The sequence below is a fragment of the Ostrinia nubilalis genome, chromosome 2 (assembly GCF_963855985.1).
Source record: "Ostrinia nubilalis chromosome 2, ilOstNubi1.1, whole genome shotgun sequence".
Lineage (NCBI taxonomy): Eukaryota > Metazoa > Arthropoda > Insecta > Lepidoptera > Crambidae > Ostrinia > Ostrinia nubilalis.
The window spans coordinates 8,742,965-8,872,710 of NC_087089.1; the positions used below are offsets into that span (position 1 = coordinate 8,742,965).

The window sequence follows — 129,746 nt, forward strand, 5'->3', positions numbered from 1 at the left end:
AATAGACCAGCTTTTGTCAATCCTTGCATTTCTGTTTGAGACATAGGAACTAACATTAGTCCAGGTACAGGTGGTTGCATTTCTAAATCTCTTAGATCATTTAATTTCACTTTAAGATCACAGCGGAGTTTGTTTATATCAATACTTAATTGTTTTTGATCAGCTTCTAAAAGATTTTTAGTAACTTCAACATCATTTTTGATCAAAATTGAACCTACAGTCATCCAACACTTTAGCTGACACGATTTCGTTAGATCCCGTAGGGCTTCTCTGTTATGGTTTCTTCTTTTGTCGAGCAAAATAATCTCGCGTTTGTCAGACAAAATTTCATTGGCTAACTTTTCGACAGACACTAAATATTTCAACACTTTGTCTTGGTCATTCATAGTGAATTTATGTATCTAATTAAAGTGTTTGGTTGAGAAAAAAAATCACGAATTGAACAAACAACAGCAGCAATCACATTACATTTGTTTGTAATACATAGGACTGTCACTACTGTCAGTCACTTACCTTTACCTGTCACTACACCTCTGTGCACTACACTCATGAAGCTACAGATAAAAATGGAGGCCACACTCCGAATACCTACTTGAAGCACAAACTAAGTATCACTATCTCGCGCTCTCTGTGGGCAGACTCGCTCTTTCTAAATAAACAAAAAATATAAAATTGCTCAAATTCAATGAAACTCAATGTAAAATCTTTATTTCTTGACATAGGTATCATTAAAAATGATAAGTGTAATTAGTGGTAAAACGTTTTAGGAAGAAATTGCTGTAAAAAATTTGAAAAATGTTTACAATGATCCAATGTCTGAAATCACGAAATAAACACTTACGCGTGGAATCTTATGTCACTTCCAGGACACCACGTACTACCGCAACCAAGCACTACAAAATTTTGCACCAATTCTTGTGATAAAACAATGATTATTTCCTGTAAACAATCTCAAACGAAATTAACTGCTTAATAAACAAAATAGTAAACAACCGCCATGATGGGCCAGATTGGGCCGATGTTGCCACATGGTACCGATTACCCAGGAATTGGGATTGTAATTCCCTGATTCGCCAACACATTAAGCCTAAATGGCCGACAATTTTGTGATTTTTTATTTAACTAGGTAATCTTAGTTTCAAATATTAATTATTTATTTGTTTAACTTCTGATTTGGTTAGTGAATTGGCTATTTCGAAGAATTTACAAGGAGATTTAAATCAGAAGATAGCAATACTACAGTTCACACTAAAAAGAGAGGTAGGGCCGCAGAGAGCGAGATAGATATAAGTAGGTATTTGACTCAAGTTTTTGTTCCAACTTTGCCCTCCATTTTTATCTTTAGCTTCATGACTACACTCTACACTACTGTCATCAGCTCTAATCCATATCGCTGCGTTTACACTGCGCGGTAAATTAGCCAAGTCAAGTGAATGTGAACGCATACCAAGTAAAAACTTGACAAGTTTTTCTTCTTCTTTTTTGATGATATTGGTAATACACGTCGAGGTCGACTTGATTTGTGCCATTTTCAAGTTTATAGGTGATACGAGTTACAAAATGAAATCAAGTAATGATATTATAATGAAGGATGATAGATGATACCCCTTTCCACCCTTTGAGTCTCAGTAAAGTTGTGGTGCTTTACTGAGACCTCCTATCACAGATATGGATTAGAGTAGATGCAGCAAGTTGCTCGTCAAAGCGTGCCATTCCGATATGTCCAAATGGACATACATGGTCGAGTGATGTTCATGTAATCCGATTACAACAATCGGTTACGATGATTTTACGAGGACAGTAGTACGAACACGGTAGAAAGAAGAAATTATTTACGGATTGAGAATTGTAATTAACAGCACAAGTAACAAATAAATCAAGAAGTTAGGTCAGTGATCGCAGTAGGTATACGTCTATGTATACGACGCCGCGACGGCACTGGATTTTGTCGTTTAGAAATATCTTTAAAACTAGATAACTGACTTAGCTTAAATGAAAGAAAACGTATTGGCAAAACTACGCATTCTTACATTTATTAAAAATAAAAAGCTTGAGTAGTCTTTATTTTATAGAACTAGGTAAGGTACGTACTAGGATATTTAAAAGAATGAAATTAGGTAGGTATGAATTATTAGTAGTACACTATTTAACACAAAGGAATAACGATCATTACTTTGATATACATTAAGCACAATAAAAATATTATTTTAAAATTTTATTAATAATATAGAATGACGTTTACCGCTACAAAAGTATATCAACCCAACAGACTAGCTATAAATTTAACAAAATATCAGTTTTATCGGAATTAATTAATTGTCGAATCGAGTCACACGATATCATTCGATGACTTTGCGATTGCCGTACGATGATACGATTATTTTTACGTTGCGGCAATCACTAAAATTCGCTAAAATGACACTAATGACGTTAAAAAAGTGGCACACTCGTCTTCATATAGATGACCCACGCTGAACTGTCCCACCAAACTCAATGACAGGGGGGCGCTACCATCGTTCAACTATATGGTTTCCAACATGGCAAAAATCGGAACCAGCGATCCGATATTGACGGTGGCGCCCCACTGTCAATGTCATCGATAGGACAGTCCAGTATTTTGGAACTATACAAATTTTTTGACAAGCTGCATCTATCTATATCTGTGCCTCCTATGGACAACTTGAGAGAACCAGAAGAATCACGATACACTGTTTTGCCTCACTTGCCCACCACACCCATGCACGTTCACGAACACTCAATGGTTAATAATCCACCATTATTACACATTAATAGTCGCCCACACACGAATTTGAGGAAATAAAACAAAACCGCTAACATGACGCTTCAGATTCCCGCCAAGAAGTCGACAAGTTTTTCTTCTTCTTCTTCTTTTTTGATGATGTTGGCAATACACTTTCACGAACACTTAATGGTTAATAATCCACCATTATTACACATTAATAGTCGCCCAAACACGAATTTGAGGAAATAAAACAAAACCGCATTAAGCACATGACGCTTCAGATTCCCGCCAAGAAGTCCGACAAGTTTTTCATCCCCACCCACTGTCGGCAAATGCGCCCAAGTCAAAGTTTCGAAATCCGAACGTTATTTTTTTTTTTATTATTTTGTTTTATTCCTTCCTTTACAGGCAAAGGCACATAAGCCAAACAAGCCACTGTGGGTCTCTAGTCTAGACAAAGTGCACAATAAAATCGCAAATCGGTCAAAGAGTGGTCGATCGAAGGCCTTTTTTTCGATTCTATCAAAAAGTGCAACTTGTCTAGGGGGACAGCAGTGTTTTTCAATTAACCCTACAACACCTAATTAAAGTGAGAAATAATTTCCCACAATAGGCTAGTTGCCTCATGTCACCATTTATCATAATAACTTTTAATTCAAATATTATTCTGTACAAGGGTCCGAAATATATAAACTTCAATAAATATAAATAAGGGATTGCTGTAAAAATTCAACTGAAACCCGTTAATTTTTTACTTTTTTTTCTCTTGACTGAAAACACCGTCCGCCATGTTTCTACGTCACCAATATTGTAAACAACAAAACGTCAAACACTAGTTTCAGGTTATTCGTGGTCTTTCATATAAACGCCTTGTTTTCACATAAAAATATTGTACAGTTCGCATTTATTGAAAATTATCATGGATCCTGAGTTTGTGAAAGCAGAAAGCACAAATCTGCTCAAAATCGACACATTGATGGTTGCAAAATTGTTTGCTTTAAATCCTGATTTCTGCTCAGCTAAGCTAAGGAATGTTAACCCATTAACGCCCGCCGTACAATAAATAGTACACAACTTTAAGTTACGATAAATCTGGTTTAGTGAGTATTTTTACCCTGGAAATAATTACAATCGGTAAACAAAGGTCTATGCATTATATCCTGAGATGAAACAGACCATAATTATACAATCTTAAGGGGGTATTTTGCGATTTCGTTTCAGTGATTTTTTCATGTCTTCTAGTGGGTACTTGATAATTTTTTATGCAAGGTTTAAGTTACACAAAATACCAAATAAGTTGTTTGTGTATTAGCTAACAACATATCCTAATAAAAAATACATAGAAAAGTTCATTTCATGGAAAGTTTTTCATGCTATAACTCCCAAAGTGATGCTGTACAAACTTTAGTACAATGGGCGCTTGACACGTTACGTAAAATAGTACAGTAACGACATTATTATTAGAGTGTTTACTTATTTCTGCATAGTTTTTATATGTAATCTTTGTTTTCTTTTTCCAATAACATGGCTCTTTATTTATGGAGTTACAGACAACAAAAAGAAACATTTTGTTTTCCCAATTACGACCTATTTGTCGACCTAAAGAGACTTAGTTACATAGTTTTTGCAACCACACGTGAAAACAGAACCAAAAGGTATCCTTTGATTACTTATAAAGATTTTCACAAAAAGCCTAGAGACAGATTCGACAAGGCAAACGTCATTTTATTAGCATTGATTGAAAGATAATAATGTGGGTACCATTGAAACAAATGTTGACGCTTTAGAACCATTGGGAAAGGTCATTATATGGGGTCTCTTGATAAAAAAATGTAGAGTTAGGCACCACAGGGTGTCCAGCTCTAGTATAATAAGAAGATCAGTGGATTAGATTAGATGACTAGTCTATAGATCTTTACCAAATTGAGGAAAAAGGAAAAAAGCGGTGGATGGGTCTTGTTAGCTTATATGGTGGACATGACAATTTTAAATGCATGCAGACTGCACTGCATAGTAAACCCATATATTCGCTTAGATCAGCTAGCATTCCGCAAATATATAGTACGCACATATTTGACCTATAAAAGATAAATAAAAGTAGGTAGTCTTGCTCTAGTCGATGGAGAAGAAATATGAAATAATGGTTATAATCAAAATAAACCAGCAAACAAGCTGATTTGATAGCTTAAAATTACTGTGTGTTTCAATAGAGTCAAATCAGCTTATGGCAAGTGCCTGAAAACACTGTGCCAGGATGAAGAAGGCTTTGCTCAATATGACTCATAAGCGCCCATTGTACCAAACTTAGTACACCCCTGAAAACCTAACTTCTAATTTTGATTTTGGTTTTCTTTGTGTTTAGTATTATTTCTGAAGTATTTTTATAAAGAAAATAAACATTGGCTATGGGAAATTGACCGTAGTTTTCATTTGGGCGTTAATGGGTTAAGTTAACTAAGTAAGTACAGTTCATTTACAACCTTTTTTTTTAATTTAGACCACATCATTAACTGAAAATAAGGAAATAAGTACTAATAAGTGTATTCTAACCTCTGACCAACTACTTATTGCTAAACTATTATATTATTTTTCAGGTCTGCAGGAGAATCATATTATGGTGATGATGCAATTGGTTATGTTCAACTTAAAAGGGAAAGTAAAATCTACAATGTGAAATGTAAAATGTGTCCTGAACATAAGGTGCACTCTAAGCAGTATCAGTTTCAGCAGTCATTGATGAAGAAGAAGAGATTATGTTGTTTGTCAAGATTGTCCAGCTGCAGCAGGGGGCTGCAAACATGCTGTTGCATTTTTAATGTAGTTGCATCGTCGCAGTGAAGAGACATCTTGCACATCAGTAGAATGCTACTGAAAAAAATCCAATCGTTCAAAAGTCGGCAGCACAAAACATCAGGTTCCGGAACCAGATACCAGTGTTATGGAGGAATTTGTAATTGAATGCAAAAACCGAAAAATTAAATCATGTCAGTTTATCAAGCATGTTGGAGATTATGAAGAGGTAAAAAGTTAGTTGGTGCAGAACGCATGATGGTTCTTTGGTTGCAAAGATTTTTGGTGCAAGGTCTGTGTTGACGGCTGCAATGAAACTAGGCCAAAAGACGATTTGTCCTAAACTATTTGAAAGTGTAACTCAATAATAAATCATTTAACTCTTAGTATTAGCTTTATTATTTTTACCCATTTGTAAGTCTAGTATTAAGACAAAAATACTCATTAACTTGTTCTGTTCAAAAACACATTTAATTCACATTGCCTAAGCTCTGAATAGTAAGATATTAACATTTTTTTTTCTTTTCTATCAATCTGTTTCCATATCTAATGTTTACCTAATAGTGTAAATTATTATAAAGAAAGATGTTTGTATCTGAATAAACAGAGAGTATGAGATGAATAAACTTAAATCATGGGAAAACCAGTAGTATAAAAGAAGAAGCTACCTGACTGACTGACATAATATCAATGCTATCAAACATATAACCTCTTGCCTTATGTATAAAAGGGTAAGAAACTTGAAATTTTGCACAGCAGTTCCTCTTACAACGTAGTGGGGAGACTAATTTTTGAATACTTACCCCTTTAATAATTTATGAATATACGAGTATAACCCATAAAACAAAGCTATTTTGTACAATAGACTGATATAAAAATAAAATACTTTATGTATGTATCATTTAATTTATTGAATGAGAGTCTTGTAAATTTGCTATCCTGAAGAAGGTGTGTATGATAATCACTGTCATATTTTTCCTCACTTGAAAAAACTAATCTTCTTGTTGACAATTTACTTCTAAATGTAGATTTCTTGGGAGATGTTGTAGTTGATTGGTGGGACGTAGACTTTATTGGTGAAGATATGACATCTTTCAGAGTTGCACTAAATTGCACCTTCTTACTTCTATAGTGTTTCATTATTGATACTTGAGTGACCTTGTGATCATAATTTGAAACTACTTGGCATGATGCATGTTCTGGCTCAGCTTGCACTGCCTTATCTCTGAAGTGAGGATTACATTGTTCTGCTTGCATTATTTTGTCACAAATCTTATCCTCAACAGAAGAATGGTACAGCATCCTCCTTAGGCAATTCTGAAACGAACAAATTACATGAATAAATCATTTAAATGATGATCAACATGCAATTAAAATTGACTGACTTAGTATATTTTATAACCTCACCTGAACGTTTAAAGTGAAAATTGAAAAAATAATCTGCTGTTAGTTTATTGTACGTACATTAAAGTGATCTTCACAGAAATACACTGCAGTTCAACTGGACAGAGTTACGGGATCTCTTTTAGCTAGTTGTAACCAGGAGTTCCGCATATTCTCATCACTGGGTACTTTAATCCACAACTTCTCTAGGTTCTTTATTGATGTATTCTGACATTCCCGCACGATACAATAGTGGTAATTACTATATTTATCATGTAATCCTTTCGAAGCCATGGTTTTAAATTCCGATAAAAAGGTTATGTTATTCACGCGTATTGTTTACAAGAATAGTGACGTCACGGCACAGATAATTAATAGACCATCATGGCGGACGGCGTTTATGGCTGTATAGATAAAATATAATTTAAAATTTAAAATATATTAGGATAGGTACTTCGAAAAAAATTCATATTTTTTTTATGGTGTAATATAATCGTAATGAACCGTTTTATCAAATAATAAAAATAGTGGCAACTAGCCTATTCAGTACAGTGCAGCAGTGGGTCTAGACAAAGTGCACTTAAAGGCACGGGGTCTCTATCAGAAGGAACTCTAAGGGTAGAATCTCCATGGGCGTGTGTTAGCGGGCAAGGAGATAATATGTTGGATGGTTGACAATCACTTTCCCTACAATTTAACGTTCCACCAAACTCAATACGCTTTCAAAGATAACCTCGTATTAAAAAAAAAGTAGCGCCGTCCTGTCAATGTCGTCGGTGGGACATTTCAGTGTATAGTTCATCTATATAGTTCCAAAATACTGGACTGTCCTGTCGATGACATTGACAGTGGGGCGCCACCGTCAATACCGGATCGCTGGTTCAGATTTTTGCCATGTTGGAAACCATATAGTTGAACGATGGTAGCGCCCCCCTGTCATTGAGTTTGGTGGGACAGTTCAGCGTGGGTCATCTATAGCCGCTTGCTCACACTTGACATGACACAACTGATTGACAGTTACCTTTTTCTGCGCATCAGTCGGGTGCACAGATATGGATTAGAGTAGATCATGAAGCTAAAGATAAAAATGGAGGGCAAAGTTGGAACAAAAACTTGAGTCAAATACCTACTTATATCTATCTCGCTCTCTGCGGCCCTACCTCTCTTTTTAGTGTGAACTGTAGTATTGCTATCTTCTTATTTAAATCTCCTTGTAAATTCTTCGAAATAGCCAATTCACTAACCAAATCAGAAGTTAAACAAATAAATAATTAATATTTGAAACTAAGATTACCTAGTTAAATAAAAAATCACAAAATTGTCGGCCATTTAGGCTTAATGTGTTGGCGAATCAGGGAATTAAAATCCCAATTCCTGGGTAATCGGTATACCATGTGGCAACATCGGCCCAATCCGGCCCATCATGGCGGTTGTTTACTATTTTGTTTATTAAGCAGTTAATTTCGTTTGAGATTGTTTACAGGAAATAATCATTGTTTTATCACAAGAATTGGTGCAAAATTTTGTAGTGCGTGGTTGCGGTAGTACGTGGTGTCCTGGAAGTGACATAAGATTCCACGCGTAAGTGTTTATTTCTTGATTTCCGACATTGGATAAATAAATAAATAAATAAATCTTTGGACAATTTCACACAGCGCCAGCTAGCCCCAAAGTAAGCAACTTAATGCTTGTGTTATGGGTGCTAGCTTAACGGATATACTACTTATATACTTTTTTTTTTTTAAATACATAAATATTATACATAGTCACACCCAGACCCGTCACAGAAATTAAAATTCATCATTTCAATTTCTGGCCGGCCGGGAATCGAACCCGGGACCTCTCGGCATAGTAGTCCGTTCTGAACCACTACACCAAACGGCCGACATTGGATCATTGTAAACATTTTTCACATTTTTTACAGTAATTTCTTCCTAAAACGTTTTACCAGTAATTACACTTATCATTTTTAATGATACCTATGTCAAGAAATAAAGATTTTACATTGAGTTTCATTGAATTTGAGCAATTTTATATTTTTTGTTTATTTAGAAAGAGCGAGTCTCCCCACAGAGAGCGAGATAGTGATACATATGTAATGATTTTAGAATTTATATTGTATTTTATACGATTATTGGTTACTTTTAAATAGTTATTGCAACAATTTTAGTATTTGTATTGTATTTTAGAAGAACCCAAAAACCCATTATTAAATTAAAATACTTTATTTGATTACTTCCTAGGCATTTTGCAGACATTAGAATGATTTTAGAATTTAATTTGTATTAAATCCAATTATTTCATATTTATTATTTAATTTAATTATTTTAGATTTTTATTGTATACATTTTAGTATTTTAAAAATTAAGAAAACGGCTAATTATGAAATAAGTATTGCATTTGACTAGTTCCGGAGCATGCCGTCGATAAGTCGTTTTGAACCGGTCGACTTTCACTGATGGAAGGGGAAGTTACCTTATCGCTGGCATGCCGCTGGACAGTCAGTTCGATTTGAGCGTTCAAAGCAAGAGGTACTATTAAGATGACGTCATAATGTCGGAATTGTGTAAATCAGTGATGCTGAAATACAAGTTAGAACAACCTACAAGAGTGTTTCATTTCAACTCAGAAGTGGTACGTGATCTACAGCTCATAAGGTACGTTTTTATTTATTTGGTTAAAAAGTAATTGATTTTAAAAGTTCAAGTAGAAAAACGTATGAATATTTCGTTTAATGCATGAAATAGTTATTTTTAAAACGAGGCTAGACGCGCCTTCAGTTTATCAGGCTAGATGCGCCTTAGACTATGACTAAGACTATGACTATGACTATGACCATGACTAAGACTTAGTATAACGAGGTTAGACGCACCTCCAGTTTATCAGGCTAGATGCGCCTTTGACTATGACTAAGTATTACAGGGCTAGATGCGCCTTGGACTATGACTCAGTACAACGAGGCTAGACGCGCCTCCAGTTTAATAGGCTAGATGCGCCTTAGACTATGACTATGACTATGACTTTGACCATGACTAAGTATGACAAGGCTAGATGCGCCTTTGACTATGACTAAGTATAACAAGGCTAGATGCGCCTTTGACTATGACTCAGTATAACAAGGCTAGATGCGCCTTTGACTATGACTAAGTATAACAAGGCTAGATGCGAATTTGACTATGACTCAGTATTACAAGGCTAGATGCGCCTTTGACTATGACTCAGTACAACGAGGCTAGATGCGCCTGCAACGTTGGGCGTTGGGACGATTAAATAAGTAGACTGACTGCGTATTAAGAGCCCGTTTATTATGAGTGTATAACCTTATATACTACCTATGGGAGGTGAGTGTGTGCGTAGTGACGCGCATACTACACCTCCCCCGTTTTTTTTTTTTTTTTTTACATAAAAGAAAGCCAATGGAAGAAAGAAAGAAAAAAAAAAAGGTTTTACAAAATTGGGTACTTGACACCATTCTCCAATAATTTCAAGATTGAGTAAAATAAGACAAAGAGAAGAAAAAAAATATTTCAATTAGTGGTGTCAAATAACCATAACAAATGAATAGTGTTAAAAAATATTAAAAAAGAATTAATACTTAATCTAAACGTGTTCTTGACGACTAATTACTTAATATGTTTTAAAAATATAAATTTTATGTAATACAAATAAAGTCACATCCAAGTATTTCGTACTAGTACACAAGTCATATCCATTAAAGTTTCCATTTCCGAGATAAGTACATCAACAATTCTTATGAGGTGGCCACCCTCATGTTTTAATAGTTAGTAGATCTACTACACTTACAAGTCATTATTTATTTATTTATTTATAGTCGACTTAATTCATTTTAACATTTCATCATGGTACTTTTATAAAATGTGCGCGCACTTTATTAATTTATAATAATCATTTAAATTAAGGGATAATTTTAAGACTTATTAATGTCTCCAACTATTCTCACAGAGATATCTAGTATGCACCATGATCGAACGAAGGATAATTCCCCTTAATATTATATATTTTAGTACCATGTTTACATAATATTCATATGTTTAATATTTCAATATTCATTCAATATCTAACAAAATACTTTACAATCTCACAAACCTACGCAATCAATGCATTAGAATATCTTTAAATATTTGGGTGATCAGTCCAAAATAATCAAAAGTATCCTGTGTAATTAATGCATGCCTAACTTTAAGCTCATCTTTACAAACAATATCAAACTATTTTATAACTTTGCCTATCTGAATTTCAAACCAAAACCTGCATTACAACAACAAACCTTTATCTCATAGCCTTCATCATTTAATAACATTAACATACATTCCTATGCCTACAGTTTTTTAACTCACAAATATTCCTCTTTATAATTTTCTTTACTTATACAATGTATAAATTATATTCTGTCATAAAATCAAAATTATTCCTATTATCGTCTTATCCGTGTAATCATATTTTTCATAATATAGGTACATAATTTCCAAGTCATTTTTCTAAATAATTTCTAAAGTTACATAAGTACTGAATATACTGTAATAAAATCATAATTAAAACAAAACAAATAGAATTTGTGTAAAATAATTGACGTTCATAGTCAAAAACTTTCAATTACAGTTAATCATTGTGCAATATCTATTGTTTGTTGACCCAAATAAATCAGCAATCGAGTAGTCAGCCAAGTGATATTTTACCTACACTGCAAAATAATTTTCAACATAGCAATCATCAAATTATAAGTATTGCGTTTTCAATGGTTTACTTTACATTATTTCGTCATAACATAAATATTTTAATTAATTTCATTACTGTATCATGAAAAAGAATGTCAAAATATTGTTTTACTTTAAAGTTAAATCCAACCAGTAATCCTAATTAATGTTTTGTTAAAGATACACATTTAGAAATGCGATCTTGGTGGTCTTAAAAAGTCTACAAAATTATGACAATGATTTTTTAAAGTGTTTACTTGCATACTAAATACAATTATTGTTTAAAATGTAAAGATCTTAATTACAGCGAAGTATTGTGTCGATACGCTAGAAAATACCTACATGTCATCATAACGTGTGTGATGCTAAATCACGTTTTGCTGATTTGCAATAAGTCGTATGCGTTGAGTGCAATGACATGACTGAGTAACAAAATTATTGACCTACTTTTAGACAATCAAATTATTTTAAAAATTGTTGTAATAATATTAATGTAAATAATTCCTAATCAAATAAAATGTAAAAAAATGAGACTGTAAAATATCACTGGTGTAAAACTACATAACTTAATTGTCAAAATATAAATAAAATCTTAAAAAAAATATCATGAAATAAAATTATTATGCAAATTATTATTCTTTCTTATTATCCAGTATTACTATATTGTTCAATATTATTATGTTATCAGTAAATTTACTAAGTCGTCAACAAACGTTATTATAAAATGTAAAACAATTACACAATAAAAATATTCAAATTACCTAGTAATAAACATTTTACATCTTCAATAAAAATATCGAATTCTATATTTATTCCTTTAAGTATATAAAATTGCAATTTTGTGAATTAATTTGAAAATTATAAATAACTTGAAAAATTTGTGAATTAAGTTTAAGTAAATTAGTACATACATTCAATATATCCATAAAATATTCTCACAAAATAATAATAAATCTTTACAAAGTTACGAAATTATTAAAAAAATATATATCTCAAATTAAACCAATAAATAAACACTTCAAAAATTAAATTAATCTCCAAAATTTAAATGATAATAATAAATGACAAAAAATATTTTACCATAGAATGATGACCTAATTTTGAAGAGGACAAGAGGACTTTTCTTCATGGGGCATATGGGGACATCTGCACGGGGACTTATCATGATGTAGGGTTCTCCCGGCTGCGACCACTTCCGACTCGAACACTCCCGGCACCCTGCTAACTGCTGTCAACCTCATCTGGCTCCATCATCGCCCGGCTCCCAGCACACTGTTGTTACCTCATCTGACTCCATCATCGCCCGGCACCCAGCACATGTTGTAACCACATCTGACTCCATCATCGCCCGGCGCCCAGCTCATATCTTCTCATCAGGAAATTCTTGCATTTTGGCACTTTTTTATTTCTATTTCGCGTACATATTTTTAGTTCGTTATTTTTATTGAAGATTTATTTAAGTCCAATATTTTTTAGTCCATTTTGTTTGTTAACATTTCACTTAATTTTAAATATATAAAACACTAGCTTTCCGCCCGCGGCTTCGCCCGCGTGGAATTTTGTCTGTCACAGAAAAACTTTATCGCGCGCGTCCCTGTTTCAAAAACCGGGATAAAAACTATCCTATGTTCTTTCCCGGGACTCAAACTATCTCTATGCCAAATTTCATCAAAATCGGTTGCGAGGTTTAAGCGGGAAAGCGTAACAGACAGACAGACAGACAGACAGACAGACAGACAGACAGACAGACAGACAGAGTTACTTTCGCATTTATAATATTAGTTGGGATAGCTTTCCGCCCGCGGCTTCGCCCGCGTGGAATTTTGTCTGTCACAGAAAAACGTTATCGCGCGCGTCCCTGTTTCAAAAACCGGGATAAAAACTATCCTATGTTCTTTCCCGGGACTCAAACTATCTCTATGCCAAATTTCATCAAAATCGGTTGCGAGGTTTAAGCGGGAAAGCGTAACAGACAGACAGACAGACAGACAGACAGACAGACAGACAGACAGACAGACAGAGTTACTTTCGCATTTATAATATTAGTTGGGATTATTTTAAATAACTTTTATATTTCCTAAACCATCTGCGCAATGCTGCGTGAGCAGCACTGGCAGGATCGCCATGTAACGTTGGGCGTTGGGACGATTAAATAAGTAGACTGACTGCGTATTAAGAGCCCGTTTATTATGAGTGTATAACCTTATATACTACCTATGGGAGGTGAGTGTGTGCGTAGTGACGCGCATACTACACGCCTTTGACTATGACTCAGTACAACGAGGCTAGACGCGCCTCCAGTTTAATAGGCTAGATGCGCCTTAGACTATGACTATGACTTTGACCATGACTAAGACTTAGTATAACGAGGCTAGACGCGCCTCCAGTTTACCAGGCTAGATGCGCCTTTGACTATGACTGAGTATAACAAGGCTAGATGCGCCTTAGACTATGACTATGACTATGACCATGACTGACTTAGTATATCGAGGCTAGACGCGCCTCCAGGTCATAATGCTAGATGCGCCTTAGACTATGGCTATGACTTAGTATAACGAGGCTAGACGTGCCTCCAGTTTATCAGGCTAGATGCCCCATTGACTATGACTAAGTATGAGACATGTAGAGGCTCCTTATGAGCAAAATATTTGACGATTTGTAAGTGCTATTAATTAGTCTACTAAACAAATAAAGATATTTTGACTTTGGCTTTGACTTTGACTTTGACTATAACTATAGACTATGAACTATGACTATGACTATGACTTAGTATAACGAGGCTAGACACTCCTCCAGTTTATCAGGCTAGATGCGCTTTTGAATATGACTAAATATAACGAGGCTAGACGCGCCTCCAGTTTATTAGGCTAGATGTGCCTTGGACTATGACTGTGACTTAGTATAACGAGGCTTGACGTGCCTCCAGTTTCATCAGGCTACATGCGCCTTGGACTATGACTGAGTATAACGAGGCTAGACGCGCCTCCAGTTTATCAGGCTAGATGCGCCTTAAGGACCCCATTGTTTAGGATAGTCTCTAGAATGAAAAGCCTTCTATTACTGACATAACAAGCAAGCCGTCCAGTTGTCACATGAGTTGTGTGTGAAGGTCGCACTGAATAAAATACAAGTATAAATACAAAATCTTTATTTGTGATGCATATGTATAATAGAAACATGTCACAATGGTATTTTACTACACTTTGCTCAGGGAGCATAATATTAATTGTCAAACAAAAGATTTTTTTAGATTTATTTTTTGAGATTTAGATTTTTGGAAAAGACACAAATCAAACTTTTGCTTAATATAACATGAACATAGCTTCCATATGATGTTGAGTTGATGCTGGTCAGACACAGTTTATTTCGTCGAGTACTTTATTTCACAGTTGAGTACAACGACTACTGAAGATGGAGCTCGTATGCCGCCAGGGCTCAGATCATAGAAGGGAATAGATGTGAAACGGGGGCGTGGCGCGTGTCTCCGCGATATGCCCAGAAACGAACATCAGCCGCGTAGCTAGGTTAGTCGCGATTCAGTCGTACTAAGGAAATGTTCTCCGATATTTTGGATAATGCGTCGTTACGTGCAATAAAACAAGTGAAACGAAGAACTACAGGAACAATGGAGTCATTTACTACATGTAAGTATTGCAAATCCATTGGTATTTTGCTTATAAATAAAAAAAACTAAACATTTTTACGAACGAATTCAGTGCCGTAACAGTTACTGCGATATCGAAATCAGTGGTGATAAAAATTCTAACACACTTGTACATTGACGATTTAGTTAGCAACCACTTTATGTCATGCTCAACTCCTGCGCAATGTATTTAATTTCTTCCGATATCCACTGTCGTGTGAAAATACACAGTACGGCCGCATGTGCCGGTCGTAACATAGTGCCGTGCTCGTGTTCTAATGCGGTTTCCTATTATCGATAAATAGAAGTAAATTATAATTTTCTATTTTGTAATTTTAAATAAAAAAATGATAGAAGTAATTAGTAACTGCCAACTATGTAATTACTATAAGAGCTAGTTGAAAGCCTAATATAGGCATTATTTTTGATAAACATATGCGGTACGCAGATCGCCATAATTAAAAAGTAAATGCGTAATAGTAGTTAATAATAACGTATAATAATAAAAAGGTTTTCATACATAAGCATTTTGTAAAATCAGTTTCGAGCCTTGCCCCTAGCGATTTAAAGTATCGATATCTTGTCGACTCCATTTTATCTTTGTTCTCTCACTAGCGTTTTCAAAGTGTGCGTCACGTCACGCGGCCATTGATTGGCCATAAGGCATGCCTTCTGGCCAATCACAGCACTTTTAAGCCGGTTGCACATGTTGTCGTAGACTCTCAGTCGCTTTGTTTTTACACAGTTGAATGTGTGTGTGGGAGCTGTGGTGGGGGAAATGTGGGGACACTGGTTCTCGTTGTAGTTACGCGCGACTTCATATCTATTCTCTTTCTATGATCTGAGCGCCAGGGACACCCGTCAGCTGACGATGAAATAAGCGTGCTAAGCGGACGAAGTTGTCGTCGTCGTCCAGTAAGAAGGCGCCACCACGATCGTCTTCTATGGGGCCAAGGTTGAAGAAAAATACGCGAAGGAGCTCATCTTCTTCCAGCTCTACTGAAAGAGCAGTGCCACATGAGGTTCGTAAAATTTCTGGTAGACTCTAGTGAAGAAAAGTGCCTATTTTTTTAATGGTAGTTTTTTTTTATTGCGCACACATTATGAAATATTACGCATACCTACAGTAAAATGGGAATATTAGCTTATGTAGTAAATCTTTAATAGTAATAATTAAAGGTACTTAATGATAAAGTATTCGATTATAACGTTTAAATTAACGTTAAAGTAAATGTGCAAAAAAAATATTATTTTTTTAAATATTTTTACACAAGTAAAGTGAATTAATGATTCGTTTATTTTAAAATTGTCGTCGGTTCGGACTTTCGGTAGGTTCTTTTGCCAAGTACAATATCTTGTCTATAGATCTATAATTCCACTTCAAAAATATATTTCGAATTATTCTGACCTCTGATTACATTAGTCTGACCTAGATAGGTAGTTTCTAGTTGAATTAAGCTTTTTCTTCTAATTTAGTTTTCTCAAAGAACTACATCAGTTAGCGAGCTCAAATAAACACAATATTATATTACTGTAAGAAGTCATAAAAAAAAGTCATGCAATTTGTAACCATAAAAAGAACTTAGTACCTGTACCAAGGTTTCATAGGTTAGGTTAGTCATTTTTTTTGGTAGAGCAAAAGATATGAAACGTCAAGGTTCCATAATGAGCAGTGGGTCTAGACAAAGTGCCATTATAATCGCAAACCAGTCGAAAAGTGGTCGAAAAGCCCCTTTTTTGTATGGAATTTGACGGATTCGATTTTCGATTCGATCAAAAAGTGCGTTTTGTCTAGGGGGGCAGAAGTTTAAATTCACAAAATAGCGACGTCACTTGCTTGTCGTGCCATACGAAATCTATGGGAGTTTGATTTAACAGTTTTTAAAAGTACGTCAATTAACTGGCGGTGTCAACACGTCTATTGGTCAAAACTTCACGCAACTGCAATTTCTCACGGTTTTGAATACTGACATTCTATAAAATTCCTGGTCAGAATATTTTCGAGAGCCACGAAAATGACGGACACAAGTGAATACCAGTTAACATAAATTTCTAGTTTTACAGAGGATAGTTTCTGGCGTTTACAGTTGCCTTTCGATTTAAATTTTTAAAATAACTTGACACCTGGCGAGCTTAAGGCCGTGGGTTCGATTCCCGCCTTAGGCGGTTCTATATTTTCAAGTGATATTTTATAATGCGAATAGCTTTCCGCCGGGGGTTCTTCCGCGTGGAATTTTGTTTGTCACAGTTGTTTGTTTTGTATGTTATGTATGTAAATTAAACTGGGGGCCAAGTACCGGGTGTTTAAAAGAGCCTTTTTAATTCACAACGGCAAAGGTGAAATCGTTTTTGGTAATTTGTCTCCTAGTCCAATAACACTTAAAGCAAATATTTTAATAGCTACTTCAATGCTTTTTGGAGCATGTCCAATATGTCATGTAAATCGAAAAAAGACCCCTCAGCTATGGATACTCTCGATAGAGCTGATATTATGACTAAGCCCGGACTTAGTTCCGACATGTTCTGGTTAGTTATATAAGCTTTATACTCTTTTGTGAAATTATCGCGATTGTATTGCTATAAATCTGACTGAGATAGGACGTATACGTGCAGTCTTTGATGTCAGGATGAAAAAGAATGTGCAAATACCACCATTACCACTTATCTCATTACAAAAGGGAAAAGGGTTCAGAAAACCATAGATGACTAACTTGATCCAATGCTATGATTATCAATATTATTCAGGACTCTAAATCATATTTAAGTCAGATCTTGATGATAAAGAGAAAAGTCTTCAAAGTTCTGTAGCAGTCACTTACTTTAGTCGACCCACAGACAGACGACCCCTGAGGAAAGACATCTTCAATGAAAGACAACTTCTATGAGTTAGAGACACTAGCTGTGGTGTGTGTGCTAAAAAAAAAAAGGTATGTCTTTTGCGACTTAAAAGTTTCTACTGGTTATGCTGCCTTAAGAACCACGTAAAAAAAAAAGGAGAAGAAATTTAGTTCCGCGAATAGTCCAAATACCAAAATTCAGTCATAGAATCTGACGACAACCCATCCAAACATCATAATCTCTTCAAATAGCAGATACAGTAAGGTTATCAAATTATTTTTAGTGGTCCCACGTACAGCTAGATGGCAAATATGTTGCGCTTATCGTGATAAAATCGAGCATCACAGACATTCAGAAACACATAATATAAGGACACTGTAATTGTACCTATTGGTTTCAAAAACTTGGAAAATTTGTAAAGAAGAAAATTATGTTAAGGCCTTAGGAATACATAATTCTGACGAAAGTACCTTTAGTGTTAATCATAAATCGTGACCATAATTCATTATTTGCCAGATTACGGTTACAAATGGATATAATTGGATATCTATACTTATAATAAATCTGTAGAGAGGTCAATTCTGTACATGAAATATATTTTCAAAATAACTATCAGGGGGTGATTAGTGATCGATACTGATGCCAAAAATGCAATCAGTAAAATTTTTGTCTGTCTGTCTGTCTGTCTGTCTGTCTGTCTGTCTGTATGTTCCTTATAGAAACAAAAACTACTCGACGGATTTTAACGAGACTTGGTACAATTATTCTTCATACTCCTGGGCAGGTTATAGGATACTTAGGAATTCCCACGGGAACGGGCATTAGCGGGAAAATCCTTTTGTATGAAAAATCTAAACCGCTTAAGTTAGACGCTTGAAATTTGGCAAGCAGGTACCTTAGTAAACTTAAAGCTTAGTTACAACAGGATATTGCAAAATTCCCACGAGAACTGGAATTAGCGGGAAATTCCTTTTGTATGACTGACTCACTGACATACAGCATAAACGGCTAAACGTAGGCACTTGAACTTTATAAGGGACGTAGCTTAGGTACCGTAGAGGTGCACTAAGAAAGGAATTCCCGAAATTCCCACAGGAACAGGATTTACCGGGAAAATCCTTTTGTATGAAAAATCTAAACCGCTTAAGATTTAAACGCTTGAAATTTGGCATGCAGGTCCCTTAGTAAACTTAAAGCTTAGTTACAACAGGATATTGCGAAATTCCAACGGGAACGGGAGTTAGCGGGAAAAAACATTTGTATGAAAAAATCTAAACCGCGTAAGATAGATGCTCGACTTGGTGGGGGCACTGCCGTGCCCCAGATGAAGGGGGTAAAACGGGATCCACGCGTACGAAGTCGCGGGCGGCCGCTAGTACTTAATATTAACGTTTTGACATGTTCTTATAAACTTAATAACTTTCACATGGCAGTCATGGCAAGATACACTGTAATTAAATTGATTATGTACTAACATCTAATGGACGTGTATTTATGTGAAATAAAAATTTGGATTTAAAAAGAGAAGTTTCCAATATATTCGATATGGTAGTTTTGAGAAAATTATAAAGTAAAACGATTAATATCTGAATTTCATGCAAATATCCGTTATTGGTTATAAAATAAGTCATTACGAATAATAATATAGATTAGGTGAAAATGTATAGTGTGTATAAGTGCCTACAAGATTTTTCTCCCTTAACATTTGTTACTGGTTTAATATGAAGAATAGTTTCTAAAATGCATTATGAATGTTAAAACACTTGTTAACAAGTTGTCATAGAATTGTTTATCATTCTACTATATATGCTTCATATTGTAATATTGTTTGAAAAGTAATATTAATGATTTTAGAATAAATCCTTATTAGACGTGAATGCCGGGAGGCATCACGGTGTCGGATGGCCGAATGTAATGATTTTAGAATTTATATTGTATTTTATACGATTATTGGTTACTTTTAAATAGTTATTGCAACAATTTTAGTATTTGTATTGTATTTTAGAAGAACCCAAAAACCCATTATTAAATTAAAATACTTTATTTGATTACTTCCTAGGCATTTTGCAGACATTAGAATGATTTTAGAATTTAATTTGTATTAAATCCAATTATTTCATATTTATTATTTAATTTAATTATTTTAGATTTTTATTGTATACATTTTAGTATTTTAAAAATTAAGAAAACGGCTAATTATGAAATAAGTATTGCATTTGACTAGTTCCGGAGCATGCCGTCGATAAGTCGTTTTGAACCGGTCGACTTTCACTGATGGAAGGGGAAGTTACCTTATCGCTGGCATGCCGCTGGACAGTCAGTTCGATTTGAGCGTTCAAAGCAAGAGGTACTATTAAGATGACGTCATAATGTCGGAATTGTGTAAATCAGTGATGCTGAAATACAAGTTAGAACAACCTACAAGAGTGTTTCATTTCACATAGTTTGTGCTTCAAGTAGGTATTCGGAGTCTGGCCTCCATTTTTATCTGTAGCTTCATGGAGTAGATGCAGCAAGTTGCTCGTCAAAGCGTGCCATTCCGATATGTCCAAATGGACATACATGGTCGAGTGATGTTCATGTAATCCGATTACAACAATCGGTTACGATGATTATACGAGGACAGTAGTACGAACACGGTAGAAAGAAGAAATTATTTACGGATTGAGAATTGTAATTAACAGCACAAGTAACAAATAAATCAAGAAGTTAGGTCAGTGATCGCAGTAGGTATATATACGTCTATGTAATACGATGGCACTGGATTTTGTCGTTTAGAAATATCTTCAAAACTAGATAACTGACTTAGCTAAGACTTATATGAAAGAAAATGTATTGGCAAAACTACGCGTTTTTACATATTAAAAATAAAAAGTTTGAGTAGTCTTTATTTTATAAAACTAGGTCAGGTACTAGGATATTGAAAAGTATAAAATAGGTAGGTCTGAATTACTAGTAGTACTATTTAACACAATGGAATAACGATCATTACTTTGATGTACATTAAGCACAATAAAAATATTATGTACATATTTGAAAATTAATAATACAGGGTGACTTTTGTATCAGTATCCAAATTTTTTCCTGACATTAGGTATCGTTTATAGATGACATTTTTAATAAAAAATAGGTAGGTCAAATTTTAACATCAACTATTTTTTTCCTAACCAATTAATCACGTAGTGTGGTTACCGCGCTTAGCGCGTAAACATTTTGCGGGAGAGCTGGTCGAGCGGAGAGCTGGCAACGTGTGGCAACGCTCGACCGGCCGGCCTGGCCGCGCGGCGCTTCATCAATCAATCAGTCGCCCGCGCAACCCATTACGAGACGCGCGTATCGCTGCGCGCGCCGATCGTTCCGTCGTGCGGTCAACGTAACGATGTATTCGCAGCGCGAGTGTTATGAAATGATTCGGTGCTACATTTTAAGTGGAGAGAGTTTGAACCGGGCCCAGAGGAATACCTCGACTTCGTAACCAAGGACTAAACCCAACAGTGCCAAACCGGTGAACGATTTTAGCGGCAAACTGAAGCGAGATCCGCGAGCAAGTAGGTAAGTACCTACACGAGACGCGAAGTGCGAAATGACACTGTAGTTTTAAATAAACTCAAAGACAATGTACAAAAGCGTGCAAGTCTGTCTGGAGAAAAATGGTATGCACTTTGGGCAATTATTAAAATAACTACTCATAATTTGTTAGTTTGTTGTTAGGTTAGGTAGGTTTGGTAAGCAATCTCAATTATTGCACATGAAAATAACGATAAATACCCCCGAATAGGTACACAAGAAAAGTAGTGTTACCGCTCTCGGTGATTTTATTTTATTTTTGATAGCGTAATTATTGTCGTAGGTATTTAATTTTTCTACCATAAATTAGTAAGTCTGTTTAATTAAAACTAATGACCACTTTGAAATCTTTTGCATTTTGACGGTCCTAAGCCCGTGAAAGTATGAAGGGAAAATCGACAACTTATAAATCGTATCGCAATGAATGAAATGCGGCGCGGGCAGGCGCGTACGTGTGTGCGTGCGTAAGCGAGTGAGCCGTGACCACGGTGTAAGTGTTTTTTCAGACTGTTTCTGGGTGCTTTATTTTGACATTTTTGTACTGGACGATACAAAAATAAAAAATACGTGTTTTGTCTTTCGCTTCATAGATTATTATATTAAAATTTGGATACTGATACAAAAGTCACCCTGTATAGAATGACGTTTACCGCTTCAAAAGTATTTTAATCAACCCAACAGACTAGCTATAAATTTAACAAAATATCAGTTTTATCGGAATTAATTAACTGTCGAATCGAGTCACGCGATATCATTCGATGACTTTGCGATTGCAGTACGATGATACGATTATTTTTACGTTGCGGCAATCACTAAAATTCGCTAAAATGACACTAATGACGTTAAAAAAGTGGCACGCTCGTCTTAATACAAATTTTCTGACAAGCTGCATCTATCCTTATCTGTGGTCGGGTGTTACGTTTAGGAATCACAAACCTTCTGCAAGAGCCCCGATTACGGTAACTTTTAACGTCTACAATCCAGACGCGTTTCTGATTCTGCAATACGATTGGTCAAAACAGCTGACGTACGCTGTTGAACGACCAATCGTATCGCAGAATCGAGAAGCGTGTCTGGATTGTTGACGTTAAAAATTACCGTAATCGGGGCTCAGGCCTGGCTCACTCCGCGCGGTACATCCGATAATTACCTACAGCGAAGCGCCCCGCCGGCGGGTATTATATCAGTCGAGTGTCACGCGCGCGCCCGTCAGGACGCTGGCGTGCGTTGTAGTATGTACCTAATTATTCTATGATCGAAGTATTATTTAAAAATGTACATAAAGAGAAATAAATATTGTGCGGGGTTCGAGTGTTTAAATTCGAAAAGAAATCTACACCGGATTTATCTTTTTTTTCGCTTCCCAAAGATGCTGAAAGGTATGTTGGTCATGTAGGTAATCAATAATTCTTAGGATAGTATAGGAACCTAACCTACCATGACTACTGTTCAGAATTCGTTCGTTCGTTTCAGCCAAATGACGTCCACTGCTGGACAAAGGCCTCTCCCAAGGTTTTCCATAATGAATGCATACTTACCTACACACGTACCTCATTACAAATAAGTAGATTAATTATTTTTTCACTAGACAGCAACCCTAACAGCGTAAGAAGAGTTCAGAGGCACGCGATAGAAAGAGACAAAACTTGTAGGTGAATAAAATTGTAGGTACGTAGTGCTGTGCGAGCTGAATTCCACTGTATCGCGTCGTAGCAAGACTCGCATTTATTTAAATCGTCTTGCGGAGTAATCCTTCTGTACCTGTATTATTACTTATTCTGTGCTTCTGCTCTACAAATTTATACAGATAACATAATATTAAGATTGGTATTAATCATCAATAATAATTTGCAGCATCTGTGTCCGGCGCCGACACACTTTTTGATCGAATCCGTTAAAATTCCATGCAAAAAAAAAGGCTGTTCGACCACTTTTCGACTGGTTTTCGATTATAATGTGCACTTTGTTCCTCAGGTTATACCTAATTATAGCCTGACCAGGAACATAAAAACCCTCGCCATGTTGCGGAAAACTAATGGTACTAATTTCTTTTAATGGCAACAGTAACCACAAAATATAACAGAAGGTAAACTCATGTATGTACCTCGCTTTGCATACCTCTCTCGCTCGCACGCTCGGCCGTCGCGCTAGGGTTGTCTTGTCATGTGTTGCGTTTATTTCGTTATGATAGAAAAATGTTACTCTTAATACTATGCATGAAAGACAATAACAGATATCCACGTATACTTATTTATATTTAGTACGTTATTATAGTAATAGTTTGCAAACAAATACACGAGAAGGAATTAGTATTTAGTTGAGTGGTTGACACTATTATCCAACTATAATATTATAAATGCGAAAGTTTGGATGTCTGGATGTTTGTTGCTCTTTCACGCAAAAACTACTGAACGGATTTTGATGTAACTTTACAGTATTATTGTTTATAACCCTGAATAACATATAGGCTATAATTTATGACGATCTGTGACAAACTAAATTTCAAGCGGGTGAAGCCGCGGGCAAAAGCTAGTTATCCAATAATTCCTAAAACCTCTCTAAAACAATTCGATATTCCTAATAATTGAGTTGGCTTTCAATTTCAATTGAAATTCAAATAAATAACTTACTTACCTCCCCGAATCAACTGGTAATTTAAAAAATGAAAATTCGGTATTTAATGATGAGTTTAAGCAACCAAATACCGAACAATGAGGATCAGTACTGTTGTAGAAAATGCAATAAAACTAGTATCTACGTTAATCTTTAAGACATAAGAAAGATATTATATCTTTTTGAATTATCCAAATCAGACCATTACCAGGCCTGGCTCACTCCGCGCGGTACATCCGATAATTACCTACAGCGAAGCGCCCCGCCGGCGGGTATTATATCAGTCGAGTGTCACGCGCGCGCCCGTCAGGACGCTGGCGTGCGTTGTAGTACCTAATTCTATGATCGAAGTAATTATTTAAAAATGGACATAAAGAGAAAGAAATATTGTGCGGCGTTCGGGTGTTTAAATTCGAAAAGAAATCTACCGGATTTATCTTTTTTTTCGCTTCCCAAAGATGCTGAAAGGTATGTTGGCCATGTAGGTAATCAATAATAAAATTCTTAGGATAGTATAGGATTCTTCTTTTTTCTGTAATAGTATGTTTAATTTATCTGTCTTATGTTAAAATAGGTATGAATGAAGACATTGTAATAAAACAAGTTTTTTTAATCCTAATTAGGTATATTTGAAATGTTATTTTTACAAAGGTAAAATAACAGTAATACCACAGAATAATAATAAGTACTACGTACAGAAGTTTTTCTTCGCGAAGGTATTCAAAAAAATGTATGCTCAATGTCATCAACAATATGGTGTAATTTAGCTTGTCTTAAGAGTCGAGCACCGTTTTGTTGACATACGTCAGTGATCGGTACTGTCTTGATGCCATAGGGCTGACTGCTACAAGAAGCTACTGTGTCGCCATCTAGCGCACCACACTTGCATTCACTGCTCTTCGCGGCAACGCGCAGCTACATGCGGCCGCCAGTTATATAGTGTAAGAGCTAGCACCTAAATATTTTATAACACACATAACTGTGACAATGAAGAATGTTCACTAATTTTGTTTTTTAGCTTTCTGTATTCTCTGTTAAAAATAAAAAATACACGTGAAAGAATTATTTCGATACGTCAATTAGTTTCCAAGATATTGAATTTTAAAAGTGCGGGCGGCGGCCGGCCCATATAGAATGTTACTAGGTATGCAAAATCACTTGAAACCTATGTTACAGTTAAGCTTTTACATTTACAAATACATTAGTTTTTATTTCATTCAAAAATATCCAGTAGTTATGATTTTATAGGCATTCAAAGTTCGCTTAAATATTGAGTCCCGCCGACGGTCACGTGACCCCGCGTGACGTACATTCACAGTGTCCGCTCACTAGAAAACGGATATAAACATACTTAAATACATTTTTTTTGTAAATACAAACTTATTATACATATTAACACCCAGACCCATCACAGAAATTAAAATTGAACCAAACCCAAACTTGATGCGATTGTGTCGTTTTATTGCGAATTACCTTCCAGCTTCATCATTAGATCCTGATTACTATATAGAATTAAAATACTCATCAATACAAAACGAACGAGCCCAAACTCGATGCATTTAAGTCGTTTTATTATAGAGTTCCTATGGCCACCTTCCAGCTCCATCATCAGATCAGCTCCATGTCATCATAATATTGCATGGTCATTCAAATCACATGTGTTTGCGAAATTTCAGCTTAATCGGTTGCCTGGAAGTGGGTCTTAATTCAGCTTGCAAGATTCCACCCATACAAATATGAGCCAGTCACTGTAATATGACGTCACGCGCATAAAATGGCGGGCTGGCCGCCGCCCGCACTTTTAAAATTCAATATCTTGGAAACTAATTGACGTATCGAAATAATTCTTTCACGTGTATTTTTTATTTTTAACAGAGAATACAGAAAGCTAAAAAACAAAATTAGTGAACATTCTTCATTGACGATATTTCGCACTGTTTTCAATATTATGTATTACAGTGTGCTTACCATGAGTTTACGTTAGGTGTGCTCGCTAGCAACTGCGTAAAAAAATGACATTACTTGTATGACATATTGTTCAGCGCCCCTAGCGGCTACTTTCAAGAAACAAAATCTTCATAGAGATTTTTCACGTACTCGCTAGCGAGCACACTTATCGTAAACTCATGGTAGTTACACAGAACGTATGTGTGATGGGATGATATTTTCGAAAACACGATTAGAAAAAAAATTTCTCGAAAAAAAACATTTACCTCTGGATTTTTTTTTTAAAGGTTTAATATGACCGTGTTTTACAATAAAATTCCTATAAAATCACAAAGGTATCATGTTTGCCTCTTTGATTTCCTGGCTGTTTTAGATTTCAAAAACCTAAATATATTAATTTATTAACTTTCTGATAAAAATGTGAATGGCTCTTACGATGTCCCCCCCTTAAATCAAAATGTCTTTATTTGGTCTATATGCCCATCATCACTACGTAATAATTATAAAAAAAAGTCGCTTTCCTGTCTGTCTGTCCCTATGTATGCTTAGATCTTTAAAACTATGCAACAGATTTTGATACGGTATTTAGGGTTCCGTAGCCAAATGGCAAAAACGGAACCCTTATAGATTCGTCATATAGTCTGTCTGAACATAGAACGTTTTTGTGCACTTTTTAAAATGAGTTAACCAAGTATATGGCTATTAGACTTGCACACGTCCGTCCGTTTTTTGTAGGATTAATATAATTAAGTAACATTTATTTTTTGCATTCGGCTCTTGGTCTAACCCAAACGAAACACGAACAACTAATGAACTAACAATGAACAAAGTTGATAAATTAGTAATATGTAAACAATGAATTTGTTTTACGAGCTGTCCCGGCGTACCCGCAAATTAATATAAAGTTGTTTAAGTGATTTATAAAATCGCAATATTAATTTTTGAAAGTTGGGTCATTGTGCTGGTTTTCTATCTAACTTCGGTTTTCGTCCATTTCACTGAGCTGCCATAAACACATGCGTAAAATTTGAATACATACAAAGTATTGTATTCACAGAAGGCAGTAGCCATCCCGCGCTAGTTTTGTTGCAATCTATAATGCCTAAGCAACAGTTCTACCTAAATGAAAATGTAATTTAAAAAGTAGTGAGTTCCAAAAATTACGTAAATGCGCGGCCATACACCGGTCACCGGTACATTGCAGAAATCATCGCGCTAGAAAAAAAACGTGCTGACAGGAAAAGTTTTTGGCACGTATGTCTAATTGATAGCATTATAAACACAATTTTAAGTGTTTATTAAACTTCTTCATACAAAATTAAATCTTAGATGACTAAGGGTCATTTTTTAAAGCATAGCTCAGGTCATATAGCAGGCAAATCAACTCGGAAAGGGATCAACAACGTATCGCCTTTTGTGGCATGGTGCATGGAGGTAATAGTGGAGAGGAAATATAGATCTATACAAAAATTCGACAAATTAATGACAAATAGCTGTTTATCTCTTTCTAACTTACCCCTGGTGATGTATAAAAAAAAGAAATAGATAATGTTTGATCAGTACTCATTCTGGCAACATTTTCATGTGACGTCACTAACTACCTGACTTGTGCCGAGTAGGTACCTACATACAAGATTTAAGAAAACAACATATTTATAGGCAATCAGCTGACAACTACACGCACACACACACACACACACAAATACCTGTCAGCTGATTGCCTATATTGCGGCCATGTTGTTTTCTTAAATCGTGTATGTATTTATAATGCGTGTAAATGTGTGCGTAATGTACCGAGTACGTTTATTTTAAAGTTACGCCAAGTCCATAAGACATTGATATACGTCAGTGTTTTGCGAGCTGTCATTGCCCTTCGCGCACTGTCATCGGCGAGGCAAGGCGTTTACGTTACGGTGCGGATTGTGTGTGCGTTGCAGTATGGACTTTAGTTGACTGCCTTTATGAGCACTCGAACGACATAAAATAATATGATACATTTATGTAAGGGTATTTTAAGATCACAAAGTTGGCAACTCCAATAGTTGGACGAAAACCAGCGCAAAGACCCTATCCTGTTTGACACCTATAATAATTGACAATAGCTGGCTCGGCGAACTTCGGCAAACTAATGTGTGACGTGAAGTGCCAAATCGCGGAAAATGTCGGAAGAAATACATGAATTTGCATGAATTATCATGAATAACAATAACCACTTATTTACCTCTCAGTGTCTTCAGGCAACTTAAAAAAAGTTCATTGTGTGTTTTTATTATTATTTAGGCAGTTAAATACTGCACAGTATTTTTACACAGTATTTTTTTATTTTTTTCCATAATACAAGAGTACGCGTGCGTGTGTCAATGCTCGCTCGTATCTCGTATGTGACGCCTTGTCGAATCGCCTCCTGTAGGTGGGCTATCGTGCGTGTTTTGTTTTCGATGTGAACTCGCGGAGATGAACAGGCCTGGTAATACTTACTTACCTACATACGTACCTCATTACAAATAATGAGATTAATTATTTTTTCACTAGACAGCAACCCTAACAGCGTAAGAAGAGTTCAGAGGCACGCGATAGAAAGAGACAAAACTTGTAGGTGAATAAAATTGTAGGTACGTAGTGCTGTGCGAGCTGAATTCCACTGTATCGCGTCGTAGCAAGACTTGCATTTATTTAAATCGTCTTGCGGAGTAATCCTTCTGTACCTGTACTATTACTTATTCTGTGCCATTACTTACGAAGATATTAAGTAATAAACATAGGCCGTTTTTGCCGCTAAAAGTCAACGTACGCAGGGCCGCGTGACGTCACTATATCCGAATCGAGCACAGCCGGCGTACTGCGTGGATAGAAAATATTTTTTTCCAGCTAAACTATCAGTTTTAGAAAAAAACTTTTAATAACATTTATTCATCAAAATAAAGTAACCTATCGACCAGTAATTTTTAAAAATAAAAATTGTGAAAAATAAGTATCGCTATGTCCAAAAACCACATTTTTATAGGATTCGATGGAATGCGGAGACGCGGTTGGGGTGAGTGAGTGTAACTTTATGATTGTTTGTATTGAACATAATAATACATAATAAATGAGTGCTAATATCCAGGTTCTGGCCTAGAGGGGGGGGGGGGGAATAAGTCATACCCAGCTTCTTGCCTTGGTAAGAGGGGGGGGAGAGGCAAGTCATACCCAGTTTCTGGCCTGGGGGGGGGGGGGGGGGGGGTGTTAGTCATACCCAGCTTCTGGCCTGCGGGAAGAGGGGGGGGGGGGGGGGTGTCAAGTCATAACCAGTTTCTGGTTCTGGCCTGGGAGGGGGGGAAGTCATACCCAGCTTTTGGCCTAGGGGGAGGGGCAAGCCTTACCCAGCTTCTGGCCTGGGGGGAGGGGGAGGGGTCAAGTCATACCCAGTTTCTGGTCTGGGGGGGGAGGGGGGGGGGGGGTAAATCATACCCGACTTCTGGCCGAGAGGAGTCATACCCAGCTTCTAGGCTAAGATTAAATAGATTTCCAGGAGGGAGCAGCTGGCCCGCCCATGGGAACGGCGAATAGATAGGTAGGTACGTAGGTTTAACTCAGAAAAACTAAATAACAGGTAGGTATTGCGTGTACATCGAAATGATCTTCATAGCAATGTCTTCTAGCCTAGGCAGAGTGTTTATTTACTTCTAACAATAAGTATATCTGCCTCAGCTATACTTATTGTTAGAAGTAAATAAATTAATACTTATACATTTTTATACTTTACTTGGACGAAGATATGACTCAACAACACTTATGAACACTTTATTTGCATAAATCGCCAAAATATACCACCGCGGAGACCCTAATCGCGTCTCCGCGTTCCATTGAATCGTATGAGCGTATGGATTTTTTGCGATATTTTTCACAATTTCTATTTTAAAAAAATACCTATCGATAGCTTACTTTATTCTGATGAATAAATGTCATAACAAGTTTTTCTCTAAAACTGATAGTATGGCTAGAAAAAAATATTTTCTATCCACGCAGTACGCCGGCAGCGTTCGGATCGGATATAGTGACGTCATCGGTCCCGCGCCGGGCGGTCAGTGAACTTTTTTAGTAATTTGGCCATAACTTTGTCAATTTTTGTCGTAGAACAAAAATTTTTGGACTGTATATTAAGGATTTCTTAGACCTATAAATCTGCATTCACAGCTAAAAATCGAAATGATCCTCATTATAATACGACTTTTTCTGTTCACTCATTTTCGTCAATTTCGCAAAACAAAATAATATCACAGGCGGTTGACCGGCGCGTGACTCAAGCGAACCACAGCGAACGTGTGGCGAACGTCTGTCGCGCCACGTCGCGCTCGCATTCGTCCAAGACAGTCTTGCTAGAGCGGTGTCTATGTGTGCGTGGCTCGAGCGCGTTTAGTATGGAGTTTGTCTTCTGTTATATTTTGTGCAGTAACTGAAAACTTCATTGACATGTCACTTTGCATGTCAGTCTATTGCTGTCAAAGTGTAAACAAACTTTATTTTAAATGTGCGCAATTGATTTTGTGAATTAAATTGCTAAAATCTTTTTATAGTCGTGAAAGAAAAGTGGTTCACAATGTGTTAAAGTATTTATCGAAGAGAAATACTAAGGGTTCGGACAATATTTTCATTGAATAATGTTTCCGACAAAGGTTGTCAAATTGACTGACATGTTTATCGTATAGTACAGTCCACTATGAAAATTAGCTGTGGTTTGTTTCAAATACCTATTTTAAAGTTTTTTGTCACTTTCTAAGTGTTGAACTTTATGGAATTGGGAAAGAAGTACCGAGTTTGAAGCGTTCATGAACAGACATTGCAGTTGAATATTTAAGTTCTGAATTTGATTATTGATGAATAATAAAATAAATCGTACTAGCTCGATTGATGGTTTCATTTAATTTATTTAAACCAGGTTACCTATATAATCTTTATTCGTTAATTTATGAAAATATCAATTAATTAGGACGTAATCCTGAATCCTGATACATAAAGTTAGCCTATTAATTTAACACAGGTACGACTGTACTCAGTGTTGCACTATCAAATGCAATTGACGCGCCTCTATGCCAGGGTTTTTATGTTCCTGGTCAGGCTATAATTATAAATTACTATTTCATAAAATTGACAATTTGTCATAGATAATTAATTGTCAAAATCATGGCTGCCACCAAAGAGCATAAAAGAGTGCTGCCACTATTAAGTAATCTGTGATGGCTGCTCATAGGCTGGCTGCTCGGAACAATATTAGTTTTCCTATGTATTACTTTTCTCTATGATATTAGTTATTGTTCCGAGGCTGGCTGACTGTGGCTGACTGAAGTGTAGTGTTGTATGAACATTTTGATTTAGTTTTTGAATTAGCTAAAGTAAAAAAAGCGTGCTAAAAAGCCTTAATTTCAGTTTGTGTGTGTGAATTGCTATTCTGTTTATAAAAGCTAGAGTAGAGGTTATACTTGGTCTGAGGTAGAGGTAGTTTTTGGTTTTAAATAAAAACATTATTGTACTACACATTCTACTACTTTTTATAATAAAAATCCTGCTGTAATTTACACTGCTGTAGTTCATAAGTTAAATGATTTGATTCAGATGGCGAAACGGCATTTTCTGGAAAGTGGCTTAGGGTGGCAGCAAGATGATGATTACCATGACGAAATGTATAGTACACATAGACGCAGAACTAATGCTGATGCAAGGTATGTATTGAGCTATCAATACTGTAATTTGTCAAGAGGAATTTCTACAGGGTTTAATCTTTAATCTAAAACCCTTAATTTGTTTTAGTAGTTTTGACTTACCATTGTTACAATTTAACAGTGATGATAGCATTGCTATCTTGTGAAAATTTTACCTACTTTCTCATTATTTATCATTTATAGACAGCATAGCTTCCTTCTTATGACTGACACATCACATATGTACATACGAGGGTGGTCTGAAAAGTTTCCGACCTAACATAGATACAAGATTTTTTTTCTTAAAATTTATTTTTATTTTTCTACATAGTCTCATCTACAGTAATTAGTCGGCGCCAAAACTCGGATTTATTGCGCCTAAACTGCGCCAACAGAGCATTGGAAATGTTCATTCGAACACATCGTTGGTCTGACGTTAGCAAACGCGGCACCCAACGCGCGGACAGCTTTCTCATGCCTAAATCTTGATTTAATATGTGACAAACACGTTCTTTGGATATTTTCATTGCCTCTGCTATCTCTCTCACTTTAATTCGGCGGTCGTCTAACACCATTTGGTGAACTTTAGCGATGTTATCGTCAGTAGTTACAGTTTTTAGACGTCCCGAACGTTCATCATCTCCCAAGCTCTTACGGCCACGTTTAAATTCGGCTGCCCAAAATTTTACTGTGGTAAATGACGGTGAAGAGTCCCCGTACACAGAATCTAACTCATCTTTGATTTGCGTAGGGGTATTCCCTTTCAAAAACAAATATTTTATGACAGCTCGATACTCGATTTTTTCAATTTTCACAAAAATACTCACATCGACTCACTCAAACGACTTTCAAATAAAAACCGCTCGTCAAAAATGGCTGAAACTTTGAAGTGTTGCTGTCAAAAGATGCACAATTACATTCCCTGACTTTAATTGATGTGTGCTGCCATCTTCACGTTGAGGTCGGAAACTTTTCAGACCACCCTCGTACATGGCTTGGCATTCACTGAGACAAGAACTTAAAAATATTTTCAGAAATAATCATTACTATGAAGCTTTTGGCAACTACAGTGGAGGGTATCACCCACGTAGACTGATGGATATAGAGTTCCAAGAAGATAACTTCTTTCCGCCACTCTCAGGAACCAGACAGCGGGAACCAAAATGTGATGATGAGAAAATAAAGTTTTTAATGCGTAAGTTATAAGTTTCCTAAGAATGTTTGCCTGTAATAAAAAATGATTAAGGGATCTGTCTTGTCTGTAGCAATTAGGTTTTAATTTTATCATATTGTAGGTTGTGGTGTTCCGAAAGAAACACTTAGAGGTTTACCTAGTGAGTTACTGGAGCTTTATGAACCGGACAATTGTGGACTGTGCTGCTACCAATTGGACACACCCCACATTAGTAAGTGAAACATACAATGTTTACAAAGTTTTTTGGTGAAAAGAGTGTATAACAGGTTGCATTGTTTACCTAAAATAACTAACTTTGAATTTAAATGTTCAGCTTGCCAGGCGACTGCTCTTCCAACTGAGCTACTTAGACACTGTTACTACTTATTTTTCAAGTGTTATACACTGTTATAGCCGTGGTTTATTTCCTTTATGTTGGGTTATACTACCCTTTAACATCCTTGAGCAATTTGTAAGTAAATAATAAAAAAAAACATGTTCACAACAATCTTTGTAGGCCTCATGGCACATCAGTTCCTCTTGCTGACAATCTTATACATGTAGATAATTGTCTGTAATTTAGTGAGCACTCATATCTCATTCAATCAGCCTGTTATTAAAATTCTTTATTAGTATGTAACTGCCATTTTTAGGGCACTTATACACACAACATTACATCTTTGGTTATGATAGATAAGGGTGTGATGGAAGATGTTGTATATTTTATTAATCATATTGAATTAATATTTCAGCACAACTTCATTATGTTTCAAAAAATCACTTGAAGAAACAAAAGAAATGGTTACAACATCCAAACAGGCAATCTCTGTCAAAGGTATAAGACAATTTCAATATTAAGATTGAAATGACACTTAAAACTCTATTTGTACTAAAACACATTTTCATGCATGATGAATTTTAGATTTGGGTAAAGATTTAAATTAAAACCAATCCAACCAATCTTCTTTATAGATTACAGCATATTATTAATATTTATATAGAAATTCTCTAGTCTGTAGTTTTAGTTAAAAAAATACAATTTTATCAATAAGAACATTTACAGACAAAAACATTATTTGTGTTTTAGCTACCTTTAAGGGCTCGTGAACTTTATTGTGAGCTATGCGACGTTCATATCACTTCTACATCGCACGCTAAGTTGCACTACGAGGGTAAACCTCATCGCGCGTAAGTAATAGAATAATATCAACCTTATGCTTATTATGTGTCCCAATAAGTGCATGCCAAACTTAAGGAGATGATGAACTAATAGATGATCATCTAACAAAACATTTTTTTTAAGGTATCACCATTTCAATTTTAAGATTTTTTTACATGTTTTTTTAAATCCCCAAGTTTGAGCCTATGTCTTGTTGCTGTGTATATGTCACCGTAAAATTATGAATTCCGTCAGATTATAATCTGACGTAGTTAAATTACAATCTAACCTAACCTAACACACTGTTGGTTTACAATCTAACTCGTTATATTATAAACTGACAGAGTTCACAATTTCACGTTGACATAATCCAATGATCAGATATTTTTCTTATTCAAGAGCAACAAGACATAAACTCAAAATTGGGGATTTAAAAAACATGAAAATACATCTCTGAAATAGTGATACTTTTACTTTTTTTATTTTCTTTTATAGACCATCTGTAAAGATATTTGTATCATAAGTCATCCATTAGTCTATCATTTTTAGTTTGGCACACTCTTTTTGGGACTCTTTTTGTATTATAGTATGTGAGTAGCGCCCGTTTAAATATAAATTGCTCTGTGATTTATAAATATATTATTATATTGTTTTAGAATTGTAGAAGGCCGGAGAGTTCCTAAAAATCCAGCATTGCTGCCTGATTCTGCGGCAGAACGAATGTAGGTAAACTTCCTAGACTAGTGATTTCGCAAAATTATGAAATAACATTCAACACTTCATTATTTTTATTTGACTTAATTATTATGGTGTAGTTATTTAATAAATGTTCTTTATTACCTTGATTCTAGAGAAAAACTGATCAAGCGTGAAAAAAAATATATGAATATACCTGAAAAAAGTGTGCCAACAGACTCCAGTAATGAGCAAACGAATGAAAACATCCAAGTATTGGCAGGACCTAAGGATAATGAACTTTATTGTAATATTTGCAAGGTAAGTAATCAGTAATCATATTATTGCAAGAAGCGTGTCTCCTATCTATGCTATCAGATAGATTTTTTTTATATTATGTACTAAGATGTGTCCTAATTTAATATCTCGAGAACCCAATTCAAAAAGAGCTGTTAGCTGTTCTTTCACCGCAAAAACAGTTATAATAGGATCGTGTGTACAGATTAGTTATCTGTTTCAGGTATTCATGGTCAACTTTGACCAAATGACGGTACATTTAAATGGTAGAAAACATCTTTCGAAAGAAAAACAACACATATTGAAGATAATGAGAGGGGAAATAACAGAAACTGTTGGTAAGTGTTTTTTTTTTTATACAGAATAGAGATTTACTTTTTAGGACCATTTATGCTCGATTTTAACAACAGGTAGACGATGGAAATACAGAATCTTTATTTGTATATCTAATTCAAAAATAGTTAAGAGCGTTTACGCCGTTTGGCGCAAAAACAGTACTTTTTCAACTCGTTACAATCATTAACCAGTTTATATCCCAACTAATATTATAAATGCGAAAGTAACTCTGTCTGTCTGTCTGTCTGTCTGTCTGTCTGTCTGTCTGTCTGTCTGTTACGCTTTCCCGCTTAAACCTCGCAACCGATTTTGATGAAATTTGGCATAGAGATAGTTTGAGTCCCGGGAAAGAACATAGGATAGTTTTTATCCCGGTTTTTGAAACAGGGACGCGCGCGATAAAGTTTTTCTGTGACAGACAAAATTCCACGCGGGCGAAGCCGCGGGCGGAAAGCTAGTTACAAATATGTTATAGGCATAAATAATTAACCAATTTCCTAGTCTAAATAGTTGAGAAAATATTTCGATTAGTATAGTATTTAGGAATTCTATCAAGATAAGTCCACACAGGTTTTCTACATTTCCACTTTAGCGTCAGTTTACAAGCTGAAATTTTTATAAAAATACTGTGAAAACGATTTAATAAACATTTATATCATATAGCATAGATCCTTGGGCAAATAGTTAGTTGAGAAATTTTTTAGATTTTAACATTTTACAATAAGAAATCACAAATTCAAAAAACGTAAAATACCCAGAAATCAAAGTGATTTTTTCACCAATATTCTTCCTTAATTCAACACAAAAATAGCTCAATATGATAGAAGACTATCTTATCTAAAATATGTATGTTGAAATGTTAAATAATTCATTGTAATTTTTTTTCTATGAGTATTTGAAAACTACTATAAATCGCCGCGCACGAATCGTTCAAATTCAGTCCGCCTCGAGGCGTCCCAGAGTGAGGTCACGTCGCTCGGTGCTCTGCTGACATGTGTCACGCGTACGTTGATCTTTGACAGGTAGCTGGACGTTTATAGTGTATCCGCAAAATCTTGGTGGTAGATTTTGCGATCACTTGGTAATTAAAATATTTTATTGTTATTTTTCATTACAGTCTATTTTTACAACAAATTCTATTTCAACAATGAAAAATAAAATTAAGTTATTTTTAGCGATGAAACGAAAATGAATGACGAAAATTTGGAACAGCAAGTTATGTACAAAGAGGAATAATATTAATAATTTATTCACCATAAATAGGTGGTTACAGAATAGTTAATAGGAATGCTCTGCCAGCAGGGAATTACAGTCGGAAAATCTTTGCGGTAGGTACCTCGGATTGTAGTTAGTTGGACAGTGGTCATTTGACGGCCACTTGAATCGTCTCACCCCTAAGCTTTTGGCTACCGCCGGCGCACTAAGCCGGTTGATGCCTAATCTCGGAGGCCCGGCTGCACTGAGTCGCTGACTATACTTTTGCGTCGCGCGTTATAATTATGGTCCTATATGGGGCTCGAGTATGGCACAGTGCTGTGTAGTCGTGGAGTATCCTACTGTTGAAAAAAGCGCAACGCATGATATCACTGAGGCACAGGCTGAGGTAATTCGTGAATACCGCATAGTATCCGCAGTCCGTCTATTCCCGGTTGTGGACACTGAATGTCCCTACTGAGGATAAATGGGAAAAAAAAATATTGTCATTAGTGGCGACGTATAACAATCCTAACTAATATCCTATCCTACTAATATTATAAATGCGAAAGTTTGGATGTCATGATGTCTGGATGTTTGTTACTCTTTCACTCAAAAACTACTGAACGGATTTTGTTGAAACTTTACAGTATTATTGTTTATAACCCAGATTAACATATAGGCTATAATTTATGACGATATGTGACAAATAAATTTCAATAAATAAATAAGACGTGTCTAAAAAGCGCAATCTATCGTCATTGGTTAAAATCTACAGTGCTGGACAAACTACTGTTTCTGACGTTCGTTCGTAAATATTCATGCGGGGAATCCGTGAAACGCCATCTATCAACATGATATCAAAAAACAGATTTTACGAACTAAGGGGTACGAGGTCCACGCGTACGAACTCGCGGGCGGCCGCTAGTTCAAAATAAAATTAATAATATTTGTATTCCTCTGGTCTTACTTGACTTTTACTTTACGTATGTCATGCACGATGACATTTGTGTCAATATTTGTGTACCTACGTCCCCACTAGGCATAATTGGGATGTATTTTTCTAATTTGTCATAAGTTGTGAGAAAGCCTGTAGCTACAACTGGGAAAGTATGTGTCGCCACTGGTGACAATCGATATTATTTATGCCATTTATCCTCAGTAGCGACAAAGCTAGTGTCGACAACCGAGAATAGACGCCAGTTTCGAGGTGACCATAGGTCCCAAGGGGAAATGTACGTGTACGTGCACCACGAGAGGTGGAAACCAAAAGGTAGAAGCTTGAGGATCTAGGCCCTAGAGTGCTGAAGGGTACGCCTGGCCGTCAGCCAAATTTTACGTCGCACCATAGAGGCAGTTCTGCCTGTATTAGAAGAGTGGGTGCGACGGCATGATCGACTCACACATAGGGCGACCCAGGTTCTATCAAGATACACGCCATGGATGCTTCGGGCCATTCCTCCACCGTATAGGCCGAGAGCCTGTAGATGGTTGTCAGTCAACACTGCAGTCTTGGCACGTGAGTCACCGCAGCAGACTGACACGCTCCAACAGTACCCAGCCTAAGCGAACGAGCGGCGGTTGGAAATGACCTCTCCCTACCAATCGGGAAGAGGCGTGAGATAGATAGATAAATTGTTTATTTGTTGTAATACACACTTTTTTTAATGCTTTTAACACACACATTATGTATAGTTGCTATTGAAACTCAATTGTGATTTCTCATAGACTGATATTTATTTGAAATAAAGTTAGTTAGTCAAGAAACACACTAGGTGACACCACTCGTATTTTGTTACACAGGTTAGTAATAATTTCAACAGTTGCAACATAACAAAAGTCACAAAACAACAGAAGATAAAGATGATTAGCGTTTCAAATACACTCGGCATCAAATAAATCGCACCTCCCGCGACAATCACTTATCAAACGTATGCATCCCCACTTCCCACCAATATTGGTACCATTTGAAAGCCTAGTTCTAAACTTCATTTCATTAAAGGAAAGGTTTTTACCCCAAAAATGTGTCTTTACAAGGATCCAGACTCCAGAGTCACTTCTTCAAAAAATAGGTAGTTACGCTATAGCCATTTTTTATGACTATAAAACTGTTAAGTTGGGATTAATCGCTATCCATCAGTTAAAGAGGACACGTGAGATCTTCATTTGGTTTTGTAACCATAAAAATTGGTCTAATTGATCCCAGAGGTGAGCCCAAAGTGAGGTCTATTTTCAAGTCACATTTATGGTATATGTTAATCATTTATTTAGAAATGAAATGTATTTTTCTTTAAGGATATTTATTGGGCTTTCAAATAACACCAATATTGTTGGGGTACCATAATTGTGTCAGAAGAAAATCTTTAAAGTTCGCGTCGCGGAAGGTGCGGTTTATTTGATGTTGAGTGTAGTTCCCTGCATCAGAGTGATGTGTGCCGCAGCGATGCAAAAAGTAAAGAGCTCAGTATAAACACTACCCTCAAAAGGGCAGAACACTGATTTTCAGCTTTTGCTAGAGAACGCATGAAGCGTACAGGTACGGAATGAACCCGCTCGCTTTCGGAAACAATATCTACATTAGTATAAAATACAATTCTTATGAGACAAATAATCTTATGGTATAGTGTGCTTACTCTCTGTGAAAGTGTTCTTTCACAGAAAGAAGCATTGGAAAGGGGGAGCGAGAGGCCTCAGCCGACACTCCGGTTATCCGCCGCCGACACCCTGGGCGCAAGAGGACAGCTTATGGTCTCCAACTGTCCCTTCCTAACAGGCCTCGGTCGCTAGACATGGAGGTGTCTGGTGGCGGCTAAGGACGAATGCTACAGGCAACAGCCAATGGCGATGTCCCGCGTTCCCTCATATCCCCAATAAATATCACTCAATGGATCATGGCAGTAACAGTCAGGTTTTTAGTGGGTGTAGGGGCTACCCACCTTCTGGTAGGAAGAACCCCACATAACCCACTAGCTGCCCCCGCAGCTGGTGGGTATGAAATGTTATGCATTTTCCGAAAAAAAAAAAAAGAAAATTTAACAGGAAAAGTTTGTTTTGAATAGAAAAAGTGAGCCTTTTACGATGGTGGATCAAAGTATTTTGGTTTGACTATAGAGCGTGAGAACACGCACACAGTCACAATTATTTTAGTGTGAATAAAAATAGCATCGAAATTACCTAAACCTAAATGCCATGCTAGACGTAAACGCTCTTAAATTAAAATAAAAAGTTCCCATACAACAACAAAAGCGTCGCCTAGTCGTACGGCACCCTTTGTGTGCACGGGCACTTGGCCTGCCAGTAAAGTCTCCCCCCAACACAGTTAAAATGTTCTTTTTGGCTTACGTAACCTATATACATTTTCAGAATAAAGATAAAGGTAGACTAAACGTAGGTATTTTTTGGTTTTCAGGATCTCCAAATAATAAAGACAATGAAAACAAGACTAACTTAGAAGAGAAAACAAAGGCCAACTTAGAGCAAACAAAGACTAACTTAGAGCAAACAAAAAACTTGGAGCAAATAAACACTAACTTGGAGCAGACAAAGACTAACTTGGAACAAAAAAATAACTTGGAGCAGACAAACACTAACTTGGAGCAGACAAAGACTAACTTGGAGCAAACAAAGACTAATTTAGAAGAAACAAATGATTCCGAATGGGGTGAAGGAACTGAATCATGGGAATTATAAGGTATTTTGTTGTGATATAATCCTAATTTCTGTATACTGGAGGTATATTATCCTAACGGCCGAATACTGAAACGCCATTTAAATATTTGACGGCTTCTCAAATAGTTAAGCAGCTCCTAAACTTACATTTCGCATACTCAAAACAATATCTGAGCAGTTCTCAATTTTTAAGCACCTCTCAAATTAAGTTGCACTTAAACGCCACTCAAATGAATTTTCGCATACTGAAACGCCATTCAACGCTAAGCATTACTCAAACAACTGTCAAATCGTCTTAAGCAGCTGTTAAATTTGAGAGTGCTTGCCCGGTATCTTAAATCCTATTCTTATACCTAAATCGACCTAAATAGTGGTAAATAATGTGTGTCATCGTTATAATTTCTTTCGAGCCTCGAGGAAATACCTAGATCTAATCGCAGGAACGCAATAAGGCTGAACGCTATTGAAAAATATTATTATGGGTCATTCCATAAAAATCTGTATATTTTCGACGTCATTTTGTCCGTAACTTTTTTAAGATGCTTTTGAATACTTTATTAGTGTAAATTATTGTTTATTAATTAATGAAGAATGTTCACTAATTTTGTTTTTTAGCTTTCTGTATTCTCTGTTAAAAATAAAAAATACACGTGAAAGAATTATTTCGATACGTCAATTAGTTTCCAAGATATTGAATTTTAAAAGTGCGGGCGGCGGCCGGCCCGCCATTTTATGCGCGTGACGTCATATTACAGTGACTGGCTCATATTTCTATGGGTGGAATCTTGCAAGCTGAATTAAGACCCACTTCCAGACAACCGATTAAGCTGAAATTTCGCAAACACATGTGATTTGGATGACCATGCAATATTATGATGACATGGAGCTGATCTGATGATGGAGCTGGAAGGTGGCCATAGGAACTCTATAATAAAACGACTTAAATGCATCGAGTTTGGGCTCGTTCGTTTTGTATTGATGAGTATTTTAATTCTATATAGTAATCGGGGTCTAATGATGGAGCTGGAAGGTAATTCGCAATAAAACGACACAATCGCATCAAGTTTGGGTTTGGTTCAATTTTAATTTCTGTGATGGGTCTGGGTGTTAATATGTATAATAGATATGTATTTACAAAAAAAAAAATATTTAAGTATGTTTATATCCGTTTTCTAGTGAGCGGACGCTGTGAATGTACGTCACACGGGGTCACGTGACCGTCGGCGGGACTCAATATTTAAGCGAACTTTGAATGCCTATAAAATCATAACTACTGGGTATTTTTGAATGAAATAAAAACTAATGTATTTGTAAATGTAAAAGCTTAACTGTAACATAGGTTTCAAGTGATTTTGCATACCTAGTAACATTCTCAATTATGTTATGTCTAAAAGGGCCAGTCACTTTATGCTTTATTTTAGGAGAAATCATAATTTTCATTTTTTTCATACTACATCTCCTATATGACTTCTAATAAAGTATAAAACTTTTAACCTTAACATTTATAGATAAGTTAATACACATAATGTAGTTGTTTTGTTATTATCACTATATAAAAAACATCATTCCCTAACTAGTAATTTAGTCCCAAGTGCCGTTTAAAGCTAGGGCCTGACGCTCTAGGGATTGACTATTTGGAGTAAAACTTAACACAAATGCAGATTAACTTTATATTATAAGATGCTTAATACGATGTGCCGAAAATAGCCAAAAAACCACACGTAAATACTATTAAATTATATACAATTTCCTATTATAATCAATAAAGCTACTCAACTAGGGACTGACGAAGTGACTGGATTAACACATGTTTCGGTAACAACTGGCACGTTTGCACTAATTCGAAAAACGGCTACCGCAAAGCCAGTATGGTCTGAGGATAACTTCGTATCGTACTTTAAAGTCAACTAAATGTCATTCACTCTAATTACATATTAAAGCGCAAAATTATAAAATCAGTGCGTGGCGAGGGAATGACGCTAAAAACTGTAGACTCTTTTTCAACTAAAGAAAATCAAATTATTGTTTATTGAAACCGCAAAATATTAATAGAATTTGGTGTAATATACATTTAAATAGATTATTCGTTAATTAAAACAAAGGATAAGTTGATGTTTTTATAAATGTGGGTCCCAAAACACAAACTTTTGGAGTACGGACATGCCTAGGGAATGACGTTTTGGGTCATTCAAAAGGAATTTAAGATGTTTTAAAAATAGTTTAAAAAAATATAAATGGGTGATGAATAAAGCACATTGCGAGCTGTTATTTAACAATTTTGGAATAAAATATTAACAAATATTTCATGTGAAATGTGGCGCGGACTAAGAGTTGACATATTTTTGTGGAATGACCCTTATAATGACATGCAATTCCGAGCGAGGTTCCGCGTCTCTAAAGAAACGGTGTTGTTTCTGGATTCATAATTTGGAAGCTCTTTGAAACCCCTCACCAAACGCCATACAACCAGTGGACCAAATACTTATTATAACCCTACTGTTCTACGCAACGGGAAGTTATGAACGTGTACTAGGTGATATCTTCCACATCTAACAGCCAACTGTGCATCGTATAGTGCACGAAGTAACAACCAAAATAGCTTCTATGAAATCGCAATACATAAACATGCCTATTTCTGAGGAATAAGGGGACATCGCATATTTCCAAGAGTTGTTGATTTGTCAATTTGATGCTCTGTCAACAATGATAAATGTCAATTGTGGTTACGTTTCGGTCCACGATCGCCACTTAATAGATTTCAACAATAAAAAGTATCACCTTTAAAATTATTTTTTTAATTAAATAAAAATACAAGCATAATTTTTTTTATATGACAAAACGAGATTTATATATAATAGAAACTAAAAATAAACTGTTCTATGTTAAGTTCATTGAGTATATTTCCAGAAAATACAATACATAACCAAACGATGCTGCGTGTAATGGATAAAAAACGTAAAGTTATCATTTGTGTAAATGAAAACATACTTTTTTTGGTAAATGTTGCCATTATGTAAACATTTGAGAGCTGCTTAGCTGATCACGGCTTCAAATCCGTTGAGTGGCGTTTGAGAATACCATTTAAAATTGAAGGATACTTAAATTTAGGAGCCCGTCAGCTGAGTGAAAGATTTGAGTAGCGTTTCAGTATTCGGCCGTAAGTCTATTTATTTTTCGACAAACGATGATTGTTCCTTCTCAAATAAAACATTCCTTTATTTTTAAAAAGAAATGGAACTGCATTCAAAGATTTCCAAAAAATGTCTGCTTGCCACACCTGGGAATTGTTAAAAATCTATAATTTTCGGAACTCTGAATGTAGTTCTTTCTTTAAAAAAATAAAGGCATGAATAAAGGAATGTTTTGATTGAGTAAAATTTTCTATCTACAGAGTTATGAGTACTTTCACTCCAGGTGGCATTACAAAATTCCATCCAGTATATTTGGGTTTGCTTAATTCGTACCTACATAATTCGGCATCAGGCCCAAATATTGGCCAGTTTTTTTTGGTAAAACACATGTACAACCTGTACTACTAGGCCTTGGATGCGCACCGCGATAAGCGTTTATCAATTTTGCGTGATAAGCCCATACATTTGTCGCCTAAAATCATCTATAAGATTTTATCACTGCGTGCATCCCAGCCCGGCTGGTCGAGTTAACTGCACACAATGCTGGAATGCGACTCTCGCATTCACCCGCGCACCTCCTGCGTCACGGCACTCATGGCGCCAGGTTAACTCGACCGGGTTGTAGGTTGAGTGTCATATTAGGTACGCAAAAGGATTTATTATTGCTCTCCTGCCTTGAACATAATTTATTTTGATGCAACCAGGCGAGGATGAAGCCCTTTTAAAAAAGGGTTCTGAGCACATCACAGTCCCCCAATCAATCAAAATCAGACGTATTGACTGGAAAATCACTTTCACACTTTGATAACTGCTAAGTGCTACATTACCTATACATTATAAAACGGGTATCGATTCAGAAGACATTTATTTTATAACTTTTATTGCTGTTATTTAGATATCAATAAGTCTTAAAATTAGTGATACGTTTCTGTCATTTCAGAGTTCGTTGTGCACGAAGAATTTTTCCGTCTGGTAGCAGCACCGAAGTATGGACTCTACGTTCAAATCTGTAAATAAAGTACATTAATGTACTTACTTACATGAGACAATGTAAAAGCACGGTAAAAGTAGAATGCTCCATTAACTAAACTAGAATATTAATCTAATCTAAACTGAAATAGAATTAAGTCCAAGGAGTGTGTTCTATTATTAAAAAATAATAATTGTACATACTGGTCATAAATATTATTATTTAGGTTTAATATGAATGTAAACATTTGAAAATATATCATTCTGATATGATTTTTTTGTTTTATTTTCTACTAGCTTTCCGCCCGCGGCTTCGCCCGCGTGGAATTTTGTCTGTCACAGAAAAACTTTATCGCGCGCGTCCCTGTTTCAAAAACCGGGATAAAAACTATCCTATGTTCTTTCCCGGGACTCAAACTATCTCTATGCCAAATTTCATCAAAATCGGTTGCGAGGTTTAAGCGGGAAAGCGTAACAGACAGACAGACAGACAGACAGAGTTACTTTCGCATTTATAATATTAGTTGGGATTTCAAGTTTCCCGGCTTATATCGGTAAAAAGGGAAAGATTTAATCTTAATGGAGCGCGAGCGGTCGGTCAAGACCTAATTTTCGGCGGTTAGCGTTTTCGGGTTCATATTACAATAAGGGTGTTGTATCTATCCGTTTAACGAAGTTCAATCCGATTTTTTTTGCTTGAATGGATTTACGCGGGCGAAACAAGCCAGAAATCCCCGCAACTCCCAACCTTCTTTCAGCTTCAGGCCTACCGCACCACGTAACCTATGTTTAGTCCAGGTAGTAGGCTGACGCTTAATAAAGATAGTAGGTATACAAAAAACTACCGTAAAAACAACGCCGACAATGAGAACTATGGTCGAAAGTCTTTAAAATTTAAATTAGTAATAATATTAAGAACTTACCTAAGTATGTTTTGTATTTCTAACAGCAGGACGAGCGTCGGCGTCGCCGCCGGCGCGACAAGCAACCGTGCGTGAAGCCAAACCATAGGGCCAGGGCTAATACGGCCAGTAGTCCTACTAATAGCACTCCTTGCACTTTAGGGTCAGAAAAATTCAGTGATTCTTGCGCCACGGCCTTCGATTTCTTAGTGCCTCCGGATGATGACTTCTTGACTGTCGAAGAGCTTTTCTTGGCCATTTTCACTGACGATTTTTCTTCGGCTATTTGCCCCATATTTGCATAATGCTCGATTGGTTACGTTTTCTTACCAAACATTTTCTTTTTGGATTTGGTTGAATTAGATAACGGGTAATATAATTTGTTTTTCAATCATTTTTGAGCTGTGATGGTTGATGGTGATTGTGATTCAACAATGATGTCTTGCATGACACAAGTCAAGATGAGTGTCAAATGATTTAAAAACTGTTTAGGCAATAGACTAAAATAATTTTAAACGAGTCCAAGTTTTGAATTGTATGAATAGTCATAGTCTTGCGAATTATTGCACCTCGAAATAAGTCCGTAAGGAGGGGTTTGTAATAGTTTATCAAAATTTAACTTTGTTTAGGCACCCAGGTACCTTTCTACATAAGGGCTGTTTGCGAACATCCATTGGCGAACGAGCAGACCTTTAGGCCTCCCCCACACTAGCGTCTTTCGAACGTCGTCTCGCCAGTGCAGCGATGAGGTAGCGCTGGTCGCTGGCTTTCTTCAAACAAGTAAATCGGCGTTCGGCGGCTGCTCAACATTGGCCACGTGTCGAGTATCAACGCTGCTCTGACAAGAGCATGACCATCGGAAGACGCTAGGTAGGTAGAAGTGTCCCGATGTTACTGTTTTTAAATAGTATCGCCATCTACTTCATACAACCAGACCGAGCTAACTGCGCACCTCGCGAAATGCGACTCCCTAGTCCCTAGCTCTTATCCGCGCACCTACCCGCGTTCGCCCCGTTCGCACCAGAGCCAGGCCTGAGCCCCGATTACGGTAACTTTTATAACGTCTACAATCCAGACGCGTTTCTGATTCTGCGATACGATTGGTCAAAACAGCTGACGTACGCTGTTGAACAACCAATCGTATCGCAGAATCGAGAAGCGTGTCTGGATTGTTGACGTTAAAAATTACCGTAATCGGGGCTCTGGCTCACTCCGCGCGGTACATCCGATAATGAAGAATGTTCACTAATTTTGTTTTTTAGCTTTCTGTATTCTCTGTTAAAAATAAAAAATACACGTGAAAGAATTATTTCGATACGTCAATTACTTTCCAAGATATTGAATTTTAAAAGTGCGGGCGGCGGCCGGCCCGCCATTTTATGCGCGTGACGTCATATTACAACGACTGGCTCATATTTGTATGGGTGGAATCTTGCAAACTGAATTAAGACCCACTTCCAGGCAACCGATTAAGCTGAAATTTCGCAAACACATGTGATTTGGATGACCATGCAATATTATGATGACATGGAGCAGATCTGATGATGGAGCTGGAAGGTGGCCATAGGAACTCTATAATAAAACGACTTAAATGCATCGAGTTTGGGCTCGTTCGTTTTGTATTGATGAGTATTTTAATTCTATATAGTAATCGGGGTCTAATGATGGAGCTGGAAGGTAATTCGCAATAAAACGACACAATCGCATCAAGTTTGGGTTTGGTTCAATTTTAATTTCTGTGATGGGTCTGGGTGTTAATATGTATAATAAGTTTGTATTTACAAAAAAAAAAATATTTAAGTATGTTTATATCCGTTTTCTAGTGAGCGGACGCTGTGAATGTACGTCACACGGGGTCACGTGACCGTCGGCGGGACTCAATATTTAAGCGAACTTTGAATGCCTATAAAATCATAACTACTGGGTATTTTTGAATGAAATAAAAACTAATGTATTTGTAAATGTAAAAGCTTAACTGTAACATAGGTTTCAAGTGATTTTGCATACCTAGTAACATTCTCAATTAAGTACCTACAGCGAAGCGCCCCGGGCGGGTATTATATCAGTCGAGTGTCACGCGCGCGCCCGTCAGGACGCTGGCGTGCGTTGTAGTATGTACCTAATTATTCTATGATCGAAGTATTATTTAAAAATGTACATAAAGAGAAATAAATATTGTGCGGGGTTCGAGTGTTTAAATTCGAAAAGAAATCTACACCGGATTTATCTTTTTTTTCGCTTCCCAAAGATGCTGAAAGGTATGTTGGTCATGTAGGTAATCAATAATTCTTAGGATAGTATAGGAACCTAACCTACCATGACTACTGCTCAGAATGCGTTCGTTCGTTTCAGCCAAATGACGTCCACTGCTGGACAAAGGCCTCTCCCAAGGTTTTCCATAATGAATGCGTACTTACCTACATACGTACCTCATTACATATAAGTAGATTAATAAATTTTTCACTAGACAGCACCCCTAACAACGTAAGAAGAGTTCAGAGGCACGCGATAGAAAGAGACAAAACTTGTAGGTGAATAAAATTGTAGGTACGTAGTGCTGTGCGAGCTGAATTCCACTGTATAGCGTCGTAGCAAGACTCGCATTTATTTAAATCGTCTTGCGGAGTAATCCTTCTGTACCTGTACTATTACTTATTCTGTGCCAGAGCGTCGAAGTGACGTCTGACGGCTGCAAGGTGCGCAGTTAACTCGACCGGGTTGTATGTGACGATCTTTATCCATTAGCTTCGTGGTATTTGGAATGACTGCATACCCTCTTTCTATAATACCGTCTTACGAAGGTATAGTTCCAAAATACTGAACTGTCCTATGCATGACATTGACAGTAGGGCGCCACCGTCAATACCGGATCGCTGGTTTCGATTTTTGCCATGTTGGAAACCATATAGTTGAACGATGGTAGCGCCTCCCTGTCATTGAGTTTGGTGGGACAGTTCAGCGTGGGTCATCTATACAGGAGCTCAAGTAATTAAACATTACAACATTATGTTCTTACATAATTTATTTACATTTCTCCAGATACCAATTGGGTAAAATCACATTGCTTTTGTCAGAACACTCTGAAACCGTAATGGGTCATTCCATGAAAATCTGTATATTTTCGACGTCATTTTGTCCTAAACTTTTTTAAGATGCTTTTGAATACTTTATTAGTGTAAATTATAGTTTATTAATAAATTATGTTATGTCTAAAAGGGCCAGTCACTTTATGCTTTATTTTACGAGAAATTATAACTTTTAATATTTTCATACTACATTACTCCTATATGACATTTAATAAAGTATAAAACTTATAACCTTAACATGTATAGATAAGTTAATATACTTAATGTAGTTGTTTTGTTATTATCACTATATAAAAAACGCCATTCCCTAACTAGTAACTTAGTCCCTAGCGCCATTAAAAGCTAGGGCCTGACGGTCTAGGGACTGACGATTTGGAGTAAAACTTAACACAAATGCAGATTAACTTTATATTATAAGATGCTTAATACGATGTGCCGAAAATAGCCAAAAAACCACACGTAAATACTAATAAATTATATACAATTTCCTATTGTAATCAATAAAGCTACTCAACTAGGGACTGACGCAGTGACTGGATCAACACCATGTTTCCGCAACAATTGGCACGTTTGCACTAATTCAAAAAACGGTTGCCGCAAAGTCAGTATGGTCTGAAGATAACTTCGTATCGTACTTTAAATTCAACTAAATGTCATTCACTCTAAATACTTATTAAAGCGCAAAATTATAAAATCTGTGCGTGGCGAGGGAATGACGTTAAAAGCTGTGGACTCTTTTTCAACTTAAGAAAATCAAATTATTGTTTATTGAAACCGTAAAATATTAATAGAATTTGGTGTAATATACGTTTAAATAGATTATTCGTTAATTAAAACAAAGGATCAAGTTGATGTTTCCATAAATATGGGTTCCAAAACATAAACTTTTGGAATACGGACATGCCTAGGGAATGACGTTATGGGTAATTTAAAAGGAATTTAAGATGTTTTAAAAATAGTTTAAAAAAATATAAATGGGTGATAAATAAAACACATTGCGAGCTGTTATTTAACAATTTTGGAATAAAATATTAACAAATATTCCATGTGAAATGTGGCGCGGACTGAGAGTTGACATATTTTTGTGGAATGACCCTAATAGAGTTATTTCCATAGTCATCAAATTGAAGATGAAGTGGCTCCTGATCATTACTTTTGGTTTCTTCAAGTTTATCCTTGAAACTGGTTTCAATGAAAGTTAAAAAATCGTCCAGATATTTTAAAGCCTTTTCAGGTTGCCATTCATTCTGAAACAACACCAAAGCTTAATTAAAATAATGTAGGTTAATGTTAATATTATGACCTGTGTGGTAACAGTGTCCTCAATCAGCGACGCGTCGTACCTACGTACCTACGCGTCGTGACGCGATTATGGTATGCTAACTATGGTCAAAGGGTAGGGGGGTTAGAGGCCTTTAATCCCTTTCCTTTATCCCATTGGTTTGAACACGCTCGTCCCGCATACCGCATCGTGACTGACGTAAAACACCGTGTTAAGTAATTTACTATTATGTCAGTAGTCACAATAGAAGTTGAAGTACTTGCCTCACAATATGCAGCAATGTCATCAGTATTGTAACATTGCAATCTCCTTACTATTCCTTTGTCATCTCTAAATCCTACGAGTAAACCTTTTAAACCAGCTAAGTAGCACTGACACCAACATCTCAACAGTTTGTATTTCCTGTAAAAGTAGAAAGCATTATGTTCAGATCTACTCTTATGGAAAGAATATCAAATAAAAGAAGATAAAGTAAGTATATATTTTATCTATTTTGTTTTGACTTATGACTGTTTTTGTAACATTCCCAGGTCATCCCTTGCTCAAAAGGACAAATTTTAATAATGGATTTTAAACTTTATTTAATCATTATAAGGTTTAAATTAAATTGAGAAGAATAAGTTTTTACATTTGTGAAAAGTTGATGTGCAAGTGAGTAGATTTGACCATTTGAAAAAACTTTATAAATTATTGTTACTGCGATACATACTTGAAATTTTGTTCCTGGTTTGGTGTTCGTATTTCTCTATTAGTTTTTAGTTCAATATACTGGTTACTTCTAAGGTAATTTAAATTTGTTTGAAAGTCATTGGTGTCAGGTGGAGGTGGTACTTTGTCTGTAGCCAGAAGACCATCTATTTGAGCACCATAAAGGAGTTGGTGTTTCCCTAGAGAGGACTGGTAGTAAAGAGAGAACTCCTCATTTTCTATGACTGGCCTGTCAATATCCGGCAATTGACCAGGAAGGTCTGAAATAAAAATAATTTTGCCTCACTTCACAAATAAAGCAGCTATTCTCAAGTATTGCACATGATACTAATGAATAGACCAAATGATTACTAAAAAATAAAATAATTAACAAAAACTTATAGAATACTGTATTCAGTAGTTATTTACCTGACAATAAATATTGTTCAAATTTGTAACCCCAAGCACAAAATATTTTTTCCTGCTTGGTTCTGTTTTGTATTCTTTTTATCTCTTTTGGAGTGTCCAATGAACATAAGTATATAGAACCATTATACAGACAAGCCATTATACGGATATGATCTGCATGATAGGCATTACACATAATACTTATCAAAGTTCTCCTGTAAGTAATAAACTGATTTCCATGTGGTATATCTTTGATTCTATCAACAAGAAACTTTAACAGTAGATTAATTTTTTCGACATTGTCGTCGGTAGTTCTTTTTATAGCTTCGTCAATTTTATGGCTTAAATCTAAATATATTCTTCCCTTTGCAACTCGGTTCAGATATTTTAATTGCGATAAATCACCAATGTACTCTCTTCTAACATCAACACTCATGAATCCTACAATTTTGGGATAGCTAATGCTAAGTGGTATATTTTGTTTTGAGCTATTCATCATGATTTATACACGATACAAAATCTTAGCGTAATTTATTTTTTGTAGTGGTTTCACATAGTGTGGAGGTCTATCGAAGAGCAAGAAATGATCCTATGAAGCATGGTCCATGTAACGTCTTAAATATTTTTTGTGTTAGTCTAAATAAATTTAAACAAACAAACAAAACTGTGAAACAAAAACAACGATTACGAAACGAAAGAAACTGGAAAAAAAACTGACATTTGACAGATCTATTTTTTTTTAAATGACAACCTCACAGAGCACGTAATAACAACCGAATGACAGTGCGGGCAGTGCGGCAAGGATATAATAGTAATGGTTTAAGTTTGTATCCGATAGATAGCATCGTACTACAATCGTATCGTTTCAATTCTTATGTCATTCATAAGAGAAGTAGAGTGGAGCAGCAGTAAATACATTCTATTCTAGTTTATTTTGGTCTCTTACATTGAACCGTCGTCCCAGCTACGACATTTTGCATTTTGTCTAGGGGGGCCGATACTTGGCCCAACTTGGCCCCCTATAGAAATACCAAAACATGTCAGATTTTTATGTCAAAAGACGGTTCTTGAAAGGCCTTTTTATATGGTGTTACAAGGGATTCGATATTGGATTTGATCAAAAAGTGCAACTTGTCTGGACCTATTGGTTGGAGAAGAGGACCCATTCAAAGCCATGAAGGTAAAGATAATTAGCTTCATTTTCAAAGCACATGATGGTTTCCATCTTTGTTATCATATGTCAAAGACCATTCGATTCCGATGGCAAAAAAAAAAAGTCAAAAAGTCGCTCGCTTCTCGATTCTCGTTTTTCGTCTTAATTTTGTTGCTTGTCTGCGGTTCCGTGCTAAATAATAGATGCTTGAAAAATCGGCAAATTTAATATCACAAAAGTAAGTTTAATATGCAGTGAGATTTATAAATAATTTGTATTCTTTTGTTTACTAACATGTTTCAAATTAAATTTCAGTATGAGTTCAGAAGCAATGGTCATTCCGCCATCGGTGTCGTGGGCTCAAAGAAGTGCTTGTATATTTCTAACTTTCAATGTTGAATGCGAAAAGCCAGAAATTAAAATCGACAATAAACGAGTTCATTTTAAAGGATTATGTGCACCAGATCAGAAGTTGCATGAAGTTGAAATTCCGTTATATGGTGAAATAGACCCAGAAAAAAGTACTCATTGCAACAAAGGCCGATTTATTGATGTAGTTCTTCTTAAGAAATCGGACGGACCATTCTGGCCAACTCTTACAAGTGATAAAAAGAAACACCATTGGCTAAAAGTAGACTTTGAGCGCTGGCAAGATGAAGATGAAAGCGGTGAGGAAGGTGACAACATGAATGATATGTTTTCTAACATGTTCACCGATAAAATTGGTGACTTTGGTGATGAAAACGAAAAGGATGATTCAAGCTCTGCTGATGAAGAGGACTTACCTGATATAGAGTAACATAAACAAGTATTTCTAAAATAGTGAAAAACAATAGCCTAGATTATGAACCAAACTTTGTGCTTTTATACAAGGAATATAGTGGTATAGCTTAAATTTTACTTATAAGTTCATGTGCTTTGGTCTTGGATGGAAATTTAAATTGATTTATCAAGTCCTATATGTTTTAAAGGTGTTTGAATTTAAATCAATTGTTAAAAGTTTCAAGTGAAAGCTTGCAATGTGCAGTCATGTAATTATGATAATGATAATTTCCGGTTGGTTAAGTTTTGTTAAGTAGCGCTAGTTTGATAAATAAATAAATACATTTTTGGCCTTCAAAAAAGGATTGTAGATATTTCTGTATATGAATATTTTTTTCATAAATATTTTTATGTTATACCTACCTATGTGAAAACATTGAATATAGATGAAATAATGTTTTCAAATTTTATTTTTTTCTTTGCTGTAAACTATACTCGTAAAATCCTAATCTGTATTATTTTAATTTCCTTAATCATATTAATCAATAATGCTTTAATTTACCTATCTGAAAATTATATTAAATGAATTATGCTCAATAATTTTATAGGTACTTTTTTTTTGTAATAATAATAATTATCATTGACACACGCAGCTTAAAATTAAGTGGGATAAACGGCCTTTATAGTTTCTAAATATGGAAAAATAGAGACATTGCCATGCAATCCTTCGAAAACTATTTCCTCCAATTTTACCAAACACCAAGGAGGCATAATTTTCACGTTTTCAACTTAGTTTCCAAAAGCTTTCAACTCTATTTTAAAGTATTCTACTCGCCCCATTTCATTCCTTGGGAGCTGCGCTGAAATGGTTAAAAATCTGAATATCTCATTTCGCCTTTGCCTTTTCTCACAAAAAGAAAAGAAGAATCGAACTAAAAAAAAAAATGTCTGACAGTGACATTGACAACTACAAGTCGTTGACAGTGACAGGACAGGTCTGACATGTTGACCACAGATTAGAGAGTGATGTTGACACTGTTGACAGTCACGGAACGTCGTAGCACGTGTGAATTTAGGAATTTTTACTTTTTGCAGTAGTTTATTAAATTTACTAACGCTTCATAAGTTTTAGCAGTAAAATTAACAAGAAAAAGTTAAATTTGTCATAAGGTTAAATATGGGTAAAGCTAAAAAACTGAAACCTTCCCAAATCGGGAAAAATGTTGCGCTCGCTGATCAAATAGAGGCTAATAATGCTGTGAAGAATAAAAATAGGATGAAAGAAAGGAGCAGGCATGATGACGACGAGGAGGTGAGCCATATTAATATAAATCTTCTATACTTCTATTGTGTCTTCTATAGTTCAGTCAGTACAAGTGTCACATTGTTTATTACTGTTGTACGGGCTGTCTTCCTGTGGTAATAAAATATCTATAATTTTCAGTTTATTAATGCAGACTTATCCAAAAAAATTCTTAAAGCTGCCAGGAGACAGCAAGCAGAATTGGATGAAGGTGAAGCGGGACCTTCACCTGCTAAACATGTGCAGTTGCCTGCAACTTACAATGGTTGGTAACTTTAATTCAGTCAACCCAATCTACAGATATTACACCATTACTTTTTCTAATGTATGTGTGAATTATACCTACATCACCAAATCATGACCTATAATATGTATTATACAAAAACTTCATGTGTATTATATATGCTTTTTTCAGATGCTGAGTCTGACGACAACTCTGGGTCTGATCATGACGATCTTGAACCTGATGCATACTATGACAACATTGAAATAAATGAAGACGATGAGGAAGCCTTGAGAATGTTTATGTCCTCCAAACCAGATAGGACTCGCACACTTGCTGATATTATAAAAGACAAAATCACAGATAAACACACAGAATTACAAACCCAATTTTCTGACATAGAAACCTTGAAATTACAAAATATTGATCCCAGGTAAGACCCAACTATTAACTACCTATTTTTATTATTTATTTAAAATAATCATAATCATAAATAAATAAAAATGTATTTATTGCCTTTATTAACCTACTAGTTAAATTATTGTTTAAAATTAAATCTGTAACAGAACTGTATAACAATTTTTAATTTTAGGATAAAAACTATGTATGAGGGTGTGAGGGATGTCCTACAAAAGTACCGATCTGGTAAATTACCCAAGGCTTTCAAAATGGTACCCCATCTACAGAACTGGGAACAAATATTGTACATAACTGAACCTACTACATGGTCAGCAGCAGCTATGTATCAGGTAATAACAAAGCAGATGTTGATTTGATTCTAATTAAATATTTCCACTGTTACTTTACTATTGTTATGGTGATGTTGCTTTGTATCATTGTAATGTATTTTCTTTAAAGGCAACAAGGATATTTGCATCAAACTTAAAGGAGAAAATGGCACAGCGTTTTTACAACTTAGTTCTTTTACCCCGTGTAAGAGATGATCTGGCAGAGTACAAGAGGCTGAACTTTCATTTATATCAAGCTCTCCGGAAAGCCTTATTTAAGCCTGGTGCATTCATGAAGGGCATATTGTTGCCCCTTTTGGAGGTAAGTCTATTTTTGGAATTTTTATTATTTTTCTAAAATACAAAATTATTAAGTACCTCACTTCATTGGTAAATGAGAATATAAGACTAGATCTTATTATTCTTGTGATTTAGAAACAACAATATAGGGAGCCAACTTAACTAATTAATTTATTTAAATGGTAGAAAAGTATTGCAGTTATTTCTGTTTTGTTCATACAATTGCTATCAAATAAATTTGCGATTAGTGTCGCTTCTCAAATTACATTTTTACAATTTTTACACACCATGCAGTTCAATGTTTTCAAGTTGTTTATTTAAAAATGTGTGTTCATAGTCTGGAGACTGCACCTTACGTGAAGCTATAATTGTGGGATCCGTCCTGGCCAGAAACTCAGTCCCAGTGCTTCACTCCAGCGCAGCAATGTTGAAGATTGCAGAAATGGATTACACAGGAGCTAACTCCATATTTTTACGCATTCTTTTTGATAAAAAGTATGCTCTGCCCTATAGAGTTGTTGATTCAGTAGTATTCCATTTCTTAAGGTGAGGGTATTATTAACTTATTCAGTAATTTCATGAATAGTTGCTCAGGAGTATTTTTTAAATTGTGCTATTTTTCTTGTAGGTTTCAGATGGATCCTCGCAATTTGCCAGTTCTTTGGCATCAAGCCCTTCTGACATTCGTTCAGCGTTATAAAGCAGATATATCTACAGAACAACGAGATGCTCTCCTCGAGTTGTTGCGGAAGCAGTCTCATCCAACTATCACGCCAGAGGTATGTTATTGGATTATCTGTTAGGTTATTACTTTATTAGCTTTAATTTATCAAATGTATTTAATATTGGGACCTGTATTCTTATGTAACATTACTTATGATTGTTGCAGATTCGAAGGGAACTACAAGCAGCTAAGTGCAGAGATATTGAAATAAATGAATCCTTACCTAGTAATATGAATGTAGAATAAGTTATATCTATTAAAATTTGTAAATAAAAAACTTGACTTGTCTAAACTGGCATTTTTATAATCACCAGCTGGTCATTAAGGAAATCATTGGGGGAGTCCATGTTCAGCAGTTGATATTCTGTGGCTAAAATTTGAATGATGATTATAATAACCAAGTTGACCAAGATCAATGTAAGTTATTGATAATTTGAAGGTTATGAATGCCACAACTCGGCATTAAAATAAAATAATTAAATAGCTTCATGATTTATTACATATAACATTGGTTGTAACAATAGGTCTGTCAACTTGACTGGATATAAAATGAACAGGAGGCAAGATTGTTTGTTTGCACTTACATTTTCTTCCTGTAATGAAATCGAAGGAACCTACTTTGAACCCACAGTTTTCACAATGCAATTTACCTTTAGTCCATTCTTCTTCTTCAATTTTGGATTTTATCCAAACTGGTAATTTATCTTCTGGTAAATGTATAAAGTTTTTAGTATTATAGCTGTCACATTTATCTGTATCACAAAAGCTATTGTTGGGATCGTAGTTTTCTAAAAGAATGTGCCTGCACTTCTGACATTTAATGTTTCTGAATTCCATTTTGTTTGATAAACCTTTAAATATATCAAAAATGAAGATCAATGAGGATTTAAATAGTACCACCACGATTCTTCTACTGTTAAGACAATGTGCTCTCATAGAGCAAGTGCCGCTTCTAGTCTCATCGTTGAGCTCTTGTTGTGTTCAATCCATCGAAAATTACTTATTCGTAAGCATATCGAGCAGCAGTATCTATGCAAAAGTTATAAAATCAATCTAAAGAATAACTAGGCACACGTGATGATGATCACCAATGATCACCAAAGAGCATAAAAGAGTAAGAGACGGCACTCCATAGATATTTTTTGAGCTCACGCACACATATGCATTTTAGAGAACGACCCGCAAATCTTTACCAACCGCACAAACTACAGGCGGAGCTACCAACATAATGCCTTATTTTCTGACAGTATTAGTGACGTTCGTAATAACTTATCGATTATCGATACTTTGCTAGGGTTGTAATTGCATATCGATATCTAGTATAGGAACCTTCAATATTTTAATGATTACTATTTTTATTTTATACTATGTGTAAGTAAAACGAAGTTTTGTAACGTAAATTATTTATTTCGAAATAAAATAGGTAGGTATATTACAATAAGTATTGAACATGACATAGCAGTTGTAGGCATGAGGAATTATTGAAAATTATAACAAAGTACAGAAATGATAATTTTGTAAACTTTTATTTTCACAACTTTTTCTAAGAAAAAATAGGATTTTTATTTATAAACATCTTTAATTTTCTTATCAGCTGATCGAACCTCAGCCTCAAGATTACTTTTCAATGCTTTGTTGCTGTGCTTTTTTACTTTTGTCAGCAAAATTGTTTTCACTTTTTATGAAGCTGTCATTAATGATTTTACAACTTTTTCTTAGAAAAAGGTAACTTAATATTTTAAACATCTTATCATAAATTTCTTTATTATGTTGTTGACATTTAAACCAACTAAAATTACAATTTGTACTCAACATTAAGAAAATGAATTTTCCAACATTTTCCATATATATCTGGTCGGCAATATCGATACCTCTGGGCTCAAAGGTCGTAAAGGACAAAGTACGACTTTTCAGGAGAAGCAAAAAACGATTTTTTATTTTTTTATTCGACAGTAACTTTTTTGTTTTTTGAGCTACTAAAATATGACCTAAGAAGAAAGTGCTTAGAATTCACAGCATTTTCCGAAGAGTTATTGAAAAACTGGACTAGGGCTGTATTTACTGAGATAGATTTCCTTTACGCCCTCAAAATTACAATAAAAAGTCCTTTACGCCCCTCAAATATACGTCCTAGGCAAGTTACTCAGGTCGTAAGTCTATTTTTATTTTACAAACCTACAAAACCAAGGTAATAAATAACAATTTACATAGTTTTATAGGTTTTCATAGGTCGTAACGGAACACCCAAGTAAGGTATTATGCAAGGGTAAATTGATAATTTAGCTTAAATATTTAATGTTTTATGGTATTTGATATGTAATATACTATTTCTTTACATATTTTTAATGAATTATGGTATTTTAAATGAAATAAAATGATTTTTCGAAGAAAAACTACAAATGGCGGACTTAATTCCATAGGGCAGTCTGTCAACCAGTTGACCTTATGATAATGCAGATAGGATAGAATTATTAGGGACAAACGAAAACCAAACGATAATTATTCTAAATTCTAAATAGATTAAACATTGTTATTCATAATAGCTTGAAATTATGTTATTGTACTTGGTACAAAAGTAGAAATATTTGGTAAGTAAGATTACAAGTAGGAAATTTTTCATTCCAGTAAAGTTCATCCACTTACTGTACTCCTACACAATATCGTTTTTAAAAGCCAATTATTTTTAATATAAAAAATATAACTTCGAAAAAAAGTGCATTCACGCTTTTTAGTACATTAAGTCTCAACTGACACTATATTTTCCCATGTTAAGCGTAAATATTTTTCCTACTAGTTATACTTTATTAGCTGATCCAAAAACTTTAGAAACTATACTTATTTATTATAATTGTTACAGTCAAAACTCAAAAGTTTTGACCAAGGGCGTTAGTCAAAATTCCTAGGAAATCATTAAAAACAATTGTAAAGTGTAGCATTTGTGTGATTTATGCATACAAAACATATCGGTAGTCGGGTAATAATGACACCTTATGGTTCTACAGTAATGTGACTTCTTTTTCTCATCTAGTTTTTTCATTTTTTAAATTTGTATGATGACTATCCTAACTTAATTAGGTAATATGTAATTTTATAGCATGTTTTCATTTTCTTAAATCATCTTATAATTATCTTTTACCTGACAAATACCTAAATTTCTTCAAATATGAGAAATAATAAAAATCATTATTACTTTACCCGATGTGGATAGATGTCATCATTTTATATATGTACAAATCACATAAACTTTACACTCTAAAATAGTTTTATTACATATTTTTGATGATTTTTTAGTTCTTTCGTTTGTTCTAAACGCACATACTTAAATACAATAAGAAACGTCTATAAAATTGACCTACTCAGTTGTTATAATGTCCTTTCTTTGTAGATTTTTGAAATATTGGTTAAGATAATCTAAGGGCGTAAAGGACAAATTACTTTACTTTGGTATGAAAATTTTAGGTTGTAAAGGACAATAGATATAATACATGTATATTATACGCCCAAAAATTTGTGTTTACTTGTTCTTTACTACCACGTTAACTGTACTAAAAAATCAAATGGTATTTACATCCCAATTTTCACGATGAATTCTGTTTAGCTCATCAAATATGATGGGTCGTAAAGGCACTTTTTTTGAGAATTTCGACAAACTAAATATACAGATCGATAGAGAATGAAATTCTGAGTACAACTGTATAAAAAACTCATTTTCGGTATTTTGTCCTTTACGACCTTTGAGCCCAGAGGTATCGATATGGTCATGATAAAATTGTTTAGCTTCATTTACGGTGGTACATAATTGAATTGTTGGATAAACGAGACATTTTTTATCATGCCACCATTCGCGAAGAGATATATAAGGTGTTATTTTTTATACTGATCATACTTTACCAACGCATCTAATAAAATCATACAAATACAACCCAAGTGTTTTTAAAAAAAAATTCAGGCTAGTTTTTGTTTTTACTTTTCCTAACAAAAAAAAGATATTATTTTTACAACCATCCTGTCTTCACTCACTGCCTCTCTCTCTTTCTTTACTCATTTCATTCATACGAGTACGAACAATGGGCGCGCGCGTTCATTCAACGTTCACACACATAAAGGTTAGATTACACTAAACTTACGTTACCAAAAATTATCACTCGTGAGTATGTACGATGTTACGTCATGTTAATAGGTACTACGCGCTGGGAGAAATAAAATCTAGCCACATAGGTAGGTAAATAAGTGTAGGTATTTTCATTAGTGTAATAGCGGGGGACTTTTCCAACGAACCGAGGCGAATCATCCGCGTTAAACTAGAAATTTAGAAAAGGATAGAAATTGGAATTCAATATCTACGGTTTCGTAATGCCTACGCAATTTATTTAGAGACGTAATAAAAAATTGATAGGTAGGTACATACCTATCACTACTTCGCTTCGCGTCAGTGGAAATGCACCCTAATATTGAATATGATTATGTGTTGTAAATAAAACTCACTGATCAATTTTCCTGGTTTTAATTCCTAAATTATGATTTGCCATCACACTTTAGATTCATTGATTTTACTTATTCACACATTTACCTATTTTGAATGTTGTTATTTAAAGTTCCTAGGTTATTATTACACTAATCACAATACATTTTGAATGTCAAGCCTTTGTTGAATGTTCACGTAAACACTGTCTTGCACTGTCTAATCTAGCCACGATCGAATTGAAATAATGCTTCCGGGCTGCACACTTGCTTGCTGTTCACTAGACACCACGTCGGATGTTGTATTCACAATTCGCGCACTAACTTTTTTACGGAAAAAGTCCCTTTCGCGTAAACAAGCACTCATCTGTCCAAATCACACTGTAGGTATGTACCTAGGTAGACTTCGCAATAACCATCGATAGAACTCGGTCCCGGTCGTGGCCCTCTGGCAACAACTCCTTGATAAGGCATTCCGTATTTTTACGCAAAAGCCGCCGTCTGCGGCGCTCGCATCTGGGTACCGCCAGCACTGTGCCGGTGATTGAAATTGAAATCCAGAACTTCGTCCTCGAAGCGCACGGGATCTCGTCAAGTCAGGATACGGCTGCGCTCCCTGAAGCGCTGCGCGGCTCCAAACAAGCAAGGTGTGAAGGTTTACGACTCGTTAATGTTTCTCGTCGGCCAGTTAGTGTGCCCGAAACATAATTTCACCTGCGTTTTGTTATTTATCAAGCGCGGCATTGTAATAACTCGCACACACACACTGCAATACGTTTGGGCACAACATTGGACTGACTGGGACGATTGTTTATGTTGTGGCGCTCCCGCATGCCGATCGGCGACTCGGCGCGGGCTGTGGGCGCGGAGCGACTGGCTGGCATATCAATATGGCCGACTCACGCGGCGCGGCACGTGGCAGCGGTCGTTGCCCTCGGCCGGCTACTACGATAGTGCGTAAACGAATACTCTGCGCGCTCAAAGGATGATTTATTTTTTATTTTTTTCGAAACATTCTTTGTCGTTTTACTCGAAAACTAGCCTGAATTTTTTTTAAAAAACACTTGGGTTGTATTTGTATGATTTTATTAGATGCGTTGGTAAAGTATGATCAGTATAAAAAATAACACCTTATATATGCATACAAATCATTGTCAACAGGAGTTTTCACGCTCAAACACTCTTCACAAATTAAACAAGAACTGTTCTGTAATAGTTTGGCAGCTAAATACCCGCTTACATATACTACTGGTTGGTTTTCAAGGCTACACAAATTTTCAATGGGCTGTTCTAAGTTTTCAGGGTCCGGGATAGACAACACAGGATAAAATTCAGTGTCTGTGGAATCTTGAACATTAATTTTTATTTCTGTTGTTTTTAAATTAGTTTTTAAAATGTCTTTATATTCCAGCATATGTTTATTGTTGTCTGCTTCACAATTAGCACTTCTGCTATGAGGCACTTTCAGCCCAGTAACCATGCTTGTTTTAAGCGCTGCAGTAAAGTGCGTGATAGTGGGATTTCTATTGGTTACACTGTGTTGCCTAATGATTCCAAATAAGTTTTCCAGAGAGTCTTGGTTAAACTGTCTTATGCCCGTTTTCACCATCAATCCCTTAAGCGTTTGCTAACTAAACATCACTTTGGTTAAACGATCGCCTAAACTGCCCACTAACCTAAGTTCGTTTTCACCATGCTATAGTAAACCTAAGTAGGGACTCTTTTGTCAGGTGGCGTTTCTTCGTGCGCCTAGTGACGTTTGAAAAACCGGTAATTTCCGATAAAATATTTTATTGGGAATATCTTACGTATTTCACAGAAACAAATGAAATAAAAGTAAAACTAAGAAATAGTTGACCAAAACTGATGTCTTTTTGTATTTTTGAGTTATTATTAAAGACAAAAAAGATATTTGGGCTATTATGTAATCTGTGGTTTGGGTGCATAATGTAATTCCTTTGCCTTAAAAAAAGTAAATGTCAAGATGACTGCTGCACCACATTATATGAAAATAAAAATGTACAATGTGTCCATATTGATTTTGATAGATATTTTGTTGAGTTCTGTGTGTAGTTTTGTGCGATTTAACGATAAAAACGACAATGGAAAAAAGAAATGAAGCAAAATTTTTCCCTCAAGGAAAAAATATAAATTGGTTTACTTGCCCACAAGGATACTGTACGAGCACGTCAGCATCGACCGCGACCTACGTGCTAGCCGACTGGCCCATGAACCCTCAACGTGCATCGTAGGCACTCTACACCGACGGCACATTGGACTGGACACATTGAATTGTGTAAATCTTGTATATAGCAATAGCATAACAGTAATAAACCAGATACCTATCAACCGTCCGCGTTGTGTTTCATTTACCCGCACTGAGGCCAAGAAAGCCTTTGTGCAGCCCTCCTTCCTATCAAATCTTTATTATATCTAATTAGGTATAAGGTATTGTTAGGGCTCTAGGGACTACAAACGAAGCCAGAAATATAGCTTGGTTATGAGATAAGTTATGAGTGACCAATACCTACTATCTATACCGTATGTAATCCTGTCTCACTCTATAATATTTTTATGTAGCCGCCTGAATAAACTTGAGTGAAAAAGTGTTTCCACTGTCTCAATTGCATAAAAAGCTTCAAAAAAAATCATTTCATTCAGTTTCCATTTTGCCGAATTTAAGCGTGATTGACAATATAACTGTCACCTAACACTTAGGCGGCCGAAAATCGGGCCCCTGTTTTAAAGTGCTCCCATAAGGCCTAAGATGTCCCTTATGTGTTGGTGAAAACGAAATTCCTGTTAGGTATTACCTAATATTTCATAAAGGTCGCTTTAAAATTAGGGATTGTTGGTGAAAACGGGCATAAGGTTCATATATTTAAACCCTTCATTCTTTAACTTTTCCCAAATATCGTTTAAGGATTTGATAGATATTTGATATCCCTTTACGCATTTAACATTTTTTAGTATCGTGTTTTCTGCTGTTATAAATTTTATGGTTTTTAACTTATCAGTATAAAAGGTCCAAGACTCAATGTGATTACTTGATGTGGAAACATTTTCCCGGATCCCTTTCTTTACGTCATTTAAAGATGATGGACCATTTGTACAATCAAATAGTTTATCTAACTGTTCAATCACAAATGCTGTATCATTGCAATCAGAAACTTCTTTCCATGCCATCATTTTTAAAATAGCTGCCACGGTATTACTCAGAGCATGCGCAGCATACTTCACCCTCATCTTAGTTTTGAATGTTGGATTTACAATGGTACTATTCAGTTTTTTAAAATTTTAAAAATTTCTGTTGTGTTCTTCTGCAACTACCAAATGCCTCCATTGTGCAATTTTTCCATCGAAAGACATATTTCCACTTTTAAAGAAATTGTTTCGTAATGATTTGAACAAGTGAGGGATGTCATAGATTATAAAAAATTTGTCATTATTTACAGAGAAAAAGTTGCTATCTATGCCTTGTCCACAGTTTCTTTTTAACATGTTAAGAGCTCCTATATTTGTAGATCCCTGATCACAAACTGTTGTTAGAACCATAAATCCGATTTCTTTTAATTTTTTGATGATGTCCGATATAATTCTTGCCAGTTTTGCTGTTGATATTGTGCCTTCCACAAAATAGTGCGCAATATATTGTTTGTATTTATGTTTAGCACCCTGTATCATAAACACTAACGCATGGTCTGCAATTTTCTTTTCTCGTCCCATGTTCTCGCCCTCTCCATAATCCACGTAGCCATCCACTTTATCAGCAATTTCGTTATAAATTATCCGTTTCTTTAACGCCATCTCGTCAAATATTAACGAGCAATATTTATTTTCCTTTGGCATACTTGATGCTTTTGCCTCTAACATATCAATTATATTTTTATTTATACCAGGCTCCATTGGTATATTTTTTAAAATCCTTTGGAGCGTTTTAGTGCTTGGTAGCGTAAACAGCTTTTGCATATAGCGGTATGCTTTAGGGGACCGTTTAAATATAGCCAAAGCATATATTTTGTTGGCTAAAGTCCACCTTTTTCCTTGTGACTTTTTTTTGTTATTCTGCACTACATCCTTTACTAACGATGTCAGCACTATCGAATCTAACTTGTCTAAATTCACTCTTGACTTCGCTATATTCCTTATTGATTTTTTTGCATTTTGTAACTGTCGCCAAAGCCTCTTCTCTTTAATTGTAAATGTTGATGAAGTGTCTGTAATAAAAACATTTCCATTAGTAAAAAAAACAACATTAAAGCAAATTGAATTGAATATTGGTTAATTAATCAGCAATTTTACTTAGTTTTTTAAATTAGGTATGTTTTATCTTACCTTTCATTTCAATGTTTTTCTTAGGTCTTTTATAACTGTGGACTAATATTTCTGCCTGTGCATCTTGATGGCAAATGTTTTTATCATCTGAAATATTATAAATATGCAAATAAGTTTAAAATTTATTTTGTTGTTTTATGAAACATATTATTTCCAAATCAATCAATCATTATCAAGTTTTAAAAAAATGCAAAGACAGGATAATGATAGCTCTTCTCATAAAATATGAAGCGTGGGCCCACCTTCAATAACAATGACATAATATTAAATTAAAGGCATTTAGAGGTTTTAATGTTCTGCATTCTGGATGCGGTCTGCGGGTATGTCAAGACAATCTGTAAGTGGTCGTGATAAGGCAATCAGTCACGTGTGCTTTGCGTTCTTTGTTCGTATCCGCATGGTCAAATCGCATTAATATAAAATGTACAGAAACCTAGAATGTTGTACATATAAGTTCATTTTGACCTGACTGCAGACTGCAGAACGCATCCAGGGTGGCATTCTTTAGTTTGAGGGAAGGCATATTTTAGAAGGTAAATAATTAGTTTGTACACTTACCATGAGTAATGGGTTTATAGGTCATATGTTCTGGTGCATTGGAAGTAGAAGGAAGAGGTTCAAAAGTTGTTTTCGCAGAAATACCAGAATCTGGTATATCCACAGCTCCCAAACATGTTGAATTTAGTTGTTTGGTTGTAGTTGTAAGGGGAACTGAAAGCAGATAATGAAATGTGAATTGGGTAATAAAATGTCATGTTCTTACCCAACTTTAGGGTACAATCAGTCTAGTACATGTCTTGCTCACATTAAAAATTACTAGCTTATAAATATTATTAAACTAGCTGACCTGGCTAATTAATGTAGATTGCCTAAAATTTTTCAAATTGGTCCGGTACTTTTTTTGAAGAATTTGTATTACACAAATTACTAAAGTCCCTCTAACTCAACACACATTCTAAGCTAAATTGTGTTACGAGTGGGTTTACTACAATATTCAAGCTGTGGGGTTCTAACCCGCACTTTAGGCTATCTTGGCTTCGAGTTACGGAGCCGATCAAATACAAACAAACAATTAAATATTTCCTTTTTATATTATTAGTATAATTTTAGATAAACATACCTCGTTCAACTGGATTTGACTTCTTTGGAATGCAATATGAATGATCATAAAGAACTGTAACAAAGTATAGATATAATTAATAATTGAAATTATATTATTATTTATTGATAAGCATACAACACATGTTTGTGGTTACAAAGAAAGAACCTTGTTAAATTGCATTCGGTTGGTTTGTTTTGGAAACCAAAGAAAATTAATTAAGACATCTAAATAATTCAGAAAAATTGATAGATAAATTAAATTAAAAAAAAATAATTGAAGACATCATCATACCTGTCTTGAGGTTTTCTTTATTGGAGTCTTTTACATGAAGAGGAAACTCTGTCAAAACTTCATCTGGCAAGATGGGATTGCTCAATTCCAGTGTTGGAATAGCTGAGTTCTTCAGCCGAGTTCCTTTGGCATTGAAGGATTCAGGAGTGAAGTGCCCACCACAAACAAACTTCAGTTGGTGTAACTTTTCAATAGGTACATATGCTAAGTCTTCTATGCCAGCATTTTTAACCCACATTCGACAACTGAAATAAGAAATACCTATTAGAAAAGAAAAAGAATAACAAACTGAAATTTATTCATCAACTAATTTCTTTTAGTATTGTTATGCAATTCATTTACAGAGTACGAAACAAAATACTGAAATTAAAAATTGGTTATGGTTATTTACTGTATGATTAAAAATATTAATCCCAGCCTTTAAGTTTACACAATCAGTAAAATTATCTTGTAATAAATGAGTGTTATTAGAAACTTACCGGTCAGAATCCAGAGGAAACCTACTCAAAAGTAAGGGTGATCCACCACGACTTCGCCTCTTATTACAAATAACGCACTTCTTGTTGTTTCTACTCTCCATTATCAGTAGAAGCCTAAAATGAAATAGGTATTAATTAAACAAAGCCTATAATTTCTCTCCAACCAGTGTCAATGCCCTGGTTCATGCATTTACCAGTTTTGAAAGTACATTTACATTTTCATCACATAGGGTTGTTTTTAATGAAAAATAGATTTGTAATAGATCTAATATTTCAAGTAAGTAGATAACATACCCATTAAACAGAAAAGTAAATAAGAGTTTAAACTTCTGTAGAAGTTGAAACACAGCTTATTTAAAAGAGTCTCTATCTCACAAAAAACAAAACACTGAACAGCAAACTTTATCACGCCCGATACGGAGGAACTTAATCAACTCAACGTAAACGACAGAAAAGTTTATTTACAGTAATATTGCACCAAATCTGAGAAAATAACTTCACACGAATCAATTCGCCGGTTTAAAACTCAAACTCAATTGACAGACATTTTTTTTCATTTGTCAAACTAACAATACTACCAACATAAGGACACTAACAATTATTTTTAGTATGGTGGTATTGATCCGCGGGTTCCCCTGCTATAGTGAAATCAATCCAAAATGCACTTTATTACTTAAGGGATAAGGTTTTATATCAATTGCTTCATATAGAGACTAGTTTTTGTATGAGAAGTGTCTACCCACTGATGATCACAGACAGATGACATTTTGAAGAACAACAAACAAAGTGTCAAAATTTCAGTGTTGCCAGTCGGGTCTTGTCAGAAATTACCAGAAATATAAAAAAATGTAACCTTTTTGAATAAAAAGTAACCTTCATACGGGGGGGGGGGGGGGGGGGGGGGTGCGGAGCGATTGTGTAAGGTTGTTCATGGATGGTTCATGTTTACCTAAATTCGAAATTTTGACCATTCCATGAAGACCGAAAAGTGACCGGTCGTATAAAACCGTTTCATGGATTTGCGTTTTATTATCAAAAAAACATTTGCTAAAACTCATTGTCTTTAACAAATAATAAATCAAATTCATGTTTAAATGCAGTTTATGACATAATTTTTAAATTGTCACTATTAATATTTTTACTGAATAACCTGTAAAAGTTAATTCTACAATTTCTGAAAAATCACCTAAAAGTAACCTTTTCATTAGTGTAACCTAAAAGTAACCAATACAGTTCAAAAGTAACCTAAAAGGTTACAAAAGTAACCTTCTGGCAACACTGCAAAATTTGTTCGTCGATTCTTTCTTTTGTAGCAAAAGGCACAGGCATTATTCTATACAGCCAAGTATACAGGATGGAGTTGACGTTCAAAACTTCAAAGATATTTACCTCCTTATAGTTAGGAAGGCGAGGTAGCTAAATGGCGTAATTCAACGGCGCCGTCGAGACCTATCAAAATCGAAAGATAAAATAATTTCGAAAAGAAAAGCTCGTATGTACGGTTTTTCAAAAATGTAAAAAAAAAACAGTTACTTGGGCATTCTCGAGCGCGTCAGATATTCATACTACGTATGCCCCGAGTGCCTCTGATAACAACGGTATACTAATCTGCCGGTTTGCGTGGTGGGGGTAGGCATATACTAGGGCACTATTTAAGTTGTGAGCCTCGACAACATAACGTGTTGTTAGACGACATCTGATACTTTTAAGGTTAGACCAGACCAACGCGTGCAGCCGGCGTGCACGATGACGATGGCGATGGCGACCAGACAGCGTGTATGAATTTGTAGCGATGAGTTCACATCAACGCGTCCTGTCATTGGTCGCGGCGATCTATGCAGCGTCTGCACGCAGCGATCAGCGATCATCGCGACATTTGTCACTGTGACGTTTCTGTTTTTTAAAATCGATGTAATAAATAGTAAGTAGGATCTGTTAAAAAGTTTTTACACAATTAAAAATTAATTAATCATAACATACCACTAGTCTGACCTACTTGAATAATAAAAAAGGTTTTAGAATAAAGTATCAATATCAGAATTTATTTTTATGTAATAAACAAATTATTCTAGTTTTCTCTAGAACCTGCTTCTTCAACTTCATAAATAAAATTAGGATATTATCTGCAGAACAAAATAATTGAGAATGTACCTACTACATGTCTGCAGCTTTCTCAAAGGCCCTAGAGCAATTCTAAGTATTCCATAAATAAAAACCTAATTACAGTCATCAAACGTCTCAGTCATTAATTTAGTGCCACTAGAAATACCTAGTTGACCAAAACTGATGTCTTTTTGTATTTTTGAGTTATTATTAAAGACAAAAAAGATATTTGGACTATTATGTACCTACTCTGTGGTTTGGGTGCATAATGTAATTCCTTTGCCTTAAAAAAAGTAAATGTCAAGATGACTGTTGCACCAAATATGAAAATTAAAAAAGCGCGGGAAACGTTAAACTCGGCGGGTGTCTTTTTTAACTTTCCGATTTTATTTATAAATTTTCGCGTAATTTTGATCAGGAAAGTAGTTTTAGTGTAAATATTTATTTTTGTGTACGTATATTTTGTGTAGATAGTGTTATTTGAGCTGTTATTCGGTAAGTTTTTTCTCAATTTCGTCTCTCACCATGAACGATCCTCCTGACCCAGGGGGATCAGTTCCCCCTGTTTTTGATGAGCCTACTATCAGCTCTCCCGGACAGTCTTCTCCTTCAGTAGGCTTTTATGTGACGGTAACAAATGATACAGATTCCGAAAATTCATTTACTGCTCCCCCCGCTCTCAAACGTAGTCACAAGAAAAGAAAACTTCATGGACAGGAAAAGAAAAAGGTTGATGGTCGTATGAGTAACCCTGACGACAAAACTCCTACAGTAGATCCTCCTACTCCCACTCCTATTGACCAGGATTTGCCAAATTCGGGCTCTGCTCCCGTCACTATTGGACGCAAGTTCTACAATAACTCTGATACGGCTCCATTCATTGTTCACGTTCAGCGTAATCAATCGTCTCCCAGTGACGGCGTTTATTTGCATCCGGTGACTTTTGGAAACTTTCTAAAAAGACATAACTTTCACAATATTATTGATGGAAGTGTCAAGAGAATCGGACGAAACAAATGTTCAGTCTCATTTTCAGACTTCTCTCAGGCTAACTCATTTATGAGTCATCCTAAACTGGACTCTAATGATTTCAAGGCTTTTATCCCTACATTCAACGTCACTAGAATGGGACTTGTTCGTGGTGTTCCTGCTGAATGGTCCCCCGAAGAAGTCATAGAAAACATGTCAGTTCCAGTAGGATGTGGGAAAATAATAAAAGTGCGCAGACTGAATTTTAAATCTTTTAATAATGGTTCAGTTTCTTGGAAACCCTCACAGTCAGTTGTTGTAACATTTGACGGACAAACCTTACCAAAAAGAGTATTTATTTGCTACAATGCTTTACCAGTTGAATTGTATATCTTCCCTACAGTACAATGTTTTAATTGTTGCCGATTTGGTCATACAAAGGCCCAATGTAGGTCCCAGCCTCGCTGTTTTAAGTGTGGGCAGGCCCACATGGGAGATTCGTGCTCCGTTTATGAAGACCAAGCCTCCTGTTGTCTTTGCTCCGGTTTCCACTTTGCAACTAGCAAGTCATGCCCAGAATTCATTCGTCAGAAAAAAATTAAGTCTTATATGGCTGAAAATTCCATCTCATATTCAGAGGCTTCCAAGATTCAGCCTCCAGCCTCAAAATCCTATGCAGACGTGTTGTCCTCTAACCCTGAAAAACAAAGCTCTTTTAGTAAAAATATTCCTTATTATAACCCTAATTCTGGTCCTCCAAAAGCATCATCTTACAAAAAGACAGTCTTCATGACACCCCGTCCTTCTCCTTCACATTCTAAGGGTTATGATAAAGTGGCTCATAATAATTTAATACGTGACTATTCTTTCCCATCCCCAAGGGATGGATGTGCTATTAATAACCAACCTAAAGAAGAGTCAGCAACAAATTTATCTAGTCTTATTATAACTTTGATTAATGTTTTTTCTCAGTGTAATATCAAATCACCGTCCAACGTCGCCCCTTTACTAGAAAGTTTAATTCGATTCCTTCAAAATGGCTGCGAAGGCAATGCAGTGGAACTGCCGGAGTATCATCAGCAAAAAGAGTGACTTTTTTCACATGATTAATAAGTTTGAGCCTTTCGTTTTTGCTCTGGCAGAAACTTGGCTCAAACCTAACCAAAAGTTGAAAGTTAATGGCTATAATTCTATCAGGGAAGACCGGGTTGATGGATATGGTGGGGTAGCCATATTCATCAACAAGTCTGTCCCTTTTAACACAATTTCTATCCCTAACCACAGTATTGATTTGTCTATTGTAGCAATAAGTATTTATAATTTTTGTTTAGTGTCTATATACATTCCTCATCCCTGTTCTGCTATCTTATCTGAAATTGATCAAATAATTTCATCTCTACCTAAACCTTTGATTATTCTAGGAGATTTCAACTGTCACCATCGAGCATGGGGCAGTTCTATTTCAAATAACTATGGTGAAATGTTACTTGACATCATTGATAATCATAACTTGTGTACATTAAATACAGGATCTCCTACTCGTTTGACCAGTCCAGGCCAAAGTCAAAGTGCTGTTGATCTGTCAATATGTTCCCCTAGCCTAGCTTCACTGTTATCTTGGCAAACACTCCCTTCATCATATGGCAGTGACCACTACCCCATTTTAATTACCTTTCCATTTAATAGTCCTTTAACTTCTAAATATGTTCCACAACTGAAACATAGACTTCCAGATAGGACCAGCAATGCGTGGAATACATTTAAAGAAGGTGTTGAGAACAATCTCCCCTCTCTTCCAATTGTTTCATCTGGTAATGAATCCACCTGCGCTACATCCTTTACCAATCTATTAGTAGAGTCCGCAAATAAAGCTTTTCCTTTAAAAAAACTTAATCATAAGCTGCCCCCGCAACCATGGTGGGACAGTGATTGTACAGAGGCCATAAAAAAAAGAAAGACTGCCGAGCGCAAATATAAAGCTAATATGACCAATGAAAATTTTTCAGAATTAAGTAAGGTAACAGAAGAATCTCGTGAACTTTTTAAAAAGAAAAAATTCGAGAGTTGGAGAAAGTTCTGCTTATCAATTTCCCCTGAAACCCCATCTTCAATAGTATGGCAAAACATTCGTCGATTTAAATCTGGCATGACAGAGTCTTCTCGCCCATCTATCCCACTAGAAATCGCTGGTGCTTTCGTTGACAAACTAGCTCCACCATGGGTCCCTCAAAAACTGTACCTAACTTCGCCAGTCCCAGACCCTGTGTCTGCCATTGACCGGCCATTTTCACTGTTTGAACTTAAGGGAATCATACAAAACGTTTCTGATTCGTCTCCAGGTGCAGATGGTATCCCGTATTCCTTCTTTCATAACTTAGATGATCAAGTACTCTCATATTATTTGGAAATCATCAATTCAATTGCGATGACAGGTAGTGACGTCCCTCTGTCATGGAAGTTTCAAAAAGTGTTGCCAATCCTTAAACCAAATAAGTCCCCGTCAGACCCATCTTCGTATCGCCCAATAGTTCTTTCCTCAGTATTAATAAAACTAGCTGAACACCTAATTAAAAATCGACTCGAATGGTTTCTTGAATGTAATGATTTGCTTGCCGATAGTCAATTTGGTTTTAGAAAGGGAAAAAGTACCATGGATAGTATCAGTATACTCATTACAGATATCCGGCTTGCTTTTTCTGATAATCAATCGGTTGTAGCAGCTTTTCTAGATGTAAACACAGCATATGATAACGTCCTAATCCCGATATTGCTTAATAAACTTTATTCTCTAAATGTCCCTACAATGTTATGCAATTTTATTATAAATATTTTATATGAAAGGTGTCTAGATCTGTCACAAGGTGACTCTACGTTCAAGCGCACTTGCTGGAAAGGCCTTCCACAAGGTTCTGTCCTTAGTCCTTTGCTGTATAATGTTTACACTCACGATCTAGCATCATCAATCTCTAATAATTGCAATATAAAAATTCTCCAATATGCTGATGACTTGTTGTTGTATAATATTAATAAAAAAATAGATGAAGCTGCGACAACTCTGACATTCTCATTATCAAATTTAAAATCTTGGCTTGATAAAAATGGTTTAAACTTAACCGCAAACAAAAGTGCCATAGTAGTTTTTTCCAGATCTAAGAACCCTCCACCTGTTCAAATTACATATGATATTGATGTTATCCCTGTTAAACCTTTTCACAAATTTCTGGGAATAATTCTTGATTCGAAACTGACTGGACGCCAGCATTGTGAGTATATAGTAGAAAAATGTGAAAAAAGGGTAAATCTGCTTAGATGCCTATCTGGTGTATGGTGGGGAGCTCACCCTTATTCAATGAAACTTATTTACAATGCTCTCATTAGAAGTGTTTTAGACTACGGTACATTCCTTCTAGAGCCTGGTAACAAATCAGCTTTTAGAAAACTAGATCTTATTCAATCTAAAGCCCTTAGAATTGTAACAGGAGCAATGAAAAGTAGTCCAGTAAATGCACTTCAAGTTGAATGTTGTGATCCCCCTCTCAAATTTAGAAGGCAGTTCCTATGTGACAAATTTTTATTTCGTACATTCTATTTTTCTAATCATCAGCTTTTACCAAAACTGCAATGTTTGTCTGAAAAAGTTGTCGTTTCAAACTATTGGAAACATAAAACTGTTCCTTATCTTTTACAGAGTTACAGTAAATTAATGTCTCTCTCCTCCCCTATTCACCGATCAAAATACTTACCACTGTTTCATTGCAACATTGAGTCTCTTTTAACCCCTATCAACATCTCTTTTCTTCCTATTGATAAGCAAGACATAAATATTGTTACTAAATTTCATGAAATTTTAGACACACAGTTTTCTGGTTTTCATCATATTTACACAGATGCTTCCAAACATTCCTGTACAGAAACTACTGGAGTGGGAATTTTCCACTCACAGTATAAAATTGTCCAAAAAGTCAAATTTCCTCCTGAAACCTCCGTCTTTACGGGGGAATGCTATGGCCTTTTGAGAGCAATAGAATATGTCAAATTGTATAAACTTGATAATACTGTAATTTTCACTGATTCCATGAGTGCACTTCATACTTTAAAGCATTTTCCATTCAAGTCCAGAACCCAATTCCCTGTTATATATGATATTAGAAAAGAATTTCATGAGTGTACTTTACTTGGTCTGAATGTTTGTTTCGTTTGGATTCCTGGTCACAGCGGGATTAGAGGCAACGAAATTGCTGATCGTCTTGCAAATGAGGCGGTAACCTGTGGAGATATGTATCCGTATCAGAATTATTGTCATGATCTGTTGTCTTTGCCTAAACTATCTCTTATATCTTCTTGGCAATCGGATTGGGAAGATAGTAGTAAATCGAAAGGTTATCTTTTTTCACTCCTTCAACCACAAATTCCTGTAAAACCTTGGTTTTTTAAATTAAAATTTGACAAATGTGTAACCTCTATTATCATACGTCTGAGATTGGGTCACACATGTGCACCCTCTCACCTTGCCAGGTTGCACATCATTAATGATGATTTGTGCGAGTGCGGTTATGATTCAGGCACCATCAATCATATTTTCTTTTCTTGTCCCAATTATGATCGATCTGATTTCATCCAAAAACTTACCTCTTTGCATATTCCCTTCCCGACTTCCATAATGTCTCTCCTGTTTCACAAAGATGTTCATGTATATAATTGTATAGCCTCTTTTATTTCTGTAAATAGTTTAAAGTTATGATGTTTATAAACTTAATTTTTATTTATGTGTATAATAATGTTTATTTTCCCTGTTTTATATCCTTATTTTCCTGATCCAAATCCTTTCCAAATTCCGATATTAGGCAATTTTCCTCAATTCCCGTTTCCCCGTTTTTAACTCGACACTGGCAAAAGGCATAGCGTAGCCATATAAAAAAAAAAAAAAAAAAAAAAAAAAAATATGAAAATGAAAATTGATTTTGATAGATGTTTTGTTGAGTTCTGTGTAGTTTTGTGCGATTTAACGATAAGAACGACAGTGGTAAAAGGTAATGGGGGCAAATTTTTTCCCTCAAGGAAAAAGATGAGTTGGTTATAATCTTACTTGCCCAACAAGGATACTGTACGAGGAGTGAGCACGTCAGCATCGACCGCGACTAGCCGACTGGCCCATGAACCCTGAACGAACGTGCACCGTAGGCACTCTACACCGACGGCACATTGGACTGGACACATTGAATTGTGTACATTATGTAAATCTTGTAATATAGCAATAGCATAACAGTAATAAACCAGATATCAACCGTCCGCGTTGTTTCATTTCCCCCACTGAGGCCAAGAAAGCTTTAGTGCAGTCCTCCTTCCTATCAAACCTTTCTTTAAATCTAATTAAAAGGTATTGTTAGGGCTCTAGGGACTACAAATGAAGCCAGAAATATAGCTTGGTTATGAGTAACCAATACCTACTACCTATACCGCATGTAATCCTGTCTCATTCTATAACATATTATTATGGCCGGCTGAATAAACTTGAGTTAAAAAGTGTTTCCACTGTCTCAATTGCATCAAAAGCTTCAAACAAATCATTTATTATAATTCAGTTTCCATTGACAATAAGCGAAAGTGACAATATGCGTGACAGTTGTGGTGACAGTGACAACCTGCACGCGCAGTGATCGCCATCGCGGTCGCGGCAGTGTGAAACAACTTTTGCACGCGCAGTGGTCGCCATCGCCATCGCCATCGCTGCACGCGTTGGTTTGTCCGAACCTTTAATGAAAAGTTTGACATTTTTGACTACAACCTTATTCAAAACTTTTTGTCATTTGAGCACGTTTTGTATTAATTAACATGAATTGAAAATTATCTTGACTACAAAAACATGGAATTGACTTGCGGAAATTTTCGCGCGAAGATTTATTATGACTTTCGACGTGGTTAATCAATACAAAACTGAAGCGGTCAGCTAAATTTCACTTTTGGTGATAAAGATCTGTCCTTTACCATTGTAAAACGATAGTTTAAGAGGTATAATATTGTATGTCATTGGCTCACCAGTGAACTTTGCGAAAGTCGTCTAAAATTATTAATAGTGGCGGAAAACATTGATGTTGTCAGAAAAATGGAAGAGAAACCTCGTCATTTGATATATCGCAGGATTGAGATAATCCTAGGCATTAATTCCACTAGCAGTAATAAAATATCGTATGACCATATTATGGTTAATACGTTTTTTTCTCGCTGGATGTCGCAAAAATTTTCAAACGCTCAATAGGACGCTTGTGTAGTTTAGTCCTTGGAAATGTTTGATAAATACGTTTAAAAAGCTTTAAAAGCCGTTTTTAAAATTGTGACAGTTGACGAATTAAGGATCTATGCATAATGATCCTGAAAATAAACAGCTATCGACTATGGAGGTGTTTTAAGATGAACCAATTCCAACAAAAGTCCCATGCGCTCGGAACACTTTGAAACTTACGGTCGCCTATTTTTCCGAAATATCCGATTATATGACAGAAACGTCACTAGAGAAATTTAGAATGGTTAATTCGTAATAGTAAACAGCCACTTTTTTTTCAAAAGTCTTCAGTTTAATAAGGGAAACTGGCCAGCATAGTCGAATCGCCATTCGTGACGAAAATGTGAGCTTTTACACGTCTCGTCAAACAACTGACTATTTGAACACTCAAAATATGAAATAAACAGGTCCAACGCTACAAAATTCTTGCTTGGAATCTAAACACTTCTTTTGGTACCCATTATATTAAAATTAAATGCGTGAACAGCGATTTATGTAGCCAGAAGCAACTGTCGGTGCGGTCAAAAACCATGCTTTGGAGGTGCCTCAAGCTGAGTGGAAAAAATGCTATGAAAAGTGTTTCGGACACATTAAAAAGTACATAAATCATGAAAGACAATACCAATAAACGCAATCAATACCATTTTAATAATATACTACTTTGTTTTCATAGTTAGGCTCACAACTTAAATAGTGTCCCACGTAAAGTAGTCAAAAATAAAAAATTAAAAATTACTCGAGCGCGTCAGATTTTCGGAAGGGGTGTTAAGTAGGCCCCAAGGAAGCTCATTTAAAAAAACTGACGATTTCGGCGTGACGATAAGTTACGATGATTTTTGAAAATGCAAAAAAAAAGTTTTTTTGAAATACTCGAGCGCGTTAGATTTTCATAGGGGAGGTTTATCTCGGTATCCTGAAAGCATATTTTTTTAATCTGACAAAAATGTTGGTGGGTTCTCTTAATCTGACCGAAAAAGGTTTTTTGGTTTCTTTTTTTTCCTTTCTTTCTCCTTGATAAAATGGGGAATTTAAGAATGTAATAAAATTACCTTTTTTGTTTATATAACTTTTTTTTTGTAAAATGTATCGTTCGCGACTTATATTCCGTAACGCGTTCTTAGGAAGACGAAATGGCTTCTCCACACTTCCGGTCATGCGGAAACCGGCAGATTTTGTATTTTTTAGTAAGTTTTAGATTATATTCTTCAAAATAAAAAATAAAAAATTGCGCTCGAGAATGCCGGATTAACGTTTTTTTTTACAAGTTCGCGACCCTATAACTCGGCGGCGTCAAGGACTTATCGTCAGATTAGTTTTGAAGAACGGTCACGCCCCATACAAAAAAAACCCAGACCCGACAGAAACGAGACATACCTCAGTTTTTGTGTCATGTCTTAATTAGTTAAATTATATATTTTTTATATTCGAAATCTATGTATATCACCAAAATAGTACCCTTTGTTTTTGTTCAGGCGTTATACAAAAACTAATACAAAATGCCTATTTATCACCAAAATTGGTAAATGTATGTACCTAAATGTCTATTACAGCTGCTATGGAATGTATCTAGGTGACCTGGAGATACAGCGGGATTATACAGGGTGCAGTGGCGGCGTAGCATGGTTTGGCACCCGGGGCGATCACCCCCCCTCCCCCCGTAATAAGTCCTAAGGCACCCCCTGGCCCCCTGGTACCCCCTAAGATTTTGGGGTTACCTACCGATTCGAAGACAATCGCACCCCCCCCCCCCCGCATCATGACATAGACCGCAGATTTGCCTTGCAAATGTGCCAGTGAGTACTAATCTGTGCGACTTGTGTCACCCCCTGATGCTTGGCACCCGGGGCGGACCGCCCCCACCGCCCCCCCCTTACGCCGCTACTGACAGGGTGGTTATAGGTACATATGGAACGATAAGTGATCTCACTCGATTATTTCTAAACTATACAAGATATCGAAAAACTAATTACTGATTCTGAAAGTGCTTCACGAGCTCTTTCAAATGGTACCAATTATAGGTTACAGATTATGGAAGCTGGTAACATAGAATTTTTGGATTTTGTAACTTCTTGTTTCCACCCTGTATAATCCGGCTGTATCTCCAGGTCACCTAGATACATTCCATAGCAGCTGTAATAGACATTTAGGTACATACATTTACCAATTTTGGTGATAAATAGGCATTTTGTATTAGTTTTTGTATAAGGCCTGAACAAAAACAAAGGTTAATATTTTGGTGTTATACATAGATTTCGAATATAAAAAATATATAATTTAACTAATTAAGACATGACAAAAAAAATGAGGTATGTCTCGTTTCTGTCGGGCCTGGGTCACAGATGACCGTTCTTCTTTAGTCTATAAACAACACTAAAATCAACCCCCAATATCTTAATCTGACGCGCTCGAGTATTTCAGACTATCCATTTTTTTTACTAATCTGATCGTCTATCTTAGGCGCGCGTCACTACATATAGAGCTAAATACTTTACAAGGTTGTTCTATTAGGTCTAAGGTATCTCTCATATCTTAAACTGCCACGCTCGAGTATTGCCGAAAATTCCCCTATTCGCCTCCTTAACTATTACTAATAAAAAGTTACACATTCTGTTTTAAAATGTCATTTCCATACTAAACGTCACTTTAAAACACTGTTCAACGAGCGTTATTATGTCGGATAAGTATGTGTATAATTCAGTGGGTCTAGACCATTGGTTCCCAAAGTGGGGGGCGCGTCCCCCAGGGGAGGCGCAAAGACCTTTAAAAGGGGCGCCATTCGTTAGATAGGGCTGCCACATTAATATCATTCACCTGAGGAATGAAAAGTTACGAAAATCACGTCGACCGTAATATGGACGTTTGTATGGAAAACTGAACCATGATTTTTAAAATACATTTTTGCACAATTTGCAAACGTTGCTCTGAAGTAATTCTATTTAATTATGTAATGGCAAAACATACTGTCCACAAATGCACCACCAACTATCAAATTAAATATCACTAGAAACAGTGTAACCAATTTAAAGTTGTACCTATACCTCTAAAAAAAACACCCGTTAAAAATTGAATGACATTTCATACATTACCTGAGCGTTTTTGGTATTTTATACATTGCCTAGGTGTTGCATAGAATGCCGGATAATACAGATTGCTGGTAACAGATAGGTACATTGTCATCCTGTATTTGTAGTGGCTAGCATAACGAAGTGATTTAGGTTCCTTCCCGCTTCGTGTTAGAAACAATAATAGTATCGATAGGATTCGATTCCACACTTCTGGCTAAGCAGTTAGTTGATTAGTTAGTAGTTTGGATATTGTATTAGAAGTAACGTTAGGTAAGCATAATAAACAATGTAGATACAAGGTAAATAAAACAATGACTCGCATGTGCGTGATATTTTATTACACTGAACTCGCTTCATAGACTGCAATGTTCAATTAATGCAATTTTCGATTAACTATGTGACTATGTGCTTTGTTTAAATAATGATATAAGTAAGTAAGTACATGTATTAATTTAGCATGTACGCCATTTTTTTAACAATACAATCAACAAATACATATTAATAAGTAATGTTGTATAAAAAGTTTAAAGCATGTTTGTGGCTTTTTGTAATATTTTAAATTAACTGAGATGATGTCGTTAAATTCAGTGCGTTCTTATTATCATACAGCGGTCCACTCCCGCTTTACAAGGGCGTGTAAAATGCATTTCACACAAACACATTTATTATTGTTTGAATTTTTAATACATACCTACCTACCATTGAAAACCTTTAAGTGGACTGTAATTCAGCGGCGACACACATAGAAATCGTCTTTTTTACACTGAAAACTATTTCATAGTTAATAGGTAGGTATCTAACGTTTTTTATCCTGTAAAATTCATGCAGTTCAAGTAAAATAAAATTTGACGCATGTAAATTCAGATAAAGGGACTTAACATAATAAAGTAGACAAATCTTCGTACCTATTTGGTTCCAGGATGTTATAACTAATTCATCCATCAATACTCAATATAATTGTTATTTATGATAAACATAAATACATAATAGTTTAAATCGTTTCATGTGCGTATAAATACGCCCACGACTTAAATTTAATAAAACTTTTTGTAGTGAACACTCGGCTCTTTCATTTTGTTGAAATTTTTGTTATTAAAACAAAAACCACTGAAAACATCATGGCGAGCAAAGCTCTAATAACTACACAACATGTCAGGTACCTATACCATACACCGATACCAACACTACTGGCCAGGCCGTTGACATCTTACTTAAGTAAGTAGGTTTCTAACGTTCAATTATGGCTCTTGTAACAATTACTTATGATAGTAATATCTATTTCATCTAATTTTATATTTTAAGACTGTCAAACACGCAACATGCTTTATAGCAATATTTTGTAATTAACAGAACATTATATTAGATAACATTACATACAATAGCGTGATGCTAATGTTATGAAATAAAAGAAAATAATCGAAAAGTCCGTTATATTTACTTGGCTTTTTAATTAAACAGACTGTATTATTTGAAGTTCATTAAGCTGTTTGTAGTTATTTTTCAATAATCTATTGTTTGTTTTTCGTTGACTGGCAAGCGCGGTTAGTTTTGGCGCATTCATCTTGTAGGTAGGTAAGTATTTAACAGTTTGTTAAGTAAGTTATGTAAGTTTTAATTGAACTTCAGAGTTGGTATCTTTGTAATTAATATCTGCAATACATATCGGTTTCAAATTATTGTCAACTTCATAAAAATCAAAGGATTATTCTGTAACTTACACGTACACTCTTTTTCCTTATTGTTAAATCTGTTATGAAAGAGAGGTAATATAGAGTCGTGTGTCAAGAATTTCAGACTGCATAATTAAATAGCCAAAATTTTCAAATAATTATTACATGCGTTTCATTTTTCAGCTTAACAATATAAAATTTTGATCACAGACAAAATTACATAATACAATGCACGCGTTCACATTGCGCTTAATATTGTTGAAATATAAAATACTAAACTTATGTTTACGATATTTCTAATAATATATTGTGAGATCATTCAAGCTGAAACAACCAGGTCTCTGTGACTAAATTATTTCAAGGCAACAATTTTCAAATATAATAGAATATGATCATGCGAACATGGTTCCGCAAGGTCGAGACTTATTCAATAGAATAATTATTTTCTTACACTATATTATAGAAGGGTGTTATGGGTTCTAACCACACAGACGTGATTTCAAATGATCCTTCATATCTTTATAAAATACAAATCAGAATAAAACTGTGTTTTGAAACTTAAACTTACTTAGATGCTGAAACTGCAACGGTCCTGAAACTTCGATCGACAAAGGATTCAGTAGTAGTAACTATACCTCAAAAGTAGAAAAAGTGTTATTTAACGAACAACATAATTAACGAAATCGAATTTGTTCTTCTTGTGACATGATTTAACTGTCCGTGCGGTTCACCCGATTGAAAAGGCAACACACAAATCCATAAAACAAATGAAAGCGTGAATGAGCGACGTAGATCACCACCATGATATAAATTAAAGTTTAATTCGATCAAAAGAAAGTAAAAGTGGTGTTTGTCTCATCGGTTATCAAAACTTCAACAACAACAATTTAATTTAATTGAATTGCGAACTCTTTACTTAAAAAAGTAACTTACGGTAACATTTTGTCACTTTTAAAACTTTCAATTATAATTAAATTGTTCAATTGATAGTTTTAAAAGTGACAAAATGTTACTGTAAACCTTCCAAAAAAGTATGAATGCCATGTTTTGTTTCAAACTTTTTAATCTTCTCTTAATTTTCTCTTTTTTAATCTTCTCTTTCTATCCTTTGATAATAAACAAAAATGACACGAATTAATTAAGTAACTATAAGTTATTTTGTGCTGATCAGTGAAAATAGGAAACAACAAGTTTCAAGAACAATTTTTTAAATCAGTAAGGCTAATTTAGGTGCTTATTTAAATTAAATTTTCGACAACAGTATCCTTACATGCTAGCTTATAGATATAAATAAAACGAGAACCCTGTGCTTAAGCGCTATTAATCAAGCCTCAATCGTGTTTTGTATCGTGACGTCATTCATCAGGTTTTTAGCTAATGATTACATAGTGCTTATCCAAAAATAATGTTACTTCCCGAAAAAAATATGATGAAAATCGAGATGCGATGGATTCCTAATTCATATTTATAAGTAAGCTTATGTTCACTTATATTATTGCGGCGTAGCTCGATTCTGTATTTTAACTATGCTTACAAGAAAAGAAGTGAATGTGACTGTACTTATGGAGGTATTCTATAGTATCTAAGTAAATATGCATATATTTAGTACCTAAACGTATTTAATTCATTCGGTCAATTTCTTGATGTTACACTATTTTACACGTTGTGCCTTTAAATGGTGTGCCAAACTAATGAATAGTAGGTACATAAATGTTCAGTCTAATTCTGATGTTTAATATCGTGTGAGACAGTAACGCCTGCCAAGGTAGTCTTTGTATTTACACTGTCTTGGAATATATTGGATTATACTTTTCTAAGACCTTATTACTTATTATTGAATATTTACCTACTTTCCTTATTTTCAGGTGACGAACGATAATGTCTGAAAACTAATATTCGATAAATGAATTTACAGTATAGTCTTGATTTATTAAAAGATGCTTGACCACACATTAAAGAAATTATCAGATTGAAGATCACATAATCTAAGCCTTTTACAAAAGGTATATACACAAACTATTCTGAAAAAACTGCAGATGGTACTTAGTTTCGATAGATATTTATTAATCAATATTACCAAGTCATTATCTACACTATGAAAGCAATTTATGTTATAAGATCTAGAGTGCTCGGCGAGTTAATTTAAAGCAAAGCAAAGAGATTTTAATACCTAGATATTTTGAGAACAATATTTAACTGGGAATTGACCGATTTACAAATCTATAACTACCTATCATTATTTACATTTATGTATATCGATTGCGCTTAAATAAATTGAATGGAGTAAATTACAGTTGTTAAAAAATGTGCGAATTCGCTTATTGTTAATGTTGAGAATGTTATAACTAATAATAATATGCTCTTTATTCAGCTAATTGAAAAAAAATCTACAATTTAATCGTTGTATAATGCAATAGAAACTGGATCTACTAAGCTTCTAAGAAATCATGAAGACATGACTCAGTGAATACAAGAACATAATTCACTGCACGCATACACATATTACCAAAAATTATCATTTTTAATTGAAGGCCTTATCGCTTCAATTCATAAATTAAAAATGCTGCGGCAATATAAATAAAAAAAATATATTTATTATGAAACAACGAAAAAGCTGAACAATGCTATGTAAAATTTTTTAGATTTTTCTTTTATCTTTTCTTTGAATACAATATTTTTAGCTAAAGTAGCTATTCGTTCCTTTATGTCACTGCTTGATTTTATGTAATCTTTATCATGACTGAACTTCCATAAATACAAAGTCCCGTTAGATGTTATATTTTGTAATTTAAATGCACGTATTACAATAAAACTGCATTTAAGACTGACTACATGTAACAAATGAAAAATATTTTTATATGGTTCTCAGTGGCATATTGATCTTTGTAATTTGTTTGTAATCAATTGTATTAAATTCATATATTTATTTTTTAATAATTTGATTGATCAACGGATCTGTATGTAATGTATTAGATCATAAATTATAATAATTATTGTATTTATAATAGTGTTCATATTTTGTAGTTAATGTACCGAGTTCAACTAAGTGAACAAAGTATGCACTTTAAAGTTGTTGCTTTTGCAGTACTGTGGGTTGATGTGCTCGCTCTCAATGATTTAAAAATGATTTTGACCATATATTTTAAATCAAAATTAAAGCCGTATATAGCACTATCTGATTACAAATTTAGTTAATTATGGATGCCATAGTTCCTTAGATTATAATCGCAATGTACGTCCTTAAATTATGGTGGGTTACATTATTGCTTATAATGATATTACATTGGCGAATTTTCTTAATCCGTAACTAGGATACACATTACAACATAAAGTCAGTAATTTGAGCCACGTTTATAGTAAAACTTACATAAATTGATACGAGGAAGAAGAAAAATTGATATTACGTAGGTATAGTTGGTATTTCATAATATTATTTTCAGTATTTATTTACCACGTGATACCATTTTGTCTGTCTGTAAATTAATGTAGACGTTTTGTTAAACGAATACATGACGTCGAAAATAGATTGAACAATATTTATTTCTTAGCTACGCATTTTAAACAATGCGTTTGTGTATACTTATGTGTCAAGAACTTCATAAACGCACTTCCACAAGGAGCATTTCAATTCGTAATCTCGAGCACAGTAGTGTTAGAACATTACCTAGCTACTATGTAAAGGCAAGGAGCAAGGACGGGTAGAAAGCGTTTATCGTTACTCTCTTCTGGAAATACAGTTCACGGTAGTTACGTAGTCTCTCAGTCTTATAAACCCCTTTCTGGAACCGCTGAGATCTAAAATTAAATACAACATTAACATCCTCGGATGTGCGGGTAGTCACCTGAAGTCAAAATTTCAACGAGAATGTAGAAGAACAATACTGTCAGATAGTGCTGTTGTACAATTAATATTATACTCATACGTAATTTTAAAAATGGCTTATCGTAAAAGCCAATAATTACATAAAATTAAAGCACCCAATGTATCCATCACTTATTGCATTTCGAATCACTCGTGCAACTCACAATAGGTACTATCATCGACGCGCCGAGTCCCTACAGCGTTCTAATCGAACATCTTCTAGTATTTACTAAAGCGATCGTGAAACATTAATACGAACGGACAGGACGCGGGCTCGCGGGCCCGGTGTCGGTTTCGCGAGGACGTGTTAATTTAGGCGTTAACGGAAGTACAAAATTGGTCCATGCGTCGGGTGAGGGCCGCGTCAGAGGAAGCCCCGGGCGTCGTCGAGGCGCACGCGCGTGATGCGCTGGCAGAAGTGGAAGCGCGGGCGACGCGCGGGCCTCGTGCCGCCGGCGGGCACCGGCGCCACGCCGCCGCCACCGCCTCCGCCGCCTTCGCCGCCGCCGCCGCCGCCGCCGCCGCCGCCACCGCCGCCCGCTAGCGAGCCGCACGACGTGGACTCGGCGAGCGAGCGCGTCGAGCGTCGGGAGCGGGGTGCGCTCGTCTCGCCTGCCTCACACTACCTGTTTTCGCAAAAGCACATTTTTATAATATGTAATGCAAACTCGGTGGAAACTTTTTTGGATTGCTGATGTTAATTGGCGATAGTGACCGAGTTCCATGGTGTCCCTTTTGTGCTATTATGAAAAAATAAAGCTTTTGAAAACATTAGTTCTAACGCGTTGAAGTCTTTTACTTTGTGTCGTCTTTTTAATTAATTGCCATGTCTACCGTGTAAATGTGGGTAAAGTCCGGTCGCCGAACACGTAGAATTTCGTCCAATGACCCCAAGCTACCCATCCTTATCGCTCGCACGTAATTATATTGCTGTTGCGCTCGCACTCACTGCGGCCGCCCGTCGCACAGTTGCGACAGCTATACAACGTGCTCCTTTTGTTTTCCGGAAATTTTAGGGGTTTAATTCTATAAATAAAAACTAGTTAAAGAGTCTTAGGATTATGTGTTTCTAAAAGCATATTTTTTAAGATATTGTGGATTCTAGATTATAGTATCATCAATCTAGTTTTTTTTTTAAATTGTCACCTAGGCTTTTTGTGCAGACTTTTTATTGATAAGTGTATGTAAATTATGAATTATTTCAGTGAAAAATAAAGTTTTTAAATAATTTCGTATAAAAAATAAGCCGAATTTTTTTTTTGAATTTAACAAAAAATTTAATGCCACTCCATTCTTTGAAGTGGTCTTATTAATACCCTAGGGTTCCAGGAAATCAAGAAGAGCACGTTGTATGATTAAGCGCGAGCGATAAGGATAGGTAGAGGTCATTGAATTGGACGAAATTCTACGTGCTCGTCGACCGGGCTTTAGTTGCGTACCTGTAGAAGGAGTGCGAGTGCGGGGGCGGCGGCAGGGCGGGCGGCAGCGGCGCGTGCGGCTCGGACGCGGAGCGCTGCACGCCGGGCGTGCGCTCGCCGCGCTCGCCGCGCCCGCCGCGCCCGCCGCGCTCGCGCTCGCGGTCGCCGTTCCAGCTCCACTCCCATTGGTTCTGGGTATGATGAAACATCAAAAATTAAAAAAAAATCTTTATCTATATATCTATTATCTATCTATATATCTATATATATATCTAATATATAAAAGAAAGTCGTGTTAGTTACTCCACTTATAACTCAAGAACGGCTGAACCGATTTAGCTGAAAATTGTCAGGGAGGTAGTTTAGAGCCAGGAGAAGGACATAGGATACTTTTTATCCCGTTCGAAATTAAAAAAAGTCTGCTTATTTATTGCCATTAAGGCGGAACAAAGTTCGCCGGGTCAGCTAGTCTAATATATAAAAGAAAGTCGTGTTAGTTACTCCACTTATAACTCAAGAACGGCTGAACCGATTTAGCTGAAAATTGTCAGGGAGGTAGTTTAGAGCCAGGAGAAGGACATAGGATACTTTTTATCCCGTTCGAAATAAAAAAAAAGTCTGCTTATTTATTGCCATTAAGGCGGAACAAAGTTCGCCGGGTTAGCTAGTTTCTTTATAAAGGCTTACTTAAATACTAATAGACGAATACCCGTTTTCACCATCAATCCCTAATTTTTAAGTGACCCCTATGGTAACACACAACAGGAATTTTGTTTTCATAGGGGTCACTTAAAATTAGGGATTGATGGTGAAAACGGGCAGAAGCCTCCTTTTAGGCGTATGATTGCCTGTGCCAGGAGACAACGCTCTGCATAACTGTAAGTGTTTTGTGTAATTTCTACTCAAAATCAACAATAAAAAAATATTCTATTATTCTACAATTATTATTATTTTTATAAATATAATGATGTGAATATTATGTGTACTATGTAAAATATGTATGTATTTACAAAAAAAAGTATTTAAGTATGTTTATATCCGCCGTCTAGTACCCATAGTACAAGCTTTGCTTAGTTTGGGATTAGAAGCGTGTGTAAAGCACTCGCGCACGTGGTCGCCGTTCCAGCTCCACTCCCATTGGTTCTGGGTATGAAACATCTCACATAACAATCGAAGTTTTAAATAATCATTAATAATTGCTTTGCCTGCATCAATCCTACTAATATTATAAATGCGAAAGTTTGGATGTCTGGATGTTTGTTACTCTTTCACGCAAAAACTACCGAACGGATTTTGATGAAACTTTACAGCATTATTGTTTACAACCCAGAATAACATTATAGGCTATAATGTATGACGATCTGTGACAATCTAAATGGCAATGCCAGATTTTGTATGGAAGGTGGCGTCTTTTTTTTTTCGCGCGGCCATCGACCAAACTTTATTTTTACAAGCTTTATATTGACTTCACTTGTTAGTATGTGTGGGACAAATCTTGCAACTGAATTTAAGACCAGTTCTCCTCAACCGATTGAGCTGAAATTTGGTATACCTATGTAATTACGATGACAATGCAATGTTATGGTACCATTGAGCTGGTCTGATGATGGAGTCAGGAGGTAGCCATAGGAACTCCTAAACGAAACAGCGGAAACTTATTGTGTTTGGGTTCGTTGGATTCGACTTCTCGAGCACTTTGGTGCTAAATGATGACCAGGGCCCAGAGATTGAGATACAACTAAAAAGTGTAAAATAAAATTAATAAAAAAATAACTTTTTTAAAAACAAGCTTTATTTCGAAAGCTTGTAGCGCAAACAGAAAAAAAGAGGAATAAATTCCACTCGCGATACAAGCTTTCGAAATAAAGCTTGTTTTTAAAAAAGTTATTTTTTTATTAATTTTTTGATTACAAAATAGTGTAATAAACCAAACTTACTATGGCATGTATACCTCTAAACTCAGTCTGAACTGAGTTACGAGCATTAGAAGTTTGATGATTTTCATACTAGATTTGCTTTTTGCGCGCAAGTTTTGTAAGAAATTACAACAAAATATTGTGCAATTTTTTTATTGCGCTGATTCTGCTGCATACTGATGTCTGGAGCCTTTAATGGATGGTATTGTTTGTTTACACATACAATGTCACTATTTTGTTGCAATTTCTTACAAAACATGCGCGCAAAAAGCAAATCTAGTATGAAAATCATCAAACTTCTAATGCTCGTAACTCAGTTCAGACTGAGTTTAGAGGTATACATGTCATAGTAAGTTTGGTTTATTACACTATTTTGTAATCAAAAAACAAGGTATGGTCGATGGCCGCGCGAAAAAAAAAAGACGCCAATTTCCGGCATTGTCTTTTCACGCGGGTGCGATGCCGCGGGCAAAAGCTAGTTATTACAATGAATGCAGCCACAATACCAACCAGCCGGCTCTTAAGCTGCGCTAGACTAGAAATATATTTCGAACAAGGCAGGTATTTGACCGCTTAAATTTTCCCACAGATTGGTACAGAAACTACTTTCTGGTTCGTATTACCGAATGTAGTTTCAACTCGATTTAATTTCAAGCATTGATTTAGGCTTTATATTGGTTGATTAACAACTGCTTAATAGCTTCAATATTTAGACCAGTTACAGGATAGACCCTATGGCTGAGATTGAATCGGGTTTTGGCCGTTTTTGTAATACAGATCTCAATGCAAACTCACATCGTTCGTATGCGGCACGGACAGCGAGGCCTTGGGCAGCGGCTGCGACGGCGTGTGCGCCTGAGCGTGGTGCACCTCGCGCGCTTGCAGCAGCTGCAGGATGCGGTGCACGTCGGCTGTCAGTCCGCTCTCCAGCACGGCCACGCGACGGCTCAGCTCCTCCAGCCGCGTGAGAGCCGTCGCCACCGACGCCGACCGTGTTTGTAATACAGATCTCAAAGCAAACTCACATCGTTCGTATGCGGCACGGACAGCGAGGCCTTGGGCAGGGGCTGCGACGGCGTGTGCGCCTGCGCGTGGTGCGGCTCGCGCGCTTGCAGCAGCTGCAGGATGCGGCGCACGTCGGCCGTCAGCCCGCTCTCCAGCACGGCCACGCGCCGGCTCAGCTCCTCTAACCGCGTCAGCACCGTCGCCACCGACGCCGCCGACGCCGCCTGGCCCACGTTCTGGTATTGGGGGGATATTGTATCCTAAAACAAACATGCTGCTTTAGATATCATTGTCGGAATCGAGAAAAACAGTAAGCTAGTTCCCTAAAAAAAAACTAAGTCTGACGGACTAAAAGTTATCAAAAAATATTGGACACGTAGGATTTTTATTTGTCAATCAAACAAGTAATTACGAAGTTATTATGCGTTGAAGTTCCGCGTGACGTCACAAAGTGCTACACTTTTAAGCATGCCTTGACATCACGGGCCTCTTCTTATAAACTTTGGAGCGCTTTATTTCTTTTTTACCTAGGTTCAGTTGTCAGTTTGTAGAGCCTACTTTTGTAACGTATTAGTTTCGGAGATTTTTTTATGCACAACAAGGCAGGTATTTGACCACAATCGCACCTGGACAGAGCTGGAGATTGCTCAGATCAATTATATTTAAATACAATTTCAAAATCTCCTAATGGAAAGTTATAAACTAAATCTTATCGCCAATAGGTACCCACCGGTGCAGCATTTTGAGTTCTCTCATTGGAGAAAGCGAGTGCTGCTGGACGGCCAGTCTGGTGAAGGTTGACGGCGGAGTGCGGCGCGGAGCGGGACGACGGCGGCCTGGCGGCGGCCGGCGCCGGCGCCAAGATGTCGTCGCAGGACACGTGCACCGGCGCGGGCGCGGCCGGCGGGCTGGGCGACGCGTTCGTGTAGTACGAGCTGGGGTTTAAACATGTCGTTATGGGTTTCTGACATATAACGATTTTCGGATCACGAATAACGTTTCCACAACTAGTTATTTTTTTAACGTAGTTCACACTCATCATTTTTGCTTTTACACACAACGCTCTAAAAGCAAAAAGGATGAGTAGCTTGGGGTCATTGGACGAAATTCTACGTGCTCGGCGACCGGACTTTAGTTTAGGCGTTTCTGGATAACGAGTGATCATTCGTTAAATAACCGGTTATAACGAATAACGGCCATTGCTACCTGGGGTTGGTGCTGAGGCTGGACACGGGCAGCGTGGCGCTGTGCGCCGGCGTGCTGACGGCCGGCTCGCCCGCGCCGCCCGTCAGCGGCGACGTGTCGTGCAGCGGGCCCACCGACGACTGCCGCCGCACCGCCGCGCGGCCGCGGTACGTTTGAGGAGTCGATTGCGCTGAAACCACCTCATAATGTGCACCTTCATCCCCATTCATTTCAAACTCAATAATTCAGGCCATCAGTGCTCGTTATTTACAAGAAATAGACACTCTATTGTCGTGTTATTGTACATCGTTTAACTAATTCTGCGTTTAATGTATTCAATGCGGGAGTACCTATTCATCATTTCACAAGAATTAGTATCGGTTGAAACATGCACTAATAAGACGTATGCATACTTACAATATTTGTTGTGCAGCGGCTGGTGTGTTTTATGATGGTAGAGGTCTGGGAAGCTCCGTTTAAGTTGCGCTAGCATGCCTGCACACAAGGGCCGCGCTCAGAGCGGGGCGGCGGGGGCGGGGCGGGGGCGGAATATAGCGCGACCAAGTTATTTGACGTTTGCAATAAAACCATAATACCAAACACACCGCGCCCCGTCTACCGCGCCCTCGTCACCAACAAAAAGGAGTAAATAAATACGGAAAACAACAAGCGTACCACATGCTGCTTTAAAACAAATAAAATTCCTGTGTGTTAATTTACGCATTTTTGAATTTACAGATTGAATCAAAAGTTATTGCCGGATGTAATTTTTATGCACCATTTAACAGAAAGAAGAAAAGGTAATTTGTCAACTGTTTTTTAAACACATTTTAACACTTACTAACTTAATTATATAGGTAGTTAGAAAGATAACAAACAGCATATTTCATTACTTTTTGTAAAATGTGCATAAACAAAATTTAGGAAAGGCTGAAATTTGGAAAAATATTTTGTTCTCCATAGGTAGGTAATCCAAAATGTACAGAAGAAAGTTACCAGAACTGAATAAAGAAAGAAGAATGTTAAAATTATTATTTAAAAGGGATTTGTACATAGCTCCATCCACATCTATGTGTAGCTACTCTATTCAACCATAACAGACACGACGATGCCCAATTTGAATCACATGCGACGGTTTTCAAACTATACTTGGAATGGGGCATCTGTGGTGTATGTTAAACTGTAGGAAAATTATAGATAGGTAAGAAGGTAGGTATTTATTCTTACATTCCATGATGATATTAGTTATACTTACCCGTGATTGAGTTAAGAGTGGTCGATCTTTGTTTACTGAAATTGAAGTTGAGAGGAGTGACGTCCTGGCCCGCCTTGTCGGTGGAGAACTCTAAAATTCCTCTACTGGCGGGGGACTCTGTATCATCATCGCTGCATTGGGAATCCTGAAAAAAGTGCATCCTTTTGAAATGGCACTTATTAATTTTTATTTTTTAATAATGGTGAGGACTGATAGAATTATCGTATGATGTATATTTCATTTGTAAAAAGTAAGTCACTATCCTATCTTCATTCCATCAGACCTCCCCAATTTGTGCACTTTTTATCTAGAGTAGACCCTTTGGAGAACGCATTCATACCCCGGGCACAGTGTGTTATGGGACTGTATAAACGGACATTCTCATTGATTTGATGAAACGTATAGAGCTCAGTTATACAAACATGATAGTAAAACTCCCGTTTGAAAATTCCAAGTAGTTTTCGCGGTATAAAAATTCAAAGTTACCTATTTTTTTACTTCAAAATTATGCAAAAATATTCTCACTCGTTAACTAATAACATTTAATTCAGAATTGTTATAATACTTCATAGAGCTCTTAAAACTACACGTAATAAGCATATTAAGTGCTTCGTAAACGTATTCAGTTAATTAGGAAAAATGATTTTAATTATTTTTGGTTTTATTTTTTTTCTCAATTATACCTTAATATATGCAAATATTTTTAAATGCAAGATATAGTCTGATATTTAATCTAATTGTATAAAAAAAATCAGCCTTAAACTCCGTGATATATTTGAGGAAAATCAAATTGAAAATATGCGAAATATAGAATTGTAAATTTCCCATCACTTTTTAATAGCAATATTTCTTTTGGATGTTTAAATATCATCAGCTCGATTGTACCAAATTATTGTATTGACATTCGATTTACATAGGTTTCAAATCGATGAGATAATTATTAAAGGTAGGCTAAATTCGACTTCCTAGATTTGTTTACATACTTTTTTAGTTAGTTACTTACATACAACTTAAGTTAATATAAGAGTGTTAAAAAATAAAAAAGACTCGACTTGAGAACCTCCTCCTTTTTTTGAAGTAGGTTAAAAACAATGTGAATGTGACTTTTTAGAACCTTCAACACTATGCACATAACAGGCGGGATTTGAAACTTTTTAGACATGAATTATTCTTTCCAAAATTGTCGACCCTAGACGCGTAAAAATTTTATTAAGACGTTTTATGTTTTTTCTCAAATATATCACGGAGTTTAAAGCTGATTTTATTAATACAATTAGATTAAATATCAGACTATATCTTGCAATTAAAAATGTTTGCATATATTAAGGTGTAATTGAGAAAAAAAATAAAAACAAAAATCACTAAAATCATTATTCCTAATAACCTGAATGCGTTCACGAAGCACTTAATACGCTTATTACGTGTAGTTTTAAGAGCTCTATGAAGTATTATAACAATTCTGAATTAAATGTTATTAGTTAACGAGTGAGAATATTTTTGCATAATTTTGAAGTAAAAAAATAGGTAACTTTGAATTTGTATACCGCGAAAACTACGTGGAATTTTCAAACGGGAGTTTTACTATCATGTTTGTATAACTGAGCTCTATACGTTTCATCAAATCAATGAGAATGTCCGTTTATACAGTCCCATAACACACTGTGCCGGGGTATGTAGGCCACTTTGGGTTTCACTGCTCTAAAGGTAATAAGTAGGATGATACGTACCACTTTTTCGGCGAAGGTTTCTGTGTGCGGGCGGCGCGTGGTGCGCGCATAGGCTTCGCGCAGCAAACGTGCATCACTCGGGTTCTCGTAGCGCATGCGCCGCTTCGGCTCTATACCGCACAGCTCCTCCTGTGCATTTAATTTAAATTTAGATCTATACTAAGGAGTACCTAATATCGATAAAATCCATTAAATTATAGAGATTAGAATAAAAACAAAAATAAATAATACAAAAAAATCTAGGTGATTTATTTTAAACTACGACGGCCGTAGCAAGCGGGTCCTGCTACGATTTTTGCCGTAGTTGGTCGTAGTGCTCGGCTCGTAGCGTACGGAGTTGGTAGCCGTCGTAGCACCTATACGGCTGCTACGAAATGAAATTATCATACACATGCAAAGATTTATTCCTCGACATTCATTTATTTTATTTATTTTTTATTTATTTAAACTTTTGCACAGAAGAGTACTCTAGTACAGTGGCGGACTTAATGCCGGGTAGCATTATTTAATTTTAAAACCTTATGTATTTATTTATCAGTTAATGAATGATTTGTTAAAACTTTATGTTAATTTTATTTTGTAAGTAACTGTTTTTAAGCTAACAAAAAATAAGTACCCAAACTTCTATAATATAAAACTAAATAATGAAATCAGTGGGTCTAGACAAAGTGCAAATTATAATCGCAAACCAGTCGAAAAGTGGTCGAATAGCCCCTTTTTTGTATGGAGTTTTTACGGATTCGATTTTCGATTCGATCAAAAAGTGGTTACTTACGTCCCGCATGACGTAGGTGATCTCCAGATTGTTGACGAAGGAGGAGCGGAACTCGGGGTAGAAGTCTAGCACGTCGAGCAGGTCGTCTCTATGCACGCGGTGCAGATCGCAGTACGTGAGCGCGCGCACGCGGCAGTTGCTGCGCCCGACGGTCGGGTATATGCACGGGTTCTCGCCGAATATGTCGTCCTTGCCTGCAGAATATGATCAGTTTTAAAATGATGATAGGTTTACGTTTTATTCTTCTTCTTTGGTTTACCATTCAAAATCAGGGTAAAAAACATTCGTGACTGTTTTAATTCTGAAAACGCTTCGCTCCGACTTTTATGAAATAGTTACGCTTCGTGAATTTCGTAACATGAAGCTAGTTCATCTAGGGGGGCTGCTTCTGATGATACTTTCTCTAGGGGGTCTGGTTATTTAGGAGTTGTAGTGGTTCCTAGAGGTGGGATTTAAATTTGTTGACTCAAATTATTGTATAGTACAAACAACCACCTCTAATGACGTTGTTGTTGTATAGAATGCCGATGGTAAGCTTTGTGTACTATTTATTACTTGAACTGATTATTGTTATTGTTGAGAGTTCTTTAATTACAACCTTCCACACCCAAATCACATTAACGTTATCTGTTAGTTAAAATTATAACATGTTTATGAAGGAATTAGGTATGCACTTGGGTTAACATGCGAGTAAACAAGAAACAACGCTTACCAAGAATAGCCATGACGATGTCATCTTTTAGAATTTCTATTGAACCTCTTGATATAAAGTACAAGGAAGTAAGAACATCGCCCCGATGGACTAGGGTTTCCCCAGGAGGTGCGTGCGTGGTTTTGAATCTCAGGGACAGAGCTCTGAAAAGAAGTGAGGTAGAATTAATGATTTGATGAACAAATGCATCACTAAGTAGCTAATAACTTCATAAGTCCCGGTTTGAAGTAGATATGAAATTGAATTTTGTACTAAACAAGCAATAGATAAAATTGACTAAAATGTTAAGCGTATTGGTTGAAGTCGCTGGGGCTTACCTCAAACAGCCTGGACTAGCACCCTCGAAGGCAGAACAGTTCGCAAGGAGGTTACGGTTGAGATGAAGACAGATATCAGCTTGTAGACATTCCGGAAAACCTTTCAATAAACTAGACGTATCTATCCCGTTCGTGTAACTCCACGCGTGTTGAAAATATTCTTCTAACCTTTGACGAAGTGGATTAGCGATCTGTAATATAAAAATACAATTAATAGAAACTCTGAGATAATACCGATATGTTTATTTAAGAAATATTGTACCTGGTGAAACCGGATGAATTCCCGTACTCGAAGAATTTGGGTGTGGTATCTAGCTGTTCCTGAATAAAGTCGTTGTATTATCGCCGAAACATTACCGAAAATACTAGCGTACATGAGAGCTGCAAACAAATTGAACATTGATTAGAAGAGGAAGAAACGACTATTATGTGACGTGTACAGTGGTGGATATTATTAGTAACATTTGAGTTATTAACATTATAAAATACTAACATCCAACAAGCATGACAAATATCGTAAATCCTTTTTCCATGTCTGTGTTTGGAGCAACGTTGCCGAAACCAACGCTCGTTAGGGAAGTGCATGTAAAATATAGAGCAGTGATGTAGCGGGACCTGTAATAAAGAAAAGTAGAGATTATTACATTTGTGACACTGCTGATTAGACCCCTAGAATATTTTATTTTTAGTTAATTGATACATACCTCATCGATGGACCAGTAGAGTTGTCGTACGAGGCTTGAACATCGTTCGCGAGTGCATCCAGCCAACCGATCGGAGCGTGAAGCTGAGGTCGCTCCCAGCTCCCAATAGCATACCTGTGCATAAATACTTTCATTGTAGATTAGGCAGAACAATACGATGGTATGGTAAGATAGGTGATGAGATGATCGGCCAATGAAGCTTACCATAAACAAGCCAGCCAGTGTGCAATAAGCACAAACGTGGCCATTAGAAGAAGTAGGACGGCAGTGCCATATTCGGAGTATCTGTCAATTTTGCGCGCGACTCGCACGAGCCGCAGCAGGCGCGCAGTCTTCAACAGCCCGATGAGCGTCGTCGTCTGCAACCACCACAAGCACCGCTCAGACTCCGCCGACACTAGCAGCAACGTAATTTAGCCGCAAATCAAGCTTATGATTCGTTCGCTTATACTAAATAGCATCAACGAGGCCTCATAGCGAAAACCACGCTAACTAAGCAAAAGTTGCCTATGAATATGCTTTAGAGCTCAACCAAACTGAGATATACTTTGCAGTAGGTATTACAAGCGATTATTTGAAAACTATAATATTAGCTGGCTTCGTTACAGAATGCGGTGCATATAATTGTAAGTAAATTCTAAACTGGTCTTTTGTAATTTTGTTAAGAGTAGCTTCTTGTTAGGATAGTGATTTAAACATGGGGGCTGTTTCATTTGTGGAAATATTGAGCTAAAGATATGCTGGTTATAATAAGTATTAGTAAGAATTTTAGGCAATCACAAATGGATAGGGTGAAAAAATTTGTAACCACACTGTGCAAAAGCCAATCAATTCATGATTTATTTTAATATATTACCTGATTGTAGTAGGTACATTTTTGAAAAGTTCAAAATGTAGGTATGGAGCAAATGTTGACCTAGAGGTAGATAATTAGAGGTTTTTTTTAAATAAGGGTAAAGTGGTAGTGTCACAAGTATAATACATACCTACTTCTATATATTTTAATTCCAGCACTCAACTGCATTTGTATCCTTATTAACTAAACTGAATTTATTAAAATATTATACAAAGCTACCTATTTCTAAATACATAATTTTGGTTACTGTGGTGAAAATACCTCCTACGGTTCAGTATTTTCCTACTTACTTATTGATATTAATGATTTTAAACAGTCAAATAAATGGGCTCTGGGTGAAAAGTAGGCCTACCTAAATATTAATTAATAATAGCAATGTTTTACTCCAAGAAACCATTTTAATCTCTATAATTTCAAGGCTTCGAAACGATTTGAACAGATAAGTAAGACTTATTATGAAATTATTTGAGGAAGATTTATTATACAGGGTGCTAGGTAAATGGGTACCTATATGAGCGGACACTAGCCCATGTTAACATATGCATACAAATGGTATGGTGAAGTCAGAAATTTGATATCATCATTTTAATTTTTTAATTGTTCATACAAAATAAAATTTATAAAATCAGATTTGTACGAAAATTAAAATAATTAAAATAATGATATCAATTTTCTGACTTCACCATACCATTTATATGCATATTATTATGTGAACATGGCCTAGTGTCGGCTCATATACCCATTTACCTAACACTCTGTATTCGTCATTTTTACCCATCAATTTCTACAAATACAGTTTCTAATTTATAAAAATAATAGTAAAAGTTTATAATTATTATCGAATGAAACTTTGTTATTTCAGCCAGAACCCATTTTCAACAAGATTTAGTCAAATAGGTAACACTTCAAAATAAGTTTAAAAACCTCGGAATCCATTTAATTTTATGGTTAGAAGCTTTTTTTCATATAATGACTGGAATTGATATAATAATTTTTATATTAGGTACTCATACAGAAAGACGAGCTGGATGACGTTTTATTCAAAATTTGTGCTGAATTTATCTTCATTAGGAATCAGAAGTGAGATCGTGAACAGTGATAATTATAGTAATTACTTTGTAGTTGATAGGTATTCCTTTCTATGGGTTTTATGTAGAATTCAGGCATGATCAGAAACTTGTACTCTGATTGAAACAAACCACATTCCAATATTGCTATGATAAGAATGCAATGGTATATGTTTCTACTGTAACAAATCTAAAGTAGCTGTAAAACAGGTGCGTTGATGAATTCATTTATAATTAAAGATGTTGCTATTGGCATACAGGGTTTAAAGCATAGGATGGCAAAATATTTAACAGCAGATACGTTTTGTTCGTTGCCCTGACCTTAATATCGTTCGTCTTTAGCCCAGAAATCAAAGTTCTGACATGTAATGGACACCATATTGCTACTTTAAAAAATTAAAGTAAGAAGATATCCAAACTTTCCCATATTTCACTTTTCAACTCAAAGGCGTTAAAGTTTCTAACATGTATGTATAGAGCACAAAGAAACGCAATCGTAAATGGTTCCCGAGGTAGACTACTAAAAATCTATTTGATATTTAAACTATACTAAAACTCACCAAGAGCTCTAAATAAGTAAAATGTTTACATTAAATTACTACTTTTAATACCAATATAATAAGTAAGTAGGCACTAAAATACTGTCGTCGCAATGCTTATAAAGGATTAATATAATAAAACCACTTAGATAAGTTCATGCTCAGATAAATATCACAGTTTATGTGATACTAAAACGCTTGCTATGTCGGTTAAAATATTTTTCTTGCCCTTATAATTATGGTGTGGACAGTGGATATACAAGTATGCTTGCTCCCATATGAGTAATTAGATACGGCACTTAAAAAATCAGTACCCAATATGACTATTTATAAAATTAAAATTTATAGATGCAGTTCTGTACAGTGCACGATTGGATCAATCGTGATAATACAATACATTTTTATTAATATTTGTAGGTTTATGATGTAAACTGGTTGGGGTTAGATGATGAGTAAAACAAAAAATAAACAGTTTGAGATAATTTATTTCAATAATAAAATAAAAACAACCAAAGATAATTTTTAGTCTCCAATAAAAAATAATAATGATGTAAATAATGAACAGTTTCATTGGACAGTGTGATAAAATAAAGTAGTGCTAATTTGCGACTAACATAAATTACTTCGGTAGGTAATGAAAAAAACATAGGTGGGTGTAAGTTTTGGTCGATACAAAAATGGATCAGTCATTGGCTGATGTAAGGTGGGTGCTTTAAGTACAAGTAATATCTATATCATTGTCTAGATTCGACATAACTCGTGCCAACTGGTGTACCATGTTGTGAGGACAGGCTTTTATACCCGTTGAGTTATAGGTACTTACTCAATTACGTCTGGGAAGTGTGAGCGTATTTGCTAAACAAGCTATGTGCATTTCGTGAATTTGCACTTTTGCTATGAGAAGCCAATGAAATGTTCCGCCTTTGTTATTTTTTCTAATACTAAAATACCTAGGTAAAATCTTCATACTCTATATTGGATACATTCCAACAGTACTCATTCAAGTTAAACATTATCGTTACATTCCTCTAAATAATACTTCTTGTAGTTTTTTGAAGCATAAGAAAGTAATTAACATAAGCTAAGATACGAGTATACCTATTATACGTATACTATGTCGTAAATAAAAGGTGAAGGTCCTCTAGGGGTCACCTTGGCAGCTGACGGCGATCGTTACCACCATAATCAAGTTTCATAAGCTACTCGTAAGTGTTTGGCTAGGTATTATGGAGCTACGCATAGTCCTATCGGTAATTATGACGACAGTCTAGGGTCTGACTACGGTCCACAAGGCTAACAGTTATCTCGGGCAAGGAACGCCGGCGGCAAGCTCGTGAGCAGCAGTGGGCTCGTTGATGATCGCTCGGTGTAGGGTTGAAGATGAGATAACATTTTGCTTATGGGAAGCGTCATTATCTTCCATTAACGCATTCGCTTAGGTGGATTGAAAATGGCTAGTGGAAATTAATCAATAAAATCATGTCAACTAAAATGTAAGAAAATCGAGTGGCAGCAACATAAAAATAGTTCACAAAGATGGTATACCTCATCATTTTCCAGCCCCTGCTGTAACAAGAAATGGTATAAAAGATTCAATACGCACCCACCTTTGGGCTCTCCATACCGAAATTATTAAAGGAAACAACAAAACAACAGGAGTAGGTACACTGATTTCGAAAAAATAATTATTAATTGAATAATCAATAATAATTAATTCAAAATTTAACAAAAGTAATGTGAGTAACGAAAGAGAGTGAAGTGAAGTCAATTTTACTGGTTGATAATTTTGAATAAGAAAATAATAAATATTTAGCTAATTTGTATTTATGGTAAAACGCGGGGCCTTGAAGTGACATTATTTAATTGCGATAACCTGATTTAAATGTGAGTTGCAATAGTTGCATTCCACTAGTTAGTGTAGTTACGTGATCACTATTAAATGTCCAGAGCTACATTTGTCCGAAATGGATGTTGAACATTTATCCCGACGAATCAGATTGGAAAAGAGCCTCATTGTTATTTTTATAATGGTCATCGTCCACCCCTAGCTTGACCTACTTTGTGCCGTTACTTACGACCTATTTTACCCTTCTACTCGTGCTTCGTCGCCTAATCTTATTGTACTATATGGCCTCTATGCAGTCTTGCATTTGAATTTGTAATTTAAGTGTGAATATTTTTGGAATAATCGGGATATGAGTTATAACTTCTCATTCGGACAAGTGATCGTCTGGTGGCTATTGAATCTAAAGTTAGGCGTTAAATTTTTTTGTCTATATCTAGAGTTGGATGTGTATAAGGTGAGATGAGGGGAGTCGGCGGGGTGGTGTGAGTAAAGGCGCTCACTTCGTCGGTGTCGGTGCCGAAGAGGAGCAGGTCGAAGGGGATGGCGGCCACGAGGTCGATGAGGAACCAGCCGCGCAGGTAGTGCATGGCGATCTTAGCGGGGTCCGACTCCACCTCGTCGGCCGCGTTCACGTACGTCGTCCGGAAGTTTATCAGGATATCGATTATGAAGGTCACGTCGACTGAAAAAATAATAGCACAGAGTTGCAGGAGAGCCTTCAGGTTACGTACATAAGAACAAATGATTGAAAAGATGGAAAACGTGCATCTAATTTCATGATTTTACATAGGTATCAGATCAGTACTAAGTATCAGTTGATTTTGCAGTTTATTACTATTTATGAATTTGAAGTTCTTCATTCAATCGCAACGTTCTTTACTTTTGTTCGTAAGTAACTAAATATGATGCAAGATTCAACAGTCTACTATACCTACGAAAGTGTAAGATAAACTTACCTATCATATCAATGACGACGATGGGATCCTCTCCGAAACTGCGCGAGCGCTTGTCGAAGTCCGGCTCATTGAGTTGGAAGGCGGCGACGTACGGTGTGAATATCGCGGTGTAGATCACCAGGATCAAGATCAACCAATCCCAAGCGGCCTGAAAACAAACAGAAATGTCCTTATCTAACCATCATTCATTAAGAAAACCTTTTGGAGTTTTCCAAGACGGTTTTTCCTGCTACTAATGTAAGTACATCACAAGTTTTTATGCATAGCGTTTCAATGATCTTTAATCGCATTTCACATTGATACTTTATTATGTACCTATTACAACTATGATCTGAATACATAAGTCTTCAGCAACATTACTACGGACTTCGTACAAAGCGATTAGATAGATAGATATAGAAATAAAAGTTTGAAATTCCAATGTACGAAGCATAACCTAATAATCCACATAATTTTAGTATCTAATCAATCTAATACAAAATGAGCAGACTGACGATTAATAATATTGTGGAACAAAAAGTAGGAAATTAACTTATAGCGAATAATCAATCTCGATCTTGATTGCCTATTTAACATAATCTTGAAACAGATTTGTCCATTTATACCTAGGCATAAATATAGCTTAAATTCTAGACCTAATGTGAACTTTTATCAGAGTGAGGGTAAAAAGAAACGTATAACTACGAAAAACACAAGAGATTGGTTCGGCAATATAATTATTGACAGTTAACAAAAATTTTCCTTTTTAATCAAAAAATAAGATAGACTAGACGTAACTAAAAACAAAAATAGGCTCTATGCGATTCTATTCCGTCCGTCCCTGCCACAAAATATGACGTTGCTAACACTATTTTTTCTTTATTACTGGTAACTAGATACCTATAAAGAAAACTTAAATGAGTCTGCAAAGATTATCACAATTTACAAATTAAGATTACGTGTAATTGTTTCTAAGCGGCATGGTGATTAACTTCCTAATTCGTCGACAACCTTTTAGAAGATTGCCTTGCCTTATTAAGCATGTAATTTGATTGTTTAAATAGCGTTCCTAATTAAGGGTACATGCTTCACATCCGAATCCCTTTGCGGAGCGGGGCAAAGATGTGGCGTGTGGAATGAAAGTATTTTGCGCTTTTGCGTGTTCAACTAAAATCAGGTCATTTCGACATACGGCAGTGTGGGCTACACCAAAGTAATTTACAGAAACTTGAAAATGGTAGCAAACGAGTTAAATATTATTAATAGCTCTAACAACGTACAATCAATTTGCAAGTATGGGCTGAAAAATATGTGTGTATTGGGAACTAAAGTTATAATTTGTATGTAGGACTGAATTACGTTTCGAAACTTGGATTTGCAAAATGCTAAAGGCTGTTACAGGATTTGTTGTTGAAATATTAACTTTGAAATAATGAAAATAGTAATATTAACACCCAATCAATTTCTTATTTGTTTGTTGTATAATTCTTAAGTACCTACATAAACAAATGATGATAGAAAAAAAAAATATATCAGGCGGTACAGTTTTGAAATAACAAAAAGCGATTTGGGAAGTTTTTCTATACAGTTGAAACCCCCCGCCTGCCATTTATGTACTCGAATTCAATAAGTACAATAATACTACTACGATACGATGTATAAAAATACAACGCACGTCACACAGAAAAAAATTGGATTCGCGCAGTCTTTTATTTTAATATTGCCTTGGCGCTTCCGAAACGAAGACAAATTTTCACGTAGTCGGGTAAAAAGAAGGGCAACAATGTTATTAGGGAAATATTTTTCGTCAAAGTGAAACCCAGCTAATATTTTTTGTATAAAAATTGGACGCGTCTTTATGTTCTTTAAATGCTAATCTATAATATAAAATTAATCGCAAAATGTGTTGGTAAGCGCATAACTCAACAACAACGCCTGGATCAATTTTACCAATCAATTATTTTTAATGTTCATTGAAGTCCAAGGATGGTTTTTACGGCGTGAAAAATTCGAATAATTTCCGGGAAAACCCCGAGCAAAACCGCGGGCGGAAAGCTAGTTTAGAATAAATGTTCACACGATAAAATATTATTACGATCTAAATAAAAATTATCGCAGATCTATATAAATATTGCGGTAATCCTTGGATTGGCATAACTATGGGTAGGTATGTCCAGCCGTGAAGTATCAAGTGAGACGGGGTGAACTAAAGTGGTAACAGTAGACCTTGAATGGCTAAGGTGAGGCCACAGTTGTTATAATTATTCATGGAAATATACCTATGGTTTACATAATATTACTAGCGGCCTGCCCCGGCTTCGCACGGTTGCAATGGAATTTCCCGGCTTTTCTCTTCTATAATATGTATGTTTTATACCTTCATCTTGAGTAACTTTATAGATCTATAAAAAAAAACCGTATCAAAATCCGTTGCGTAGTTCCATAGATCTAAGCATACATAGGGACAACAGACAGCGGAAAGCGACTTTGTTTTATACTATGTAGTGATATTCGAATTTACTTTGTATTACACGTAAATGGTATCAAAAATGCACCATACCCATGCCTAAATTCCTAAATAACGAGTTGAAAAAAAAACGAAATTGATATTCTTTGCTGATATAAAATACAAACAAAACACGACAAAGGTAGGTATTACCCTAGCAAAATTGTTCCCTCTGAATACATACATAAGTAACCATAAGGCAGTGGGCACTGGACATATCCAGCTTTATCACGGGACGGACATGATTCGTATGATTGAACACCCTCGTGGAAATAGTGACATCTGGAATAATTAACTCTACATATAGTCTCTAATTTATTTATTTTATTTTGAAAGAAGTCAAGAGAGATTGAGTAGAGAAATTGTATTGCTTATGTTGGTTTTTTTGAATTTGACGGCACAGTAAATATAGGATGTAAATAAATATTTCTATTTTGTACTTCGAATATTAAAACCTCACAATAATAAGAAAATATATCCCTATAGCTTGCATTGTTTACACACTTGAACAATTTTTTTAATTAATATCCATCAGGATTTTCCTTGATATTTAGATAATAATGAAGTATAATCAACTTGGTTTTTGAATGCCGTCTTCTTATCGCATTTTTTTGTTTACGCTTTATAATGATGACATATCGTATCGCGTCGAGACTCAATAATACCATGTTATCATTATTTGGCTTAGTTAACAGGCTAATAATTTATTATACAACTGCCGTAAAACAGTAGAGTTTTATTATTTAATTCAATATAACAATTAGATAAGACAAACCAAGTCTCCTCAAAAACTATGCCTGACATCATATAAAAAGAAAGTATAAAGTGAAAACAGTCGTCAACCTTTTTACTTGGCTGGTAATTATCGAACTCCTTCTTAATTTATGTAAACTGCCTTATCGTATAATCTTGTTGCCAATATCATTGCGGTTTAATAGTCAATGAAGGAAGGCAAAAACCATTCGAATTTGAGTCAGACGGCTTCATCGTTGAATTCCCGTACGGCGGTAATTATGCCAATCGTATCATCCACTCGACGGTGCCTAATTGATGCCGACTGAGAATTTGAGTAGCAGCTAAAGCCAAAGCTTTTATTCAGTACTTAGTCCTTTTCTAGGGCGCTTAAACACGTCCTTGCTTGCCGTGCCCTACCACCACTTCGGGATAACAACTATGATACAACTGCTGCAACATGATGCGTGAATATTTCTATGGTTTTCGTCCGCCGTTTTGATAGTGTAAAGTATTGATTGAAGCTTAAAATATTGACACATCTATATGTACGAGTAGGTTAGATATTATTCATTCTACGTAAGTCATGATACTCGTACTAATAATATTGTTTAGATTCTATCGGATCTTGGCTAAATTGGACTGACCTTGTCATAAATTATGATCACGTTCTTTCCTAAATAAAGTAGTTGTTATAATTTTAATACTCAGAACTCTTACGATACGATGAAAAGTGTTTACATTTAGAATACTTTATAACTTTAATGCTTCACATCATCATTATTTAGGGCAAGTTAAGTATCATATTAAGTATATTACTATGTCGAAGATTAAATTGTCGTCAGTGAAAGTGGGAAGTTCTACTTTTATGTCATTGATAAATTGTCGATGAGCTAAATTGATAAATAAATTGGTACTCCCAAATGGGAATAAAACGACTACGATATAGAAACATGATAAGTAATATTGGATTATTTCAATTCAAATGATACTAATTGATGAAAATGATAATAATAAGTAAGTCTATTACTCGTATTTGATTATGGTAATTAGGTAATTGTATGTATTAGGGATATTAAAATAAATACTTAGAAAATGTATGTAACCAAAATTTCTAAAAAATCGGACATAATACAACTTGCTTTCACGCGCAGAAAACGTAATTCCAAGCTTCGTCAAGGGTGTTAACACCCTATATGTATACAGACGAACTTTTTGCCTCCGTAATATGAGACTGGGTGGGGATCTTTATGGGACCACGGCAAGTGGAGGCTTTGGCGAATACTTATTCACTGTAGCGTGAAAGTTTTCGGTGGCAGTTGCCAACAAAATGGTACGACTGTCTGTCTTTCGACCTAAATTACGCATTGCGCTTGGTTTCTCTATAAAATTTATTGCATGTCAGCCGCTACAAATATTTGTGCCAAGCTAGTAGAGATGAGACGTATTTACTAGAACAGATCCACACACTAGGTATTTTACAGTACTAAGTGGCACCTATTCCAATTTTTAAAATACTTGATCCACCTAGTATTTTTTAAATTACACGATTTCCGACCCTACCATCAAAGTAATAGAGGTTATTATTGCATAATCCGTAGTCGTGTATTACGCGCACCGCGTATTTCTCGCTAAGCTTATGTGCGAACGTAGAGATTCACTCCGTCTCTGTCTGACAAACAAATTTGAGCGCAGGCAGGTGTGAGATAGGAATAGCCTGTTGAAGTATGAAGGGAGGATATCAATCAATCAACAGCCAGCAAAAACATTATTATTCAATTTCAAATTGCATTATTAATACTACGGTTGTATCTTTTCAAAGAAAATTGTATTTTAAAGTCATAATACGTGGATTAGTCCGCACTAGTCGCGTCAAGTATGGTAAATTACTACGTACTAGGTGGAATAGGTATTTGGATCAAGTATTAATAAATACTTGGAATAGGTGCACCTAGTATCAAATTTACCTAGTATAACCCATCTCTACAAGCTAGACTATTAATATTTTATATAACGCTTTGCTTGCGCTTTGTTTTATTCTTTGTGACAGAATACGCTTATTTCTAAAATATATAAAAACATTAATCGTTTCTAGCGTATAAAGCGTAGTAGCGCTTTACGCTTTACATTGAATTTTTGAAAACCAAATTAGATATTAATTACTCAAGAGACCTAAGCTCTCTCTCTTTCTAGAGTCAGACAACAGTAGACTCTACGCAGTAGGCAATCAGAATTTTATTCAAAGTCATTAATATTCCTCACATTTGGACGTGATATATTAGTCTGATTTATCCAAACAAATCCATTTTCCTACACCTTTGTCCCTTAAGTAAGTAGCATAATTGAGTCTCCACAGTAGTGGTAATTCACTTACCTTGTAAGGAGAATGGTGGAGGATAGTGCAGGGGTGTGATGGCTGCGTAGTCCCCTTGGGCCCCGTCGCGCCCAATGACAGTACCTGTGGACAAAAATAGCCTCTTTTCACTATAATTCCTATACATGCTATGCTGAATTTTGCTTGTGTGGTGTAAATGTACAATTCTGTTGTGTTATTGCGGATTTAATCGAAAGATAGTAAATATTATCGTGTAATGGTGTGTCGTCATTGACTGTAGCTGAATTTTCGTAAAACTTTAAGGACTAACAAAGTCGTAATGAGTGTCAGAACTCTTCGTAGATTTTTCGTACTTTCATGAAATTGTATAAAAAAATACGTATAAAAATGTGGTAATAACTTATTTGCATTAATAACTCTCGTAGTCCCGAATTACTAATATTCGAATTTAATACATGATATTCCGAAGAAAAATATGAATAATATGAAGAATATGACATTATTAACGACACTTGTTCATGCCTATTTGTGGTAAAGTCAAGGACATAATAATACTTGGTACGGCGACTATTTGATAAAAAATAGAGTAACTTCATATACCTAACTGGAGTAGTTAAATTACATAAGTACCTACAAAAGGAAGGTTTAGTTTTAAGCGACAAAGACAAAACAAAGCTCAGTTCAATAACCTGGCTGACAGGCGACAGCAACGCGCCGCATCGGAGGCAATGACCGCAAGTAAAATTTAAATTGTATGGATTAAATTTCAAAATTTGACATAAAATCACATAATTAAGATTGCTTGATCGTGATTAAAAGTCATAAATCTAGTCACCAGTCTATGAATTAATGAAAACTGTACATACAAACTTCCCTACGATAGTTTTTTTGATACTCCTATAAACAGGCAGATAGTAGTAGAGACTACTGGCCCGTAAGACAGAGACTTTAGGGTAAGTCATTGATATATTTTGTAGGATAAAACTAATACACCCAAGTGCCTACTTAAACATAAACAGCCTTGGATTAAAATTTATCATCTTATCTACGTTTATCACACGTGATAGAGTCGTATATTACACTAATCAAAGTCATGATGATTGAATAAAATTGCAATCTATAAGGTCGTAAAGTAACACCAAAAATGTACAATCATATTGAGTGGAGAAAATCAGAAAGTGTCATGAAGATTAGGCAATCTATACCTACTTATAATAAATCTGTAGAGAGGTCAATTCTGTACATGAAATATATTTTCAAAATAACTATCAGGGGGTGATTAGTGATCGATACTGATGCCAAAAATGCAATCAGTAAAATTTTTGTCTGTCTGTCTGTCTGTCTGTCTGTCTGTCTGTATGTTCCTTATAGAAACAAAAACTACTCGACGGATTTTAACGAAACTTGGTACAATTATTCTTCATACTCCTGGGCAGGTTATAGGATACTTAGGAATTCCCGAGGGAACGGGAATCAGCGGGAAAATCCTTTTGTATGAAAAATCTAAACCGCTTAAGTTAGACGCTTGAAACTTGGCATGCAGGTACCTCAGTAAACTTAAAGCTTAGTTACAACAGGATATTGCAAAATTCCCACGGGAACGGGAGTTAGCGGGAAAAAACATTTGTATGAAAAATCTAAACCGCTTAAGTTAGACGCTTGAATTTTGGCATGCAGGTACCTTAGTAAACTTAAAGCTTAGTTACAACAGGATATTGCAAAATACCCACGGAAACGGGAGTTAGCGGGAAAAAACATTTGTATGAAAAAATCTGAACCGCGTAAGATAGATGAAGGGGGGGTAAAACGAGATCCACGCGTACGAAGTCGCGGGCGGCCGCTAGTGATTAATAAAGTAGGTGTCTGCAATGTTTTATAGAATTCATAGGTTTACTTATGAGAAGATAATCAGAATGGGCTCGTGGTGGACCTATTTGTTGTTAACTCGTGGTGGTCGCATGAGACCGCGGTAACAATTGACTTGTATTGTGCCTCGATTCGCTGGTACCTGAAGGCCTACCCTAGTTAACCGAATTTTTCTCTTACATAGATAGTTTTCCGGCATGCTAATGTTCTACCCACCGGCCTTTGTAGAAATCATTATTGGGAGAGGCCTATTATGTTCAGCAGTGGACGTCCTATGGCTGAAATGATGATGATGATTATGATGCTAATGTTCGAGATTTCATTATCATCATCACATCACTCAGCTCAATTTAAACTCAGTACGGTCGCCGTAGTAGGTAACAGATTTAATGTAATCACTAATGAGGATAATATAAGGTGTTTTCCTCATTCGGAAAATTTTAGAGTCAAAATCAACGGAATTTCATTAACATATTTAACTTTTTTCTCATGTTGAATTATCGGGACGGAATGCGATAAGTTACTCGTAATTATTAGTAGCAGTTTTTCAGTTTTTGAACTCGAAAACCAAGTAAATGAAGGTTTTTGGTTTCCGTTTTGTATTTTTATCGGAATCTACACCGTCATCGCTCGTCATTCACTTTTAATCGTGTTAGTAGATAATGCAGAATTAGATTAAACAGGTATTATTTTGTTTAAGGTTGATTAAAGACATTTAGTTTATGCACACGTATGCGATAACGATAAATTCAATGCGCGTCATAATTACGAAGCTGAATGAGCTCATATTATAACTTTTCCATGGGGTAAACATAAATAAATACCTAGTTCCCATAGACTAATCCTTTACATCCTAGACGGTAATGATACAATATCTAAATACCATTGATGTGATAGATATAAATAAGATTTTGTATATTAAAATTCCTTTGATCTAAGATAGGTAGGTATGTTTTTGTTTGCGATTAAATAAAGAGTTGTGAAAGGTTAGTGATTTGTTTGATAAGGCACCACATTGTCTTCAATTATGTTCAGGCACTGAAATAAATGTCTGCTATTATGAGTAGCTGAGTAGTATTTAAGTATCTATTAGTAATTTTGTGCTTAGCCCATTTTTGGGGAGAATTCATAACATAGTACAGATACACATACTTCGTAATGCAACTTACATGCGTACCCATGAGAAATAAACTGAAGTTAATGAAACTTAATAAACTTTTCAGTTGTATTATTTCCGGACGAACTGTAATTTGCAGGCGAACATAAGAAATTGTAAAAAGAGATGAAAACCACGTGTAAAGTAAGTGAATTATTCACATGTAAAATTAAGCCGGCGCAGTGCAGTTATTACTTCGGTCCGCTCGAAAATGAAAACATAAATAAATTAAAAACCAACTGCGTGAAAACAAGGCACCCAAAATATTTTTACGGAACGTAGTCAAATTGCATTTCAAGTGACGTTTACGTTCAAATTTTTATGATTTGTTGACCGAACCGAAGTGTTTGTTTTTTACCTTGTTTTGTTCGGCTGGCTTATTACAGCTTTGAAAGTTTTAGAGACTTATGTTGAGTTGTTTTTCCAAAAACAATATATAAAGTGTTATACAATTTAGTTGGTAATTTAAGGGCTACATTAATTTACCGCAATAATCAATGATACATGTAAAATGACGTTTACAAACACATTAATTAAACTTATGCATTTTTGAATGGGGTTTTAAATGACTATTAAATTGAATTGCGAATATTGCGGTTGATGAAAACAAGACATCGATAGATGGACAAGTAGAATGAATAATTAATGAGCTAACAAGTTGGTCGCTGGGATTGCCCTGGATTCCATGGTAGAGGCACGAAGTGTTAAAGGTCAGTGAGATGCGAACTATATAAATCATTCACCCGCGCACACCGACCGCGGACACTCACACTGCGTGTGCTATAATATTTAGTAGCTCAGGATATTGCGGGGTGCTCGTATAAAAGAACCCAATCGACCGTTGTTTCGTTTTCTATACAATGCGTATTTTATATCAACCCAGTACCTGTACTATTACTTATTCTGTGCCAGTGCACATTGGCCTGGTTTAGGAACTACCTATCAGTTCTAAGAACGAATGAGCAATTTCATACGTAATCGTTGGATATTCGACAGATTAAAATTTCAACCAATACACGTAAACGTTTTAGGCAAAGAGATAAATGTTTACCTCCTTGCCGATGGCGGGGAGCCCGTTGAGGCCGTTACAGGGCGGTTCGAGGCGAACGACGCTCTTGCGGGAGCCGCGGAAACCGGTGTCGCGGACGCGCACCGACGAGCGCCAGGTGGACGGCGGGCCGTCGTCGCGCGAGCCGCGGGCGGAGGCGGCGCGCCGCGACGTGGTGAGCGCACCGCCGCCGCCGCCGCCGCCGCCGCCGCACGGAGGCGTCACGATCAACGGCACGTCGGGGGGGCCCCGCTCCTCCATGCCGCTGCCGCGCCAACGTTCTCACCGGAACCCGCCGTGCTCAGACGCCTCCAGATGCTCACATTCCAGCACGGCTCTCTCGAACGCCGACGCCGACTCCAGCAGAGCGATTGCCGTGTTTTGCATAGATGCACTATTTCGGTCCGCCGACACTTAGAAAGTTTCGATTCTTCGCCACCGAAACGCAGGTCACGTTTCAGTGAGGGTTTCGAACGAATTCTGTATGATAAACGTTATGGTATGCTTACTATGGTATGGTTTGATATGACTAAAACAATCGCCGGTGCCACAGAATGCTCTTATTGTTTTGTATTCACAAGTCACTATTGAAGTAGATATCCAGTTAAATCATGAATTTATTTGATTCGATTGATAGACGCAATACCGTGGCACCGTGAATTCACAAATATGCGATCTTATTTTGCTAACGAGAATAGCGTATTGTGAAAAGATATCTCGCGGCGGCATTTAAGGGTAGGTATAGCTTCCGCAAAAGTCAGCCGAGACATTGTAGTTGAAGAAATAGTGTATGGGTAGGCAGAGATGCGCGGCTGAAAGCGGAGAACGAGGGCGTCTCATTTGAGACAGTATGTCAATGGGCGGTTGGATCTTTTCATCTATTCACGAGCAAGCGGAGAGACGTTTCACTTGCTAATACAAATGAGTGATGACAATGCGGCCTGAGTGGTCATGTTGTTATCCATTGACAACTAAAGCCATTTGCGGGGTGGCGTACACTTATTTTGCAATTTAATAGCATAATGAGATGAAATTTTGAAGCTTTATTCAGCCATTTTAAAATCATATCCCTATCGATTTCATCTTTTCATAAAGAATAATACCCTGGGACTGCAGTTTGGATCTATGTTTTAATGTTTCCACCCAAAAATGTAATCAACAGACACTAGGAATGAAACGAAAATGGGTTTATTTCTACTCAAACAATAAAAGAAGTCATGAACGATATTATTACTTAGATCCGATAAACACGCGATTGAAGAAAGTCTGCAGTAAATAACATAATGGCTTGCTCAATAGAAGAAAACATATTTCGATTAAGAGTTCTTGGCCTACCTACTATGAAAATTCTTTCCTTACGCTTATGTACATGAAACGTACGTTAAGGTTCATACGTATTTTAACGACCTATGTTTACGGTATACGGAGCCCGAACCTGACCTATCATTGTCTGTATTTCAAGTTTATTACTTTTTCTTTCCTGATATGATAACATTTAATCATATTTGTATAATGATATTAATTCAAATTAAGCTGACTGCGGATAAACGTTAGAAAATTAGATATAAGACGTGGTGATAGAAAAGACACTTTAATTTATTTATAACAATGATGAAGTAATCTTTGAATTCAAGTAGTAACAATGAGTATTCAATCACACAATAATTCATAAATAGCAATTTAATCTGAAAAAGCAGTTGTTTCTATTACCGACCTATAGACGAGGTGTGTTTCTATTAACGTTTTTTCTGTTTCTATTACCGACCGCTAAGAATATTGCTCTTCAGTTGGGTATATTCCAAGAGGCACGGGTTCGATTCCCGCTCAGAGGCTCGGGAACCACATGATTTTTTCAAGTTAAATTTGTTTTGCTTTTAGTTTTAGTTAAATTTGTTTTTTTTTCAAGTTATTTTTATTATTTTTTTTTATTATTAAAAGAGAAAAGGCACGCTTCTCGAAAATAAATAAATAATCAAGCAAAAATAGTAGAATAATAAATTCCTCTATTATACTTGATTACGAGGTACCCGGTGTTCTAGTGAGTAGTGGGGGTCATTATTTAAACTACATTTGAGTTTAACTATAATTTAATTTTCATTTAATATTTTATTTTTATTTTTAATTGGACTATAATTTTTAATTAGTTTTTGACTTATGTTTTTGATTTTAATTGTGTGTAATTGTGTATTTTTCAAACTTTGGATAATTGGACATTGTCTGTATAATTATTTAAAAATTATTTTTTTATTATTCAAAAGATCTTAAAAAGTTACATAGTAGTTGTGATAACGCATGATTGGTTTGGTGTCATGTCATAAATGTTAGTTTATACAAAATACAGGCTTTTAAGTCTTCGCAGGTGGCGTTAAAGTTATGAAGCGGTAATAGAATTAAGTATGAATATTACTTTATTCTATTAGCGACCGTAAAAAAAATCAGTAACCAGCTAAAATATCTACTTTAATGAAGACGTGATCAGTGAAGTAACATTTTTATTAGGTTTTATTTTATATCAAATAGGTACTAATTAGAATTTAACAGGTTTTTATAAAATCTATTGTCATACATTATTAAAGATATTCTTTAATGTTCATTGCAGTTTTATGCCAAACCTATGACAATTAACGTATGGCGTTAATTGATTTAATTATGTGAAATATTCTTATGAATCCATCAAGACAACAAAATGGAGGTTAAATGCGTAATTAAAGATATAAATACCAAAATAAAAAACTTTATCAAAATTCTAACAACGCCATGGGTCGTTATTAGGAACCAAATTATGAAAAGTGTTTCTATTACCGCCCTTATTTAAAATTGTATTTAAGCCACAAAAATACAGCGAGAGGGCTATATTGAGGGTTTATTATGGAAACTAAAATACGAATTAATATTGTTATGCAAAAACATGTTGGTATACTCATTTTAAATGTGTTAAAATTGCTAATTAATAACAAGGTGCACCTTAAGTAGCTGGGAGCGCGTCAGTATGAAAAGTGCGTCCGTTGCGGGCGCATCCCATTTAATGTCAAATAACTCCGTTTACTGGTTATTTACGAACACAAACTTTAATCGTTTTGATAGTGAATAAACATATCTAGATATTTTTTAGGTAACGGGTTTTCTGGAACCTGTTATTATGTCTTTTATGAAATAAAGAAAAATAGGGCGGTAATAGAATACAAATTTTGGGGGGTCGTTAATAGGCGCACTTACGTTAAGTGGATTAGCTCTTAATGTTGTATCATGTACTCATATAAAGTCGGAGTAAGTAAGAGTGTAATTTTGTTATGTACCTAACGTGACTGTAATTACATGTTATTTGTATTCAAAAGTGAGTACAAAATCTAAATAACATTATTCCGCAAATGGCATTCCGATAAGCATTACAATCTATACTATCAAAATGCAACAAGACCTGCTAATATTTTACTGTGTTGTTAAACATACCTAACTACGAAAACTAGAATTGTTGAGATTTCAACAAACAAACCAGATTGTTATGTAACAGGAAAGTTATGAGCTACAGAGAAAACAAAGCTGTGTAGGTTGTGCCAAAAATGTTAGCATCGGGAGAGATCCGTAGATGTAGCGCTAGAGAGTGCCGCGAGGTCTGGGCATTCGGCGCGAGGGAGGGGCGCGCTCGCCTCCGGCCGCTCGCTATGCAGGCCACTTGCAACTATACTATCGATAATAAAACCTTCTAAAGCAGAGTAGAGCATTCATCATGAGTATGTTCGTTACATGATCAGTCCAGACTCAAGAGTTAACTACGAAATTACTAAAATCTACTTTTGTTTTTGTGACAACTATGCTGTCAAACCCTTTTAGTATGTACCCAACAATGTATAAAGTTTAATGAATGAAAATTACAATGTACGCTTGTAAGGTGTTGCAGTTGGATACGATAAGGCTAAATGCATCGATTGTGATAGATACTAACTTCCTACAAAGAAGAAAAAATGTACGTAATTTAGACAAAGGAAACCATACCATGGTAGTCATAACTCCAAGCATGGATCGCGTTTTTTCACAATAATAGCAAAGTAAAGCAAGAAATAACCGAAATAATGCAAATCGCTAAAGCTTGCAACCAAAGGAACGCCAAGAAAAACACCTTTGAGGAATCGACGCACGGTTCACTGACTGAACTAAGCACAGGACGGCACCACACTCTGTATATTTTAAAAATGCGATCTGCGCCAGCGATATCCAGACACTTTTTGGAATATGCATATAAAGAAAGCTCAAAAGCCCTATCGCAGCGCAACAAAATCTGCAAAACTCGACCGCAAACGATAATAATAGTTTTTACTTTTTAATGCAGTCGATCGATTTTAATTTTAACGCACGACTCGTTTACAGAATGGTATATCATCAGATACGTGAGCATCGATTGGTAAAAAGATAGCACGTTTCCGATTAGAATCGCGTGTTCGTTCACTAAAGGTGGAGACCTAGGAACGATATTTAGATAACAATTCGTTGGCAGTGTGAGAGGCGGCAGAGTCCGCAGCGTGGTCGCGGGACGTAAACTCGATCTGGCGCTGTGGCGGCGCACGCAAGGTGTCGCTGCGCGCGTCGCAGCCCGAGCGGCGGCGGGCGCGGCCGAGCGGCGTGACCTCGCGCAACCCGCCCCCTCCCGCTGCCGAACCTTTCAGCTGAACACGACACGACACGACGCATCGTGGCTGTCGCCTCAACTCCTAGCTCTACCGCCTAGCGCCTTGTCGTGCGGTGAATGCCACATGCGTCACGTGATAGCTCGATACTACCCACCACCCACGAAAATAATACCATTGCTGCATTGTTACAAACCCGTGATTAATGAGGGTTGAGCCAGCTAGCGAATAATTTGGTTTTCGTTAAACAATGTTGATATTTATTACTGCATTAATAGATCATGTTATTCAATATCCAATCTAATACAATTGCTACAGCAGTCAAGATTGTAGTATCCTGCTACGGCAAATGCTACGACGCGACGTAGCAGGAAATAAAGTTTGATACACCCCTATTTTAAAAGCTTCCCATGTTCCGTTGTCGGTCTGTAGATGATAATCAAATCATATAATTGAATTAATCCCTCTTTCCGCAGTTTAGATGAAATAACTGGTCCAATGAATTCACAGAACTGGAGTAATGATATTGATAAATATCCAATTCAAATTTCTAATCATATAATGCGAATGTGGTCAAATACCTGCCTTGTTTTGCATTAAAAAAAAAAGAAGTCAATTGTTGCTTGTAGAAAGTGTCGTTATAAAAAGTGATTTTTAATTTAACTTTAAAAAGTTTAAAAATTTGACACAGCTATTTGCTGAACTAAAAAAATAGAGTGGAATATTATACGAGTATCTTTAAATGAAATGATATTTGTAATAACCTCCTGAAACTCATTTATTCGATGATGTTCAAGAAAAAGTTAAGTTAAGGAGTTTAATTAATGTTATCGGTTACGTAAAACACTCCAAAAGTTAAGTCACTCAGAACAATAATAAACGACATAGACGGGTAACTCTACATTTCTGTCTGCATTGCACTTATAATAGAACGATTAGTTTCGGGGTTTAAAGTACTTAGTATTGTTCATAAAAATGAAACATAGTACGTTTTTAGTATAGTTGTACTTTGATGACCTATATAACTTGCCAAATACTCCTCAAATGTGCTGTCTCCGTATAATAATCCATGCATATCCAATTTCATTTGTAAGATCAGATCAATCAAACATTATTTCATCACAATGATACCTTTATGATGGCACTCTATTATTATTTCTAGTCCACCCTAAAATACTTATTCAATATGAACTTGATTTTAATTATTTGTTTTGCTTCTCAGTTCCGAGATCAACCCAGAGTTATGGTAAAATCTGTGTATGTGTAAGAGTGAGTCTGTGAAGTCTTGTCTTGTTTTGGTATACTTTCTTTAGCTTGGAGACTTCAGGGTCTTATATTCCGGCAAAGCTTTTGGGGATACCACATATGAATATGGTTCTGTTATTGTGTTCCCTTTAACCGAACTCTGCCGAGAGCGTCAGCATTTTCACTGACCACGATTCCCGCTTGACATGCGCCCTATCTTGGCGTTGATGTAGGTACTACTTGCTAGATCATAGAAGTAGCACACATAGAGCAGGCAGTAAAACGTATGCAGCAGTCAGTACTGCTTCATACGTTTTACTTGTACTAAGAACAGACGCCCGCATATCAAAGTAAACACTGTAGCTATACATTTTGTTGTAACAAGCTCTTTTGCAACAAATATGTATGGTGATGTGCTGTCGACCGTGCATTTAAACGAGCTCGCCTTGCTTTGTCAATCAATACAGACAATACAGACATCGCTATCTGTTACAAAGAGATCGATTTTGTATGAAATATTAACATTTTCAGCGGAAAGTTTTCAGTCTGGCGTGTCTATTATTGCTTGGGCGTGCATGCCTGTTGTATCGCATACTGCATAGCGTTTTTTATATATTTATGCTTAGCCTTTCGGAAATAAGTAGGACATTGTTTCAATGTTTTTTTCTGCAGCGCATTAAAACAAGTAGGTAGTGAATACATCTGATTACGAGTATAATACCAAAGGTCTGGGTCGTTCACTTGCATACTAAATACTTTTTTCTTTATTTCTTTAATCCTACTAGGTAATTATGTTGCATTTGGCATGGTATTAGAGCACGTCGACAAATATTTATAAGATTACAAATTCGCTAGTGCATTTTTTTATCTAACCGAACCGTCGCTTTTTTCATAAACATTTTGTTTATTCTATTCACAAACCACTGTCGACAGACAAATGTCCGTTATAAATTAAAGTTAGTAAACTAGGGGTAAAATATACTCGCGAGCGATAAAAAAATGGCAATTTAAACCATAAACCGGTTGGAACGACCGATTCACAGAATAATAAATATGGCCTGACGATTCGGTCTAGCTGCACATCAGATTGCATGACAGCTAAAAAACAGTGAAATTGTTTAAAACAAAATTGAAACTGTTTGCACGAAAACCACCGTTGTTTTTCATAGTTGTTTTTACAACTTTTAGGTGTATTTTTATTTATTTTTGACGTAGGACGTCACAGCAACAATTTTAATTTACGTTTAACTACGTACTCGTAGTACTTATAGGCCAGTAGAATTAAACACAAAAATTGATTAAATCGGAAATAATTCCTACAAAAGATTTTTTTGCTTTACTGGTTTCATTGGTTGCCCATTAAGACTCTCCTAAGTTTTCGACTTCGACGGAGTTGTGCTTAGGTGGTGGGGGCCCCCGAAAGCGGCGTTTTTTCGGTTTTCCGGTTATACCGCGTAAAGGACTTACCCTATCGAAAAGTGGTCTTCATGACGGTTAAAGGGCACTTAATCCTGCATTGAATAAGACCAAATTCATATGTTTTGGACAAACCGTTCTCGCGCTAAAGTTCGGCAAAGTAGAAAATATACGTATAATTAATGACCCTCTCCACGTCCAATGGCTTGTTACCCACATGCTTCCAAGCCTTGTAAAGGGTCGCCTTAATCAGTGTAACCCTAACAAGGCTCACGAGTTTGATTCGCTTATCCTTGTTCGTCCCAGCCGTTCCTTAACTGCGGTTGCTGTACCTCTTCCTGACACTCTCCTGAACGACTCTGTGTTACCTAATGTCGCTGCCTCTCTTCCTTGTACCCTCCTGTACGATTGCATTGCTTAGCTATATGCCTGGTCCAAGGTTCGACGCCACAAAATCAACTTTGTACGCGTGAAAATAGTTTAAATACTATTTTCCATGCTTGCAACATTTTTCTTTATTGCTTCGCCTCTATTAGTCGTAGAGTGATTGTATATATCCTATAGCCTTCCTCAATGTATGAGCTATTCAACACAAAAATAATGATTTCAATCAAACTAGTAATTCTTAAGATTAGCGCGTTCAAACAAACAAACAAAAAACTCTTCAGCGTTTTAATATGAACTTGTTGTTGTTGATTTTTGGCGTCTAACCTTAGACCAGGCATACGGCTAGGCAACGTAGTCATGCAGGAGGATACAAGGAAGAGGGGCAGCCACAGTAGGTAACACAGAGTCGTTCAGGTTCAGGAAGAGGTGCAGCAACCGCAGTTAAGGAACGGCTGGGACGAACAAGGATAGGCGCATCAAGCTCGTACTCGTAAGCCTTGATAGGGTTACACTGGTTGAGGTGGCCCTTTTCAAGACTTGGAAGCCTGTGGGTAACAAACCATTGGACGTGGAGAGGGTCATTAATTATACGTATATTTTCTACTTTGCCGAACATTAGCTCGAGAACGGTTTGTCCAAAACATATGAATTTGGTCTTATTCAATGCAGGATTAAGTGCCCTTCAACCGTCATGAAGACCACTTTTTGATAGGGTAAGTCCTTTACGCGGTATAACCGGAAAACCGAAAAAATGCCTCTTTCGGGGGCCCCCACCACTTAAGCACAACTCCGTCGAAGTCGAAAACTTAGGAGAGTCTTAATGGGCAACCAATGAAGCCATTAAAACAATAAAATCTTTTGTAGGAATTATTTCCGATTTAAAAGCTAATTCTACTGGACTATTATTATTATTCTGTGTTTTAACCTGGAATATCATTCATGTTTTAGAATTAAAATGTGTTTAGACGATAGTTAGGTTGGGCTGTTAGTATGGACATGTATGAAAGTGCGCACATTACACCGATTTGATATCGGCCGATTCTTCATACAAATTGGAATCGGGCCTAAGCTTAGCTAAAATTAGATAACTGAACAAAAGTCTTGAATAAGTAATACGATTATAGCGTATAAACATTAGTTTCGTAGTACCCGTAGCTACGGGTTTCGTAGCAACTGTGTGCATCTTCATAGAAATTTGCAATTATTTACAAATAAATAAGATCGATTAACATTTCCATTGATTGATTTGTATCTAGAAGGTACCATCTTTTTTTGCTTCTTTCTTTGTGTCAAACTTTAAAAGCCACCATGGGCAGCTAGTGTAATGCGTTTTTCGTTCGTAGCACATGCCAGTTGATTTTTAATTACTTCAGATCTGCAATGTTAAACTGGAGAGATCGAAAAACTTCAATTATATACGTAGGTGTTAGAATGACGTTGAGAAGACTCAGAGAATTCAATTTCTCTTTTATTTTGTTAGTAGTAACATTTCTTATCTACATAACTGCTTAGATGACTTTGTCGTAGTGGTTTATAAATAACCGCAAATCGCAATACGACTTTAGAGGTTGTGACTTCGATGTCTGCAACTCCACACATTACAAACATGTTGTTTGTTGGATTTCTATGTACTTAAATATACTTACATATAATTAATTTATGCACAATCATCACACAAAACATTTTTATTGTAAAGTCGCACTTATTTACAGTAACACAGAACGCCACACTGTGCTTAGTGTGCCGATCATCGGTAAAATAACACTGATAATTTAGTAAGCCATGATGTTATAAAGCAGTTAACGTTATCACATGATAATATAGTATTTTTTATAATATTTTTATGAGCAATCAATTCATTCTTTAAAGGAAACAAAACACAATGAATAAGCGAGTTTTATCTTTTTGTCTTGTCATGGTGTGACTGTAAATATGGATGGATTAGGTATAAGAGGGAAATTGGGAATGGTAAAAAGTTTGTAGTGTAGTAATTTGATTATTATCGAACAAAAGAAGATGATATAATTCCAATGCCGTTGTTTAACTGAATTGAAATCAAACTATTTTCTGTGTGATCTCGGTTCGTTAAACTTTCATCTTCCATGATTTCATAAAATATTAAAGATTATTATTTATTAACCCATGTTTATTATATGTTACGCTGAGTTGCATCACCTAATGTTAACCGTAACTATAAAGTTAAAACAAACGGTGTTTTTGTTTGAACTTTGTAAGATTTTTAACGTTTGTTGAAGTAAAATAGTGCAACCCAACCTAAATCGTCAATAGAAACTAGCCCTTATTTAACCTGACGCGGAAGGTTTATTACATTCCTAATATTTGAAAGAAAACTGTTTACAAGTAACAAATAAATAGCTTCATCAAATTATTAACCAGTGATCTACAAAATAGCTAAAAGATGTCAGTCAAAGATGTTACCGTTACAAGTTCCATCATGTTTGAACAGCTACTAGTTGTCCCCCGCGTCCTAATAAATAGAGAATCTAATAAAACTTACCTACATCTCTGAGCAAAGTTAGATAGACAGCAGTGCTCCTGAAACTTTTAGAATAACTCCAGTCTATTCTGCGGAGGTATTTCTGAAACTAACAGACAATATCAAACTTCCTGTAATTACGGTAGTTGTCCAATAAATTCCGACTGCGAACACTAAGCTCGACTTGAGCCCTTGGTCCCGGTTATGCAATAGGTTAATGGGTTTATCTATAGAACTGAACGGTATCTGTGGTAGAGTCCTTGAACTCTCGCGTGCTAATCGGGCGGTTCACGAGGCCTTGCCTCTGATACCCTGGTTCCTACACGATGTATACATCGCCTTATAGGCAACACTTTCCCTAAGTGTACGCTTGACCTAGCCGTGTGTCTTAGTAGTTAGCAACTATGTTGCGTAACTCTTACTTTGGCTTTTAAGTTGCGGTGCCTTTTATTAAATCACTGCAATACAAAGTTCATATGCCAAGTACTGACCCTTTTATTATAGAAGTTATAAAATATAAATGGTATTGTCTAATCAATCTACAATATGCATATAAAATATTGATCTTACACATTCTCAAACGATACGCAAATCGAACGCACAGCGTTGAATAAAGCTCTGTGATTGGTTCATGTGTGACCCTGTGCGTCTATGCGCACTGTGAGACGTCATAGTAATGTTTGTGAATACGGGCGTTAATCTCTTATGATTTTAATTTTTATTTTAGCATAAATGCTCCAATTTATGGAATGTGGTAGATGTATGATTTAATACTGAAAATTCATTCCATTGACACAATCTGGATATGGATATGGATCTTTAACTACAATACTAACATCCTGCAATGAAACACATAATATTTAAAGTCAAGCACATAACCAATTTTAACTAAAAAGTACAAATTTACGCCACATGAAAAAACCTGAAAGTAGGTATATTCCCATCAATCTATTCTTGATCACTGGCTTGATAGATCCAATAGCGGATCCGTCATCATAAAACAATTTCCTCTTGCGTGATTTGAAGTCGTGACTTTGTTATACTGTAGCCCGAACGTATAGGGGAGTCAAAGGAAGCAATATTACTTTCAGGAATGAGAGGAAAATTGATCGAAAGTTCATTTCAAGAATTGAATTGAATCATCGCTATGTAACAAGTTTGTGGAAGTAAGGATTATCTTATTAAATAACTAGTGTTAATTTGTATTGTTTTTTTTTTTAATTTGATAATAAAATTGGTACTAAATAAACCTTTTTTTCTCTTTCTTTTAAAATAAAATGTATTACCGAAATTGGTACTAGTATTTTATATGGTAATACTCCTTTTTGGGGCATTACTAGATACAGGTTAAGTTAGAATCAATGACTACATGGGCCTATCTATATATTTTGAAAGTTGGAATCAGGGAAGACGTAGTTTTTAACTGAAGTACTTGGCCCATACGTAGCTGAAAATATGACCATAGTTAAAACTACATCTGTGTTTCAGTTATGTATCCGTTATTGTGTTTTTGTGAATTGAATATAGGTAAATAGTAACCGAAGACTGGATTTATTTGCCTACATTAATATGTCTTCCGCGTTGAAGTAATAAAAATTAAAATATTTAAGCAAAAATTGGATGCTGTCAGGGTTATTTTTATTACATAATAGGTATTCCACTTGTAAAAGCAAGTTACGTTATCAAACTGAAGTTTGGCTTCATACGGACCTAGCCAACATTTTTGCTGACTTCAGCAAAAGGAGAAGGTTCTCAAATTGTTGAATGTGAGCCAAATTGACTAAACACGTAGACGAATGAGAAATGAAATCTTATTTTTTAATGGTACGCTTTACAAAGAGCACGTTACATTTTTTAATCGAATTACTTTTTTACGTTTGTACCAAAGAAATAAGTAAAGTTATGTCATGTCTAATTATTTTACGGTTGCTTAATTTATTGCTTTTTAAAATTGTCACTTTATTAATTACCGAAACCGATGTGTGAGTATCTATCGAATCTACGCTATAATTTTACATAATATGCGGATAAGTTTGAAATTTTGATGCCCTATAACCATATTTGTCGGCCGTTTGGTGTAGTAGTTCAGAACGGACTACTATGCCGAGAGGTCCCGGGTTCGATTCCCGGCCGGGCAGAAATTGAAATGATGAATTTTAATTTCTGTGACGGGTCTGGGTGTTACTATGTTTATTATGTATGTATTTAAAAAAAAAGTATATAAGTAGTATATCCGTTAAGCTAGCACCCATAACACAAGCATATTAATTGCTTACTTTGGGGCTAGATGGCGCTGTGTGAGATTGTCCAAAGAAAGATATTTATTTTATATTTTCTTCTTTCCCATTGTGCTGCTAGTTTGCTGCTTTTATGCATTGCCTTAATAAATAATACTTGGCAAAGATACTATACACATAATAACCGCAAAGAATCTGGGTTCCTTATTGAGGCTAAACTTTTGGGTTTCAGACAAATAATTTCAAAGAAATAAAACAAGCCATTGTGGTGAGATATTGCGTGGCGTCTGGCGCCTGGAAGCGTGTTGGCCGGCTTTTTGTTGGCCTCAAGGATCCACGGTGCAGTCAGTGGACTTGGCCGCATGCCACATGTAAAAAGATTGCACAAAATAGTTTATATTAAACATTACTTTAAAACAAAGTTGTGTTAATAATTATGCGGCATAGTAAAATAAATTATATTGGCATACCTGGACCTACATATATTTAGTACTTTCGTGCAGCTGTTTTTTAATTGAAGGCTATTTTACTGCATTAGTGAAAATTGCATCATTAGGGCTCATAAAACAATAAAGCTTAATAATGGAAAAATCCTCTGCTCCTTGACTGTTTCAGGATACAAATAACATTTGTCCTTTCATAGGTACTCTTGTAAATGCAAGCACTTAAGTTATTACTAGGGATGTTATGGATATGTAGTTTCGGTTATGGATACGGTTACGGATATTTTTTTATTTCGGATATCCGAAAGTTTCGGTTACGGTTACGGATATCCATAACATCCCTGGTTATTACTAAAAATAGAGTAGTTTGTTTTCCTGTTTACTTAATTTTATAATGAGTGCTACAATATTTTATAAATCTCGTACTTATAAATGTCGTTATAAATTTTTAAGTCATTGGCTCTATGTATCTTTATCGGAAAAAAAATGCAATGGTGGTAGTGTCCAAATTTAATTACATTTTGTTGCAATAAAGAATTGAATTAATTAATAATAACACAATTGTTACAAACGATAAATACGAATGACGTACTATTCTTATTCGTATTTTAATACTATTTGAAAGCGTTTTAAAATCAAAACATGAAAAATAAAATCAAGTGATTTAATTTTCTGCCGAATTTACAATATTTCAAATAATAGACATAGTAAAATATAAAATCGTATGGCAACGATTGGTCAGAAATAAAAAATATGGAGATCTTATGAAACTATTATACTGGGCATAAGTTTTATTACAGTTGGATAGTTGACACCATTACCCAATAATTTCAAAGCACATATTTTCAAAAAAATCACTGTAGTCAAATTAATTTGAATAAACTGTAAAAGTATACGTATGTACCTACATAGATACTTTGAAATCAATAAACAACGTGGATATTTCAAGTCAAACAACACGTGACGTGATCTTTTATGAAATAATAATTAATTTTCTTTTAACAGCTCTTTTAATTAAGTATGCATGTCAATTTGAGCGGGTTACTTAAACTTATTTACTATTTATTTTATATTTTATTGGAATTTTTCTATAAAAAGTGTCAAATATGAATTTTAGGGCTTATACTGAATCTTTTATCGTTTTAATCGTTTGACTTTCATTTCCGGGAAAACACAAAATAGGCTTCTGGGTAGTCATATGAGCTCGCCGTTTCCGACAATCTGTTTTTATATTATTAACATTCCGAAAAAGATATACACTCGACATCAAATAAATCGCACCTCCCGCGACAAGTATTTTCAATCGTATGCATCCCCACTTCCCACCAATATTGGTACCATTTAAAAGCCTAGTCCTAACCTTCATTTCATTAAAGGAAAGGTTTTTACCCCAAAAATGTGTCTTTAGAAGGATCCAGACTCACTTCTTTAAAAAATAGGTAGTTACGCTAGAGCCAACTTTTGTGGCTATAAAACTGTTAAGTTGGGATTAATCGCTATCCATCTGTTAAAGAGGACACGTGAGATCATTATTTGGTTTTATAACCATAAAAATTGGTCTAATTGATCCCGTATGTGGCCCCAAAGTGAGGTATTTTTTCAAGTCACATTTATGGTATATGTTAATCATTTATTAAGAAATTAAATGTGTTTTTCTTTGAGGATATTTATTGGGCTTTCAAATAACACCAATATTGTTGGGGCACCATGATTATGTCAGAAAAAAATCGTTAAAGTTCGCGTAGCGGAAGGTGCGGTTTATTTGATGTTGAGTATATTTTAATATTCTTGGAAACAGTCTGTACGCCAAAGGTACACACAAAATTACAATAATATTGAGCAAACCTTCGTTGAAAAAGGCGGTAAAACAATTAAATAATAATTTAATGTATAGCCTGACCAGGAACATAAAAACCCTGGCATAGAGGCGCGTCAATTGCATTTGATAGTGCAACACTGAGTACAGTCGTACCTGTGTTAAATTAATAGGCTAACTTTATGTATCAGGATTTAGGATTACGGGCTAATTTGATATTTTCATAAATTAACGAAAAAATATTATTATAGGTAACCTGGTTTAAATAAATTAAATGAAACCATCAATCGAGCTAGTAGGATTTATTTTATTATTCATCAATAATCAAATTCAGAACTTGAATATTCAACTGCAATGTCTGCTCATGAACGCTTCAAACTCGGTACTTCATTCCCAATTCCATAAAATTCTACACTTAGAAAGTGACAAAAAAAATTAAAATAGGTAGTTGAAACAAACCACAGCTAATTTTCATAGTGGACTGTACTATACGATAAACGTCAGTCAATTTGACAACCTTTGTCGGAAACATTAATCAATGAAAATATTGTCCGAACCCTTAGTATTTCTCTTCGACAAATACTTTAACACATTGTGAACCACTTTTCTTTCACGACTATAAAAAGATTTTAGCAATTTAATTCACAAAATCAATTGCGCACATTTAAAATAAAGTTTGTTTACACTTTGACAGCAATAGACTGACATGAAAGGTGACATGTGAATGAAGTTTTCAGTTACTGTTGCCATTAAAAGAAATTAGTACCATTAGTTTTCCGCAACATGGCGAGGGTTTTTATGTTCCTGGTCAGGCTATAAAGAGAATTTTGCAAAATATTACGACTCTACTTTTTTGACTAATAAAAATAAATTTGATGTCAATTTGACGGTATTTATCTAGCTATAGATGAACTACACTGAAATGTCCCACCGATGACATTGACAGAAGGGCGCCACTATCTTCGTTCAACTACATGGTTTCCACCGTGGCAAAAATCGGAACTAGCGATCCGCTATTGACGGTGGCCCCCTGTCAGTGTCAAATAAAGGACAGTTCAGTGTAGTTCTACTCTAGATGATGTTTCACTGTCAATAACAAGCAAAGTACCTAAGTAATTAAAGTTGGCATCACAAAAGAAATAAAAGCTCAAAACCGGTTGGTTCTTATTAAAAATTCTTACTAAAACCAAACTAATACACGTGAAATTTTATTTCAATTAAGTTTACATAAATATATAAACCGGTTTCTATTTCTAAGCTCTTAAAAATAACAATTAATAAACTTACCACTTTCTCTTCGACGATATCATTATTGTTGTTGTTGCTCCCATACTTTAAGGCACCGTTTTCCATGACCACAACTGAACGTCGGGTTCACTTTGATTATGTATTACATTAGTCCTCGTATAACATTGTTTGCAATACTTAACATGAGATTTTTATTCTCACAGTACTTGCAAAATGAACACTTGAAACTTAGGTACAAATGATGTGTAACCGGTATGCTTGGTTAACAAACTTGAACATTGTCAAAGAAGTGTAACGTCCTGCAAAACTTGTGTACGTTATAAACCAGTCGTTACAATCTGAATACAAACTATACGAACGAAGTGTCATCTCGTACTGAACACGTCTCATAAATATATATTTAGGTCGGTCGACGACAATTTGAAATGACTGAATTATTGATTGTTTTAAGGCAAAACGACGCCGCAACTTATTTCAAATATCTAAAAGACTGAAACGTGTTCCGTTGTTGTTTCGGCGCTAGGCATAAGGTTTCAATTTGCAAGAAAGTTTCTAGCTCAAGTACCTGACACTACCAAGCGAAGTTTTGCACTCGTTACACTCTGTCATTTGCTACCTAGTAACTAGTAAACTATGACATTGTTCAATCTAATTTTGATGAGAAAACCAATTTCAAATTTTATTTATCCAGGTGCTTGTACAACATACTACTCATATTATTCACATTAATTTAAGCGGTTTTATGTTGTAAAAACACATTATGTCAAGAAATCAAAAATGCTTAAAAATTAAAGTACCACGATTATGTAACCATAATAATAAATGTTCGTTGCTATGTTACTTTTCTTTGTAAACACATCTCTTTGTTCGTTTTATCACATCAGATATATTTGTTATTGTTATTTAGTTAGACACTGTTGTTCGTTCCTTGCGTCCAGCATTCAGATTTAACGTAGTCTTTTGTTTTCACTAATTTCAGCACTTCACGTAATTTTTTGTTGAATTAGAAAACTTTTGTTTTTAGTTTTTAAATAGGAAGGCACGGGGTTTGCCACTTGGGTGTGTGTTATAGGCATGTTGCAATATGGTAAATGTATTGAATGGTGAGCATTGTGTTCGTTGTGCGGTTTGGTGCAGCGACGGCGGGCGGGCGGGCGCTCCGGAGGCCGCGTCACACTGCGGCGGGTCGGGCGGGCGGCGCCCTCCGCATACGCGCACCCACCACCGCCGGAACACCATCGCCCTCCGCTATACGCACCATCATTTATTATTGACATAGGACCTTGGACTATATACTTGATTTCTTTCGTCTTTGCATACTGAGGTTTAGTGGGTCAATGCCTATACTTTAAGTACATTTTTTGTTACAACGTAGTCCATATGTAACACCTTGATTATTGTATAATGACACTGCGGATTCTATTTTATTAGTTTAAGATCAAAGAAAAGTAGAATAATAAATAATATTTTGTCTAACCATAAAATGTTATTACAAAGTCCGTTCATTCATGATTTTAGAAAATCTCATTCAATATTTTAAAACTTGCAATTTTCTTGCAAGTTTTTTGTTTGTAGGTCATGAAGAATGAAGACACTTGAGATTTCGACAGAAGTGGCCAACGTACTGGCGTAATGTTGTTGGTATACCTCAATAAATAAATAAATAAACGTACTGACGTTCTTACTAACTTAAAAAGCAAAGATTTAGGTCCTTATGAAGGTTCTCGTGATTTACTTTTTTGTTTTGGTCTATTGCTCCGCACGCTTAGACCTTAAGTACTTTTCAGCTTTTAAATAGTTATTAATATCAGATACACTAGGTTCCGCTTCAGTTATTTATGGCATAATACCCCTTAATGACCCCTAGCAACATAAGTAGAATTTAGTGGCAGGAAAAGTAATTAATTTGATACCACTAGAGTTCTGGTTCTAGTACATTTGTAATAAATAGTTCAGAGTTTAAGACGCGTTATAAAACTTTGTGATAGACCGCAATTCATGCAGGCGAAGCAGAATCTAGTTATAGTTAATATCCCAAAAACTTATTAGGTACATGCATTTTCGTTTGTGATATATTGTATTTTCCATACAAAACTTCATCACCAGTATTGTGTTTTATTTTCTAGAGTTTAGGAAAGAAATGAAACATTTAATGAAGAGCTGACAGACAACTCATGGTTACTTAAATTTTCCTGGTGTTAAATGACGTGGTAACATTTAGATTATGATTTTGCTTATAAGCATTTCGGTGATTACATTGTAATATTTTATTTACTTTAATTTAAGACAAACATCGTGGGGAAATTACGATTCTTATTGTGACACTGCATATCAGAGTCACGTAACTAAGGTAATTAGGTATCTACAATATTTTAGTACTAGGCCCATTTAGGGCCTAGTAGGTACTAAAACTTGCCTATATACTTAAAACTAATTAGATTGTTACAGAAATAATTAATTATTACTGTTATACGTAGACCGATATATTCGACACAATCAATCTCCTGCTTTATTAATGTCGGTAATTAGGTATATGTATGCTTTTAGTAACATACATACATACATACGAGTAGTATTGTTTGGTTAAGCCTTTGCAGTTTGGAACTGTATTAAAATAATCTGACCAAAATTGTGATCATAATAAGTTATTAGCTGGTACTACTAACGGTATATTATTTATTTATTTTAATTACACAGGTTTTAACCAAGAGCCTTAAAACATTCCAGCTTGAAATTTTGTATACCATGAGTGTAAAAATGTCCATATGTAATATTATGCGTGTTTATAACATCTGCAGGATCGCGATTGCGATGATATTGCATAAAGTTAGAAATATTTAATCAATAGAAGACCATGCGTGACCTCTTAAAAATGATTATTTCTTGTAAAATCTAATCCAATGGTTATAAATGATTCATGTGCTGGCAGACCGCTGATGCTTATTTTAAATTTTAACTCAAACCAACTGTATCTCTTACTAACCATATAAATTTTTAAGTACTTATTTACTAACACTATGATCTGTATGTGGTCGAAATAAATAAATTTATTATTATTATTATTATTATTATAAACTACCTGATAAGTGATTCTGATATCTCAATTATCACATTGATAATAAAGACTAATCTGATATGCCGTCATCCGTAGTTTTTTTTGTCCTGGTATTCAGCTGGAAAAGGCCAATGACATCACTGTTACATTTTTTGCCAACCGCTCCCGTACTCTCTGTAAGGTG

At 35.7% G+C, this 129,746-nt stretch overlaps 5 protein-coding genes and 2 long non-coding RNA genes across 13 annotated transcripts; 3 read left to right on the forward strand and 4 right to left on the reverse strand.

Annotated features, from left to right (window-relative positions):
* Window positions 1-6,647: 6,647 nt before the first annotated feature.
* On the reverse strand, window positions 6,648-7,454 carry LOC135082069 (uncharacterized). Its single transcript, XR_010259334.1, has 2 exons — window positions 6,941-7,454; window positions 6,648-6,850 (listed from the first exon to the last, which is right to left on the reverse strand). It is a non-coding gene; the product is annotated as an uncharacterized LOC135082069 (long non-coding RNA).
* A 24,020-nt stretch (window positions 7,455-31,474) lies between these two features.
* On the forward strand, window positions 31,475-44,794 carry LOC135082074 (uncharacterized). 3 transcript variants are annotated; one of them, XM_063976850.1, is made up of 11 exons: window positions 31,475-31,714; window positions 31,832-31,938; window positions 32,952-33,112; window positions 33,213-33,323; window positions 33,844-33,926; window positions 34,179-34,279; window positions 34,907-34,972; window positions 35,102-35,246; window positions 35,446-35,560; window positions 40,162-40,443; window positions 44,493-44,794. In XM_063976850.1, exons 2-10 carry the CDS (start codon window positions 31,832-31,834, stop codon window positions 40,440-40,442), a joined length of 1,170 nt encoding a protein of 389 aa, XP_063832920.1. In that variant the 5' UTR covers window positions 31,475-31,714; the 3' UTR covers window position 40,443; window positions 44,493-44,794. The 3 variants fall into 3 exon arrangements, with proteins under 3 accessions (XP_063832920.1, XP_063832906.1, XP_063832914.1); XM_063976836.1 differs by having other exon boundaries at window positions 31,475-31,708; XM_063976844.1 differs by having other exon boundaries at window positions 31,475-31,574.
* On the reverse strand, window positions 44,416-45,950 carry LOC135082099 (uncharacterized). Its single transcript, XR_010259345.1, has 2 exons — window positions 45,445-45,950; window positions 44,416-44,559 (listed from the first exon to the last, which is right to left on the reverse strand). It is a non-coding gene; the product is annotated as an uncharacterized LOC135082099 (long non-coding RNA).
* Window positions 45,951-49,540: 3,590 nt separating this feature from the next.
* On the reverse strand, window positions 49,541-51,060 carry LOC135078540 (decapping nuclease DXO homolog). Its single transcript, XM_063973081.1, has 4 exons — window positions 50,908-51,060; window positions 50,501-50,759; window positions 50,055-50,193; window positions 49,541-49,756 (listed from the first exon to the last, which is right to left on the reverse strand). Exons 1-4 carry the CDS (start codon window positions 51,044-51,046, stop codon window positions 49,541-49,543), a joined length of 753 nt encoding a protein of 250 aa, XP_063829151.1. The 5' UTR covers window positions 51,047-51,060.
* Window positions 51,061-52,158: 1,098 nt separating this feature from the next.
* On the forward strand, window positions 52,159-53,040 carry LOC135082108 (uncharacterized protein CG16817-like). The gene is made up of 2 exons (XM_063976861.1): window positions 52,159-52,277; window positions 52,355-53,040. Exons 1-2 carry the CDS (start codon window positions 52,243-52,245, stop codon window positions 52,836-52,838), a joined length of 519 nt encoding a protein of 172 aa, XP_063832931.1. The 5' UTR covers window positions 52,159-52,242; the 3' UTR covers window positions 52,839-53,040.
* Window positions 53,041-53,844: 804 nt separating this feature from the next.
* On the forward strand, window positions 53,845-56,367 carry LOC135082119 (bystin). Its single transcript, XM_063976872.1, has 8 exons — window positions 53,845-54,113; window positions 54,246-54,369; window positions 54,520-54,760; window positions 54,920-55,076; window positions 55,186-55,377; window positions 55,693-55,901; window positions 55,984-56,134; window positions 56,245-56,367. Exons 1-8 carry the CDS (start codon window positions 53,979-53,981, stop codon window positions 56,323-56,325), a joined length of 1,290 nt encoding a protein of 429 aa, XP_063832942.1. The 5' UTR covers window positions 53,845-53,978; the 3' UTR covers window positions 56,326-56,367.
* A 28,863-nt stretch (window positions 56,368-85,230) lies between these two features.
* Window positions 85,231-120,034, reverse strand: LOC135082137 (potassium voltage-gated channel unc-103-like). Of its 5 annotated transcripts, XM_063976923.1 has the most exons (20): window positions 119,913-120,034; window positions 110,600-111,076; window positions 106,566-106,649; window positions 100,975-101,122; window positions 100,519-100,700; window positions 95,915-96,069; window positions 95,711-95,824; window positions 95,500-95,621; window positions 95,269-95,387; window positions 95,007-95,197; window positions 94,690-94,832; window positions 93,978-94,171; window positions 93,203-93,331; window positions 91,476-91,620; window positions 90,638-90,715; window positions 90,242-90,410; window positions 89,766-89,970; window positions 89,056-89,295; window positions 86,136-86,305; window positions 85,231-85,322 (listed from the first exon to the last, which is right to left on the reverse strand). In XM_063976923.1, the coding sequence occupies exons 2-20, from the start codon at window positions 110,855-110,857 to the stop codon at window positions 85,319-85,321; spliced, it is 2,850 nt and encodes a 949-aa protein (XP_063832993.1). In that variant the 5' UTR covers window positions 110,858-111,076; window positions 119,913-120,034; the 3' UTR covers window positions 85,231-85,318. The 5 variants fall into 5 exon arrangements, with proteins under 5 accessions (XP_063832993.1, XP_063832961.1, XP_063832976.1 ...); XM_063976891.1 differs by lacking the exons at window positions 85,231-85,322; window positions 86,136-86,305; window positions 119,913-120,034 and adding an exon at window positions 114,912-115,149 and having other exon boundaries at window positions 89,026-89,295; XM_063976906.1 differs by lacking the exons at window positions 85,231-85,322; window positions 86,136-86,305; window positions 119,913-120,034 and adding an exon at window positions 115,076-115,142 and having other exon boundaries at window positions 89,026-89,295.
* Between the last annotated feature and the right edge of the window lie 9,712 nt (window positions 120,035-129,746).

Bases quoted from the DNA above. Each gene is read 5' to 3' on its own strand.
- LOC135078540 (XM_063973081.1), bottom strand. From the start codon at position 51,046: ATGGCTTGTCTGTATAATGGTTCTATATACTTATGTTCATTGGACACT. The intron at 50,760-50,907 runs GTAAATAACTAC...TTTTTATTTCAG, and splicing joins TGAACAATATTTATTGTCAG to ACCTTCCTGGTCAATTGCCG. The intron at 50,194-50,500 runs GTATGTATCGCA...CTACTTTTACAG, and splicing joins AACCAGGAACAAAATTTCAA to GAAATACAAACTGTTGAGAT.
- LOC135082119 (XM_063976872.1), top strand. From the start codon at position 53,979: ATGGGTAAAGCTAAAAAACTGAAACCTTCCCAAATCGGGAAAAATGTT. The intron at 55,077-55,185 runs GTAATAACAAAG...TTTTCTTTAAAG, and splicing joins CAGCAGCAGCTATGTATCAG to GCAACAAGGATATTTGCATC. The intron at 55,378-55,692 runs GTAAGTCTATTT...GTGTGTTCATAG, and splicing joins TATTGTTGCCCCTTTTGGAG to TCTGGAGACTGCACCTTACG.
- LOC135082108 (XM_063976861.1), top strand. From the start codon at position 52,243: ATGCTTGAAAAATCGGCAAATTTAATATCACAAAA. The intron at 52,278-52,354 runs GTAAGTTTAATA...ATTAAATTTCAG, and splicing joins GCAAATTTAATATCACAAAA to TATGAGTTCAGAAGCAATGG.
- LOC135082137 (XM_063976923.1), bottom strand. From the start codon at position 110,857: ATGGAGGAGCGGGGCCCCCCCGACGTGCCGTTGATCGTGACGCCTCCG. The intron at 95,825-95,914 runs GTAAGCTTCATT...ATTTATGCACAG, and splicing joins CACTGGCTGGCTTGTTTATG to GTATGCTATTGGGAGCTGGG. The intron at 93,332-93,977 runs GTAAGTAACCAC...TTAAATGCACAG, and splicing joins TCACCTACGTCATGCGGGAC to GAGGAGCTGTGCGGTATAGA.
- LOC135082074 (XM_063976850.1), top strand. From the start codon at position 31,832: ATGGCGAAACGGCATTTTCTGGAAAGTGGCTTAGGGTGGCAGCAAGAT. The intron at 33,113-33,212 runs GTAAGTTATAAG...ATCATATTGTAG, and splicing joins GAAAATAAAGTTTTTAATGC to GTTGTGGTGTTCCGAAAGAA. The intron at 34,280-34,906 runs GTAAGTAATAGA...ATATTGTTTTAG, and splicing joins GAGGGTAAACCTCATCGCGC to AATTGTAGAAGGCCGGAGAG.